This window comes from Dipodomys merriami, unplaced genomic scaffold, assembly GCF_024711535.1.
Source record: "Dipodomys merriami isolate MVZ:Mamm:240054 unplaced genomic scaffold, mDipMer1.0.p SCAF_6, whole genome shotgun sequence".
Lineage (NCBI taxonomy): Eukaryota > Metazoa > Chordata > Mammalia > Rodentia > Heteromyidae > Dipodomys > Dipodomys merriami.
Window position 1 is genome coordinate 14,680,798 of NW_027206179.1, and position 132,866 is coordinate 14,813,663.

Consider the following 132,866-nt stretch of genomic DNA (forward strand, 5'->3'; position numbering starts at 1 on the left):
AGGATGCAGAATACTGGTTTGTACATACTAAGCACTCAATGAAAATGTTAGCTATGGGCTGGGAAGGTGGCTCAGCAGTATTGCTTGTCTTGCATGCATGAGGCCCTCCCTGGGTTCAATTCCTCAGCACCACATAATCAGAAAAAGCCGGAAGTGGGACCATGGCTTAAGTGGCAGAGGGCTAGCTTTGAGCTGAAGAGCTGAGGGACAGCACTCAGGCCTAGAGTTCAGGCCCCATGACCAACCAAAAAGAAAAAGAAAAAAGAAAATGTCAGCTATTAGAAAAGTTTCAGAGACTGGTGTGGTACCAGTGGGAAGGTTGTGAAAAAGAAACAGCAAGACCACATTTGAAAGCATCAGGAATTACTTTATTAGGATGACTCCTAAATTGCTTGGGGCTTGCTTATTTATGAGGCAAAGGAATGGGGACAGATCTTATGTCAACATCTAAATTTTTCTACATCTCTACACATTTAACTACTTTAAGGGAAATGTACTCTAATGCATGCTGCTAACTTTCAGTTCACAGCGGTCATTTGCAAGGGATCCTGAGCCTACTTTTAACCCCAACATTTCAACAACGGTTTTGCATCAATGCCAAATGCACAGTCATTTTAGATTTGGAATGGGAGATCTGCACATACATTTGGCCCTCCCTGATCATGCTGTCGACTATCTGAGCTTGATTTTTATGTAGTGGAACACAAGTTACTTGGACTTTTGTAGTGAGGTCTCAGTAACAAACACATTGACCTTCTTTCTTCTGCACCCAGCTCCCCAGATACAAGTCCTATCTTTATGTCTAATTCCATGCTTGTCAGGATTTAGCAGAAAGGAAACCAAGTTTTTGGAGAGTAAAATGAGAGAAACTCTTTAGGAAGCAGTGTTTCACCTTTGGACTCAGGTTTGGGATCTTTCAGAAGCACAGTAGGAATTCTACCTCCCATGTCACATGTTGGGGATGGCTCAAGGATTCAGGGCACTTCCAGTCCTAACTGTGCTGAAGAAATACTCAAGCACGCAAGTGCCTCGTTAGAGAATACAGGTTATGGACCTGTAAAGGCCAAGGAAATATCACACCATTTTAATTATCTGATACCATTAACTAAAACAGATAGAAGAAAAAGCCTAAAAGTTTCTTGGAAAAGCACTTTATGAACCTTAAAGGCTAGAACAAGACTAGAATGGTTAGTGTATCCATTCCCAGAGCCAGTCAATGAAAGGGAGGCTTAGGGTCCAGCCTCTCAGCAGCAGTTCATAGAGAACAGTTCTAATGCCAGCTACATTAAATGCATACAGGAGGGTAACACTCTTGAGGGAGACAGAAACATAATTTCTATTTTTATCCACACCATTAGAATTAAAGTCATTTCATTTCAGTGCAAACTCAGGAAATTTATTTATCCATTTGGAGGAAACTTCAATATCCTATGATAGAATTTACATTAGCAGAAAATTCTTAAGACTAAATACAAACTATCTTAAGACATGAATCGAACTTTCAGTGATTTATTGCATTTGTCAGTACATAAAAATAGGAAGTATATTTTAAAAGAAATTTATTGTAAAAAAATGTAAATGTTTCCTTGCCATGGTTTGCACACAATGTACTCTGACATTCCATAGTTATAAAATTTTATTACTATTTCCAATAAAATATGGCAGATAACAAAATGATTCACTTTACTTATTGTGAATATACTTGAATATGTTGAAAATAACTACTATTCAGTATATGCTGTACTGACAGAAACTGTTATAAATTATGTGAAACACACACCCGTCACATCTGTATTTATGGCACTCTTTGTAAAAAAAAGTGTCAGTCATACATAATCCTATTTTTAATCTCTATTTTTAAGGTACAAAATATAAATGGAGGTATATCTCCTCTATTTGGCAAAAATGAGTCAGAATTAGAATGACAGTATTTACGTTGCCATACAAACGGATTATTTCTGACTGGCTAAGATGACATGCATGTTATGGTAATAAACATTCGCTACCCCAGGAATTTAAAAAATAGACACCTGTTCTGTCATTCCCAACTTTACCTGAGTGATATGAAAATGCATGTAACTTCAAGTGGATAATTAAAGGGCTATTTATTACTCATCTTTCCTTTCATAGTTCTTTTCCATCATTATCAAGTATAGGAGGAAAAAGGGATAGTGAAGATTGAGGACTTCAATACCTCAGTTGTGTCCTAAATCAAATTAGTGACATCCTTCTAGAAGTTCAAATTTACTCTTAACTTCAAGGAAGAGAATCATGTGAACCAAACTCTGCTATTTGCCCTTGCAAGACAGTCTATATAAAATCAAATATGACCACCTCATTGATTACATCAAACCTACTCCCACCATAGCCAAATCTCACAAATGTAACAGATGGCATAAATTCTCTGTATCGTAATCATCCCAGTGATGTCATGCCAGAGTTGTAATTCTTACAATAATCAAGCTGGCTACAGCTCAACACAAACTTAAGCTGCTCAGTGACAAAATTGAGGACATTATTTTAATGAAAATATAAAAATTAAAGTCAAAATGTTAGGAGTTGCAGTATCATGTGCCCTGTCTGTCTGTCTGCCTTCAAAGGCTTTACCTCTGAATGCTTTTAGTTCCCTTTCACTAACCTTATCAGTTAAATAGGAACTGTGTCACACTTCCTGCCTAGTGGTTTCTATCCAGTCAGTATTCTTCTGCCTGTCATAAATATTTCTTCTTTTAGTTTGTGCTATTCTTTTTAGAATACTTTTTGTAACCATACATACTGTCTCCCCCTACCACACCAGTAATTTTCCTTAAAATAATGGGGCTTTTAGATTATATTCCTAACCAAGTTTTCTCGTCATACTTAAGATTATGATTCCCAAATTTTCAGTACTTTTAAAGCAATTCCTGAATGTTTACAGTTGCTCTTGTACACATAAGCCAGAAATTAACATGCAAGATGGACACAAAGCCAGTCCCATTACAGATGAAGCAACAACAACAAAGGTATGACTAACGCTGAAGTCCTAGAGTTCAAGACTAACGTCTCTGGCCACAAAATTAGAAAAGGTTTCCAAACTCTTGCCAGAGGCTTCATGGCCGCTGACAATACATGTTTGTTTTCTACTCCGACTGTCTGAAAAACAGTCTCAAACACATTAGTTGGTAAATAAAGATATACAACCCTAAACATAACCTCTGCCCTTAGCCGCAGAAATAAAAGTCTTCAACGGAAGAATGAAAATAGAGATTGCACAAGTGTTCTAAAGTATCAAAATAAAAAAAAAGAAAGGAAAGACGGAGGGATGAATGAAGGGAAAGATAAAGGAAGGCATAAGAAACATGGATGCAGTTTTTATAGTTCAGCAGCATAATGCTTACAATTAAAGCTGCTGGAATTCCTCCAGTGTGCAGTCTGCATGACGTCATGCAAACATGAGGTGTACAGAGCACTCTGTAAACTTGAAACCATGAGACATTATAAGGTGTACCATGAAAGCTCATTCCTAAATATACTATTTTGTTGCATTATTTTTTTCCATTTTAATTCATCACGATTTAGGACAGTCATTCTACAGAGCAAGGAATGACAAGATAAAAAGTAGCCTTTAATTGTGGTGAATTTATACATACAAAATACACCTCCCATAATAGGAGTTATCAACTCCTAAAAAACAGGACTTTATAATAATTTATAGAAAACCATTCTTTAGAAATCACACTTTATATAATTTATCTCTTCCTAAACACTGGCATAAAGTGATTATGTTAAGAATTCTACTTGGCAAAGTATCTCTAGTCCTATCTCCAGGGAGAGGCTGTAAATTAGTGACTCCTAATTTTTCTGCTCTAGCTGCTTGAAGAAAGCCAATAAATACAGCTAAAATATTCTATGCTCAACTTGATATAATAATGTGCAGAACTCAATCATACCTAATGCTTGAAGACTGTTTGCAACAACCTGGCATAACATTTGTTCATAGCTTATTTTTGGTAAAGGAAGTCTTGCAAGTTTCAAGCAGCTTCCTTTCTGCATGAAGGCTTTTCCTTACTTTTCTATATGTCTAAATACTACTTCTCACCTACAGCCATTAAATTGTTAATGTGGTAATAGGTTCTATGTCAGAAGGCTTGGGAATTCCTTCATTCTCACATGTAATTAAAAAACTAGGAATAAATAACGTTTCCTAAAATAGCCTCTTGATGTAATTCTATTTCACATCAACTAGAATATTAAGCAAACATTATTTTTTAACCTTTTAACTTTTATTTTCAAAAGGCCCAATAAGGAGGTGTGTGACTGAAGTAGTAGAGCCCTAGTCTGTGAAAAAATCCTAAGAAATAGTATCTTGCTTCTGATGGGTTAGGTGCACACACCTATATACTGAGACTTCAGTGTGGAAATTTGATAAAATAGTATGTACAATCATGTAACAAGGCTTCCTAGGTTAATTGTTAGTTAAGTTCTAATCTTTATTATGACTACTATTAGTAGTTCAGCTGTAGACTTACAAAATTGACAGAAGCTAAAATTTTTTGCCACCAAAATTACAAATGTTAAAAAGTTTATGCACAAAGAGCCGCAATAAAGTTCTCTATTTCTATCAGCCATGATCCAGACTGTACCTAACAAAAACACGGTACATGTATACTGGAAAACACAGTCCCATTTATTCATAAGAAACAGCTGGATCTCAGCCTTTACCAGGGAAAAATTCAAGGGCAACCTGCACAGAGGCCTCACTTCCACTTTTTGCAAAAACAAAATAGAGTTTACATAAAAATAGATATAACCCAGGTAACCATATACATTGGTATATGTCCAGTGCTATTTACATTAAAAATGCTGCGTTGCATAAGTTGAGGAATACCATCATGCATTTCATTTTAACTTTTAAGGTGAAAAATGCAGTTACAGAACTAAGTTTGCTTACCATGATTGTCCCAATAATTACTAGAAGAGGAATAACGCCCTAAGGCCTCTTGTTCTCGTACCTCTGTCACACCTTAAGTGGAACAGACATCAAATCACTTATGCAACAAGAAACTTTTGAATAATCTCTATTATACTGACATAGTAAACAAAAGTTATGGATACAAAGCACACTGAAAGTTTTGTATGAAATAACCATAACCCAAAAAGTACAGTTCTTCAAAAGTAAAAATAAAACCATTTGGATGATCATAAAGTAGCACTGAGGTCCTTTCAGAATTTAATGTTACTCTTCAGACAAGTACAGACATGACACGCTTCTAGAAAGGAACATTCTTTATCATCCTGCACAAATTAAAATACAAATGCATTCATCAGAAAAATGGGGACACTATATAATGGTCACGTTGGATGCAGTTTTTGTCATCTCTTCTGGAGAATGGCTCTTCACCACCTCTTTGATGAACTGCTCCAGTGCAGGGAAATAGCCTTGGCACTGCCACGTGTCGTTATGCGTTCCCTCTGGGAAAATGGCCAGCCTCTTAGTCCGAGACGGGGAGAGCTCATAGAGCTGCTTCATCATCACTGGTGGAATTAGCTGGTCAGAGAGTCCGGAAATGAAGAGCGAAGGCATTCTGCACTGGGATATTTTTCGGTAGGACAAAAACTTATTTTTGTAGCACCATAAAGGAAGGTAACGCATTGGGAAGAATGAAAACAAAGTGCTGGCCATGTGTGGTATGCTTAGAAAGGTGTTCTCCACCATGATGGCTGAAATCCTGTGTGAATTCTCGGAAGCCAGATGAATAGCCACTGCCCCCCCCAAGGAACGGCCAAAGAGGAAAACTTTGGTCTTGTCAAGGTCGGGCCTTGTCATCACGTAGTCCAGCACGGCTTCCGAGTCTAAATACAGTCCTTCCTCGCTGGCTGCACCTTCGCTTTTCCCATAGCCTCGATAGTCGACGAGCAAAAGATTCACTTTGAGGTTAACCAACATGAGCAGCGCATTTGGTAACCTGTGACCTATGTTGCCTGCATTCCCGTGAAAGTAGATGACAGTCGGGGAGTAGGGTGAATTGTCCCCGGTGTATCGTATCAAAATCAGATTCAGACGCACTCCATCTTTGGTTCTGATGAAAATGTTTTCATGAGGAATACCGGTGGGCATGGGAACATAAAGGCGTGAAGAGGATGGCTGTTCTGGGAAGTAAAGCAATACATCCTGGAACTTATACAGTATACCCGCTATTGATATGAATATTAACAAAAGCAAGATAATGCCTCCATGCAGATGGAATGTCACTATTAAAGGTAAGAGAGAAATGCGGCACAGAGCCCAAGACCAGGAAGCCAAGGCTATCAGCCATCTTTCAATGGAGTTCCAAAACATCCAGGACTTTTCCATTGTAGCTCTCTGTAAGTATCCTAAAGAGGGAAAGAGAGAGAATATCAATGATTCATACACACTGCTTATTGTAAAAGTCTGACCTACAATGTGGCCTCGGAGCTGACATCACCCGTGCCCATTAATCTTCCCTGTCCCTTCGTGTCTCAGTAGTTTCCAGTCTGCCTAATCTTTCCAAACCATACATATGACGGGCAAACATTCCAATGCTTCTGGTTTATGTTAAACAAGCTTTGTGTGAATAAAATTCCATACATGAGAGCATATGTTCAGTGAAACAATACATTTGCTTATATAAAGTGCTTATGTGTTCTCTGTTCTCACTGACCTGATGGAAGAACAAGTTGATGGTATTCCCAGTTTTACATCTGAGGAGATGAAGCTGGGGCCATCCCCCAATGCTCCAGGCATAAGAGGCAGGAGGCAAACAGCACGATTCCAACATACCTGTGAATCCACTGTCGCCGGTAAACTACTATGTGGCTAGATAACTTTAACCAGGGACACTCTGATATAATTTAATGCCATTTCTTTTTCACAATACAGAAAAATATATTATAATTGAATAATGAATCTTTTTCAACTTGAACCAAAAGCCTGTCACCTTTTCTACATTTTCACAAACCAACACTGCCACCTAGTGGTAGCAAGTGGAATGCTAAGGACAAGCACTTGGAAGGGGCAAACAAAACCTGTTTACCTGATTCTTGGCCAGGCAGATGGCTCACACCTGTAATCCTAGCTACTCCGGAGTCTGAGATCTGAGGATCACAGTTAAATAAAAAGCCAGACCAGGCAGGAAAATCCATAAGACTTTTATCTCCAATTAACCACCAGAAAACCGGATGTGGCACTGTGGCTCAAGTGGTAGAACACTAGCCTGGAGGTGAAGAGCTCAGGGACAGTCCTCAGGCCCAGAGTTCAAGCCCCACAACCAACAAAAACAAAAACAAAAAACAAAACGAAAACACCAAAAGATGCAAAAAATACCTGATTCTCTAAATATTAAATATGGCTAATAAAGGATCATTTTACCATCTACCAGTTATTTGCCAACAATTTACAATAGTTATTTATATTCCTTTAAATAAGCCTCAGTTAACATATATGGTCACATAACTTAACTTAGTTGGTTTTTATGTACAAGTAACATCTGCATGGTTTTGGTTTGTTCCCAGAATTTTTTATTAGGAAATCTGACAGTAAACTGGCATTAACATCTCACGTCAAAGTACAGTAAGTCTGGCTGGGGATATAGGTCAAAGTACAGTAAGTCTGGCTGGGGATATAGGTCAAACTACAGTAAGTCTGGCTGGGGATACAGGTCAAAGTACAGTAAATCTGGCTGGGGATACAGGTCAGCAGTGGAGCACTTGTACAATCCAAACAGGATTTTCTTTTTTTTTTTTTGCCCTGCACTGTAAAACAACCAAAGCAGAAACAGAGGCTTTAATTTTTGGCATTGTGTAGGATTTAAATGTTTTTTGATAATTCACATATTCTGTTTACATACAGGACATATGTAAATATATAGACCATATCTCCATATATAAACTATTACATAGTCTATTTACACATTCATTGAGAAAGACACACAGGTGCTATAACCCTACAGTATTTAGCACATAGGTTACTATTTCTTTAAAAATATAATGTAACAATGTCTGGTGCTGGTGGCTCATGCCTGTAATCCTAGCTACACAGGAGGCTGAGATCTGAGGATCCCGGTTCAAAGCCAGCCCGGGCAGGTACATGTGAACTTCCTATAGGCAGCAGTTAAAAAAAATTATTTACTAAATTTGCTCAGTCTTGGTTAAAAAAAAATACCACAAGCCAACCACTAAGATATATCATCATCCTTTTATAGACTCTGATGGTCTGATAGTCAATGAAACTGAAATACTGCATATAATAGTCAACTGCACAGAGGCTAAGCCAGTATTCAGTAAACATTCCATTTCTACTTTTCTAAATTAAGAAGTTATTTTGTAAATGAAGGAGAAATTGTCTAATATATTGATCAAAGCCATAGTTACTGGAGAGCATTTAATTTGGAGGGATGATACATGTTTTGACTCCTTAGAGCTGGGTAGATTGCAGCTTTGTAATAATCTACATATATATCATGAATGATTTCAGAAATCTGGTTTACTGACTTTCAATCACTTCTTTTACAAATACTGTGCTTTTTATGTCCAGATGTCTTTATGTGTTTAGATACATCTTTTCATATAAAGATATATACATATAGATGTATATATAGATATTTGGTCATGGGGCTTGAATTCTGGGCCTGGATGCTGTCCTTGAGCTCTTTTGCTCAAGATTAGTGCTCACCACTTTGAGCCACAGTGCCACTTCTGGTATTGGAAATTGGAAATAAGAGTCACACAGGACTTTCCTGAGTGGGCTGGCTTTGAATTGTGATCCTCAGATCTCAGCCTCTGGAGTAGCTAGGATTATAGGCATGAGCCACTAGTACCCAGACCCAGGTTTCTTTTCTTTTCTTCTTCTTTTTTTTTTTTTTTTGCCAGCCCTGAGCCTTGAATTCTGGGCTTAGGCACTGTCCCTAAGCTCCTTCTATTCAAAGCTAGCACTCTACCATTTGAGCTACAGAACCACTTCCAGCGTTTTTTTGTGATTATCTGGAGATAAGAGTATCATGGACCTTCCTGCCCAGGCTGGCTTTGAACCACAATCCTCAGATCTCAGCTTCTTGCATGGCGAGGATTACAGGTATGCATGAGCTACCAGCACCTGGCTATCTTTTCTTATTTTTAAATTCTATGGTCTTATCAATAAGATCCTCAAGGTAAATACTTACCCTTTATAATGTTCTTCTTTTGATGAAAAAAATAAAGCTAGGATAATATTTCTTAGACCTGCTCGAGAGCAGGCATATTAAAAGATTCATGTAGATGAAAGAATTATATTGCTACGAGAAAATTAAGGTAGTATTGATTATTGACACAATTGATGTGTCTGTTCAGAGGTGATGTTATACAAATTTTGGGAAATCAAGACTACATTTTAACAACAAACATATTTCTAAAATGATGCATTTAACTGTTATTCTTTTATATCACATTATTTTGAAGAATACCAATTTTTCTCCAAGTTTAATTATGTGCATATGTTTTTGTGATTTTGATGTGCAGACCATCTAAATGACACTCTCTAAGTATTGATCCCTTCTTTCTTCATGTTTTTTATTTCCATGTAAATGTACTGTTATACGTTAAAAAAAAAAAAAAAGGAGGGTTAACAAAGCCTTTCTCTTTTTCCGTAAAAAAGCAGCCTGCAGTTAACCTTCCAGACTGTTTCCCTGGAAACCTGATAACCTGAAATATTAATGTTGTTTCTAAGCAACGCTATTTCTCATTAAAAAAAAGAGCTACCTCTGGCCCAGAGGCCAGAGGAAGGGCCAAGGGACAGTGGCTAGGGGCCTCTCTGCATGAGCTCCGAGATGGAATCAGTCTGTCCTTGAGGATCCTGGGTGACATGTCCAAGTACTGTGACAAAGACACTATGTCTTGGGAAGCAAGCAGCTAAACCAAGTGCCTGCTCCCTTTCAAGTGTCATCTTTCTCTGGTCCTCAGCTGACTTGTGCTGACAGGGGTTCCCAACCTGCATCCTTCAACAAAGCAGAAATAGCTGGCTCTCAGAATGCAACTTGGGTCCTAGAGTATGAACAATTCAGCTGATCCCAAGTCTTGGCCATCTCGGTGAGTGAAATAATTCACTGTTCCTGAAAGTATGTACTCTGTGACAAGAACTTTATGAGAAGTGCCATGGGAAGACAAGGATCTTCTGTCAGGGTTTTCTGCCTGTTGAGATGCACTAGCCTGTTGAGATGCCTTAGTCACTACCAAACGGGTTACTCTGCGGGAGAGAAACTAGATGTGTTCCGTGAAGGACACAGAGACAGCCAACAATCGTTCCTCTGCCGCCTCTCCTGGGTTACTCTTGGGTTCCTGTTTCCCACGTGAAGGCTGGCCTTCGCCCTGGTCTCAGTTGTCTGTCATGTCTTCAGAGCTGATCTCACAGGCCACACAAGCATCTCTACAACTCATCAGTTTGTGGCGTTAGTCACTCCCTGTTAACTCTGGTGAGTGAGCTCTTGTGAACCATGTCCTAGAGGGTAGCCCTCAGCACGGTAGCACGGGTCTCCCCTCCCCTCTCCCCCCACTGCACCGCTGCACCCTGAGGTGGTGGTCACTCTCCCCCCTTCCACACTACACCCTGTGGTGGTGGTCACCCTCCACGGTCCCCCTCCCCACTGCACAGCTGCACTCTGAGGTGGTGATCACCCTCCCCCCTTCCACACTGCACCCTGTGGTGGTGGTCACCCTCACAGTCCCCCTCCCCACTGCACAGCTGCACTCTGAGGTGGTGATCACCCTCCCCCCTTCCACACTGCACCCTGTGGTGGTGGTCACCCTCACAGTCCCCCTCCCCACTGCACAGCTGCACTCTGAGGTGGTGATCACCCTCCCCCCTTCCACACTGCACCCTGTGGTGGTGGTCACCCTCACAGTCCCCCTCCCCACTGCACAGCTGCACTCTGAGGTGGTGATCACCCTCCCCCCTTCCACACTGCACCCTGTGGTGGTGGTCACCCTCACAGTCCCCCTCCCCACTGCACAGCTGCACTCTGAGGTGGTGATCACCCTCCCCCCTTCCACACTGCACCGCAGTGGTGGTCACCCTCCACTGCTCCCCCGCAGCCAGCACACTTCAATTCCTGTTTTTCTGTAGCCCTTCTTCCTGGAGGCAATTCCCAAGGTTTTATCCATGTCCATCCCCTTATTACTTCTTATTTAGATTGGGACAGTCCCCCCTAAATCTCAAAAACTGAACCCATCCTCCTTTGCACCAATGTTTCACACACAGTACGTTCATTATGACCAAAAAGGCATGGCATGTAGGCAAACACATGCTTTAAAAGCATTAGCTTGATTCCAAGGCTCTGTATCTATGTAAGCTAAAATTTAATTATGTTTTATGGTATCAAAGAGTCACTAATTATAGTCAGGCACCTATAATCCTAGCTACTCCGGAGATTGAGATCCTAGCACAGAGGCTGTGTCCACAAAACACCACTGCAGGACCTGGGACTTCCACCAGAGTCCCATAGTTCATACCGAGCCTACTCCTTAAACAAGGTCATCAGGTTCTAATATATCCTACTATACTATTCAAATATGAAAGGTATCACCACAAATGATATGTGCAGACACCTGCTATATGAATAACAATGGTTAGCCATTTTAATACTTGTGTAAGCTATTTAAGAATGGTAAATATGGTACAGTCTTTGCTCTCAGACAGAAACAGGTGCAGAAATATATGACTAGACTTGTATAGTTCAAGTTCATTTACAGAGGACACAAAAATGGAAAACAACTGCTTTGAATACAGCAAGGGAAAAATCAGAACTTTACATAATTCTAGTCATCTACTTGGGTTTCATCACACTTGACTACTTATAGAATCCAAATGAAAACTTAAACTTTTTAAAAACAGGACAAAGCATAGTTCCAGAGTTAAATATTTCTACTAATTTCTATTGAGCAGCTGTCTGTCACGTATTTCTAATCACTTAGCACAATTATCCTGGAATTATTTAAGAATTGGAAGTAATTAAAAGCAACATCTAAATAGATACTTGGCAAAGACAGTGTACACATAAGCAGAGCATTGAGCTTTAAAGGCTCTAAGTCAGAGATGGATTGATGCCAGTGGTTCTCAAAAAAGGCTGAAAAGGAGCCTCTTAAGTGGCCCACAAATCAGGTCAATGGCCCACACTCACTGTAATACTACTTACCTTTTCACTAATTGACATCTGCACTACTAGTATCTAAGCAATGTTGGAGAAGGAGCTGGAGCCTTACCAAGAATCAAGTCAGTAGACTGGGTATGACTAGGATTCACATTCCCACAAGCTCAGGAAGATCTGGAGCTTACCCAACCATCAACACAAAGGTGGGGGGTGGGGGGGAGGCACAACTGCCACCCACATCAATGTGAACTCATGGAAAGGAGAGGGAAAGTCAATTTCACTTACCAATGGCATTAAGATGCAGTGAAAATTAACTGTACTTCAACCAGGAAATATACATCTTTTTAATTCACTGTGTGAGATATGTGTTCTGTAGGGAAATAATTTCACCTGGAAGCTGCTCTGGCCAGTGTTTTTATTGCTTTTTTTTTTTAATCTATCTTTTAAGTGGCAACATTTTAATTTAAAAAGACAGCTGACAAACTGGTTCTTAGAATGAAGTTTCTAATTGCTCCGTACCATTTAAGAGAATATTCTGATGCTTTTGCAGCTATGGCCATACTAACATATATACGTTTGGATAACATATTAAATGTGACACAATTTACAAGAAACAGTCTAACTCAATAAACCACTATATTCTAAAATGACCAAAGAATAGTGTCACAAATTCACTCCAGCCTGAGTGAAGTGTTCATCACTGGATAAACCAATGAATTTTAACATGCCAAGACAAAACTTCATTGACATGGATTTTGGACATGATATCTAACACTTCAGGAACTGTAAGAGAACCCAGAATTCTCTGCTATGACAAGGCCATTACTTCTCTGCTTAGTTCATTTTCTCATGTCTTACTTTTCTAAAAGAGCCCAAATGCAGAACACGATACTATGCCTGTATGCTATATAAGCAGATACTATTTTTTTAATGTTAAAGAATGCCACTGTCATTTTTTGTAGTTATTACATATAAAGTATGTATAAGTACGCAATGGACTTAATGCTATCATTTATAAATGCCCACTACTAAATTCCAACACTAATAACACCTTTATAACCCATATACAGAAAAAAATATTTGGGGTAGTAAAGTGGTCAATGGATTAAAAACTTGAAGAATGTTGTTCTTATCGAATTTAACTAACTTTATTGCTTTTCCTCTCAGATCCTCCATTCTTTCAAATTAAGACTACTACATATCATAATTACATCCTTTGTTCATTATAAATATATTTAATGCTCTTTACTTGCTAATATGATCTAAAATTAAATGCAAACAAATACATCACGAACCAAATCTCAAACTATAAGAATGGATGCATTTTAATTAACAATGCCCTAATACTAGCAGAGCAAACTGATCAGTCTCTTTTTCTACCACAGTTAAAGAACATTTTACTGAAGGTCAAAAGTGCCCACAAATAAAATTATTTAATAGCTATTCTATATTCTAATATGTACTAATGAATTCTACATTATTCTAATTATTTTTAACTAAAACACTGCACATTGTATTGCACAGTACATATCTGCAATACTGGTTCCACAGAAAATCTTAAAGATTTTCTGTAAGTGAATTACCTATATGTGAATTCTCAAATGATAAAATTTACATAATGACTAAACAGTTACAAATGTAATATATGTCTTAAATTGAAGTTTGTATTATCTGCAGAATTATAGAAGCATTATAGCTTTATAGCATCATAGGGTAAGTGTGTCTACAGGTTAAAAATGCATGCCTCCAGTAACAGAACCATGTGCAGGTTCAACTGAATGCTGTGAAGAGTGGCAAGGTGGTGCTCACCATGCAGAGGCTAGCACGGCTTGTTCACAGATGGGACTCGCAGCTGCCCATTGCCTTTCAAGCACAGAACACTCAGACTCAGCACCCCTACATCAGTACACCTGCTAAGCGCTGGGAAGGGAGGAAACCATGCCAGCTGCACAGCTGAAATGGAAACACAAATAGCTGCTCTCTGTGTGCTGGAGACACCACAGAATGAGCTGTCCGTTTCCCTCATTGCTACCCACATGCCATCAGTAACGAACAAGCATATGAATAGTCCTGGGGACAAGTGCACAGCCAGTGCTCAGGGAGATGCTGGAGGCAATGCAGGTTCCAAGAGCATCTGAAACCTGTAGAAGCGTATCCATCAGAAATTATGCTGGGTAGGAACTTAGTAATATTTTTGTTTGGCTCTTTCCTGAAATACTGAAGACTTGGCACAGTAATTTTTGACAAAAACTAAAAAGGACAGATTATCACCATGGAAGCCAATTACAATTTGTTCTGACATTATAAGCCCCTTCAAGTATGAAAATGGTAAACAACAGTAAGAAATCCACAAGCTTAAAAATGCAGCCAATGGCTGTTATTAGAATTTGGACTCATAATAAAATTAAGAAAGTTTGCAACTTATGTAACCTATGAACTAGATAAATGGAACTTATTTTCTTATGAAACCACTTCAAGATCCGGGTTAGTTAGGGAAGGTGCTCAGGCCATGGCCTGGAAATGCTATCATAAATGATTGCAGAAGAATCACCATTCATGATCACTACTGGTTAAGATTAAGCAGGATAAGGCATAGTAATGTGCTAGAAAGCAGGTGGGGTGATTTGAAAAGAAAAGCTTGACTAAAATGAAAGCTTTTTAGCATCTACTCTAAAAGTAGTATTTAAGAACTTCTGAAAAAAGAAAAAAGCCGGAAGTGGCGCTGTGGCTCAAGTGGTAGAGCTCTAGCCTTGAGCTGAAGAGCTGAGGGACAGCGCCCAGGCCCAGAGTTCAGGTCCCACGACCAGACCCCCCCCCCAAAAAAAAAATAAAATAAAAGTAGTATTTAAGAACTTCTGATTTTCCCAAGACAATTAAACATGACTCTTTGAGAAAGTAAAGCTTTCAGATTTTAGGATCTTTGAGGAATTAAATGAGTTCTAAATTAGTGAAAAAAAATAGAAACACATTCCCCTGAAATAAAGTGGCAAGAGACAGACAATAACTTCTGGTATTTATACTAAAGTACATTGTTGGTGGAGGACAACTTGGTCAGTAAACCCTCTTACTCACATTGCAAAGGATCTTGGCTGTGTCTGAGACTTGGGGCAGTGAGCCAGGAGCTACCTGCAGGCACAGGTGTGGAAGCTGCCTTGCTTTCATCATTTCTGAATTTACTGCCAATGGAAGTCAGTATGGTGCAGGCCAAAGGAGACTGTGTAGGGGAACGGCCTATTAGTAGGTATCTTCTGCCAACTTACTTGGCCTGTCTAAATGTATATTTCCTCATAAGTGAAAGAACTGAATCATTTAACCAAAATATTGCTGAGACCAAACACAATACTGTGCTAATAATCTACATCTATGAAACAAAATGTAGAGTATTTTTCTTACCTCCTGTAGCAGGGTAAGTGAAAGCAAGTACACCTGGAGCCCTACCGGACTAGGGTTAAATAGTGGAAAGGGGTTACTCATATGCACACAGGACATAACCAAGCATTGCCTCTGTTTTCTGTCCACACCAAGCTTTCCTTGGATTGACTCCCACTGCAGCCATCCCTTATTGCCGTTTGTGTGCAAACTTGCAGGGAACAACTTACTCTGGCAGTGTGATAACCAGTCTCGGAGGCTGTCAGTTCTGTGCTGAGAGTGACTTCATGTAATTCCACTCTACATTTTCAGTCTTCAGAGATCTTTCTAGTGCATTGCAAGCTTCACTGAGTGAAGACTGCACATCAGTCACTAAGCCAGTCACCACCAGTGTATTGTTACTTCATCATGGGAGATGATAGGTAGGAGACTGTGTCTTAGGCTCACACCGAAGAATAAAGAAAAAAAGGAAAAGATCCTACTTGGAAATAAGGTTAAAAAAAAAAAGGTATAGTGGTGTGGCTCAAGTGGTAGATGCCCCTACCAAGAAAAGATGGAGACCTTGGGTTTCAAATCCCATACTATTAGATTAAAAAAAATAATATTTTAGGTAAAGATATCTGATCCACACAGCATGCACGCAATACTGATAGCGCACACCAGGAAGACCTGCTAAAGACTAGCCTCTAAACGTCCAGCCGGCACACGCTCGCATCTTCACGCTCAGAGACCCTCGCACAGCCAAACAGGTGCAGAAGCGCTGCTCAATGGCAGGCTGGTTTTGGGTTCTGATACCCGGGCCAGCCACGTCGATGCTGCACTTGGCTTAAAACCAATGAGGACAAGGATCAACCCCCCCCACCCCACCCCACCGCCACCCCCGGCGGACTCCCTTTTCCGCGGGCCGTCCCGGTCCTCCGGAAACACCCACCGAACTTGCAGGTATTCGGGGGTCGGAAGCGACGCGGCCAGCTCATGGCGCCGGGCGGGGCGGCTGGGGTGGCTCCGGGGTGAACGTTGACTTCCCCCCGGGGCGCGCCGGGCGGGGCGGGAGGGGGCGCGGGCAGAGGGGCCGGGGAGGAGGCTGGCCCCGGCCGGACACGGGGCGGACAGGGGGGCCGGGAGGGCAGCGACGCCGGCGGCCCGGGTGTCGTGCGCACCTCGATCTCCCGCACAGGTGCGTGTGCGGTGGCAGACGGTCGAGTCGGGGTGCCGGCCCCCCTCCCCGTCGGTGCGCACGGCCCGGCCCGCCCTCCCCCTCCCGCCCCCCAGCTCGGTCCTCCCGCCCCCTCCCTCCCCCGACCTCCCTCGGGAAGGCCCGGCCCGCGCAGCCCCGCGTCCCCGGCCTCACTTACTCAGACCTGCCGGCAGGCCGCGCAGTCGGCCGCGGGCTCGAAACCGGGCGCCGCGCAGCAGCGTCGCCCCGCGCCGCGCCGCTCGCTCCTCCTCATCGTCCTCCCGCAGTCCAGGGGCCGCCGCCGTCGCCGTCTAGCCAGGAGCTCCGGCGACGCTCTTCTCTGCGGCCCCACTTCCGGCCCGCGCCCGGGTGTCGCCCGCAAACGTCCCCGCCGGCTCCCACATCACCTGAGCGCCGTCCTCCACCCGGGGTGGAGGAGGCGGAGAAAGAGAGAGCGAGTCCGGTCTCCGGGCATGCGCAGAAGCCACGTGACGAAGGGGCGCGCGACGGCGGCCGGGACGGACAAGATACCCCGGCGCGGAGAGCGGGGCACTTCTGCGGCTATATCGAGTCCCTTTTTCCTTCCTCGGAGCACCAGGAGACGTTTTAAACCCATGCCCCAGGCTTCTGGGTTGAGAGGGGGCTGGGATGGAGCGGGGCTGGGAGGACTGGAGCCGGTAACTGAGCACACAAGTGCTTACTTTCTGCAGAACCGATTGTGTCTGTCTTGCGAGGTTGTCAGGGGTGTTTAAAGTTCCAGAATTCAAAGCGTTGCCCTATTTTCCTTTTTTAACCTCTGTCAGAGTGAACCTTCAAGGACAGAGGCAGGCCTGAATCCTGCGCAACTTTTTGATGAAAAAAGAACTCAAAATTGTTTTTTCCTTTTATTTTTCCTTCCTTCCTTCCTTCCTTCCTTCCTTCCTTCCTTCCTTCCTTCCTTCCTTCCTTCCTTCTCTCCCTCCCTCCTTCCCTCCCTCCCTCCCTCCCTTCCTTCCTTCCTTCCTTCGTCCAAACTTTACAAAAGCACGAGAACATGGGAACAAGTTAGACTGCAGCCTGGGAACCTCGCACTTCGTTGGCTTTTCTGTCAAACTCGCTTTGCACTGACAGTTGACTACAGATGATTGCGTTCCCTTCTCCATGTTTATTCTATGTGTCCAAGTTTATATATACAGAAGACCGTTCATAGGTTTTTGTTGTTTGTTGGTTAGTGTATTCACAATGTATCCTGGTCTCCCATTTTCACCACCTGGTAATTGCCAAGCACTAAAGCATACCGTTTACAAAAAAAAAAATTAAACGAATAATCACAACAAATAGAAAGGTCATTAGAGAAAAACCTTGGTTCTCTTTGACCCAAATAGATAAAATAAATTGGATATTAGGCTTGGAGTTTGTCTAGCTTCATAATCTATGGCTGTTTGCCTCAGTGATACAGGTCTCAGCATTGTAGGAGCTCAGTGGAGGTCGAGAAAGACACAAATGCACAATAATAAGTAAACAGAGGAAGAATTGGGGCAGTGGAGAGAGGTGCGCATGATCAAGTAGTCCCGGTCTGGCTTGGCTGGTCACCTTCAGTTCAGGTTCGGAGGGGTAGCAAGGTGAGGGGTAGCAGGGAAGTGGTTATCGCTGTCATCACTGGAGGGGAACAGCTGGATCTCACGATCTTATCTTCCTTTAGGGGGCAGGAGGGTGTGAGGGGAAATTGTTCCTTCCTTTGGAGACAGTTTCCCCGGTGGTGATAGTTTCAGTCAGTCCCTTGTCTAAAAGATCATCAGTGTTGCCCTTCCTGGAACCTTTCAGTTGGCAAGAAAGATTCCAAATAAAGTACAGGTGTAACATGGAGACTGAGGCGCCAAGCTTCCTCCGCTTTCACTTCATTCGTAGGCCCAATTACAAATTAACAGGCTTAATTAAGTTCCCGCGTCCTTCCTGGGTCCTCCCTGACCACGCCCCTGGTCAAGCCACGCCCCTATCCTCAAAGGCCCGCTCACCTCGACGGTGACGTCACGACTCGGGGCCTCAGGGCGCACGCGCTGACAGCAGCTGGCGGAACCGGCTTCTTGCAGCGGCAGCTTCCGGTCTGGTAGCGGCCGCGGCGGTACCTGCGTGAGGTTGGTGCGGCGGGCGCTGGTGGGGCTGGGGGGCCTCGGCGGGGCTCTGCGCGGGAGTGGCCCGGACTCTTTGCGCTCACCTAGCGGGGCGGCGTGCGTGTCCCGTTTCCTCAGTCAGCAGGACCCGGCCTCAGACCCGCAGCGTCCTGGATCTTGACCGGGCACCTTCCACCCGGCCGCTGCCCGCCTGGGGAGAGCGGGGCCGGGGGCTGTGGGGGGATCGGGGCCGGGGGCTGGGGGTGCCGGGGGCTGGGGGGGGTCAAGGGCCCGGAGGCTGTGCAGACAACGGATGGGCTTTGCGGGTGACACCGCCGCCCCAGGCTAGGCCCCGCGTCCAGCTAGCATCCAACTGGCGTCCAGGCCGCGCTGAGGCTCCTGCGGGTCCTGGGAACCGACGGGCTGGTCTGGGTCCTGCGGACACCTGGACCCCAGGTCACAAAGGGGGCCCCCGTGGGGCTGGGAGTCGTCCCTGGATGGGGAGGAGGGTTTGGGATGACCTTGCAGGGGCCCCGGTGCCGCCGGAATGGAAAGGAGGACAGGTTTGGGGGGAATTGCCTTCTTGCTCCTCTTGCACTTGGTGTTTCATTAACTTTCTGCCCCCACGTTCCCCCAGCTGCTGCTTCCTTTCCATGGACTCCCGGTAGGACTGTAGGGACTGTGGACGCCCAGGGCCCCCTCCAAGCCCCACCCTCTCTCTCAGAGACAGTCTGTCCGGATTGCTAGAGAGAAATTTTATTTGTACCGCCACTTTCTTTTACTCTGATATAATAGCGCTCAATCACCTTCAGCCTTCACTAAGTAAAACCTGTTGCTTTGTTTGTTGTGGCCATTGGTAGCAGCCACATGGACGAGTCATTATTGTGTGCTGTCTTTTTTTCTTGAATGCTCTGTCATATCAGTGCTAAAAAGTGGCGCATTTTTTTTTCTCTATCCCCCACTCCTTAATGCTGAGTGTGTTGTCAATATTAGATGTTAAATGTTGCTTGGATCAGCAGGTGATAACGAAACAAAAGTATCACAGATCCAGTAGTGCCTCCGGTAGCAGCTTTTACAGAGTTTACATTTGAACTTAGGTTTTTTAGACTGTAGCCTGAACCCTTACAAACTTCTTTTGTCCTAATAAAAATGGAAAGCATCACCTAAATACCCTCGCATGTAAAATACAATGGCTGTTCTGATACTTGTTCATTCAGTTTAAATAAGCAGAAATTTTTATGTCTGTTCATTTTACAGTAATTTTGTAATCCTGTTATCACATGTAGTCATTTTAGTTTCTGTGGGTATCTAAGCCATTACATAAGTTTCACCATAATTATTAAGGAATTTGTTTTAATGGGATTTGTGAAGGGGACATTTTGGTACCTATAGAATCTGCACATGAATCTGTAAAAAGTATAGACTTGTACTTGAACATCCAGAAAAGTATTTCTTAATATCATATTACCTCCTTTATGCATGAGCTATAAATGTAGATTATATCATGATGAACCCACTTAAGGGAACCAGGTGGTGGTGTCCGTTACACAAACCAAATTCAGCAAGGGGAAGCAGTTACTGTAATTGTAGATAAAAGTCTTAAGAGTCCCAGGTGGCTTTATGTCTTGATCTAACCCAGTCAGTAGAAACTTGTGTTTCCTTTATCAGAAATTAGATTGAGAAGGTTTTGTTTTTTTTTTTTTCTCTAGCCACTAAATGGCTGTTGTGAGCCACTGCCAATGCAGTCAGAACCTAACTTCCCCCAACAGCCATGTTGGTGTGTGTTTAACCTGCCCATGACCTTTTATGATGTGCTTTTTCCAGAACTCAGTTTCAGCTATTAGCAATTCATTCAGCAAAGAAACCTACTATGTATGCTATGTATGCATTACTGGTCATAAAAATTATAGCATGATATCTGGCCACTAGAGATTGTATTTGTGTGTCTGATTTTTTTGCTGGAGTAAAGAATTGGCATACATGGACTCTCATGTTCTTTCCACCACAGTAGATTCCTGTACTCCTTAAGAAGCTATTTGGAACAGATGGAGCAGTGGTCCTCACTAGACACTATGGTAAAAATGAACTATACAACATGTGTATAACCTTTATAATAACAAAAAGTTAAAACTAAACAAAGGAGCTACTTAGTCTAGAGAACAGTGACTCAAACCTCTAATAGCTACTAAGGTAGTTGAGATAGGAGAGGATTGGACTGAAGTTCAAGGCCAGGCCAGGCAAAAAAGTTCAACAGATTTCCTTCTCAACCAAAAGCCAAAACTGGGTGTGATAGTACTTAAAGAGAGTATATTTGAAGAATTGTAGTCCAGGCATTTCCCAGGGTAAATGTGTGACCATTTGAAAAGTAACTAAAACCAAATGTGTTGGGAATGGCTCTCAGTTGACAGATTGTCTGCATAGCAAGGTCAAGACCTTTGATTCCATAAGCCATTCTCTCTAGCTGAGGAAGAATAAGTCTCATTGCTGGATAAAAAGTCTGTAATGTCTTTGGTTCTTATGGAGGGCATCAGACACCCCAGTGTGAGGATGGCATATGCTGGGGTACCAGCAGGTGTCTGAAGCCATAATATAAACCATCATTTTAATTTATTCCTCCATTTAACTTGATGTCATGTTTGGTAAAGTTTATTTTAATGCTTTATAGTTGAAACCACATTGAAACAACTTGAGTATTATACATTTCAGTAGACCTTTCAAGGATAGTTTAAACTTTAAAGAAATTTCACATTTATTGCAACCACTTTAAGAAATACTCTAGGTAATACCTCAATAGTATATACATGATTTATTCTGTGATTTGAGAAGACTTAAATAAAAATGCTCTGTTTTAAGACATTTTTGTTAAAGCACTCAGCATTTTATTATAGTTCTCATTGTATCCCTTTTTCTTTGCAGAATATATGCTTTTTAGAAGCAGAAGCATCCCCTTTGCTGTAGTACCATCCTGGCCAATAATCACTGAATACATGGAAATAAATGGCATGAAAATATGAACAGAAAAAGTACATAAATGAATTCATATTTGCAAAACTGTAAGTAACTGTGATAAAAATGCATAGGTAAATGTGAGGAAGGCATTTGAAGTTGGGTTTTGAACACCAGTGTTTTGGCAACATTTGGAGTGAAGATGTGAATGTAGACATAGAATAAGCTTGTGTGGCTAGAAGAGGATTCCTGTTTACTCTTGATGAAGATTTCAGAATTTCTAAGCAGGAGCCTAGAAATGAAAGGACTCATCTGATTTTGTTTTCTTTGCTTATTATTAGCAATAGTCTGTCGTGTTATATGCTGAATAGAATAGCAATGTGATAGCTTAACTCTGAATGTTGGCCTTTAGGGAGTAAGATCATTAAGATTAGCTGTCATTACTATAAATATAAGGATGTGGGGTGACACTTTTGGTAATAAATGCTGGTTAAGACTTAAAGAAAAACTGTCATTAAATGTAGAGGTTGATCTTTTGTAGCACTGATCTTTTTTCATTTCATAAACATTAATAAATCTTATGATTCAGATGATATAAGATCACCATTGTTATTCAATTGCATTTTTACCTTTCACTTAAGGTCACTCTCTCTCTGCTTTACTAGTTAAACCCAAGGATTTACTCACTCCTAACTGCCTCCATGGCTGCATCACACACTTTACAGACAGTTGCAGCTCATGTTCCCTTTGCGGATTTATGCTCAACTTTAGAACGAATACAGAAAAGTAAAGGTCGTGAAGAAAAAATCAGACACTTCAGGGAATTTTTGGATTCATGGAGAAAATTTCATGATGCCCTCCATAAGAACAAAAAAGACGTTACAGACTCATTTTACCCAGCAATGAGACTTATTCTTCCTCAGCTAGAGAGAGAAAGAATGGCGTATGGAATCAAAGAAACAATGCTTGCTAAGCTTTATATTGAATTGCTTAATTTACCAAAAGATGGGAAAGATGCCCTCAAACTCCTGAATTACAGAACACCCACTGGAGCTCGGAGCGATGCTGGAGACTTTGCAATGATTGCGTACTTTGTACTAAAGCCAAGATGCTTACAGAAAGGAAGTTTGACTATACAACAGGTAAACAAACTTTTGGACTCCATTGCCAGTAGTAATTCTGACAAAAGGAAAGACTTAATAAAAAAGAGTCTGCTTCAGCTGATAACCCAGAGCTCAGCGCTTGAGCAAAAGTGGCTCATCCGAATGATTGTCAAGGACTTAAAGCTTGGTATTAGTCAGCAAACTATATTTTCGATTTTCCATAATGATGCTGTTGAGTTGCACAATGTGACCACAGATCTGGAAAAAGTCTGTAGGCAACTGCATGATCCCTCAGTGGGGCTCAGTGATATTTCTATCACTTTGTTTTCTGCCTTTAAACCAATGCTAGCCGCCATTGCAGACATTGAACGCATTGAGAAGGACATGAAAAACCAGGGCTTCTACATTGAGACAAAGCTGGATGGAGAGCGTATGCAGATGCACAAAGATGGAGATGTGTACCAGTACTTCTCCCGAAATGGGTTTGACTACACTCAGCAGTTTGGTGCTTCTCCGAGGGAAGGTTCTCTTACCCCTTTCATTCATGGTGCATTCAGACCCGACATACAAGTCTGTATCCTTGATGGTGAAATGATGGCCTACAACCCCAACACACAGACGTTTATGCAGAAGGGAATTAAGTTTGATATTAAAAGAATGGTAGAAGATTCTGACCTGCAAACTTGTTACTGTGTTTTTGATGTATTGATGGTTAATAATAAAAAGCTAGGACGTGAGACCCTAAGAAAGAGGTATGAGATTCTTAGCAGTACTTTTACACCAGTACAAGGAAGAATAGAAATAGTGCAGAAAAGACAGGCTCATACTAAGAATGAAGTAGTTGATGCATTGAATGAAGCAATAGATAAAAGAGAAGAGGGGATCATGATCAAACACCCTCTGTCTATTTATAAGCCAGACAAAAGAGGTGAAGGATGGTTGAAAATTAAACCGGAATATATCACAGGCCTAATGGATGAGTTGGACATCTTAATTGTGGGAGGCTACTGGGGAAAAGGTGCTCGGGGTGGAATGATGTCTCACTTTTTGTGCGCTGTAGCAGAGAAGCCCCCTCCTGGGGAGAAACCCTCAGTGTTTCACAGCCTCTGTCGTATTGGCTCAGGGTACACCATGAAAGAACTGTATGATCTGGGTCTGAAATTGGCCAAACATTGGAAACCTTTCTCAAAGAAAACCCCACCAAGTAGCATTTTATGTGGCACAGAGAAGCCAGAAGTATACATTGAACCATGTAATTCTGTCATCGTTCAGGTTAAGGCAGCAGAGATCGTCCCCAGTGAAATGTATAAAACTGATTGCACACTGCGTTTTCCCCGAATTGAGAAGATAAGAGAGGACAAAGAGTGGCACGAATGCATGACGCTGGGTGACTTAGAACAACTTAGAGGGAAAGCATCCGGAAAGCTCGCATCGAAACACCTCTATGTAAGTGAAAATGATGAGCCTCGAGAAAAAAAGCGGAAAGCTGCCCCAAAGATGAAGAAGGTTATTGGCATTATCGAACACTTAAAAGCACCCAACCTATCTAATGTAAGCAAAGTTTCTAATGTATTTGAAGATGTTGAGTTTTGTGTTATGAGTGGAACAGACCAACATCCAAAGCCAGAGCTAGAGAGCAGAATTGCAGAACTGGGCGGTTACATAGTACAGAATCCAGGACCAGACACTTACTGCGTAATTGCAGGGTCTGAGAACATCAGGGTGAAGAACATTATTTCTTCAGATAAACATGATGTTGTCAAGCCTGCGTGGCTATTGGAGTGTTTTAAGACCAAAAGCTGTGTCCCCTGGCAACCTCGCTTTATGATTCACATGTGTCCCTCAACAAAACAGCATTTTGCTCGTGAATACGATTGCTATGGTGATAGTTATTTTGTTGATACAGATTTGAATCACCTGCAGGAAGTGTTTTCAGGAATAAAGAATTCTAGTGAACAGACTCCAGAAGAAATGACATCTGTGATTGCTGATTTGGAATACCGTTACTCATGGGATGGCTCTCCTATGGCCATGTTTCGGCACCACACTGTTTATATGGACTTGTATGGGGTCATTAATGACTTGAATACCAAAATCAGGGGAACAAAATTAGCTATTACCGCCCTAGAACTTCAATTTTATGGGGCAAAAGTTGTTTCCTGTTTAGCTGAAGGGGTGTCTCTTGTGATTGTTGGACAGGACCAAAGTCGTGTTGGAAAATTTAAAGCTTTCAGAAGAACTTTTAAGAAAAAGTTTAAAATCTTAAAAGAAAGTTGGGTAACTGATTCATTAGACCAGGGTGAATTGCAAGAGGAAAATCTGTATTTGATTTAGAGCTGGCTTCTGAGGAAAGCTTTGGATCTGAGACTTTCCACAAGGGTGAATGCAAAGCATTAAGCAGTATTTCATTTTTGCCTTTGAAAATCAGGACTTAAAAAGTGCTTTTACATATAAAGAAACATTAATTTCACCTTTTAAAACAGAAAAGGAACTGAATGACCCAAAGCCTAGAAATTCTCTTAGCAGTATCAGTACTTAGGATTTTTATCCAAAAAAATCGCATAATTTAAAGAATCTAAATTTTTGACTCAGATATTTAAAAAATACATTTAGAGGGTTTTAGTGTCATTGAAAGTATTGAGTTAAGCAAACTTTTCTACTCAATTAAAATTTTTGATAGATTTTTGGCTAATGAGAGTATTATACAAAAATGGGCATAAGACTTACAATTGGGCCTGCAACAATGTCTTTTTACTTGAAGATAAATACCTCCTGTGAATGGGAAATGTTGAAAACATTTATAAAATCAAAGACAAACACTAATAAATAATTCTTGGTCATATTTTTGTCTTAACTTGAATGAGACATAATAGTTTAAATACTTAAAACCCAACTGATTTTTAAAAATTAGATCACATTTAATTCTTTTCCTACAATAGGATATCTTGGAGTGTTTTATGTGAATTTATACTGCATTATGAATAGTACTCAGAGTGATTTTCCTTGATACAATCCATTGAGTGGGTGTCATAGTGACATAATCTTATTGGCTTTTATGAATAGGCTACTTAATGTCGATGTGTACAATGTATAGTGTATCTTGATTTGTGGATTTGTGAATCAAACTTGAGATGCAGCATATGTTGAAAATGTGCTTTCATGCTAGCCCTCAAAGAGGGGAATTTGGTATCCGAGGTGCTTATTGTACATAGATTGTTTGCAAGTAATTTGCAGTTTTATTGGAATAATAGAAAGATGTTTGCTATATTTAAATAAAATATTTAATATATTATTAAAATAACCTATGCTTATGTTTGCCTTATTTTATAACATTGACTTCATTCGATCATGGTGTTAATGCACATTTGAACTCAAATATTTGCTTGTTAGTCTGGTGTTCTACCAACTGAACATGTTTGGCTCTGATTATTTTTGAGAAAGGATCTCATCTTTATTCTAGAGCTGGCCTTAACCACAATCTTTATATTTATGCTGAATTATATATTTAGCTGAATTAACAGAGGGAACCACCATACCCAACTTTTTACTGGTTGAGAAGAGTTTTCACATACTGCCCAGGCTAGCCTTTAACTGCCATCCTCCTAGGTCTAGGATTACAGGTCTGTACCCCCATGTCCAGCTTGTAGGTTTGCTTTTTAATTGGCCTAAATCAAATACCTTTTGAGGTCCTTGCATTTCACATTACTAAATGAGCTTTAGTAAGACTTTCACTTTGTATATTTTTGTCCTTATTGGGAAAACTACAATATACAAATGAGTATAATGGGTGAAAAATCCATAATTTTACCACAAAGTTAGTAGTACTGTCATTTTAAGTTGCCCTTAGTAAGTGCAAAACCACCATTCAGGGTAACAGATGGTCATAAAGTTAGCCAGTATTACTTATTTTAATTATTTTTCAATAAGTGGCCAGAATATTTACAGGTCACTAAGTGCATCATCACCCAATATGCTCTTGAATTACTATAACATGCCTTGTTAACCCATTACTGTTCAACTTGTAGGTTACATCGCCAGACTATACCCACTTTTCCTATGAACCAGTGTGACAAATCTTTTCTGTAGTCTATGTACACAAGTCCTCTTATTTCTTAGAAGAAATAACTACTTGTTCAAAGTTATCCTTTTTTTTCAGTTACCTTGATATACACTGAAAAACCTTTTAAAAATGGCTTTCTTGATTTCTCTTGTCTCCCTCATGTTTGCAGTTAAGTTGCTTATTGACGGGTCCACTTGTAAAATTTATTAAAGAAAATACATATAAAAGGAGAGACGAAACTGTATGTTCCATCCAGTTTGAACAGTTATCGGTGATCCATCTTTCCTGATTTTTTTCTCTATATTATTTTAAAGTGGTCCTGTGTTGTCATCTGCACACTTTAGATAACAGAATTGAATCATATGCTCTTCTACTCTTCTTACTATGTAATGTAAGCTTTTCAAGCAAACAATCCTAATTGTCCTTACCTTATCCTGTATTCTCACCTCTACCACATAGTCATTTACGTTAGAGCTTCATTCAGTATGTGGCCTTTTGCCACCTGTGACAACTCTCATGTGCCACTTACTCCATTGTTGAAGACTGACTTAAATGGTCTTCCTTGTGTTCTTACTGTACTGTGTTTCCTTCTCTAGAAGAACAGAACTTTACTTTCAAGGATGCCAGTGAAGTTGTGTTGCTCTCCTGGAGTTAGGAAATTCTTCCCTAACTGAGATGGCTGAGACAGATGGCTTGGGTGTTGACTAAAAGCTATCAAATCCTGCCCCACCAATAGTAATAGAACAAATTGTGAAATACAGCAGGAACTTAATGACCTGCAATCTTCATAGCCCATGGGAAATGACAGCCCTGGTGGGACCAACAAAGCACAAACCCCCAGCCCCACATTTCAGAAGGGAAGAGTTGATGACTTTAGAGGTTACTGACATAACAATTTTCTTTTTTCTTCTTTTCTTTCTTTCTTTTTCTTGGTTAGTCATGGGGCTTGAACTCATGCCCTGGGCTCTGTCCCTGAGCTTTAGTGCTCAAGGCTAGTGCTCTACCATTTTGAGCCATGGCTCCACTTGCAGTTTTTTGGTGGTTAATTGGAGAAGAGAGTCATGGACTTTCCTGCCCAGGCTGGCTTCAAACTAGGATCCTCAGATCTCAGCCTCCTGAGACTCTAGGATGACAGGTGTGAGCCACCAGCACTTACCTATAACCCGGTTTTCTTAGGAACAACTGTGTCTGCAGACTCAATGAAGTGTGAGGGTTTGGGGACCCCCAGGGTAGTTCTTTTTTTGAGTCTGCCCACACTTTTGCTTTGTATTAATAAACCAGCTCTTGCCTAAGTCTATACTTGAATTGTTTCTTACGTGAGACCTAGAACTTTCTGGCTTTTGGATGCAGTGGCCTGAATCCAGGGACAGAACAACAGCTACATTGCCTTAGTAACTTCTGCAGCCTGAGACGTGACTGTACATTGCCCAGTACTCTGACTTGCTATGTTACTAATGGTTCTTTTCTCTGGTTGTCCTTTGACTTAGTCAGGCCACAGACAGATGCCAGGCAAGGTGGGGATGGAGGTCATAGTTATGTAAAACGTTCTTGTCTATAGATTCACCACAACAGTAACATCAGGCCTCAACGTAACAAGTGGCACATTGTTAGCTGGCCATTCTGGCATCAACTCACACTCAGCAGCACCAGCTTCATTCTGTCCAAGGTTCACGTTCTAACCCCAAGCAGCAGCTCACTGTCCAACAGTGATCCCATTGCTTTCTATCCCTCACTGGTACCTGCTAGACAAAGTGGTATTTGGCCAAGGATGGCCAGGCAAGGCCCAGTCTCAAGGCTACACGCTACTTAAGGTAGCGCATGCGTACATGACTAGGTTGCATGGATGTGCTGAGCCAGCTGTGTCCCAGTCATTGGGATGTGCAGGCCTAAAGCTTTCCAAGAGAAGCTTGGCTGGCTCCATTTACCCTACACTGTCCTTCCTGTTATCTCTCCAGCCCTGCTCAAGCACCACACCTACACCACCAGCACTTACTATCCTTTTACTCTGCCTTGTTTTTTTTCCCTGAAGCACTATTTCCTCCATGAGAATGGAAGCTCAAAGCAAGCAGACACCTTGTCTGTGCTGTCACGATCAGTCATGACTATGCAGGAATAATATGCCATAGCAACCTGCTCTTATTTGCCCAGGCCATGGGTTTTTGCTAGAAAATGGGGCAACAGCTTTATGAAGAGCTCTACCCTGTCCTGTATCCCTGACGACTTTAAACTGTAATGAGAAACCCCATTGATTTCTTCAGACTGAGAATAGTTTCTTGGAAAGTCAGACAGTTGGAGTAGCTGCTTCACACTTAGGCTTTGTCTTGGGTCTAGGTGAAGAGGGCTCCTATGAAACTTTAGGTTCCTTACTTTGGGGAGAGTAGTTTAACTTAACAGTGTAATATACAGTTAGGAATATATCATTAGCAATCAATGGGCAGACTGGGCAGATTTTGTTTTGTTTTTTTGAACAGGGTGTTATTGTATATACATCTGGCCAACCACAATCTCATCATTCTCCTACCACTGACTCCTGAGTGCTGAGATTACATACAGATTGTGTTATCGATCCTGGCTTATAGTAAATATTTTTTAACTTGGATCCTATGCTCTCTGGCTCCCCATGTTTCCTGTAGAAATCCCTTAATTTGGAAATAGGCAGATCTGAGGTTTCCTTCCTTTTGATCAACTATGAGAGAGGTGATAGAATGTTGCTCATGATTACATTATAAATCCCTCATGACCAGACATACCCAGTCTCTCTTTTTCTCTCTCTTTTCTTGTCTCCTCTTCCTGCCACTCTCCCCACCTCCTCTCTTCACCTCATTCTCCTCTCACCCTGTTGTTACCATTTGGATCTTGACTGAAGAACTGTGCACTAAGGACTTGATTGATAGTGGTACTACTAGGAGGTGTGGACCTTTAAAATAGGACCTATTGAGACATCTCTAGGTCTGTGGAATATGTTTTTAAAGACGATTATTGGCTCCCTCTCTCCTTAGCTCATGATATAGGACAGTGTTCTCTACCACTCCTACTCCAATGTGCTGAGTTAACCACAATCCATAGCCATTGAGCTAACCAATCATGGCCTAGAGCCTCCAAAATGTGATCCAAAATAAACTTTTTCCTCTTTGCAAGTTTTTTATCTCAGGCATTTGTTATAGTCATGGAAATCTGGCAGACACACTGATTTGGGGAGCTGTCACGGGTCCCATAGCTGTAAGCCAAAAGCTTAAGAACAGGGAGATGCAAGCTGTCTCAGTTGAGCTACCAGATGCAGACAGACACATCATGTGCACCTCAACACGTGCTCTGATCTTGAAACCTTTAATGGCTGAATAAGGTTATGTTTGCCAAGGTAGACAGCAGTCTGTAACACATAAGAGACATTAAATAAGGCCTCCTTTTTTTCCTTCTGTATTTGCTAAGGCCTAAGGGAATAAAATCCAAAACAGATAATCAAAGAAGTAACTTAAAACTGGTCTTGCTGGGCCCATGAATCAACTGAAAGGGTAAAGGGCAGACATCTTAGATCTCCTTGCTTTGTAACTGTGTCTATGACGAGCCATTCCATCCTGCAGTCACTTTGCAATCAATCCCCTTGGACTGCAGGGAGGATAGGATCTACCACCCATAGGCATCTGTGACAAAATGACAAGAAATGCCATCTTTTTATAATCTTGTGGCAAAAGGCAAAATTACCCCAGTGAGAACAACTAACACTACATACTACCTGCCAGCCAACAATGACTGACTAGTTCTAGCTCTCCTAAAGTGTAGGCATGCCAACTTACTCTAGAGCCTATCCAGAGATACAGATTGAGAGACTGTAATGGTCCACCTGGCTACACTTGTGATGTGAGACTTTTAACCTCCTCAGCTCACCCCAATTCCCTGGTAGTTCTTCCTTTATGACCTAAGGTGAATGTGCACATTCCTGGAGGCAACCAAAGTTGTACCTAAGTGCTCTTAAAATTGGCACATAACAAGTCCCTTTCTCTGTCCTTTACCATGTCTCTTTATTTTGTATATGGGGATGAGTGGACAGAACTTCTGGGATTGAAAACATGGTTTTAATAGTAATTCATTTGAAAATGATCTTGAACTAATTTTTCCTTCTAACTTCTTGGTGCTTAGCAAGTCTACCCAACTGATTTCCTCCATACACCTCACCTTTTCAAATTCCCTTAGTTTCCTGTTCTTTATACCTAGACTACCTTTCATTAGTGTCTGTTTCATTAGTTTCTTATATTTCTAAATCAAATTAATCTCTAAGTCACAGGTTTTACATAATCTTTATCCTCATAGTTATTCTAACACCCTAGTCATGAAACCTTTTCAATCTACCTTCTGGGAAACTTTGAATTTTTGTGTTCCTTGTAATTTTCAGCATTGTTAATGTTTATCTAAATTAACTTTTTGGTTTATCTCTTGGACAATATAAATAATTCTATATGGGCATTTCCTGTTTCAATGGATCTTATGTCTATTGAATGTATTATGAATAACGGGTATACAATTCTACAGATTACTTTTATTTTTATTTAAATATAATTTTATTATTATTACTATAATGTAATTTTATTGTTATTACTAAGGTGTTGTACAGAGGGGTTACCATTTCATAATTCAGGTAATGAGTACCAGAAGATGCAAACTGAACTGCGTCCATTGGTGAAAACTCTATTTAAATGAGTTTGAGTTTAGAATTGGGAGTCTGCTCAGGCAACCCATGTAACTTTTCTCTATGCATTAGCATAATTAGAGTGTCTATTTTATTGAGTTGCTTATAGGATGAAGTGTATATGTGTGTGTGTTAGAACGATAGTACTGTACCAGTAATTTTTTGCAGAAGGTATAAGGAAACAATCAGCAGATATCCTAGTAATTAAAGTAGCAAAAGAAGATGAATTGGAGAGAAATTTATTCATAAAAGGAAACCTCGTGATGGCATTCCCAATCCTTTTGTCTTTCTTGTCGCCTGTGAAGAGGATTTTTTCTCCCCGGGATGACAACATCTGGGAACTTTCTGCTGGTAAAGCCCAAGGTGCTGTTATTGGAATCTGGCTAAAAATGTGAGTTCTGCTACGTACCTCTTGAAGCACAGAAGTCACATATAATAAGTAATTACCTACTAAAATGTTAATGGTATAGAAGCCTCTATATATAATGTTCTAGAAGCCTCTAGAATGTAATGGGAAAGACAGCTCATAGCTGTGGATAAGCCCTGGGCCATGCGTGTTCACAGCTGTATTACAACTCAGCTTTCCATCCATAAAACATGCTAATCCCTGCTTGCTTGTCTTTAAAAGGGTCAGTATGTGGGTTAATTAGTGTTTGCAGTGTCCTTTGAAGATGTGAAGTCCTATGTCAGTGCTACTGAGTATTAATTAGTTTTCTGGAGACCTAAGCTGAGATCCTTCCTGTTCTCCTACACAGCCAAGCCTCAAAGTCCTGAACAATACCGAATTATTTTTGGTAAGTTGGAACATTTATAATGAGAAAAATAAGGACCAGGGACCTAAGCCAATGTTAGATACCAGGACTAGGACTGTACACAAATGCAAAAGGCTCACTATGATCAGGAAAACTATCAATTTGCTATATTAGAACAAATTTCTTCTAACTTTCAATACTGTTGTATGTACAAGAAGTAGGTAACAAGTTTCAGTGATTATGGAGAAATAAAGTAATTCAGAGAAATAAATTTCAGCTATTTATATTTTTGAACTGCCCTTCTCTAGCCCATGAACCACAGTGATACCATAATTGTTTGGGTAACAGGAATATAATAACATAATTTACAAAACTAAAGAATCCCCTGAAGACCCTGATTCCCCCCCCCCTTTATATATGAAGTGTAAATCCTATCTTGTGAATTTCATTTCATACTTGGATAGTATGAATGTTTTTAAGTTTCAAGATAGCTCTTGGTTTGTTATACCTGGTCTGTAAGAACAAACACAAAAACTAAGGTGGATTTGCCTATGTATTATCTATTGTGTTCTGGCAAAATGCCAGTAGTGCTCTCTTTAATGAACTGAGTATAATATGGATAAAATGTTGGCTGGCAACTACTGGGATCCACGTGAACTTGGTGTCCCTGTTGAAACATCAGTCACAGCAGTGCCAGATTCCCACAAAACATTGCAAGTTGAGATCAGCTCAGTGTTCACATTGCTGACATTCATTCCCAGTAAAAGCTTGATGTTTGGCCAGGGAAACTCAACTTGTGTTCCCTATTCTCTCCAAACCCAGGAGAACAAATGTGAGAAGATGATTCCTTCAGGAAGAGCAAAAACTGAGGACTGAACTCTGAGAACTACAAGATAAGAGCTGGAAAAAACAGAAAAGTGACAGGGAAAACTAGGAGAGTTCCATCTCCAGCCCTGGTGGCACTAGCAAGGAGGAGAAGCTGAAGCCCCCACTACAAGGTAAGCCAGGTGACCTCTGAGAGATCAACAGCCAGTGTCTCCAGATGATTGGCAGTGAAAAAGCCTGGTGAAACACTGCCAGATCACACAGTATAAGTGCCATGACCGGCAGTTGGTACACTGAAGGTGTGAGTGTGTCCATCATCCATGTCTCCATCCTCTTCAACTAGGAGTAAATCTCAGTACTTTAACAGAATCTTTGGGGCTTCGGGCCTGGGTTGTGGAATGCTCAGTGTCCAGGGCCTGTTCCCTGGTTCTGTGCTGGTACTGATAGAGACAGTGCACTCTCACTCTCTTTAAAAGTCATTGGGATATATTAATGGTTTGATGTTAACCTCTGTATCTTTCCCTCTCTATTTTTGAAATAGAATGATTTTTTTTTTGTTTAAAGCCACTAAGTGTTTGGAACAAACAACTTTTGTTGTTCTACAACAAAAGATAACTAGAAATCCCTATTTTGGACCAGTTCTATTTTAGACCAGTTCTGGAAAAGGTATAACAATATCATTAATAACTTCTTTTACAAAAATGAATCTACATTGTAACTGGGTCAACATACTGTTTCAAAGTATAATTAAGCAATGCACATATATCTAAGATGCAACCTGGGGTCATCAGATCGCATAATTCACAGGCACAGATGTTCTCATTTGTGATAGCCTGGGAATGTGGCTTTAACTGCTGGCCTCTTGATGTGGTCCGGTATCAGCAGCCTCACTGGGGAGATGGTTAGAAAGGAGTCTCCTTGGTTCCCCACAACCCCCCACATCAGAAGCAGTATTCTAACAGAGTCCCAGAGATTCATCAGCACAGTGAGCCCTGAGAAGCACAAGTATAGTGGCTTCTTTAGAAGCAAAGTGAGTTTATGCAATGGCAAGGAACATTCTTTACTTCATTGTGGGAAGTCTCTTCTAAACTATTTGGCCTGTGGTTAAATCTAAAGGGAACATATTCCCCATACCTGTATTCTTCCTTTTCCAATAATAATAGTTTCTATTATTGTCTATTATTTATACACTTCGATCACTGTCAAGTTGTTGTTATAAGCAGAACTTTTTAGCACCAAGAAGAAAAGAATAGGAAAAAAAAATATGCTTTCATGTTGACATGCATATGTAACACACATAGTAAAATGTAGAATTCCGTTTTGTTAGTTCTTTGGAGTGCTTGCTGGTTTGTCTACTTGAGCCTGGAATATCTCCCACTTTCAGATAGACTCAGACCAAGATCCTTCTTCCCCCTTTCCCAGAGCAGCTGGAATTACAGGCCGTGCCACCACCACATGAAGCTGAAAGTACATTTTATATAATTTAAGTGAGTAGGAAACAGGTTCAAAGGAAGTATTGCCACTTACAGAGTAATCAAACCTGTTCTTGTTTTTCATGCTGGAAAAGGGCAACCAGAGAAGAGAAAATGAGCTCTTAAACACAAGATCTGTCTGACAAACTTGGCTCCAAGTGCCATCCCGCAGGCCCAGGCTGACCACACCCCATCACTGGCTATTCTTTCAGCAGCTTTCCACTGCTGCCACCTTGTGGTCAATGGTGAATATTTCTTTCAGTAACACTTGGTATTCATTTTCTGTTATTCTTTGTTACCTACCTACCTACCTATCTATCTATCTATCTATCTATCTATCTATCTATCTATCTGTCTGTCTGTCTGTCTGTCTGTCTGTCTGTCTGTCTGTCTGTCTGTCTATCTATCTATCTATCTATCTATCTATCTATCTAATCTATCTAGCGTTGGTACTAGAGCTTGAATTCAGGGCCTCATCTACTAAGAATCTCTGGAGGTAAGATCTAGAAGTCTATATAAGAATTGTCAAATGCACAGTCATATTTTAAAACCTGACATACAGAAAGGACGCACCCATTATACTCTACTCAAAATATTTGCAGTGAAAATCCATTATTTTTAAAATTTTATTTTATTGTAAAGATGCTGTACAGAGTGGTTACCGTTACATGAGTAAGGTAATGAGTACATTTCTTGTCGAGCATTGTTACCCCCTCCTTTGTTGCTCTCTTACTATCCCTTCCCTCCCTCACTTCCCTCACTCCCCACCCCTGAAATTGTACAGTTCATTTCCAATATAGTGTCTTGTGGGTATCATTGTTGCAATGGATCATCCTGTGTCTTTGTTTTAGTGTTTTGTTATTCCCCTTTCCCAAATTAGACAAATGTATATACAAGATGCAGGGTACCAAAATGAAGTGACAACAAGGGATAGACCATGGGGAGAAGAACATACAAAGGAAACAAAAAAATCACATAGTACATTAAAAACAACAGAAAAGAAAGACCTGTTATGTCCATATCTTGGGATTCATTTCACTTGCATCATCTTATATGGTCATATGTACATAGCTTTTGAGCTTTTCTGCTCATCTGATAAAATCTTAGATGTATACTAATTATTGCAAATGAGAGAAACCATATATACATATTTACATACCATTTATATACAAATATTCCATGAAGTGTCAAAAGCACTATGTTAAGGATTAAAAAATTATTTTAGTTGAACTTTTTTTTGTTTGGTTGGTCACGGGGCTTGGAACTCTGGGCCTGCGCGTTGTCCCTCAGCTCTTCAGCTCAAGGCAAGCACTCTACCACTTGAGCCACAGACCACTTCCAGTTTTCTAGTGGTTTATTAGAGATAAGAGTCTTACGGACTTTCCTGCCCGACTAGCTTTGAACCGCAATCCTCAAATCTCAGCTTCCTGAGTAGCTAGGATTATAGGCGTGAGCTACCGGTGCCCAGCGGGACAGGGTTTTTTTTAATTGTTATTATAAAGTTGATATACACAGATTTTTAAAATTTTTAAACATAATTTTATTGTTATTATGAAGGTGTTGTACAGAGTAAGGATATTTAAGAATATCCTAACATTTCTCCCAGAAAATGCATACAGTTTTTTGTTGTGTAATATTGTTTATTATTTACTCAATCTATATAGTCAGTAGATACTTGTATAAATATTAGGGAGAGCTCTGAACCCTATTGAAATTCACAGTGTGTATGACTTAACTATTAAGCAAGGAATTCCATAATGCCCAGATATTAAAAGCAAATTGGGTTTTAGGAAGTTTCTTTCCCATCATATCAACAAAGGAAAGTCAGAAATGAAGAAAAGCAAAGGAAACAGGTTCCTGTTTATTAACCTGAAAGTATTTCCACATAAGGCTAGAATTCTGTTTTGTGTAATGTAGACTAGATGTTTAGATTCCTTTGACATGCTTTGTATCACCTAAGGACTGTCTCTGCTTGCCCCCAGAACCCACAGCTATTCACATTGCACTTATATAACACAGAGCAACATGTCTAGTAAAATTAGGCCATACTGTAGAAAGGGGCTCTTGTTTTTGTTATCTGAAGAATGTTTAGGTAGTATTTCAAGCTTCAGTATTATAATGAGAGAAAACCAGTTGCTCATTCTCTACTTATGTTAGATTTTTATTAGCAGCTCACTCTTGTGCCCAATGACAATGTGAATATCTATTTGGAACACTTCATGCTTAGGATCTCATGCTTAGCTTTGATGATTTCATGCATAACTAGAAGACAGATGCTTGTTTTGAATATGTTCAGAAAGTTTTCTCATTCTCATTGAACTCTCTCTATCTGCTTACTTGGGGTCTAAGTTCTAATTTTAGGGAAAAATAAGGTGACCCGTGGGCAGGTCAAACTGTGAGACTTGAGAGTCTTTTATAGCTTCCTGGGAATGAAAGTAGATTCCTCAATGGCAAGTGTAGACATTGTGGTGGAAACTCCGGTTCCCTGTTTCCTATTTAGCAGGCAGGCAGCTGTGCACCTATGATCCACACTTGCCAGGGTGACATGTAGGTATGCCGGTGCAGTCACAACTGCCACTCGCTTTCCAATGCATGTGAGAAAAGGTGGCAAAGCTCTTCCACACCAAAACTATTACAAAAAACTGTGCCCCTCCACTTCCTTCTCCCTCCTGATCTGCTCAAGAGGCAGAGATAGGAGCAACTCAGATCCTAAATTAAGCGATTGGGAAGGATGACTGTGGCATTGCTAGTGATTGATGATGATGATGGTGGTGGTGGTGCTGGTGCTGGTGCTGGTGCTGGTGGTGATAATGATCCTCCAGTGGCTGATGATGATAGTGATGATGATGGTGATGGTGATGAAGATTTTGACTGAGAAATAAGTGGTTATGAGGCACCATTTTACACTTTTTTTTTGTTTTTTTTGTCGGTCATGGGGCTTGAACTCTGGGCCTGGGTGCTGTCCCTCAGCTTTTCAGCTCAAGGCTAGTACTCTACCACTTGAGTCACAGCGCCACTTCTGGTTTTCTGAGTGGTTTATTGGAGATAAGAATCTCACAGACTTTCCTTCCTGGGCTGGCTTTGAACGGTGGTCCTTAGATCTCAGCCTCCTGAGTAGGTAGGATTACAGGTGTGGGCCACCAGTTCCCAGCACCCATTTTCCTTTTTGAGACTTCATCACAGATTCACCAGTCTTTATTAAGATGGGGAAATGATATGGAAAGAGTGGAAACAGCACTTTAAGGGCAGGGTGGAGGGAAACCAGGGAGATAGACATCCCAATTCATATTTCCCCATGACTTTTCCCCACGTTCAGCAAGTGCTGTGGTGTTTAGTTGATGTAACGTCATTTCTTTTGTTGACAAATTGTTAAATAGATTTTTCTTACTGATATTTTTGTATTAAAAAAAATACTGAGGTTAACTGTACTAGCTCAATATGTGTGGGTGGGGGTGGGGCAGGAGACCAGGCCATCAAGAAGAGGCCAGTTTATGCTGTACAGACCTGATGAAAGGTTTGGGCCATTGCAGCAGAAGAAGGGAAGAGAGCTGGGATAAGATGGAGTTTGACAAGAACTGTGGAATCCTGGGAAAGGAGACTCTGTCCGAAGGAAGTGGCATGATCTGCCTGCCTCCGAATCTCAAACAAGAAATCGAAGTTTTTTGATAAGGATATTTTCACTAAGCTACAAACTAAAAAACAATTTCAAAAAGTAGATAAAATGAGAATACCTGGCAGTCTTTTATAAATTAAAAATAATAGAGTAGATGGAACAGAAGTAGGCAGCAGTGGGCTGTACAAAGATCCAGAGTCTTGAAATAAGACACTGAGGGGGATCATTCCACCATCCACAGAGTGGCAGGCGGCAGGTGAAAGCAGGAATGAGCATCTTCATCTTCGGTGTGTTGGATTTCCTTAGCATGTTGCTATGTGTCTTGTCTTGTCTTCGTGACTGTGCTGTCCCAGCATCTGCTGTCATGTTTCACACCGGTTGCTGGGGCTCCAGAAAGAAGAAGGCATTATGTATGTGTCCAAGTCAGAGGCCCAACTCACACAACTAGCTGATGCTTACTGATATTGTCATTATTAGCTAAATCTAATGAAAATTCTAAGTATTCGATAGAGTAATGGATTTAAAAAAGAGCAAACTATACCAAATGGAGTTCTGTGGAGCTATTATGAGATAAATAGTTGGATAGCTAACCGCCAAATAATACATGTCCAATTTTCATAAAATGGTGATTCCAGTTAAATAGTCAAAGTTTTATTAAAATATTTTTAATTCAATGTCCCCTATTTTCCTTTTGGCTTGTCTACATGTACGTGAACTTGTAGGACAATAATTAATGGCTATTGAAAAAGGAAGAAATAGAAGAAAAACATAAAGGAATATAAAGTAATTATGTTTGTTCAGATTAAAAACCTTATGTAGTTTTAATTATGAATTTGGAAGGGATTTTATTAGAAAGCCAAAGCAAGACTAATATTGTATGAGTAAACCTGACCTAGATAGGATGAATCAGATCACAAAGACCTAAAATTTCAAACTAAGGACATTTTCAAGTTAGAGCTCAATTGAAGAGCACCCTTGATTTAGCAACTCAGCTCTAAGAAACTCAGATGCGGAAGCTAAAGGGGAGGTAGGGAGACACTATAGAAATGCTATGACTACAATAGGCAGACATTCCAGGGTGGTGTACTATCAAAGGGAACAAACCCCTTGGAGGGTTTTTTTTTTTTTTTTTTTTTGTCGGTCGTGGGGCTTGAACTCTGGGCCTGGGCGCTGTCCCTCAGCTCTTCAGCTCAAGGCGAGCGCTCTACCACTTGAGCTACAGCGCCACTTCCAGTTTTCTGGTGGTTTATTGGAGATAGGAGTCTCACAGTCTCTCCTGCCTGGGCTGGCTTTGAACGGCGATCCTCAGATCTCAGCCTCCTGAGTAGCTAGGATTATAGGCTTGAGCCACCAGCGCCCGGCCCTTGGAGGGTATTTTGCAGATATTTTGGAGGGAAAGGAATAATTTTCTCTAGGTCCCCATGCTCTCTTGCATCCCCCACAGGAGATGGATGACATCTTCTTTAATTTTCAGGAGTGTCTGCAAACATACCACTCCCTCTAGCAGAAACCTCATTCCCTGGCCCTCAAGGAAACACATCGCTCCCTCCAGCTCACTCTGTCCCTTGAACTTTGTCCTTTCTGTAGTACATACTGCTAGGGCAGTCAGTGAGTTCCAGAGGCTCATGAGCAATGGTGGATGCCTCCCTCCCACCCCTGAAAGGACTGTGACTCTCAACAGGTAGGGTTGAGAGTGATGGACAGTGATGACAAGGGTAACATTAATCACGATACCTTGTACTCACAAACCGACATGTTGAATCAAAAGCCCTTTAGGTACAACTACCCAAAGACAATAATAATAAAATTTAATCTGGTGTCCTCCCATATTTATTTGTTCGCTGGAAAATAATGTCAACAGTACATAAACATCCAGGTCCCTACAGAGAACACACCTGTGAATCCTGTTACTAACCTGGACTACTGAAGAGGCACCCAGAGCACTAGAGCAGCAGTGTTTTGATTGAAGAAGTACCCTGACTATGAATAACCTAGACCTGTGAAGAAGGAGGGTTTGGGCTACTAAGGTAGCAGGTGAGCTTCTGTCCTAGGTAAGGAGCTCCTCTTGCTGCTTTGTTGTCTCTTCTCCAGTCACTATCCACAAGGACGTTTGTTATATGGAAGTGGATTGTTTCCCTGCTCCTATGACTTTGGCATCACATGTAGTGTAGAATAGAGAACAGAGAAATGCCAGCCTATGCTAGGATCTCTGACATCTTCCCGTTGTGGTTCTGGCATAGTCCCAGGGCTCCTGCCACTCCTGTGGCTACCTGGGAGCCTTCCAGAGTCTGTGCAGATGTAAGGATTGAGAGGAGCCATGAGGCAAAGGCACTTTAAGACAACTGCCTACAGCCACTGAGCCTGTGATGTCAGGTAGTTTCTTTTGAAAGTGTTAGGTAGACATATAAGTGCAACAAGAATTAGGAAGGAAATGCGATGGAATTCACATAGTCATCATCCATCAATAGTCGTCAGCTCATTGAGATTTCATTTTACCTGAGTTTGATTCCATTTCCTCTGTCCCCCCCCCTCCCCTACAACTATCATCCTAACACAAAAATCCTACCTAAAGCAACCAGAGCACTGTAAGGAACAAAATAATTTCCCAACATCCAGGGTGGGCTTTCTTGCAGATGTTGGGAATTAGTCGGTAACAAAACTATGAGCCTTGCTGAACCTCAGCAGAGAGGAAGACCACTGCCTGCCATTGTGAGAGCCTGAAAATCCACGCTGTGAGACCCTGAAAGGACTGGGAGTTTGGAGTGCCTTCTCCCAACACACTCTCAGACCCCTGGGAGCTTTCCTGGAAAGGTCAGTCAGCCCTGGCTTAAGGGAACTCCACTCTAAAACATGTGGGAGCCTGAGGGTAGACTTAGGTTTATGCAAATTGAAGGCTATTTACTGTTTAGCTCTCCTTCCAGAATAAGAAGGTCACCTACCTACCGCTTGCATACAAAAATATTGTCACCTATTGAAGTCTGTACCTTACTTCCTGGCACAAGACCAGTAAAATCCTTGGTTAATGTAACCTTGGGCTCTGTTGCTGGCAGAAGGCTACATACAGGTCTGTTGGGCTCCAAACCTCAGTTCTACCGGGAGGTCCAGTTTCCTTTATTGTGTTGCTCCCCGTGGCAGTAGATTAAGGAGCACAAGGCGGGTTGTAATTTGCTACTTGCCATGTCCCCCACATTAGGATATTTTAAAGACAAATGAATAAACCTAATGTTCCATTCAGATTTGTAGCAATGATGGCAAAACCAATATGACCCTTGTCAGGTCTTGACTTCCACGGGACAGAGGGTCACGGGAGCTGAGACACTATCTGTCAGATCCTGTAATACCCAAATGTATGTGATTAAGCAATTTTAGACCCGCAAGGCAGTTACAATGTGTGTTTGCTGAGAACATTGATTATGGGCATTAACGAGCTAGAAAGAGAAGTCATTTGGTGTTTTGGTTGATGTTTTCCCAAAATATGTACTAAAAATGGAAAGCAAGTCCAAGGACACAGTGTCTGAAAGAAAAACAAATCAATCAAGTTTATTGTAAGAAGTCATTCTACTTGATATTTATATAACATCTCCCTTCTGATGAATTCAGATTTGTTGGCTTATAATATTAGGCTCTGTTGTTCAGTGAAGTTGAAATATTAATGGGCCATAGAGGCAAAGAGCTTGTCTCTGTCTCCAGCGATTTCAGCTATTCAGCCATAGGATGGTGGTGATGTTGGGGACTGTTGGTTCCTTTCATACCTACATCACTGCCATACTTCAGCCATTTGCGAGTCATCCAACTGACTAGGGAGTTAAATTCTCTGGGCTCCAGTGATCTTACCTGTGAGATCTGCGTCATAGGGTTGTTCTCCAACTTCACCATAGTATGTATGTACATATACATCTGACATTTGTATCTGACCTGCTGAAGATAATCTAATTATTAATCCATTTAATTTGGCTACACTCTGTACTCCTACCTGAGCCAAGTGCCTGACAGCTATGATGGTGTGTTCTGTGAGCAACATCTCTGCCCATTGTTCTTCCCTCACTCTCTGTCCAAGACCAGGACTTGAGAAGGTCCATGACTCTGTACTGCAATGTGTCCAGGTTCAGTGAAGCCAAAGGTTTTGTTATGTTAGTACTTGGGACTTGGATCTCACTCTTCTAGCACCGAGACAAACCAAGAGAAGACTGTTGCTCTTCAAATGTATTGTGTGACAAAATACTACAGCAGACAACTAAGAGGAAGTTAAGAGTGAATCAAGATTGTTGCTTTCAGGAAAAGAAGAGCACAATTATTGGACGACTTAGACAAAATCAGAGCTGACCTGGACAGACCTACTTTGACCAACTCGAGATCTCAGTAGTTCAGCCATCAGCTTCTGGCTCTGGCTGGGGGAGAAGTTCTGAGGCTTCTTTGTGGGTAAGGAAACGCCTTTCACTGTGAGTGTCCATCACTGTAAGCCGACATCTATGGAAAGAAAGGACGAAAATTCTGCCTGTCTGCATTTTTTCTATTTTAACCCTCGAAAATTAGATTCTATTTCCTTTCCATTGTAGGAAAGAAGAGCTGAAGTTGCTCTGAATGTCATATGGAATTGGGAAAATATCTCATGAGAGGAAAATAGTATATGTGTCACCAGCTCCTAACTTCCAGTAGAATATCCAATTTTTGGCCTCTTAAGAATTTTAATCGAGGTGATGTGAATGGACTCAGAGTTCAGCTGTTTTGGGTTACTTTGGTCTGTGTACACTGATCTTATTCTGCATTTCCTTATCTCACTCTCTTGTCTCCTTTGCAACAGGAAAAGTCATGGATTGGATTTTGGAAGGTGCATATTGTGGCACTGGGGACATTAGTGGGGTTTTCCAGGCCAGGTCCACATTCAAAGCAAAATCATGTTTCTTTTGGAATTGCATAATTTCTAGAATCTTCCATCTACTTGGAAGTTCTATGACTGTACTTCCTTGGTTTCCATTTTTTCTTTCTCTTCTGTCCTCACCTGGAGATGCCTTCAAGAAACAGGTAACTTGAATGTCCGGTTGTGGTTCACGTGAAGTCACATGCTTGAGCCCAATTCTTTACACACAACTATACTGACTCTTTACAGCAAGCAGGGGATTCTGTATCCATTTGTATCCATGACGACACACAGCCTTACACTTACTAGGTAAGGAGCTCAAGCAGAGTTAAGGTTCCAGTCTAACACCATGTACATGCCTGAGGCAGAAGAAGAATGTTACGTGTACCATGTCAAGATTCCTTTCTATTTAGGCTGGTGCTGTACTGCTGAGCCACACCTCCAGCCTCCCTTCTATTTAGCCAGCAACTTTATTTTTTTTTTGTCGGTTGTGGGGCTTGAACTCTGGGCCTGGGCACTATCCCTCAGCTCTTCAGCTCAAGGCGAGCGCTCTACCACTTGAGCTACAGGGCCACTTCCTTAGCCAGCAACTTTTTAAGCCTGTGACAGTGGAGCGTAGGACGAGGCTCCACAGAAACCCAGACATCATGGCAGACAATGCCTGGTATCCTGAGAGACAGGGATCTGGGTACTGAGTCAAAGTGAGTATCTTTACTTTCTAAATGATGGCACAAATCAAATTACCTGAAGTTTATCCTCCAGACAGTTTTTTATCACTATGTTCCATATTCCAGGCACTGACAATGACCTCTTTGCTGCTGTTGTTGTGTTTAATTGGTTTTTCTGAGGCAAGGTCTCACTTTGTAACTCAGCTCACCTCATACTTACTGTAAAGATCAGGCTGGCATGAACTCAGGATCCTCTTGCCTCAGCCTCCCGGTGTTGGGATTACAGGTGTGAACCATCGCTCCTAGGCTTTGTTTTGAATTGCTAATATTGAGGACGTTTACTTCTTATCTCAACTGGAGATGTCTAGGTGGAACCCTGGTGTTCACCCTCACCATGGGGAGCAGAGCCAGTTATCTTGGTCATCCTTCCAGCCTCTCAGTGTGCATGGACTTTAGGGTCCCCTCACATTCTCCAAACCCTTTTTCAAAGCAAATATGGCTTTCCTTGTCCCTCTTGCATTTTACTCCCTCTGCCTCTATGGCCACCATCCTTTCAAAGACTCAGCCCCTCATGAGGCAACTTCTAAAAGCCATCTGTGAGCTTCCACTAGTTGTGCTTCTGCTGCCAAGAAACAACAAAAGCTTGTTGTCTTCTGGACATTTCTGTAGGAAGCTGCCATTCATCCCCAATACTCAGAAATCAACTCCAAAACTTTCCATTTGCATTTCAAGACCTGACAAGTGAAAAGATCAATGGGTTATTTTCTGTTTATCTTCCCAAACCAATGGGCTCTCGTGTGTGTAAATCTGACTGCAATGTAAAAACCATGTTAAAGTAATGTTCTGTAATGATTACAACACACCCACAAAAACACAAATGGATTCTCTTTTCCACGAGTAAGACTAGATTGGAATAAGATGTCCAACAATATGGAAGGCAAAAGTCTTAAAACTGGTGTTGAAGATTTTATTCACTCACCCAAAGAACAGATTCTTCTGCTTCACCATCTGGAGATGCTGAGACTTTGGCATACTATGTGAAGACTCTATTGATACACAATTGGCATATATGTCTAATAACATAGGTCCTTCTGACACAATTGGAATCATGGCCTTTTGAATTTCTTCATGAATTGTTTTTAGCCCAAGACTAAATTTACTTTTCCTAGTTTAGTGTTAGGAAGTTTCTTAGATATGATAAAATTCAAAGATGATTTACCCTGAGGGGCCTAGAAGATTCAAGTGCCTGGCCTGTGTGAAATGGATCATCAAAACCTGGGGTGGGATTTCATAGTTATTAATTGCTCTCTGTTGGTTCCTTGGCTGGCAGCAGACACAGTGATGTAGATGAAAAGGACGGTCTTGAGAGGGGCAGAGTTGAGCTCCCACAGCAGAGCTAGGAAATGAGATGCCATATTTTCCAACTTGATGACTTTGGCCTTCACCCATGCTCCTTTTAGACAGAGAACCCTGTCTTCATTGATCCAGGGGCTCTGAAAAGATGCATGCTAATCGCTTCCATAAATAACTCTGGGGGAAGCATCTTCACACCTGCTGCTGAGGACTTGTCGCCTTGGGGGACGGAGCTTCAGTGCCTTCAGTCCTCATACCTCCAAGGATCCCATATGTTCTGAGAGTCTATTTGGGGATAAGTACTTTTAAATCACGAGGAGTTATATTTCCTAAGCCTTACTTATGAAATCCTGCCACAGCATTTCCTGGGCTTTTATATGAATTTATCTCTGGTATTGATTCCAAGCTTAGAAATAGTATATAGAAGATGCAGCTCCAATGATAGAACCCAACACTCTCAAACAAAGAACTGATATTTCGGGGGATAGGAGACAAAAGATTTTAAAGGCATTTTGCATTTTTCCTTAGTATACAGTCAGGTTATATTTAATCTTAGTATCACCTATTATTTAGTCCTTTAAAGATTTTATGCTAAAATATTTCTAAATATGAGAAGGTGTTTTTATTGTATATACATTTATCTGAATTAGGGAAGGGAAAGGGAACAACAAAACAGTGATACAAAGGGGGAACCAATGATACAGTGATACTCACAATGTAATACCTTATATTTGTAACTGTAACCCCTTTTGCGCATCACCTTGACAATAAAATTAAACTTAAAAAGTTATAGTTTATCTATCTTAATGAGTCGATAGATATCACCTCAAAAAAAGAGGTGTTTTATCATATCAATATCAACAATTTAAGTTCATTTTATTTGAAAGAAAACCAGTTGTTAAATATCATGCTTATCTTGCAGTCTACATTTCATTACAGTACTCCTGAAGTAGGGATTTTGACCAGAGTATTTCCCTTCTTCTATGGGCTGAGACTGGAAAGTCACATATTTTTTGTATCCGGTCTTACACATAACATACTTATGTTAAAATTTATCAATTAGATACAGTGGGAAAAATGGCAGAATCTCATAACAAAAGGGAGCAGTTGTGATAATAGGCTGTAACAAAATTGCAGGTGTTGCTGCTTTCCTGGCCAGGTACCATTGTAAGGCAGAGTGGGGAGGGGGGGAATTCAGTGCTGGGTGTTGTGACGTGAGAGCAGATCCTGTGAACACCATGGTCAGAGGACTCTCGTGACAGCAGCGCTACTGACCATCAGGAGGGCAGGATGTTTGTTGTGGAAGCCCCAGACCAGTGACTGACTGTATCCCAAGGCCGCAGGTCAGAATCCTGAAAGGATTCATCATCTAGCTCAGATTGGCCTTCAGTTTAAAAATTACAAAGTGCCTATTTCTAGAAAGTTCCAGGAAATATTTTCAGACTGTAGTTTGCTGTGGGTGACTGAAGCTGCGGAGTGATCAGAGATGGAGAGGGGATAAAGGTGACCTTTACAATCATTATAAATGCCAGGGAGCTTACACCACCATCACTTTGGAGTTTGTATAGCCGACTGCTGCAGTCTTTCCCAAGGGGTGAAGGATTACATTCACTTATGAATTGAGCCTCCCAGTGGCATCAATGCTATTAATTGAAGACTTAGAGCAATATGTTTTGCTTTCTTTTCTTTTTTTTTTTAAGTTCTCAAACAACATGATAATGCTAATTTCCTAGGATGAGAGTGATTCCTCATCCTTCCTGCAGGTGGCAGCATACAATATCACAAAGGGTCAGAAAATGTGTGCCAGCACAGTTAACTGGTGTGTCTGAATTTTCTCTTTCTGCAATATGAAAGCAACGTGTACGTACATGAAAATGATTACAGAGACAATGTATTGTACTGATTTACTAGGTATTGAGGAACCATTCTGTAATAAAGATATTAGTGAATCAAACAAGTCAGTGAAGTCGGAAAGTGGGATTCATGAGACCTGGAGTTAGAGTATGATACCTGGCTAGGATATGTGGATTAAGAGGAGACAGAGATTTTGAGTACAGAGTATCTTGGAGGAGTGCTGGGGGTGGAAATGGAGGCTGAGTTCTGGATCACAGTGAGGAGATTGTCTTCCTCGTGTCTCTTGACTTTATTGGCTCCATCTCATTCCAGGATGATTTCCTGATGTCAGTTTTCTTTATTACACAGCGTTACTACCTGAGAATATGACTGAGTTTCAAGATATTTGCATCCAAACCTTATTTATATGAATCTTAGGGGGAATGAGGAAACTTAAGGGTGACAGTTTATTTCATGAGTTCTTTTAACTAGACTGTTTCCGAAATTTATTTTTAGAAATTTTTACTAAATACATTTTAACTACATATAAATGCATAAAGCTGTAATTTTATGAGGCACTGTGTAGTCCTATGAGACATGTATGTGGTGCATTATATTGCAATTGTGTTATAAATATATCCACCTCCTGAAACTTTCTTTCAGCTTTTTGAAATGTAATTCAATGTTGCCACATATATATATATATATATATATATATATATATATGAAGGCATAGAATTCCATTCTCTCTCTCTCTCTCTCTCTATATATATATATATATATTCTCTCTCTATAGAGAGAGAGAATGGAATTCTATGCCTTCATATAGAAGGCATAGAATTCCATTCTCTCTCTCTCTCTCTCTCTCTCTCTCTCTATATATATATATTCTCTCTCTATATATAGAGAGAATGGAATTCTATGCCTTCATTAGAAAGAATGACATCACCCCATTTGTTAGGAATGGAAAGACTTGGAAAAAATTATATTAAGTGCAGTAGCTAGGCCCAAAGAAACATAGGTCCCATGGTTTCCCTTATTTGTAATAACTAGTATATGTCTAGGACAAGCAGAAAAGGTCAAAAGCTATGTACATATGACCATATAAGATGATGTTAAGCGAAATGAACCCCAAGATAGAGACACAAGTGGTTTTTTTCTTTCTTGCTATTGTTTTTAAAGTACTTAGAATGTACTATGTGATTTTCTTTTGTTTCCTTGGTATGTTCTTTCCCCACGGTATAATCCCCAGTTTCACTGTATTTGATTCCAGTGCCCTACATCTTGTATATACATTTTTCTAATTTGAGGAGGGGAAGGGAAAAAACAAAATGCTTAAATGAGATGCACAAGACACTAGGGTGAAAATGAACTTTACAACTGGTTGGGGGGAGAAAGGGAGGAGTTGAAGAGGTGGGGAGGGAAGAGATGGTAGGGGAAAAACAAAGAAAGAGTTAGCATGTTACTCATGTAACTGTAACCCCTCTGTACAGTATTTTTACAATAAAAATGTATTTTAACAAAACATTGCTCCCTGTGGTCACCCCACTATGCTTTGCCCATCAGAGCTGACTCCGTTCTGCTTCTTGTACCCATTGATTAACCTCTTTTCATCTCTCCAACACCCCTACTATTCTCACCTTCTGATGCCATAAATTTTATTGATATGTGTGTCAGTAAATAAATTTGATATACATGTAAGATATTTCTTATTGATAAGTACATACTTAAGTATGAGTGTATGCTGACATGCATGTAGCCTCATGCTCTCTTTCCCCTGAAACCTTGTTCTCTCCTAGATGCCTTGCTTTTGTGTGTGTGCCTGTGGTATATGTGTGTATGCTGGTCCTAGGGCTTGAACTTAGGTCCAGGGCTCTGTCTCTGAGCATTTATGCTCAAGGCTAGCGTTCTACCACTTGAGCTACTGTTCCACCTTGGGCTTTTGGTGATTAACTGGAGATAAGAGTCTAATAGACTTTCTGCCCAAGCTAGCCTTGAACTGTGATCCTCAGGTCTCAGCCTCCCGAGTACAAAGGAGTAAGCCACTGGTACCTGGCTATGACTTGCTGTTATCTGAACACAGTCCTTATTATGTACTTGTTTGTATTTGTTTACCTGATTTTCCAAACCTAAAAGCATAGGATCTTATCTCTCCTGCTCAATAGAGCTTATTTAACGAATGTCAATATTGGCCAAAGGAAAGGGAGCACGCAGGAGAAAGTACGAGGGGGAGAATGAACCACAGGTTCATAACCTGTGGACTTGCACTGTTAATTCTCTGATATGTCTTTCCTTGGTACATTACACAGGTTTTGAGGGGTGGGGTCCATGCTTTATCTAACTCTCTGTGCCTCCCAGCCTTCTCTTCAAATATTTGGTCCAAAGCTTGCTCCCAGCAGGAGCCCATGGCTCTGGTGAGTGGATTGGTTCAAGGCAGAGCTGGAATGTTCTTGGTTCATCTTCACTGAGCCCAGGCACCAATCACAGTGGGCTTCCAGCAATCACGGACCAATGGGAGGCTGATGAGCTATGTCAAGTAGTGATTCTTATTCTTATTTGGGGGGAGAATGAACAGGCACCAAATGTGGCCACCAAGAGAATCTAGTTATTCACTGAGCTTCTGGGCAAAGATAGGGAAGATAAAAAGAGGGAGTCAAGGCCTAAATGCTTCCACTCTGAAGAGGTAGGAGGCTCTTAACATTGGGGACCAATGTTCTGTGCTATTAATGTTCATGCTCATTCACTCATGAATGAATAAATGCAAAGGAAATAAACCACTCATGTATGTAAACTTTCAAGTTGACGTGAGGGCATTTATTTATTCATTCTTTCTTTCATTTATTTAGATGTTGGTGGTAGGGGTTGAAGCCAGGGTTACCATAGACTAGGAAAATGCTTTATCACCGAGCTCCACCCTTATACCCTTATCTGTATTTTACTGAAGGGAGAGGAAGAGTTAATATTTGAGATTATCTCTACATCAACATAGAAGGGTTCAGGATCAGCAATACCTGGAGAGACAGGACGTGCTCCAAGTCTGTGGCATCTACCATCAAAAGGGAAAAACGGCAATGTCTGGCACTTCACAGTCTTTTCCTCATCATGAACTTCTTGCCACTGCTCAACTTTTCTATTATTCTTAGAACTACAACAGGGGGCAGCCACGAAAGAGCCAAGAACCCCAAACACGAAAAAAGGAAGCTAGATGAAATGGATACCATCTTTAACCAGCATTTGTCATGAACTTGGCATTTGGTCCCTCATGTAGAACAGAAATAAATAAAAAGTTTACCCATGAGGAGTTAAACCAAAAAGAACAAGAAAAAAATGTTTGTGGCATCGAGCACATTGTAGGACACTAAGGATGCATGGTGCCTGTCCATCAAGTGTCAATAGCGGCCTGTAGTGTGAGAAGCAGCCTTGCAGATTTGCCAAGTGCCCTCTTAGGAGAAGACCACCGCTTTTAGAGTCATTGCCTGAATTTATTATGTTGTGGTTAATGTTCTTGACTCCCTTCCTACCCCAGCTTTTTATGTGGAATCTAATTCTTATCTTTTTCTTAGTGGACATTCTTTGAGGATACATGCCATTTTGCTAACAGCAACTGACTATCAAGGCATCTATTTATATGCCCTTTAAAACAGTGAAAAAACCTGACATATGAAGCAATAACTACGCTGTACATCATCTTTACAACAATAAAAGAAACTGTGAATAAAAGCTAAGCAAAATGTACTGAGAGAAAGAAGAAAGTGGAAGTTTTTAATAATGCCTCGTAAGGAGGGACACAGTTATTACATGTGTGTGACAAAATGAACTGACTGGGTAGTAAACATCTTTGATAATCTCTATATTTCACCTTAGGTAGGGGAAAAACTAAGGAGGAGGCAACAATGCTTGATAAGAAATGTACTCATTACCTTGCTCATGTAACAGAAACCCCTCTATACAGTATTTTCACAATAAAAAACTTATTAAAAATATTTCATGCTGACAGTGCATGAACTAGCAAGCCAATAAGAAAAATGCTGAAATAGGATAGTAAAAACATAGTAAAAGTATTAGTTGAATACTCTGAAGTTTTCTTCTCAAAGACCTGAGTATAGTCAGGTCTGTATCTGAATATGACCAATCATTAATATCTGCATATAATCAAACATATAAATCTGAATGTGATCAAACATCTTTATCTGTAAGCCACATGGACGCAAGGAAAAGTTAAGTGTCAACAAGAGGATTTAATTAGGAAAAGTGAAAGACAGAAGATTTACATGACAACCAACCATAAAAACATAAACGGAGGAGAAAATATAATAGATTAAAAAAATGAACAAAGCACCATGTTGGACCCCTATTGACTCAAAATTCAAACAAATGGCTCTTAAAGACTTTATCCACAATTGGAAGGTTTGACACAGACCTGGTACCAATTTATATTATTATTCTCCTTATTGTAACAGCATCGTGTTAAGAAAACATACTTGATAGAAATATGTATTAAAAGTTTTACAAGATCAGTTTTACAAACTGATCTTGTGAGATTTGCTTTAAAATACTCTAGTGGGTATTTCTGTTTCTAGCTATGGTAGAGTAAATTCCAGTGTAGAAACATCCTTTATCTTATACATTGAACATATGGATAAAGAATTCTGTAAGCTGCATTTAAGCAGCCTTCCTCTACAAAGCCAAATGAAAGGGAAGTAACTCTATTCAGAGGCATAAGCAACCAAGGCAGCCAGCACTTGAAAGGTCAAAGATTGCCCAGAGCAAATAAAACTGTTGAGCTGAGCCTGACCTTCCACATTGAATTTCCCCCTGAAGCATTTGGTGATTTTTAAATTAAGCTGAACAAGAGTTGAGAAGCCACAGAGAAATCTGAGCAGAAAGTGAGTGGCTGAGCTGGGTTTTTGGCTAATTTCAGAGCTCCAGGAACTTAAAATCTGAATTCAGGCTGTCAAATGAGCAAGGAATTGGCAGAGATATTCCTCTGAGAGAAAGAGGTCTGGCCAGGATGAACTCGGCAAGTCACTTTTCTACCTGAGGGCTTCAGTGCTCAGTGCGGAGAAGGAAGCAGGGGACTTGAAGAACTGTGGTGTTCAGGTCACAGAGAAGAGGCACCACAAAATCCTACCGGGTCTCAAAAACCTACTGGACCACATTTTAAGAAGTGGTTAAGCCAGAACTAACACACTTTAAAAAGCCAAACCCAAATCAGTCTCAAAAACCAGGAGGTGTACACTGGTACCACCAGGCTAGAAAGAAACCCAAGTCATACCCAGGCTGGAGACTGTGCTGCCCAACTTAATTCCTGCTTTGAATAACCAAAAGCTCATTTTTCACACAGATTTTCTACAATTATTCTAGTTCCTTTCCAACATTTAGTCTAACAATTCCCAACTATGAGAAATATCAGAGCAAATAAAGTAAAAAAAAAAATAGAAGCATAACTGCAGGTGATCCAGATATTAGATTGGTTTGTTAGTGTCATAAAAATAACAATATTAGGTTCAAGAAAAATCAGTGACAACATGGAAAATTTCACTGTAGAATTGCAGTAGGCTGGCATGTTAAAAGAAACCCATTAATTAAAATTACAATAATATTGGAGATTATATTCAATACCAATTACTGGCAAGAGTGACCCTCATTCACCGCTGGTGCAAAATGGTGTAAAGACAGCTTGACTTTTTTGTGCGTATCAGTTCTGGGACTTAAACTTGAGGCCTGGGAGCTGTCCCTGAGCTCTTTTGCTCTAGGTTAACACTCTACTACTTTGAGCTATGGCAACCACTTCAGGTTTTCTGGTGGTTAATAGGAGGTAAGAGTCTCCTAGATTTTTCTGCCTGGGCTGGTGATCCTCAGATCTCAGTCTCTGGAGTAGTGAGGATTACAGGTCTGAACCACCAGCACTGGGCTTGACAATTTTTATAACGAAATATGGTCTTACTACTACATAATTTTACTACTAAATATGGTCTTGCTACTATATAATCTACCAAGTGCCCTTCTATTTGAAAACCATACATCCTTTCCCAAAGCCTCCATGCAAACATTTATAATAGCTTTAGTCATGATTGCCAAATACTGGAAACAATCAAGATGTTCTTCAACAGATAAATGGATGGACAAATTATATCACATTCATACATTAAAATATAATGGATGATGAAAGAAATGAGCTATCAACCTACTGATAGATATCAAGAGATTTTAAATATGTATTGTTAAGTGAAAGAAGCCATCTGGAAAGACCATATAAATGGTGTCATACTATTCCGATTATATATTATTCTTAAAAAGGCAAAGATACTGGACAGTAAACATTTTCCAGCTCCCTGGAAAAATGGCTGGCTGTAGGAGTGGGACAGGAAGCACTCAGGGTGAGCCTGGTCAGTTTGTAGAGAAAGAAGGTAATGAAGCGTCTTGTAGACAAGCACTGAAATCACACAGTAAGGGGTGCATGTCCAAGGAACCCATGGGTACCTCGATCAGCTGCTAAAGGCCTAATTGAGGCTAACACCACGGAACATATAATGTCATATTGTAACATGAGAGCTATACTAATTATCCACGAAAATTGGATAAATGGATAAGTGGTTGAAGATATAAGTAAGTAAGTGAAAAGAGACAAGTGTTTTCTCATAGAGTGAAATTCCAAATGATATACATATATATTCTGCACTTTAGGACGAGGCTACTTCTCCCTGATCTGGAAGTGGTAGCTGCATCTTGTGACTTCCTTCAGGTACCGCAGTGTGAAAGGGGAGGAAAGAAGTGATATTACTTCCTAGGGAGAAATCTGACAATATACTTGAGTCAGACAATCAGGTCAACATCAGTAGTGGTAAATCTTGTTGGTAATAAGAACCTTGGTGTGATACGATGAAAATAGCATTTGCATATAACAGCGTCTTTCATGGAGACAATTATTCCAATTAATAATGAGATAAACAGCTGACAAACCCCAACGCAAGGGCATCCTGAAAGGCAACTGGCCAGTCCTCCTTAAAACCATCATTATTATGGTTTGAATTGCAGGTGTGAGAATCATCTTGGGTTAAGTCCATAGCTAAGATATGGAACCAACCCAGATGCCCCTCAGTAGATGAATGGATCAAGAAAATGTGGTATATATACACAATGGAATTCTATGCCTCCATCAGAAAGAATGACATTTCCCCATTTGTTAGGAAATGGAAAGGTTTGGAAAAAATTATATTAAGTGAAGTAAGCCAGGCCCAAAGAAGCATAGGTCCCATGGTTTCCCTTATTTGCAATATCTAGTATAAGTATGAGTCAAGCGGAAAAGGTCAGATAATGTGATGTTAGGAAAATGAACCCTTAAATATGTATTTTAATGTTTTCGTTTCTTTCATGCATGTGTTTCTAACACATTTATAAGATTATTTCTTTGTTGCTTTGTATGTCCCTCCCCCACAGTGTAACCCCCGCTTTCACTATATTTGATGTCAGTATAACATGTGGAGGAGATGGAGACAAACAAGTCGTTTAAGGATTCAGGTGGACCTGTTGCAACAATGAGAAGTACAAAATGTCATGTCAAAACCAGCTTTACAATGTCGGTGTGGGGGGGGAGGGGGGTATTATTGGGTGGGGGGAGGGGGGTATAATTGGGTGGGGGGAGGGGGGAGGCAGGGAAGGGAGGTGAAGGGTAAACAAAGGAGGAGGCTGCAATGCTTGGTAAGAAATGTATGCATTATCCTGCCCATGTAATTGTAGCACCTCTGTACAGTATGTTCTCAAATAAAATAAAATAAAATTAAAAAAAAAAAAGCTCAAGGTAAATAAAAGTTCATAAATAAACTATTTTCTAACCAAAAAAAAAAAGTCTATTTGTTTTATTTTTTTAATTTGTTATAGAATTTATTTAATTATGGTACTGTTAATAATATTTTTATTTTTTGAGACTTGTGATATTTTCAGTGAGTTGTTATTCATATACAGACCACTTATTTTTATATGTTGATTTTGTCTTAGGCTGTTTCATGGAAAGCATTCATCAGATCTAAGCATTTTTTTTCTTTTTGGTAGAGGCTTTTTGATCTTTTAGACAGAGGATCAGTCATATGAAAACAGGACAAGATGGCTTCATTCTTTCATGCTTATATGCCTTTTATGCATTTCTCTTGCCTATTGCTCTGGCACATATTTCAAGACAACCTTGCCTCATTTCTGATTGGATATAAAATTTTGCCTGTTTTTCCCCATTCAGCTTAGTGTTAGCCACTGGCCCATAGCAAATAATGTTTATGATGGTATTTGATCCTTTTGTTTATAGTTTATCAATTTTATTGTGAAAAGATGTTTAATTTCACCAAAATATTTTCCTGCATCTAACAAGATACTTAGGTGATTCTTATAATCTGCTTCTGTTCATATGTTATTTATGTTTATTGGTCTCCATACATTGAATTATCCTTACATTCCCAGAATGAATCCAACTGACTGATGTTTTATGACTACGTATGATCTCTTAAATGTTCTGTTGAATTCAATAGAAATATTTTACTGAAATTTTTGCATCAATATTTGTCAAAGAAATTTCCCTATGCTTTTCACTTTTGTGTGGTCTCTTAATTTTTGTACCAGGGTAAAACTGACCATAGAATGAGTTTGGAAGTGTTCCCTACCTTTCTGTGTTATGAAATAGCTTATGGAAAATCATTCTTTTTGAAACATCTGGTTGAATTCAGCAGTGAGTCAGTTTTTTCAGTGTGCTGGTACTGGGGATTGAACTCAAGAACTTGTGCTATCCCTTAGCTTTTGTGCAGTTGAATTTTAAGTTATCTGTCATAGAAATAACCATATATGGGCTGAAGCATTTCCCATATGTAATTTTACTTTGCTTTTGCTTTATCTTTTAAAGAGAGATAGCTCAGAAAAACTGAACACACCCTTCAGTTTCACACAGCAATGCTTGATACACACTCATTAGGGATATTTATTTCAAATTGTATTCTCACAGCTACTATTACAACCATTGAGTAGTAAAACATTATGCATTTTTGAGAAAAAGAAGGGAATTTCCATGTGAATCTTATACCATGTGAGTATCATCCAACAACATATCATTGGGTACTCATTTTTAAGATATTTGCTTTATTGAACTTCTAGAGTGAAATTAAATTAGCTATAGTGCATGAAATGTTGTTCTTTAATACCACTCCCAGTATCCTAGGTACTGCAAAAAAGAATTTTATTTTTATTATTTATCATTGAATGTTATGAGTTGAAAATTTATATTAATATTTTAGTTAGCTTATTCACTTGTATGTCTGGTTCATATACTTTCAACTTTGGTTTGGCTAATTTCAATATTCAATGATGATTCCTTTGAACCAGATGGAGATGTAATTTGTGGCTGTGGTAAAAGTTATATAGGAACACAAATAGCTTCTAGCCACACATAATGATGCCTTTAGAGATAATCACAATAGCTAATAACAAATTAGCAACATATAGCCCACATGCTGGGAATCAGTCTTTTCTCTTGGCAATATTTCAAACCAACCCATTGTATCCACCTTGAAAATGTACTATAGATATCTGAAAATGCTTGCTTCTTCAAAGCTAACATTATCAACACTGAGTATATAATGAGTTTATGGATGACCATTTTCTAAAAATCCGTTTTATTTAAAATTCCACTTAATGTATAGAGTAGCAGATAAAATCATTTTTGAGGACCAGGATAAAAAACAAACTCTACTAATTTTTTGTCTCTTCAGTGAAATAAATTCTATAGTAGATATTAAATCAATTTGAGGAAGGATTTTCATAACATTAAATTCTTAAGATGACTTTTCCTCAAGACAAAAATATATTTTCCTTGTTGATAATGATACCCAATTTTAAAGTGCACATTTGTGCATGGAGGCTTTTGACTGTTAGTTTGGGAGAGAATGTATCCTTGAAGATCAAGGTGAATGGAAATTATAGCATGAGAGATGCTCATGGTGGCAGTAAAAAGGAACCCTGTGCTACTGAATGATCTAATAGTCATTCTAATCTTGATAAAATTACACTTCATAGAGAATTCCCTGAAAACATGTTTGAGTTCTGTAAAATGTATTTTATTCATTTATACAAGCAGCATATCCTATTATATGAGAGTGCCAGATAACACAAGAATAATGTGCTGATGTATAGGTCCTTTGCTTCAGTGACTTCCTGGAACCTATTTCCAGCATCTATTAGTTTTATGATCACATTTGCCACTTCACCCATAATTATCATTATCTTGGAATATTTATTTTGAAGATACACTCTTTTCCCAACTATTAGATTATTCCTCAGTTCAAGTTTTGTCCCTCGTATCGAAACATATTTTACTTGTTTTATAGATGCTCAATTGGTATATCCTTATTCTTTCTTCACAGGACTGTACAGTTTAAGTGAGGCTGATATGATTCCCACTTTTGTGTACCCCAGACTCCACATTTGTTGTAATAATCATCTAACAAATTAATGTCATATTAGAAGAAAACTCAATTTTGTAAGTGAACATATTAAGTCCTAAGATGACATCACATTGAAAACAGGAGACAAGATAGATAAATGTTAATGGTCAGACTTTTTCTTCAGTATTAATAAGTCTTTAATCTTGTCCTTATCAAGGGCTTTGTGCCCTTTCTAAGGTGAATTAAGCCTGTTCTCCATCGCAGGATTTGAGTAAAACGTTAATTATTGATATAATACAACCCTATTATAACATAGCTCATTATTCATGTCAAGTATATTAATATATATTAAAACCCATTTTCCACTGGAACTTGGCAAGGTGCTCTGGGGACACAAATTAAAAATAAAAGAAAAAAAGGCGTACTCTTTTTTTTTTTAATATACCCAGATACATAATGGCCAAAAGATCACCCCAAGTTGTTATAGTCAAATATAACAAAAATCTGAAATGCTATGGAAATCTTAAAGTTTGGTGGAGGCCACAGATTTAAGAGGACATGTTTATTTCTTCTGTTGGTAACCTGCTCGAGTGACACAGGACAGCAGATATACAGTGTTCAGCCCTTCACGGGGTTCGGCAATCTCATCTTTGGCCCACAGTACCATGGCCTGGTCTCAAGAAGGGGTATGCATAAATAGTTCATACAATGCAAGTGGAATGTGTTGCATCTCACTAGGATTGCCGATAGGCTGTTTCAGAGATTTGCAATGGGTTGTCAGTCCATTTCACTTGAATGTCAAAGGACACCTGCAGTACTATTAGCAAAATTCCAGGCAAGATTGAAGGTCTCAGCAAATGTCAATTCCCCTCATCCCTTCCTCAGCCATAGTTAGCAAAATAATCACCATTAGCTGGCAAAGTAAAATGGCCTCGAGGAACAAACAGCACACTGTGCATTTGACAAGGTAAGTTTTACAGAAGGGTCCAATAAAGCATTGGATAGCAGATTTTTTTTTTTTATTGTGAAAATACTGTGCGGAGGAGTTACAATTACACGGACAAGGTAATGAGTACATTTCTTATCAAGCATTGTTGCCTCCTCCTTTGTTTCCCCTTCCCATTTCTTCCTATCTTCTCCCTTCCCCCCCTTCCCCAACCCCTTCCCCTCCCCTGTCCCCCGAAAGTTATAAAGTTTGTTTTCGACAAGAAGATTTTAATGATAGAGTTCCCTTTGTCAAGAAGTGTAGCTATTTGTATTCTTAAAACTCAGCAAGTAATAAATCATATCCATGCTGCTGATGGTAACTGGTAGCATATTTAGTATTTACCATCTATATTTTGATGCTTAGTTTCTAATGATCTTGATTAGAAGATCTTCCTAAAGTCCGGGAGGCTATTATATTCATGTCTCTCCCTTAGAGATGCAAATTACATTCCACATATTTTTGTGGGGGATGACAAAGATAGGCCAAAAGAGGCTTGTTCAACTTACTTATTATTTCAGATGCTATGATTATATTCCAGCTCATGTTGGACATAGTTTTGGATTATTTTAAACAAAAACTTGTCTTTGATATTTAGAAGGTCTGGGGATCTGTTTGCATTTAGCTTCCATTCTGAGCTACAAGAAAGTGAGTCAGAGTTCAACTGTATTTTAATAGCATTATATGTTAAAAGGATGGTTAGGAGTCAACATAAGAAAGTTTTTAGCCTGATTGTGAATGTCCCTGAGTCACAACCCTGCCTTCCACAGCATGTTAATACTCAGTAGATGAAACAGAAAACTCAGACTTCTACCTCATTAGAGAATGAGGGCAAGGGGGAAATGATGTAAATGGTAAACTGTGGGATGTTAATGAGAGAGCTGAGGAAGATGGATCTGGGGAATAGAGGAAAAGAGAGGTCTCTCAGTGTGTTGGTCCCACAGCCTGGAGAAAAGGTCTTACTCCAGCGGCTTCCAAAATACATGTATTAATTTGTAATTCTCTTGGTTCTGTGAAATAAAAGTAATATAAATTAAACAACTAAGGGATGATGAAATTGCTCATTATTTTTAATTAAGAGATTCATAGTAGTATTAAATATATTATTGTTTTTTCTAAGAGTATGGGATGAATTATTAACTATCTCATATCTTTAGCTCAGGCCTATAATGAGCATGTAAGTTTTAATGTTTTGGGAAGATCAAAATGTCAAAATGGAGCCATCACTTTTTCTACCTAAAAAGTAGAATAAATGTTCACTTCCCTCCTCTGGTGCAGATTCTTTCTCCTGTGTCCCATGCCTTTCTTCAAGTCTCAAATCAGAAGTCACATTGTGTCTGGATTGCCTTTTAAACACCCAGAAAACCTGTGTGGTTTGCACTTCCTGATCGATGTGGTTCTCCTCACCACTGGAGTTAATAATATGCTGTTTCCCTGTGAGCCTCAGTGTGGCAGGTATCATGTTTGTCTTGGTTTTGACTAGCAAGTGACTAGCATGGTGCATAAGTAAGCTAAGTGCTTAAGAAATATGTCCAAAATATCAGTGTGTGAAAGTTAAGCTCTTGAAACTCAAAGATGCCTCAAAGTCAGACTCCTGGTGAATGGCCTCTCTTCTGACATAGTTGTTTGGACGGTACGTCCTGAGCTGGTGACTGGACTTCTTGAGCCTCCCTGCTTCTAGTTTCCTGAGTGAAAGAAGAGAAGTCTGTTTGCACTCAGAGACTCTAGTGTTGTGATGAGAATGGTGGAGAGAGAGATTTGGGGTCATTATTATGCCTTAGTCTGTTTTTGTTTTTTTCTAACAAAATAGCGGAGATAAACTAATTCACAAATAAGAGAGGCGCATTCGGGTCATCACAGGTCTGAACGCTGGAAATGCCAAGAACGTGGAGCCGACATCTGACTGATATGTAGTAGGGGACTGCATGCAGTTTCCCAGCCTTGGACAGGGCACTGCATGATGAGACAGAGTCACATCTGTCTGCTCCTTTTATAAAGCCTCTCCTTTGTTGTGGGGCCCGCTCCCATGATTTCATCTAACCTCAGTTACATTCCCAAGCACCCAACCTTGCAAATGCCACTCAGTGGTGCTTTGGGGGATTAAGTCCCTAATCTGTAATTTTAGAGAACATATTCGAACCTTAGTTACACAGGGAGAAAATCTACACTTCCTTGAAACCGGTTCTCCTTTCTGATTGCATTCTCATGCAATGATCCCTGCTTTTGTTGCCTCTAAAGAGAGGATCATACTTGGTTATGATCATAGCCCAAGGAAGAATGTCATAAAATAGATTATTAAAATTTGAGTGAAGAAAAAAGAGCTACAAACATATCACAGAATAGTAAAGAAAACTAAATATTCTGTGAAATAAAGATGTTTTGAGGCAGAGATCCAACAGATTTTAAACTAATATCATTTCCAGGTAATAAGAAAATTGGAATTATCTTGTAAATATTGATATAACTTTCATACAATTTTCTACTAAGAACAGAATGCCTTATGTATCACTTGACTGTATCAACCACATTCTACGTTCTTTGCATTAAAATATGCTATATATGTTTTCGTGATTGCTTATGGCTTAGATGAAGTTTTGCCAAAATCAATAGTGTATTCTAGTTTCAGTTAGCTTTTCCAGATCTCAGGACCTGCTAGGGCTATAGGAATATCACTTTTCCATGGTAGGTTAGATTTCACATAGAACACTGGAAGTAGACATAAAATAAGACACGAGCTTTGGATGTTTGTTTCTTAGTGGTAGTAAGGTTACTAGCACTGCTGCAATAAGACCCCAGAAACTTACATTTATTTGGGAGCTTAGTTTATCAAGTATTAACATATTATTGATTTTTCCAAACACAAAATATTTATATGCCATTCTAGAGAAGTTAAAATTTGTGACAGAAAGTAGAACAGTTGTTGTTGGGTGGAGCGTGGGGGTGGACTCCACAGGAGTGTGAAGGGATGAGGGTTGATGAGGGTGTTAATGTCATAGCTGTGCTGCTACTTAAATAACAGTCCACCTTTGGAAAGTCTGTCAAGATGTGTGTTTACAACGAGTGATTTTCACTAACCACAGAGAGCTAGCTCTCTTCTTCCTGGCTTCCACTGTGAGCTGCTCTGCTTCACCTAGTCTTCCCACCACAATGGACTGAAGTCTGACACTCTAACCTAAAATAAATTTTCCTTTCCTTAAGACGTTTGCTTCATTATTTGAATCACCACATTTATTGCTAGACAAATGACAGAAAAACAACCAAACCAAAGCAAAACACTGAACATCAACAACCACCCCCATCCCCTATAAAAAATGAACAACAGACACAGTACAAATAGAATTCAAATTTTTTTCTTAATTCTCCATATTTGTGAGAGGTTCAAATGATCTTGCTACTTGGGAGGGTGATAATGAAAAGCACAAACTCCTGTGTGTGTTGGCCTTTGAAGTTTCCTTTGTTTATTGTCTCTGGGCAGTTATCACACAGATGTAGTTACACCAGTGCATGGATATTGATTTATCTGTCTTACTGTCACAGCTGGGGACTCATTTTAATAATTTATGTTATGATGCCAGGTGATGATATTCATGAAATTATACCTCTATCACTCTTGTCCTTTCCAAATAAGTAATTAGCATTATAAGAGAATTATGAGAGAACGTGCCAGTTCTGAACTCAGTAACAAAATGGGAATGTCTTTATTTCTAAGAAAGTAATATTTTGTTGTGTGGAATAAAAGAAAATATAAGAATAAGTGCATATGTGAACCATATTGTTGTTTTACTATCTGACTCCAATGCTACAGTGTATTTTGATTCTTTCCTTTCTTCTATTCTGGCCCATGTATTAAAGAACTTACTTCATTCACTGTACATAATCTGTACCCTGATTTTCAACCTAGAATTCCCTTTGTTGGGAGGACTGCACTTATGTAAAGATAAATGTTTAGTCTACATAGGGAGCCCGACTCTCAGGGAACTCTGTGGTTGTCATCTTCACGTGAGAATAACGTTAATGAATCCATGTGACTGGATACTCTCAGGTACTTATTTGTTTACTTGTATTGTATGCTTACTTGTAAATATTACCTTTTGTTCCATACTTAATGTTTATCACAACTCAGTTTATGCTACATACTTTACCTGAATTAATCATCTAATTGTTTGTGTGACTTCTTAAGGAAGACAGCATTGCTACCCATATTTTTATAAATAAGAAATTGAAATGAGTAGGTGTTATTCATGGTGTAGGTGTTTGTCAATGTCCTACACTCAGGTCAATGAGGGGTAGAAGGCTCAAATATCAAACTTGTAATCTTACTGTATTTATATCTTTAAATATCTTACTGTTACATCTTTAAATATCAGCCAGTAGGTAGACTTCAGTCCTTCAGCTGACTCCAATAATACCTCTGTCTCATTCCCTGGGCACTCAGGACATGATTGTACACATAGTAAACTCTTGGTAAAGATTTGAATGGAAATGCATACTTGTAAATTTGTTACTTTTATCCACTAGAAAATATGTATGTATAGAAAATCAGTAATAGGTGATTAAATTAATAAGAAAAGGAAATGATGTTTTCAAAGGATGTACAATGTCACATGATGAGTGAAAAATCACCGATTTACAGTTTTTACTTGAAAATGGGTATCAGGTACTTCAGGAGAATATCCCATTACAAATGTCTGCATTTATTCTCTTCTTGAAAAGCAGTGTTATTTACTGATTAAGTGCACAGATTTTTTTTTTAAAAGACTGACTGGCTTTCATTCCAAGTTCTTCAACATGTGTGAATATGAGTAAAGCACATAAAGATTGTGCACCACGGGGTTCTCAGATGGGAGATGGGGGTATTGATAACTCTTTCTTCATAGGCTAGCTATAAATCTCAGACTGATACTCAGAGAGCTTTCAGGCTATTGACTGCAGCAGAGTATGTTCTATAAATACTTGTTAGAAACAAGCAGTTCTTGTGTTTTCAGGAAAGACATGATGAATCACATGCTATTTTGCCGGAAAGAAAAATGAAATTATGTCATTTTCAGGAATAGGAAGGGAACTGGGGATTGTTATGCGAAGGAAAATAAACTAGACTCAGAAAGACAAATAGAGATGTTTTCTCTCATGTTCTTACACTAGACCTAAAGAAAATGACCTAATTGTAAAAGGGGAACTGGTAGGGGAGTGAAGTAGAGATGAAGAAAAGAGAGGATGAATAGCCCCATGGCACATTGTATGCATGTATGGAAACAAAATAACGAAAAACATCCAAATTAAAATAAGAAAAGAGATGATAAGAAAGAGTAATAAGGGAGTAGACGTAATCAAACAGACTATACGTGGAAATGTCACAGCGAAACTTCTTTGTACCCTTCATGTATGCTAATATCATTTTAAGGAGACGGAGACATGTGTGAGGATGTCCCTGCAGAGTGCTGTGTTAAGAATGTTAAAGGGCACACGTGGTGCTCTAGGCACCCGTGTCAGACAAAAGCCTCTTTAAGAAAGATCAGGCAGGTCACGGCATCCTCTACAGAAGCATGGTACTCTCAGGAATCCCAGAGGTCCCCACTGGTTCAGAGGAGCCCAGAGGCTACCTCTCCACAGAATCTGAGAGAAACATTGCAGCATTTCCTGAGTTGGTTTTTTTTTTTTTCCTTTCCCCCAGCTAGTGTGCTTGCCAAGTTCTTAAATGAGTCAATTTCTTTCTCTCAGAGACCCCCACACTGAGCAAAAATAAAACTGGAAAGGAAAGCATTCCTTGGCTGGTTCTAGTTCTGTAATAGGTACCTCCCCTCTTTGCCCCCCAGTTCCCCATTTCTCCTTCCTTTTCTCTAGCCACTCAGAAGTCCAGCTGCTTTTCTGCCTTCACAATTCTCTGCAAGATCCACAAGGAAGTGGTCTGACATCACCATGGCTGCTTGTATTACCTGGTGTCTGGTTGTTGTTATATGCACTGGCTCAGTGACACCTGGCAGAGTGCGACCTGGGGAAGGAGACCTTTGAGTAATGGTGCTGTCCTGGGGGGGTGTAGTGTATGCGCTGAGAGCTCAAGAAGGTGTGATCTGAGACAGACACTGTGACAGAATATGGTGGCAGTGGGAAGGTGGGGAAGAGGAAGTGGAAGGAACATGAGTGGGGTGAGGAGGGAGAGAGAGGACACGCACAAGATACATACATTCTAAGCACACCCCCAATGATGCACTTTTTCCACCTGAGTCCTACTTATTGCCCCATCCAGCTATGCACTCCCCAATTGGCTAATCCCATGATGAAGTCAATACCTTCAAGTCAATACCTACCTGTCAGTAGCACCACAGGGTGGAGGCCAAGCCTCCAGCACGTGAGCATTCTGTGGGACGGATTTTATGTAAACCATCACAAAGACTTCACCTGCCCAAGTTTGTAAGATTTGAACACAGGAGTAATTTGTTCACCATTATATCACAAGGATCTTTTGCATAGCCTGGAAACTGGCAGACATTTGACAATAGTTACTAAATGAATGAAAGAATAGAATGAATAAGCAAATAAGAAAAATATTGAACCACATTGTGTCTCTGGCTATAGTTAGTAAGAGATTGCATATAGAACTGTAAAAGTGAAATAAGATTCTGAAAGGTTGTGTTTGGCTAGTGGTGGTAGAACCCTAAACCATCCCTAAATCAGATCTTGAGTTGTAAGGCCATCCTTCTTGATGTCCAAGTCGAGGCGGGAGGGACAAGCATCTACATTGAATTTATAAGCATTTTTTTTTTTAGTCAGTTGTGGGGCTTGAACCCTGGGCCTGGATGCTGTCCCTGAATTCTTCAGCTCAAGGTTAGTGCTCTACCACATGAGCCACAGCACCACTTCCAGTTTTCTGGTGGTTAATTGGAGATAAGAGTCTCACGGACTTATTACTAATTGCATTTTTAATTTCTGCTCCATCTTATCATTATTACTAGTGTAAATATATGTTTCTCTGGGTGGTTCTAATTCCTAGAACACACAAGCAGGTTCAATAGCTGAGGCTATAAAATGAGAGAATAATAATCGGTAATGACTCTTAGTACAAAACACAGAGGTATGGAGTACAAACCCATACCTAAAGGAAATCTCCTTGTTTTCTGAGTCCTTCCCATGTTTGAAAGTTGGTGGTCAGGCCATTCTCATTTTGTTCACATACTATGAATTTAGTAATTATTAATTGCCACCAAGATGCATAGTTTTGAAGGAACTACATATTCTTCCTATGTTTATATTTTACCGCTTCAAATTTGGATCCCTCACAGGATCTACTCCCTTAACCATTTTTTTCATAGTATTTTTTTTGTTATTAACTGGACTTACACAGGGCAGAAGAAAATGTCCAGATGATGGCAAAGCCATGCTTTCAGTCATATAGGAAAGTCAACTCAAGGGTGGCTTATTTCCTTCCTTGGGTGACTTGGAAGAGGGGCACCTATTAGTCATGAACTAGCTAGGACATTTATATCAGTGGACAGACATTCACAGACTATGTGGAATTATCGTATTTAGTCATTGTAATTTGTAGAAACACATCCCAGATCATCTGGGTAGCAGAGATGAAGCCGGAACTTCACTATCTTAGTTGCTTAGCAGAGTGTTCTGGAAGAGTTGGTGATGGTTGGCATTCGGTGGCAAGTTCCATCTGTAAGTAGGAATTACTCAAAATTTCAGCCATCAAGTTTTATTTTTTGTTTGTTTTTGTGTTGGCATTTTTCATTTGAGTGCTTTATGTTTCTATCTGGCCTAGTATTCATGAAAAACTCATTTGGTGGATGTTATTATCCATAGTTTGTGTAAAAGAACAATGAGAAATTCATACTTTTACCCTGACCCTATCACAGTTAATCCTAGAAAGAACACTTGAACCTAAATTTGCTGAATAAAAAAAAACTTCCATGTTCTTAACAAATCAGCTATACTTAGGTCAGGCTCAACTTTGAAATAAAAAGACAGTTTTAGTCCTTATGTGAGATTCTTTCCAACATTAATGGTCCATGATTGGATTCATTAATAGTCCATGATTGGATTCTAAGTGTGTGTCTTAAAAAAGGAATCATTGATTTAGGAAGGGGAAAGGGAGGGAAAGCGGGGGAAGAGTGGTAGAGGATGTGGGATTGATTGGGATACTTTCTAACATGTGCAGAAATAGCAATGAAAATCCTCCATATAACAAAAATAATTAAAAATTCTTTAAAGAAGCCAGGCACCCGTGGCTCATGCCTGTAATCCTAGCTACTCAGGAGGCTGAGTTCTGAGGATCACCATTCAAAGCCAGCCCAGGCAGCAAAGTCTGTAAGACTCTTATCTCCAATAAATCACTAGAAAACCAGAAGTGGCACTGTGGCTCAAGTGGTGGAGAGCTTGCTTGAGCTGAAGAGCTGAGGGACAGCACCCAAACCCAGAGTTCAAGCCCCACGACCCACAAAAAAAAAAAGAAAGAAAGAAAGCACTATTTTCTTTCTTTCTTTCTTTTTTCTTTCTTTCTTTCTTCTTTCTTTCTTTCTTTTTCTTTCTTTCTTTCTTCTTTCTTTCTTTCTTTTTCTTTCTTTCTTTCTTTCTTTCTTTCTTTCTTTCTTTCTTTCTTTCTTTCTTTCTTTCTTTCTTTCTTTCTTTCTTTCTTCCTTCCTTCCTCCCTTCTCTCTCTCTCTCTTTCTGTCTGTCTGTCTTTCTTTCTGTCTTTTGTGTCCTGGTGCTTGAACTCAGGGCCTAGGCACTGTCCCTGAGCTTCTCCTTTTTTCTTTTTTTTCCTGGTCTGAACTCTGGGCCTGGACGCTGTCCCTTAGCTCTTCAGCTCAAGGCTAGCGCTCTACCACTTGAGCCACAGTGCCACTTCTGGCTTTTTCTGCTTATGTGATGCTGAAGAATGAGACCCAGGGTCTCATGCATGCAAGGCAAGCACTCTACTGCTAAGCCACAATCCCAGCCCCAAAGCAATATTTTCTGTGTACCTTGCCTCAAGTTTGTAAACTTAGCTGCTTGAGAGGCAGAGATTTGGGGATCCCTGTTGGAAGCCAGTACAGGCAAAGGAAGCCTCCATCTTGGTCAATGGATACAAACCTGGTACTATGTGCCTGTCATCCTAGAAATATGGGCATGCACAAACAAAAAGATCACAGTCCAGGCATGTGCCTGGGCTAGTAAGACTCTATCTCAAAACCCAAAACAATACAAAAAAGCAAAACCACCCCCCCACAAAAGTGTGAGGGCTTGAGTTCAAATTTACTCCTGCCAAAAAAAGTCATCCATAACTAACCCCAGATTTAAAGTACCAATAATCTACTTTCCTTAAAACTTACTTCCTTGTTCTTCCCACAAGCCACAGCTCCTGGGCTCTCAGCTTTGCATATAATTGTCAAAACCCTCTGGTGTCCTGTGGAGCTTTTCAGTTGCTGGAGAGAGGGCAGAGGCCTGCTATTGTGGGTGGGTATGGCCTGCCATGTGAACTCTGAACATTTGTCCATTAACATTTTTACTTATTTTTAATTGAAAGGATACTGCTCCTACAACTTTCTTTTTCATACTATACAAGTATCATGCTGGCAAGCATTGATCTTTGCTACAATACCAGAAATGCATGACTTTAAAAAATACTCTTATTATTTTAGAGGAACAGCTAGATCTCTTTGCAAGGGAATAGGTTACCGGGTCCATTCCCTCCCCACCTGGATGTCTGGGCCTCATTCTTCTTCTTTTCTGCAACACATTGTGCTCATTAGCATCACTGGGTGGACTGGGGTGGGGAGGGGTGTGCTCCCTTTTGCATGTTTCAGAGCAACCCCGTGGGCAAAAAAGCAAGCAAAAGAGGAATCTTAGGAAGCACCCAGTGTTTCTGTGTGTTTATGCTATTCTTCATCTGTATTCATTTTGCAAAGCGCTAGCTTAATATGCAGCTTTGTCTTGCACTGGTTATAGTGTGCTAGAAAATCAAAAGATAGCCCTAGATAACAGAATTATTTAGAACCTCAAAATATGTAAGCTTCTTCTGCTGTGTTGCTTTTTCTTTTTCCTTTTGTTTAAATTTCTCAGTGACAGAAATGCATTCTAAGTGTTCATTTATAGAAACTCAGCATTTCTCAGCCTGTAGTCTAAAATCCATCCAGTCCACTGCACATTTGATAGGCATTTGGGTTTTACATTTCTTTTTCATTCAGTGTTTTGACTTATTTTTAATGAAATATTTGATATAAATATTTTTTGAATTGTCTACCTTACAGCCTAAGACTAAATCCTGGTTGTATTTCTGCTGCCAGTAATTTCCTTTGTAATTAATTTTATTCCAAGTCAAATCAAGGGTGACTATTTATAGTGCACTGTATAAATGAAGCTTTTACAATAATCTGAGAAAAATAGTAGAGGAATGAAACCATAATGCAACCTGTCACAGTAAGGCTATGAGTACCACCATAGTCACAGCACATACGACTATGTTCATATTTATATCTTACTATTTTATTACCTTTTGTTTTGTCAGTCATGTGGCTTGAACTCTGGGGCTAAGCACTGTCCCTCAGCAATTCAGTTCAAGGCTAGTGCTCTTCTGGTTTTCTGGTGGTTTATTGGAGATAAGAGTCTCACGGACTTTTCTGCCCAGGCTGGCCTTGAACCATGATCCTCAGATCTCAGCCTCCTCAGTAGCTAGGATTACAGGCATGAGCCATCAGTGCTGGCTATTTTATTATCTTTAAGTTGTTGTATAAAGGACTTAAATTCAATGTGTATTTATGTATTTAATTCAATTTATGTATTCAATGCATCATGATCATTCTTCCTCACCTCTTCCCAACCCCATTCATCTTCTCAGTTACTATGACTGCATGTCCCTGCCCTTCCTCTCTTTATTTGTTTTTATTGAGAGGAGGTTTGCACTCTCATTCCTTTCCATGAAGGCATCAATTTGCAGAAGATCATTGTCAATGAGGACTTTTTATCCCACCATATGTGATTGTGATTATAACATCCATTTAGAAAATGCCAACTTCGGTTGTGCCAACTTTATTTCAAGAAGACCAGACTATATAATACATCACTAGCAAGCAATCCGTAGTTAAAATGAATATCAGAGAACCTTATAGCAGAGTTTTACCACAGATAAGTCAGACTGACTCAAGTAGTCAAGTGTTGAAGTTGATACTTTATAAAGTATCAATGCATATAATGGCTTTCCTGTTAGTACTATTAAGTCCACCTGCGAGAAAGTCTTAAGGTAGGAATAAGTGTTGGGCTAGATGTTTATTATAAAATATATATTTCTTTATTCTGATAGCCACCATTTTAAGATCAATGAAAAAATCCATGTGATTATCATTAAATTAAAATCAACTTGTTTATAATTTTGTTTTCATTTATTTTATATTCTTTCTGACTTTACAGGTGTATTGAAATACAAGGATTAAGGAATCTGTGCTAGATGGAAGTGCCATTTCCTACCAAAGAAGGATGGCACACCAAGGATGTCTGAAAACCACTGCTCTATGCTTCATAAAAGATAACACCTGGTAATCACTTTCTGATATTTGGGAACACAGAAATGAAAGCAATGTTAAATATCATCTGCTTGTTTAAGCAAAATGTTGACTCTTGTAGTGATACTCATTGGCCAAGGCCACAAATCAGATTCATTCATTCATGATTTCCTATGTAGATCTTCCTACTTACTGAGAATACAATGCATGAAGATATCGAGCAGTAGGCTCAACGTAGTACCTATGCCCTTTGCAGCCAGGTCCAGTCTGCTTTACATTTACTGTGCTGTCTTTCTAAGCCTATACAACAGCCAGAATGGAGCCCAATGACTTATCCAGAAATCAGGCAAATCACAGTGGCCTCTTCCATTCTGCATTCTATTCAATTCTCAAACAACCTACAGAAATTGATTCTGACCTGACTAGTCCATCAAAAAAACAATTGTAGCCATAACTTATCCATAGACCCTCTTTTCCTGCCTTCACAGGAGGTCACAGATTCATTGTCATCTGTCTCTACAACTACGATAAGTAACAAAAATTGGGGGTGAACAGTAACAATAAAAATATATAAATAAGAAATTTAAAAATCAACATTAAAAAAGGTGCAAGGAATGACCTTGATTATGTTGTATTATACATAAACATTAACATGTTGAAGCCCCTTGTTGTACTACAGTTAATTTTAAAAACTAAAACAAAGTAACAGTAACGAGTGGGGAAATATTGGAAAATACTGAAAATATGTATGTTACGTGTATGTCCATTCTCTGGGACATTCCTTATGAGGTTTATACTTGATGTTTATTGCATATGTGAAGCTGCAATTACGGTCCTTTCTTGATAAGCTGACACCCAGCAGGGCCTTCAGGAAGACAAGCATCATGACACTCACACGTCCTACTAGTTCATTAGTGAAGGACAGTGAATGAGACTGGCTCTGCTGCAAATATTAGTGAAACTTTAGTTCCATCATTGCAAAAAAAAAAAGCATGAAATGTCAAATGAAATTCCCATGGGTGGAATTAATGGATGGGTGAGAATGTGTACAATTCTGAATCTGACAACGAGTATTTAGAAAGTGCAAAGACATCCTGGAAACTAATAACAAATGAAAAGCAATTCTAATAAAAAAAAAAAGTGAGGAAAGAACGTAAGGGAATGATCTCTGTGAGGAACAAGCAGCAGCAACCAAAACTAATAAACATAAAGAACAATCGAAGTTATATAACAAACAAAATGCTCTCCGACATTTTGGGACAAACAAAATCAAGAGGTGAATCCTGCCAAGGATGAGAGAGAACGTGGATGTGTAGAAAGTTCCATGCCTGCCTTTTTGGGAGTGTGCACCAATAATGCCATTTGGAAGAGCCATCTGTTATTTAGCCAAATTATCTCATAGCACTTTATTTCATGCTTAGCTACATAGCCCAAAGACATTGTCACACAGTTATGTAAGGGAACATATTCAAGAGTATTCATTACAGCTGTATTTGTATTGCAAAGGCTTGGTTTGGACTCCACTGGCCATCCACATGAGAAAGGACAGTTGGCTTCAGTGACAGAACACCAAGAAATAACATATGACAGAAGCAGAGTCCAGGGGCCATGGACTGAATGTATATAGAACAATTGGTGGATCTTAAAATGGTTTGCTTAGTGAAGGAAGAAATATAATGAAATACTTAGGATGCACAGAGAACAAAGAAGTGGGTATAAGGAATATATTAAAACCATTTCCTAGGGGAAAGAAAACCAAAGTAAAATATTAAAATAAAAAATATAAAACAAAAATTTATTGATGTGCTGGACTCCAGAACAATTGTATCAGCTCACTTGACATTTTTTTCTTTTTAATCTCTTCCTTCTATTCCCCTTTTCCTAAACTCCTCTCTTCTCTCCCTTCCTTCCTCCTCCTCTTTCTCATGTTCAGTATCCATCTGTTTCTCTTTTTCTTTTTGATTACAAACTACAATAGTAACAATTATGAACAGAATGTAAGACATCTCCAAAGTCATGCCCTAACATTTCAACTCCCCATCAGAGAATCCAGTCATCTTAGTAGAACTGTTATTTCCACTCTTGGATTTTTGAGATCAGAGCCTCATTGACTGTGTGTGGAGAGAGCATATCTGATTCTCAAAGGACTGGGTGCTGAGAAGTCCAAACCCCAGAGGCAATGCAGTACCCAACACTAATTGCAGATTATTTTTGAAAGTTTCTGAATCAACAGATAGTTGAGACAAGATCTTTGATTTCATGATGATCAAGAATAGCTATTATACTTATGATTAATCAGGATTAACTGATGTACTGACAATAAAATCAGGATTCACTTTGAGACTATTACGTGTTTAACTTTCACCATGCTGAGTACAAAGGATTAAAAAATGTATTTGGGATCTTGGGTCTAGAATGTCTTGTCTGATAGATTTTTTTTTCCCTCCGACTTCAGTGCTACATATTTTTCGGTGGGCTTGTCATTTCTGGGGAAAATATTAAGAAATGATTCATATGAGGATACAGATTGTCCTCTTCTGACCATGATATTGACTTTCCAGTGTTGATGAAACGCAGGTTCTTCTGACACCTTCTTGTGCCCCAAATTTCTGGTCAAGATTTTGTACTGCATTCCCCTTAGTTACTATGTATTGTTCTAGAAGCAAGTGTGTCTTCACACTATAAGTGATTTTTTTTCTTTTTTACCTTCCACATTTTTGGTTTCATAAAAAAGCAGAACTAATTAAGTCACTAGAGGTAGAAACAGCTCTATGCCTTTGTTTCATGTCAAGCTGGGCTTTAATTCTCCATAGATTCACATTCCATATCAATGATGGCTTTATAGTAATGATTTTCAGTGGCTAAAAATTTGCAATCCACACAACACACAGTAAAATCTTTGAATTCATTTTTTTTGCAACATGGTTCTTGTTTAAAAGTTGATGTATGGGCTGGTAAGGTAGATCAATGGTAGAGCGCTTGCCTTGCACTCATGAGGCCCTGGGTTCGATTCCTCAGCACCACATAAGCAAAAAGCAAAAAGCCGGAAGTGGCGCTGTAGCTCAAGTGGTAGAGTGTTAGCCTTGAGCTGAAGATGCTGAGGGACAGCGCTCAGGCCCAGAGTTCAGGCCCCACGACCAGACCCACCCCCCCAAAAAATAAAAGTTGATGTATCATGTGACCTACTATTTTCAATCATTTATAATATAGTGTTGCTGAACCATTAGAATTGTTTGAGTTTCATATAATTGATTTCACATGTGCTTATTTGTGTATGCATTATAGATGGATGTATATTTGTATATACAGGTATAATTACATGTATACGTCCTTGTGTATATTTATAAGCACACATGTGATGTTGAAAGATGTGCAGAAGGCATAGAGAACCCAGCAGGAAAGTGACATAACCAGGCTCTCAAGCAGGCATAGTTCAGAGGAGAGTGACTAAGAAAAACAAGAAAACAAGAGTTACCAAATAAAATTCCATGGGACTTAGCTCTTGAGTTGTGTGTATGTGTGTGTATATGAGAGAAAAAGGGAGAGAAAGAGACAGACAGACAAAGATGGACAGAGTCAGAGAGGCAGAGAAAGATGGACAGAGACAGAGAAGCAGAGAGACAGAGATAATCACTAAAGACAAGATGTGAAGTGAGAATTATAAGGGAGGATTCTTAGGAACGAAGAAGAGTGCATTTGTTTGAGTTTATTTATATGAGTTTTTAAATATTAATTCCTATCATTGGAGATTATCATGCTCTCATTGTACTTACTACAATGCTTTCTTTTAACTCTCTAATGTTTCTCATTGTTTTCTAGAGCACTGTTTACCAACTGCCGCAACTCATTTGTATCTTGTCAGCTTCTGTCTTTTTAGTTTTAATATGAAAATATTTCCTAATCTTTTCTAAGTGAGTGAGTACTCTGTGTTTAAGTACAGGAAGTTTTGGTAAAATATAGATTTCTGATTATAATCTTCTTCAGTAGAGATTATACTCCACTCATGGAAAACCAATTGCCTAAATGGTTTTTCAACCCAGATTGTCCTCAACTCAGTGCTCCCTCCTTCCTGGAACTCACACACCCACATCCCCAGCCAGCTGTTTCAGAAAAATCCTTTTTACTTCTAAATCCTTAGTGGATCCATTTCTATCCAAGGCTTATGAACTTCCCCACCAGCCTGTGGTACAGAAAGAAGTACATTAATTTTATTGAAAACCAAATTGCCCTTATTTTATTTCCATTGTATTCTATTAGCCACACAGAATTTAGAACTTAAAAAGATTTCAATCCTTGTCTCTCTGACGCCTTTTTAAAAAAAAATCATCTTTAAGTAGTTGTACAAAGGAGTTGTCATTCAACAAAGCAATTTGATCAATTATACACACGAAATCATCAGACTCTTCAGTCCTTCCTGAAATGTAGAATGACAAGAAATAAATTTATAGTGTTGATCTAAGGAGAGAGGGTTTGTTAGACAAGGGAGATATATTGGATGTATCACTAAGATTATTTTGGCTGTGATTACCTGTACATGAGGGTATTTTATTTTGTTACAGTTTTGTAGCTGAGGATGAAACTTACCACATTTCTATTGTATCTTCTGGGAAATATTGTTGAAGTTCTAAATATGTAGATGTGTTTGGGGATACTATAAATAATCTGTTATTCATAACAAATTTTTAGAAATCATTTGACCCTTCTCTCAGCAGTCAGATTCTTCTAGACTAAAGCAGCTTATTCTGGAGTAAACTGATTAACCACCATTCTTATAAGCATGCAACGCTTTAAAAATCCCTACTCAGTATACAAGCACCACTCTGTGCTTGTGCCTCCATCTGTATTTACTTAATAAGTTAGGTCTGCATTGTGACTTTCATCCCACAGCCAGGGAAGCCATGTCTCTTACCAAGGCAGTGCTGCCCGGTCCCATGAATCTGAAACACTATTTCTTCTCGACAGATCTGGCAGCAAGCATATTCCATCCTACCTCTTGTTCCTCTTCTTGTTCTCTTTGAGCAGCAGAAGTAAGAAACAACAATTTCTACTAGAACTGGGAGGATAAATGGACACCACAGTATTACATGGAGGAGTTGAAATGGTAGAAGAAGTGATAAGACCAGCCAAGAATGCAGAGAGGGAAGATGGGGAGAGCTGTTGTCCTTCCTTCTTGCTGCTCTCGTCAAAGACTCTGTGTTTATTGCACTAATATATGTATCCTATTATAGCTTGGCACAGAATTCTTCTGCCTAGTGCTGATATCTCCAAAATTTGCATGATTGTTCCCCTACCTTTCAACAACTGGCTTTTCCCAAAACATTGTATTTCATTTTTATTCTATCATCTTATTTTTTCCCTTCATAATGTGCACACTGTCTTTTCTTTTGTCTGGGATTCAGCAATTATGATAGGTAGCTCCTATAAATTATCTTGGGACTCAAACATGCCTTTCAAATTGTACATTGAAGATGAGTTTTAACCCTTGGCTAATTTTTATGTTATTGGGTATTTTCTTCCTATCTTGATGTTTTTTCATCATGCTTGATTTATTACCTCCAGTATTTTTCTTACACTCTAATCAATTCCTTCACAATTTCAATACTAAGTTTTTGCCTTCCAGATTGTTCTACCTGTATTTCACAACCATGTTTTGTTTAATAAGGGAGGTTATGGTTTATTTATATATTTAAACACAATGCTCAGCTCATGGAAGATACTTAGTAAATATTTCCTGGAGTATATATATAAATTAATTATAATTACTTTCATCTTGCAGGTTTTAAGATATATGTGTACAAATGTAGACATACAAGCTATAAATGTAACTTGATATTCAAGTGTATAAATAGTGCTATAAAATAAGTGTATGATTTAAAGGGTTACTAAGTTATAGAGAAATTATTGTGATTGTTCTGTTTAAAAGAAACAAAAGAATAATGTATAAGACATGTAAGTTTTTCAATATAGTTTACCCCTAATTTCTCTCCTTTATATTTGAAACAATATATATCAAGTTTATTGAATATCATACTTCCATAAGTACATGTGCTTAATGCCTAAATTAATTGGGAGACAAAAACTTTTTGAGTTTTATTCCTTATGAAGCAATATTTACTCAATTGAGAACAAGTTTAATAATGCTTTTCTAAAGAACACTTTAAATTAATATTGCCTTTAAGTGGTTTCACAAAGGAGTTGCCATTTAACAAAAGCAGTTTATGAATACAGTATATCTTGATCAATGTCACCATTTCAAATTCTTACCAAACTTTCCCCTATCTACCTTTTCCCTCACTTGTCTTAATTTTGTAGGCTATCTATTAGAACACTTTTTTAAAAATTAAATTCAAGTGACTAGAATATTAAATCAAATCTACATAATATCTATCATGTTATTACTAGATATTTTTTATAAAGCTCCTTCTGTCTTTCCTTCCTTCCTTCCTTCCTTTCCTTCTTCCTTTCTTCCTTCCTTCCTTCCTTCCTTCCTTCCTTCCTTCCTTCCTTCCTTCCTTCCTTCCTTCCTTCTTTCCTTCCTTCCTTCTTGAACTAAGGTTTGATCTCAGAGTTAGAATGGCATTCTACCTTTGAGCTAAACATGTAGCTCTACTTTTTTATTTTTGAGATGGAGTCTAGTGACGTTTTCTGCCTATGTTGGCCTCTTTTTGATCTCAATCTTCTGAGTAACTAAGGTTACAGGAATGAGCCACCAGTGCCCAGCTATGAGTGATTTTTCTTAAGAGAAAAAAGAATCAGACTCTGGTTTATGAAGAGTGAAATTGAAGCAATAATTTTATGACAGGTATTTTATACTAAACATTCAAAATGTTCCCTGCACTGTGACAAGAAATAAAAATGCATTGGTAATTATTATGTCTATAAAAATATTGAGTATTAGTGACATTCCAAGATTCCCCCCTCCACTTTTCACTTCATCTTTATGGGAAGAAAATTGGATTTCCCCAATTTTTTCTTATAAAAATTATATTGTCTACACAATAAATTGTATACACAGTAAAAGTATAATTAAAATACATTTTATTGATACAACTACAATATTATATAGACTTAAAAATCTGTTAGTATCTAAAAATAGCTTACACAATACAAACTCCTCTCCAATATGATCATACTTTATTCAGTATAAATATAGTTTCCTATGTTTAATTTCAAAATATGAATTTCCCATATATATATTTTTTCTTTTTTTGTCTTTTTTTTTTGTTGGTTGTGGGGCCTGAACTCTGGGCCTGGGGGCTGTCCCCTAAGCTCTTTAGCTCAAGGTTAGTACTCTACCACTTGAACCACAGTGCCACTTCTGGCTTTTTCTGCTTATGTGGTGCTGAGGAATAGAACCCAGGGCCTCCTGCATGCAAGGCAAGTGCTCTACCATTGAGCTACCTTCCCAGCCTCTCCCTTATATTTTCTACATTAGCTCTAATATAAGTTGTAATATTTACGATAGCTACATAAGCACTGAAACATTTGTTTTATGGTAGGCCTTGTTTTGAGCAAACGTCATCCATATCTTAATTGCTCTGTATTAATAAGGCCTGTGTGTGAGCTTCTCATTCACTCATGTAAATGCCTGATGCAAACTATGTGTAGGATTTTCCTGTGTCAAGCCACACACACTGTGGTGAGGAGTGTGTGTGGTGGAGCAAAAGCTCCTGATCTCAGGACATCAGAGAAACAGAGTGGTAGAGAGGAAAATGCCAAAGGCGGACAGGGTGGGGTGGGGGGTGGGGTACAGGGGGCAGTCCCACATTCCTAACTTCCTACCCCAGGCCCAACTCCTAAAGGTTCCATTACCTCAGTCGTTCAAGAGCACCATAGGATGGGGACAAAGCTTTTAACACACAAGATATTGGAGGCTACTCGCCCAGTCCATAATACCTGAGAAATTATTTCTCTCTTTGTTCTTCTTTTCTTTTTCTCTGTGTGTATACATGTGTGTGTTGAGTCCAAATTTGTGAAAATTAAGAAAGAAATTTGAAAATCACACTAGGTGAGTCAGTGTGGCAGAAAAGCACACAATGCTGTGTCTAAATGTCAGGAATGGTAAACATCTAAATGTGAACTTTTTCCCTGGAAACATTCAACCTTGATGTGGTTTCTTGTAGGTGCTGCTCAGGTCCACAGCAGAAAGGAAAACTCACTGGCCCAGCACATGCCACTGACCCACAGTCTAGACCGAGTCCATCACTACTCCCTTGCCCCAGACCCACATGGATGCCAAATTCTGAAGTCAGTGATTCTCCTGCCTGGGACTGGAAGATGGCCACTATTAGAATCATTGTCTCGTTGCCATTTTTGCTTTATTTCTGAATGTCCAAAGATTTTATTCACTAAGATATTTTCTTACAATGTATAGTAATTTGTCTTGGATATACTGGTTCATATAACCTATTGAAGAATACAGAGAAGTATTTCTAAGATGGATTAACAATTTAGATCTTTCTCATAAGATTTTGCATATATACATATATCCTTGCAATATTTTTTCTGCTTTTATTCAGTAGTTGTTCTTTTTTGTTAGATTTTTTTCATAAAGTCTACCTTACATTATAATTAAATTTTGCTTACATCAAGTCATGTGACACATTACTTTTCCAAATAACTTATTTTCATATCTAAATGCTGATTGGATTCTCACATATTATACCTTAAAATGTTCATGTTCCTTCTAGACATGTTCATTATGCTGAGACCATATAACCATTCTAGTAATGTGCTATCAGTTTTATTCTTGTTTTAAGTCTACAAAGTATAACCAGTCCAAGAACTTGCTTTGCAAGACCTTTCTAACACTTACTATTGAGTCTTTAAACAGTTTGTAAGGCTTATTTTTTGAGTCACATTTTCAGGCAATTCTGTCTTCAGTCAACATTCATTAAATCAATTAGCAAGCGCAACGAGTGGGTAATGTATCAGCTTGATAGGTTAAAACATAAAAAGCAGTTCATAGGAAAATAATTTAAAATTTTCTCTGAGAAATAAACAATGGTAACATGAGAAGCAGGCAGGCATTTGAAAAAGGTAACAACAATGGAAAAATAACAGTTAGAGAAAGACATAAAATAACCCAATTCATATTTAACCTTTAGCAAGCAGGTTTAATCTTTCTAAATTTTCTTCTGATGACTAAATTGTTAAAGGTTAAGGATGTCATTAAGTGTTGCAGAACTCTGGAAAACAAACAAACATAATGATGAGAGTTAATGAGAAGTTGACTATAGTCCTAATTTTCAAGTTAACCCTTCATTGTAAGGAAGTAAATCAGAATGAGTAATTACTGCTGTCTGTGAGGCTAAAACATATGGTCTGAAAGGAGCCACTAAAAGCAAGACTTGTCACTGTGCCTTTCACCAAGGATGTAGTAAAACATTATATATAATCTCTGAATTTATGAAAAGTCCCTCTGTACAATTGTAATTTTAAAAATAGCTGACTTGCACTCATTTTTCCTAGTATCATAACTCACTCTCTGTGAACTTTTGTGAACAAAGAAGATATTAATTTGTATCAGTGATCCTTGTAGCTTTTTAATCTAACACAAAATAATTATCTATTAAACTTCTTACATTAGTTGAAGATCTTTGGCTCTTGAAAATCCAGTTCTGTTATAAGCTAGAATATTTTAATTAAACAAGAAAAACTGAGAATTGAATATGAAATGTTTGTACTTTATACACTGTTCTGTATGTGGTTTTGCCGTGGCACAATAAGAGGAGGGAGGGTGAATGAGAGCCCTAGACACCCATCCTTCTCTCTGTTTCCTGTGTTTTTTTCAAGCAAGTTTCAAAGTCAATGTCCTCCAGAGAAACTGCATGCCATCTCTTCTTCATACTGGATTCTTTGCTTATAATGTGCTTTCTCACATACTGTGGTATTGTTTTGTATATACATTCATTAAGCCTAGGATTTTTTTTTCAGACAGGGGTCTTGATATACTTTGTCAGGAGACCAGACAGACCTTCAGCTAGATATCTTCCTGGATCAGCCTCACAGGTACTAGGATTACAATTATATGCCACTAGATGTGGCATACATAAGCATTTTTGAGAACAAGTTTTCATCATCAGATATCTGAAATGATGTACTGTGAACCTGGCACTTCTAATTAATGCATGAAATGCGATTATACTGAATTCCGAAATCTGTCTGAAAAAGTCAGAGATTGCCTTTTATCCTGAAAGCAATAACAAGGCAAAAAGGAAAGGTAGCATATAACTGTATACCCTGAACTCAGGAGGCTAAGGTAGGAGGATCAAGGGTTCAAAGCCAGGCCTGGCTACATGATGAGACCATGTCCCAAAAGAAGAAGAGAAATAAAAAGGAGGAGAGGGAGAGAAGAGAAGGAAGAAGAGAAGGACAAGAAGAGGAAGAAAAAGGGAGAAAAGAAAGAAAGATGAAAGGAAGGAGGGAAGGAAAGAAAGAAGCAAGCAGCAAGCAAGCTGCCATCATTTATATCTAAGAACACAGATTTGGAGAGATGTTAAGATCTGTTAAGAGCACATATGAAAGACAGTGAAGTGGATTAAAAGAAGAGCATGGAAGAATAAGAATCCAGTGGAGTCTTACATTGAAACTTTGAATAAATACGTATTTTTAGTCTGGGCACTGGTGGCTCCCACCTATAATCTTAGCTACTCAGGAGACTGAGATCTGAGGATCATGGTTCAAAGCCAGCCCAGAAAGAAAAGAAGTCTCTGTGAGACTCAACTCCAATTTACTACTCAAAACCACCAGAAGTAGTACTGTGGTTCAAAGTAGTAAAGCACTAGCCTTGAGCAAAAAAGCTCAGAGACAGCAACAAGGTCCTAAGTTCAAGCCCCATGACCACCACCACCACCACCACCATACACAAAAGAATATTTCCTGAAGATGAAGGACTCACTTCAGATTGAAATGTCAATCTTCTTTCCAAACATGAGAATCAAACTGATGTAAGCAAAGGTAGGAAAAAAGATCCTAAAGCTAGTCAATCTTGGGATGCTGTGAAGATGGTCAGAAACTGCAGGTGTCAGAGCTGTTTTAGCCAAGAATTTCATCAATTTGACATTCTTCTACAGTGGTCTGTAGGAAAATCCCAGAGTCAAATGATGGAGTTATCCAATAGGGAAATGCACTGATTCAACAAAGCAGATTGGCTTCTATCTACTCAGTTGATCATCTTTTTTAGAAGGGGACTATTGAAACAGACCAAGGAAACTATAAATCTGGTTTGGGAAGGAAGAAGTGGGAATAGGAAGAATGATGGAGAAAGTCAAGAAATACTTATGAAAAGAATAAAAAAGACCAAGAAGAAAAGAAAATAGATGCTCAAAAGAAATAGATTCATAAGGTCAGTCAATTCAAGTGTACCATCAAAAACTTTCATATCTGCTTGCAGGCTCATTTGAAAGATGTTTCATCTGCCACTTTAATAAGTCCCAAATCTGGTCACAGCCTGAGGGAATTTATCATTAGTTACATTTATTTTATAAACTTTTATGGGACCAATATACGTGTGGAAAATGTAAACTTGCAGTAGTTTTCATCTATTACAGTTATCCAAATGTAGATTTGTTTTTATATCATACTCTATTGCTATTTTATGCACATTTCCTTTTATGCTTCATTTCCTAATTTGAATACTTGAGAATCTGTTGTTTATTTTGCTTCTACATTTCATTTTTTATAGGGAGTGCATATTCTTCCTGCTGTTTTTTAAGTGGCTACTAAGTATTTCAACTTGCTTGTCTAGTAAAAAATCAACGTCATCATGAGGAAAATAGTGCATTAATGATGTCTACCTCTTATGTGTCTTCATGAACCAATTGTTGAGTCCATGGCTTCAGGGAAAGACTAGCTTAGGTAAGGATTCCAGAAAAAATTATAGGCAGAGACTTACAGAAATCAAAGTGACAGAATCTTAAATCTCAAAAATAAAGAAAGAAGGAATGAACTTTACCTAGTCAGCTAGCATCCTAGTGGAAAAACCCCATCGTAATAGGATGGTTGCTTCCACTGGGATCTTTTTTATGTTGTTGCTTTGTTTTTGTTTTTGTTTTTCCTCTTCCTCCTTTACCACGTCCAACTTGAAGATGCACACACACAGAACAACCTGCAGAGCAGTAAAACTACACACAGAATTGAAAACCCAGCCTGGGGAAGAGGGAGAACCAGGCACAGACCTGTGTCTGTGTCCCTTTGTCTAGAGCAAGACAGGCATGGCAAGGAGTACATGTGGGCATCATGGCTGCCTTTCCTAAAAGGGAGATCTGAATGCAGGGCTCCATGACAGGAACCCGGCCAAGAAGGTAGAGAGAAGAACCACACAGGTCCTTGGGTGAGTACAAGGAAGCCACAGAAATAAATTTCCTCCCCCATCAGGGCAGAGGGAAAGCACTGCTGAGCTTTTCTATAATCTTCTTCATCTCCAGTGTCTGACCCACACATCTCAGAGAATGTAGGCTCAGGAAAGAATCTTAAGTAGCTAAGTAAATTACCCTTGAGAGGCTGTAGCTAATCACTAGACTCCTACATACCCAAAGCAAAAGCTTGAGGCTGGAAACAAATAGTTCTTGTTGGAGCTTCTTTAGTGTACTTTATCTCTAGGAGAGCAACCCAGCATGACTGGGTGTGGGAATAGATTGCCTCATGGGTAATCCAGTGGCTAAGTAAACTTACATGTAGGTGACTGACAGGAACAGCATGGTGGTAGTTGTGTACTCATCCACCCACAGCCAGCACAAAACACTTGTGTATCGGAGAGAAACAGTGACTAGTGAGAGAAACAGAAAGCAAATCAGTGGCATTCCTGCAGTTTATCTTATCCCTGTGGCACTTTCAGGGCCATACAGCACAGCCTGAGAAGTGAACAATGTGGCTCTTAAGCAAAATGCTCCCACTAGTTTGGCTCTATATCTATTCAAGCTGGGTCATAAAGTGGGACTTAGGACTTGAAGAAAGGCTCCATTTGCTGATAGAAACAGCTGGTAGTCATTCTTGCCCTCTTTTCTTTCACCGGTATCTCTTCTACCTCAGTCTTACTCTGTTATGGTAATCTTTCTATCCCTTTAAATACCTGCTGCTACCATCCTTCTTCACAGCAACAGCACTGTAGACCTACACAAGGGTGTATTAGGTGCCTGCAGTCATCAGTCCCACTCTCTTGTTCATTATCTCCCTTACTCAGCATCTCTTTCCACTCGTCATTCTAACACTTACCGAAGCTCCTTTTACCTTGGTAGTCCCCCATGGTGCTATTAAAATATGGGAGCCTCCTGAATATAGAACATGACTAGTTGTGTTAATGATGCTCCTATTGTAAATAACTGGCTGGATTTTGATTTGAGGAATTTATTAGAGATACATCCCCATTCTGGAGTTAAGAAACAGTATATCAGCTAACATAGGATAGTGTGTGAATATAAGTAAAAACCCAATGGTTAGTTTTCAATGACTAAAAGCCCAAACCACAAAGTGTCATCAAAGAAAGGAAATATTTCCAGAAAGCAGCAAATACACAATCAAGGGTCAAAATAACAACAAAGTAAAGGAAACTTTATGTGCGGAGCTCAAATGAATGATGATAATGTTTCATGAAATAACAAAGGACATGTCCAAGCAACTAGATGAATTCAAAGAGAACACAATCACAAATAATTAATGAAATTCAGAATACAGAAAAAAAGCTAAATGAATATCAAATAAAGATAGAATATAAGCCAAGTGGGAATAAAAAAATATAGCTAAAAGAAATAAAAGGAAAATCATATAAAACCCAGAAATGAATCTACAGACCTATAGCCATCTAATCTTCGATAAGGGAGCTAAAAAAATAGAATGGAAGAAAGACAGCCTCTTCAGTAAATGGTGCTGGCAAAACTGGTTAACTACTTGTAGAAAACTAAAGCTAGATCCTTATATATCACCCTGCACCAGAATCAACTCCAAATGGATCAAAGACCTCAGAGTCAAAGCAGACACTCTGAAAACATTACAGGATGGAATAGGAGAAACCCTAGGTCTCCTTGGCGCAGGCCACAATTTTCTTAATAGAGACCCGGAAACACAACAAATCAAAGAAAGGTTGGACAAATCGGATTGCATGAAGTTGCAGAGCTTCTGCATGGCAAAGGACATAGCTAGCGAGATCAATAGAAAGCCCACAGATTGGGAGAAGATCTTTGCTAGCCATACCACGGACAAGGGTCTCATATCTAAAATATACTTGGAACTCAAAAAATTAAATCCCCCAACAACAAATCCTCAAAGAAACAACTGCCCAATAAATAAGTGGGCTAAATACTTAAAGAGAAACTTCTCTGAAGAAGAAAGAAGGATGGCCAATAGACACATGAAGAAATGCTCAACCTCCCTAGCCATAAAATAAATGCAAATCAAAACAACATTGAGATACCACCTCACCCCAGTTAGAATGGCAAAAATCAAGAACTCTAATAACAACAGATGCTGGAGGGGATGTGGACAGAAGGGAACCTTACTACATTGTTGGTGGGAGTGTAAACTTGTTCAACCACTTTGGAAAGCAGTATGGAGGTTCCTCAAAAGACTTCACATAGAGCTCCCCTATGACCCAGCAATCACACTTTTGGGCATTTACCCAAATGTTTACAAACAAGACCACACTAAAGCTACCAGCACAACAATGTTTATTGCAGCATTATTTACAACATAGCTAAGATATGGAACCAACCCAGATGCCCCTCAGTAGATGAATGGATCAAGAAAATGTGGTATATATACACAATGGAATTCTATGCCTCCATCAGAAAGAATGACATTGCTCCATTTGTTAGGAAATGGAAAGACTTGGAAAAAATTATATTAAGTGAAGTAATCCAAGCCCAAAGAAACATAGGTCCCATGGTTTTCCTTATTTGCAATATCTAGTATATGTATGAGTCAAGCAGAAAAGGTCAGATAATGTGATGTTAGGAAAATGAACCCTTAGATATGTATTTAAAGGTTTTTTTTCTTTCATGCATTAGTTTTTAACGTATTGTAAGATTATTTCTTTGTTGCTTTGTATGTCCCTCCCCCACAGTATAATCCCTGCTTTCACTATATTTGATGTCGGTATAATTTGTGGAGGAGATGGGGAAAAACAAGTCGTTTAAGGATACAGGTGGACCCGTTGCAACATTGAGAAGTACAAGTTGTCATGTCGAAAACGAACTTTACAACTTTGGTGCGGGGGGCGGGGGGGAGGGGGCAGGGGGGGTGAGGATTAGGGGGTGTGAGGATTGGGTGGGAGGGTGGGTAAACAAAGAGGAGGCTGCAATGCTTGATAAGAAATGTACTCATTATCTTGCCCATGTAATTTTAACCCCTCTGTACAGTATGTCACAAAAAATAAAAAAATAAAAAAATAAATTAAAAAAAAAGCAAAAAGGAAAATCATATAAACTTTTGGGAAAAAAAAAATCAATCAGTAGACCTGGAGATAAAAAAAAGTGAAAAGAAGCTGGGCACCGGTGGCTCATATCTGAAATCCTAGCTACTCAGGAGGCTGAGATCTGAGGATCATGGTTCAAAGCCAGCCCAGGCAGGAAAGTCCATGAGACTTATCTCCAATAATCAACCAGAAAACTGGAAGTGGCACTGTGGCTCAGGCGGTGGAGCGCTTGCCTGCCTTGAGCTAAAGAGCACAGGGACAGTGCCCAAGCCCATAGCTCAAGCCCCACAACTGACAAAAAAAGTGAAAAGCCACTCAATGAATAAACAAAAAGACAGAACTTTAGGGCTGCATGATAGAGAAGATACAACGAGGTCAAAGAAATATAAAGTTATTTGCAAGACTTTACTAAAAGACTGAACTTAAAAATAATGGGCACAAGTGAAGGCAAAGAGGAAATAGAAAAGCATGGGAGATAGTGTCAACAGAGAAGTAGTGCAAAACCACACAAGTTTTGACAAAAGATGTACATTTGGGTGTAGGAGGACTTTAAAACACCCAACAGATCAAACCAGGAAAAGATACCCTCCACACCATTTTGTATCTAAAACACTAATACAGAGAACAAGGGAACAATACTGAAAGTTGCAACAGGGGAAATTCAGCAGATTCTCAATTGAAACCTTAAAATCAAGGAAGAGTTGGAATAATGTATTTCTAGCATTTGATAGCTAACAAATATCAACTCCAAGTACTCTACTCAGAGAAGCCATCACTCATAACAGAAAGACAAGTTAAAAATGTTCCATGAGCAAAAATAAAATAATTTAAGATTACTAACTCAACACTATAGAAGATTCTCAAAAACATCCCCCACACAGAACAATTTAAATATGAAAAATATTGTGAAAACAAATTCAATCAAGTGAGAAGATAATCATAGAATGAACGGGAAAGAATCTAGCACTAAAAGTGAAATAAAAAATCATCAAGGACTATTGTATTATTTTCAAATGTAACACTCATCATCAATGAAGTCAATTCTCCAATAAGAGACATGGAATGAACAGATGGGATCAAGAGGCAAGACTTAATTATTTGTTGACTATTAAGAGACATATCTGACTTAGGGTGAAAGTTTTGAAAAAGATTTTCTAAGTAGATAGATCTTGAAAGGAGGGAGGAGTATCTATTCTCATATTTCATAAAGAAAAAATTAAAAACATTTCAGAAGAGACAAATTATGACAATTTATACCAATAATGAGAACTTTCCATCAAGAGAATGTAACAACTATTGACATTTATATCCTAAATATTGGCACATCCAATATTATTGGATAAACACTAGTGGACTTAAAACTGTACATAGCCTGCCCCCAAAAATGGCAGTAGAAAACTTCAATACTACACTCATATTAATGAGTACATTGTCAAGGCAGAAAATCAACAATGAAATCTCAGAGTTAAGTGACAATATAGACCAATGATATCTGACAGATATTGAAAGAATATTTCTTCTGTTAACTGTAAAATACATAAATACATAGCAGTTCATGGAACATTCTCCGAAACCAACCATATTGTAGTTTCAGAAAAGTTTCAGAAAATATAAGAAAATTGAAATAAATCCCACTATACCTATCAGTTCATAATATCCTTTGGTTTTTAGGCAAATCTGAATATCACAGTGTTCAAGTTTTCCTTTTTCCATCTCTTTGCTTTTCTTTTTGGTGAATTGTGGGGCTTGAACTCATCGTGTAGACACTGTCCTTAAGCATATTTTTTTGCTCTACTATGTTGAGCCACAGACCCATTTCCAGTTTTCTACTGTAGATAAGTCTCATGGGCTTTCCTGCCTGGGCTGGTTTTGAACTGTGATCATCAGATCTCAGCCCCTGAGTAGGTAGGATTACAGGTGTGATCCACTGGTGCCCAGCCTTGAGTTTTCTTAATGAAAGCAAATGAACTAAAACTCTATGGTGCTGCAGGAGAGATCAGCATGGTTACTCCTGCTCTTATTCACATCTTTATGCTAATGCCTCTGCATAGTTTTATTACCATGAGTTGTAAGACTCTCATGTAGAGTAGGTCCTTTGTTTTTGAGTCCTCAGTACCTAGAACTGCTTAGATATTTCCCTTTTAAGTTAGTTCAGATTAAATGAAATGCTAAATACAGGAAAAATGTATAAAAATTTTGTCATGGTTTTCCAATAGATCCCTATGATATAATGAGAAAATTCAACCTCAAATGAGTAAGTACACTCACACATACTTAACGCATGTCACATATTTTGTGCACAATACTACACACATATACACAAACAGTATGAATGTAAATACATGTGCACATGCTACATATCATGTGCACACACTGTACACTTTCACATAATACAACACACAGACACAACACGGTTAAACACCAAATCTCATCACTCAACTTCTCTTCAGAACTTTCAGGATCAGGACAAAGTCTTTACTACCTGAGAAATACTCCTGCCCCTCCCAGCCTGACTCTTGATGTTCCTTCCTTGTCCTGTCATTGCACTTTTCACATTGTCCTATAAACCTTGATTTCCTTGTCTCTTTCCCCACTAAACACAATTATCCCTGAAAGCAGAGGCTGTGTTTTATGTGACTCGGTGTCATCAGCACTTATTTTAGTTCCTAGCAGCAATATTTGTAGAATTAATGAATTATTTATGAGTGATAAAAGCAAGTAGGAAGTAAATTTGACTTAGAAATGCCTTGCATCTGTGTCTGGGTGGATAATAAGATGAACACAGGAGAAGTGGGTATATATACAAGCTCCACCAAAAAAATCCTCTGAAACTGGTTCAGATTATCTTGAACATGAGTGACCAATGGGACATTTAAATACATAATGAATAACATTTTACAAATGTATGTTTAAAACCTGCCAATCAGGAAGCATTAAAATGAGAGTCACCCTGACAAAGTTATGTTCATGGAAGATAGAAAGGTGCTCAAAGTGGAAAACTAATCCAGGAAGGACCCACAAAAGCCACTCCTTTGCCTATAGAACAGAAAATATTTTTTTTCCTCTTAATTAGATCCATTAAGTACATGTCAGGGACGGTTGCCTAGGATAGGACATTGGCAGACTTAGGGGATAATCCTGTTGGTGCCATCAAATATACAGAAGTGTAGCTGGTCAGTGTGTTTGGACACAGCAAGCCACTGGAATCCTAACTGCCAACACTTACAATGCTCACTGAGGATAACATGAGTGGAAAGAACAGAGCTGTCAGAAGTACATTCACAATCAGTGAGTGGTAAACTGTGGTGTTTTGCTCCCTCTCAAGAACACTGTGGTGAGAAAATTCTGCTCATTCCTTTTCCTTTTTACTAGCATATATTAATTGTGCAATGGGGTTTCGTTGTGATATTTCCGTGCATGCATGCATGCATTGATTATAGTAAATGGGGATATCAAAGGCATTGCATTTTTACTTTTGTACTGCACACATTGTGTTTAATTATAGATGAAATTACAGTGTGGAGAAAATTCAGAGAAATGGCAAATAGATGAGGTGTAGCTAGTCTTCTAGTTATTCTAATCCACATCTTCAATCATTGAAAATGTGGATTACACCTATGGGAAATAAGCATTATTCTATGCCTGTGTCTCCAAATACCAAATATTGAAATTTGATTGACTACTTACCAGACAGTAATCATTAGTTTCCAACAATTCTTGGAAGCACAGAATAGTTATCTCTCCCAGGGCTGGATTCTGCCTGTCTACTCCAGAGTCCCAACTCCCAACCAACATGGCTACATCCCAGTGCTCAAAATAGTCATAACTGTGACTCCATGGCAGAGTCAAGTAAGCTGTCTTCCAGTTATACTGTATTAGGATGGGAAATGTTAAATACTTCAATAGAGGATAAGGGAGTAGGAAAAAGTAGAAAGAGGCCCAAAGAACTTCTTCAGCAACAGAAAACAGGTGGACAGCTATTTGTTAGCTACAATTCTACTAAAATTGTTATTTAATTGAACTTGTCCTGAACACATAAAATTGCCTTCATAAATTCAAGCCAGAGAACCATCTGTTTTCTTCCTTTTTAATGACATTGCCAGCATGTGATTTTCCAACATTTGTGCAGAATTCCCCAGAGACTTGCAGAGACATGCTAGGCAACCCCACGGTTTGCGTTTGGAACACCAGATAATATTTCATGTGCTGATTACTGTGAAGAAGCAAAGATGTTTTTTTAATTGTGTCAGAGAAAGCAAAGATGAATGTAAAATAAAGCTGAAGCTTTTGGAGTCTCTGTAAAAATTAAGTGTATTCAATATCACAGGCTCTAAAAATGTGCAAACACCAAGTCTCGTGGTCATTTGTTTGGCCTATTAAGAAATGTCAGGCAAGATGTGATTTTCTATCAAGTTTTCTGGTAGAAAGCATCCTTCCAGGTGAAGTGGCTTCTGCATGCTGGTCCACTGTTGATCTTAAACATACTCTCCTAATTCCCAGAAATATACACAAAAATCTGTAGGGCTTTCTGAGGGCAACAATGTGAGGGCAAAGTTACTTGCTATTCAGATAAAATCCTATTGTAAATGCCCATGGAACTTCACACACAGTTATATGCAAAATAAAATAGCTACAGTCATTTTCACTTAATCATTTTCATGAATCTGTTTCTGCATAGCACTGGAATCAAAGAAAGCCAAGGGACATCTGTCCCTAAATAAGAAAATATGGAATGAGGGAAGCTGGAAGACACTCTGGGATTCCATCTGTGATCAGTGACCTCACGATTGTGCTCAGACCACGAGGTAGAGGTTACCTGAGCAAGCTATACTTTGTCACTGTGTATGTCTGAATATGAAAGTTGTCGTGTGAGCAAACACTACCCTTAAGAGTTAGGAATGAATATCTACTCACTCATATGGCACACTCAATGGCATCCTCCATTTATATGCCTGGGAGCTAAGAAATTGTTCTGACACAGTAGGGTAGCCTGCTAAGTAACCCGATCACCAGTGTGTCATTTAGCATCTTAGCATGAAAACATGGTGCTGTAGCAGTACGGTGATGGACTGAAGTGCAGGAGGTATATCTCAGCACCACGGCATGCACACAGGATGTGTAAGGCTCTGGGTTTGACCCCTAGAACTCAACCAAATAAAATGACCATGAAGGGATGATGAATAGAAACAAACCAGTCAGAATGGAGTAAAATAAAAAGGAATATTAAATTATTAGTCATGAGGATTCCTTTCCTAAACTGATAAAACTTGCCATGAAAGAAGGAGATGGTTATAGCATTTAATTACACTATTTTCCCGGGCAGTGGAAGACATGATTTAAGTGTGTCAATTCCCGTACTATATTACCGAATGTCAATCTAGGCTCTGCTTCTTTTTGCCCTATGGCTCTGCGCTTCAGTTGCTTTATTGTGCAGGTCTATAGCCATTTGGCTTGTTCCTCATTAAATAAGGGTTTTAACATTTTACTCATAATTACTCTCTCTTATATTAGCCTCAGTGATTTCAATATCTGCATAGAACCTCCTGGACTTCCTCAGACACTAATTTCCATGACTTCCTTCTTATTTCAAACACTTATGTCAGACACTTATCACTATCTCAGAAACTAATTTCCTTGACTTCCTTCTTACCATGGTTATCCTAACTTATGTAGTTACCAATCATATGCACTGCTTTTTAATTTCACAGTTAAGCATCTCAGTGTTACTTCCATCATCTAATGTCAACACCTCAACCACAGATACTTTCTGTCAGTGAGGTCTGGGGCTTACTTTTAGCAGCTATGTGTTCCAGACCCTTTCCCACTCTACACATGTACTTCCTAGCTAATTCAGCTGATCTTGGGTGGGTTGTGCTTTGCCGTGAATGTCTGCTTTCACTCATTCACTTTGCCTGGGAAAATTTGAAGCCTGCTTTAATTTTACATCTTCATCATGTACAAATGAGATCCTCATACCTGAAGGTGGGTAGCCAAACTCATATATAAATTACAATTTCTTAACTTTATGTCCATTAATTTTAAATGTCCAGAAGTCCAGCCGTGGCACTGTGCTACATTTTCAAGTGACATATTTTGTGAGTAATCATTTTATCTAAGGGCAAATCAACCTATCTCTTCATACCTCCCCTTCTTGAAATGTGAATTTTATATCTTTTGAAGACAGAACTGTGGTATAGGTGTCATCTTCCACTGAACCTGGGTAGCTTCTGACCCGTGAACTCTGTGATATCGAAGCCACACCACAGAGGTGGTAAGAGTTCTTCCAGTTGGGCTCTTCCTGGTGGCTTGCACTCAGCTCCAACCAGGGGGACATGAAATGAGGCACTTTCTGATCCGCATGCCTGGTGGGGCACCTTACTCAGTCACAGAAGGGTGAGTCATCTGACCACAGATCCTCCCATCTTTACTCAGGCACTCCTAGCTTGTGCCAGGTCAGCAAAAGAAGAAAGAAATGGGGTTGCTTTCAAAGCTATTTCATTTTCAGACTGGTGGGTTAAACATCAAGAGTTAGTTGGCAAATGTTCCATAGCATACTCATTTTCAATTTTATTCAAGACTCCTGTATATCTTTCCGCTCTTTATCCTCAGCTGATGCAGAAAATAGAAAATGTAAGAAGAAAACTTCCACTTACTCGCACCACCATCTACCAATATCTTTGTACTTTTGAGGATTGACTGCCAGCTCTTCTCTAGGGGCAGTCTTTTATTTTTACTCCTTAGTAAATAAATAAAACTACCTCCATTGCCCCTCTCCAGCGTGCACCTGTGTTCAGGTTCCTGTGAACAGTGGCAGCTGTGAACAGAGTTTTCCGTACTTCCCATCTCCATCTCCCATCCTGTGGGATTGCCACTTCCATAGTGCCACTCGGAGTTGTGACAGTGGTTACCAATCATCTCATGGATACCAGGGCCAGTTGGAGCTCTTGTTCTTTTATTCTTAGCTACATACAGAAGCAGTCTCTTCTTGCAAGCCTTTCTTCATTCGACTTTTGGGTAGTCTTCCCTTTGTGTTTCTCATCATGTAGGATCCTAAACTTGAAGTCTCCTTTTCCTTCCCACACTCACATCCTTGGCCAATTCCCCTGGCCTTGGAATTTCCCATTCTACCAGCAGATGCGGATCAGGTGGCCAGAGGTGGTATCTATGCTCCAGACACCGCATTCAGCGTGAAGAATAAATGGGAAGCGGGAACTTGAAGTGTTTAAAAGTTACAATTCTGATTTTCTTCCTCTAACACCTCTTTCCCACAGTTTTTATCTCAAATAACAACATCTGCATTATTCTGAAACTAGCTGAAGTTTTTTTTAAATATGTATCAATCGTACATATTATCACATCTATTTATAAGGGTGTACTGCTCAGATCCAGGTACTTTATTTTCTTCCTTTGCTTGCCTCACACACTTACTAAGCCCTAGTAATCACTATTCTGTTTTGTGGTCAAGTTTTATTATCTATCTATTTATTTATTTTTTGGACTGGAGCTTAAACTCAGAGATTCATGTTTATTATGGTAGTTCTGTACTTCGGAGCTATACCAACAGCCCTTTTAATTTTCTTTATGTTTTGAACAATATACTGCATCATAGAAGTATATGGAAAGATTCACTCGGAAAGATTCTTTTAAACATGTAAATGGTACCATGATGATATAATTGAGTAAACTGGACAGTTTTATGATTTCACAACCACAAGAAAGGAGATAGTTGAGGTGCATTTATAGACCTTTTTTTTTCCTTTTGTAGAGGAAAATTAAGGGGGAGGTGGTATGACACACAGGCAGACATATGTGATACTGAGTTGGGAATTTCTCTTGAGCATTGCTCTTGCTCATTGTTTCTCTTGCTGCATGGGCTCAGCAAAGGAATCATGGGAAAAAACAAATCAAAATATTTGTTTATGGCTTTGGCTCTGCTGTTGTCTCCACAGAAAGCTGCCATTGCCCGGAAAGATCCTCCAGGGAGAAAGGAGAAGAGTTAGCCATCAAAATAGATGTCTTTTTGTATTGTTGAGTAAACAGAGAAAACTCCAACTGGGATGTATGGAAAAACATTGCCACAGAAAGCAATGAGAGCATATGCCAAGAACAGATGAGAATTGCATATTTTTGAAGTTATGTTTTTTTCAAACAATACAGTTTCTTCATATTCTCAAAAAGCAAAATCTCTACTACAGAAGTAGAGATCATGATAACAGCAAATACACAATAGGGAATAGCTATGTGGCAAATGTGAGCAAGGCTAAAAGCAAACAAACAGACACAGAAAAACAAGATATTTTAAGTAGTCTTAGATATCAGGAAGTAGTTATTTGAAAAAAATATATGAGGAGGATAGAAAGAAAGGTAAGTAGATAAAGGTTGCAAGATAGGATTTTTCTATGGCACATAAGAAAAAATAAAATTGAAGAAAAGGCAATGAAATATATGTACCAAAATACTCTGAGAAAAAAATGTAGTCTGTGTTTTTGGGACAGAGAGACTTTGTACAATTTGAAACTGAGTAAGAAAGACTTCCACCTCTGGATGATCATGAGATACCAAAACTCTCATTCCTGTGTTAGGCAGGTTGTTTACGATGTACAGCAAATTGGAATGGCCACAGGTCCTATCATTGTTTAACTCTTCAGAAGAAGAGTTACTAGAAAACATTAAGCAGTAAGTCCGCACCCACGACAGACACTAGTGACTCATACAATCTCTCTCCCATGTGTCGTTGTTGGACAAAGTACTTGAAGTCGGTGCCAGGGTGAAACAAAAAATATAAAGAAATACACACATCATGACTGTGGAAATCTTAAAAAAAAAAAGACTTTTATTGTCAGCAAGACAACAAAATTATGTTATGGGAAATAAGATGGGCCCAAAGAGACAGAGGGTACCTTTACATGTTGAAGGTACAACTAATTTATAAATGTACAAGTAAATACATATGGAGTTGTATTCAAGTGTACATAAATGTATTAATTAAAATGTGGTATTTCTAGAGAAGAATTTGAATAGTATAATTCTTTATAAACATGAGTTCCTTGTCCCAACAATTTTAACATCAGGAAACTGTTACTTGAAAGGTGTGTGTGGGAGGTCAGGGGAGGCTGGTAGAGGGATGAAGAGATAAAGGGGGCAGAATTCAATGCATGCATTATGAAATTACGAAAATTGAGAAGAGAGTTTGGGTTGGGAGGGACAGGGAAGAATGGTGTGACAGATGACAGTGATCAAAATGCACTGTACTCATACATTGATTTGTTGAGTGGTAACTCCTTTGTACTGTATGTAAAGATAATAAAAATATAATAAAGCAAAATGGAATTACACAGAAGAAACACTGTTCCAAATTATTTGCAATATGATTACAGTGGTATTATCTGTAATTTTGAATGAAACCAGTAACTCCATTTTGATGGGAGCTGAAGACATGGAATGGAACATGACAGACCCTCTATTCAAGTTGATCGCACATAAATTTCGATTCAAGAATTATTTGGGAAGGGATGGGAAGGGGAAACAAACAAAGGAGGGGGCAACAATGCTTGATAAGAAATGTTCTCATTACCTTGCCCATGTAATTGTAACCCCTCTGTATGGTATTTTCACAATGAAAAAAGAATTATTTGGGAACTTCTAAATATGTAACATTAACAGGAATATGACAGTGCAGGAGATCTTCAATTTGCCACAAAATGTAACCTATAAAGAAAATCAGTTAGACAGGGAGCAACAAAATATTATACCAAAGGTTTACTTAAGATAATATATACAAGCTATCTTGGTGTTTGTAGTCTACCAGTATCTAGTTATGTTTACTATCTGCTCTGTAAAATTCATTGGGCTTTTTGCATCTGTGGGGTTATCTCTGTCAAATCTTTAAGATATGCTCAGTTTTTCTCACTTCAAATATTCTCATTGACCGATTTGTGTTTTTCACCTCCTTTGGAATTCTCATTTGATATTCTTAATCTTTCCTCCAGGTATCCAATATTCTCTACTCTTTTCCATCTGTTCTTTGTTTTTCATGGTTTATCCAGATTCCTTCTCCAGCATATGAACTCTGCCTCTTCAGCATGTTTTGCTTTTAATTCCTGTGAATTATTGAATAACATTTTGTTTCATGCATGGAATTATCTTTCCATCTTAAACACATTTAAATGTACTGCTTCTGAAACTGTTGCATGAATCTTCCCCTTAAAATTTTAGAATACTTGGTAGATCTTCCAGCATCATCCAGAGAAACAGAACCATTTGGGGAAGATCTATGAAAAGGTGTATTATATGGGTGGTCTGCCATAGTTGTAGAGACTAAATGTCATAAGGCATACAGGCTGGAGGAAAGCTGCCAGTATGATGTAGTCCAATGCAAAGTCTTGAGAGCAAAGGGAGCCATTGTCCCAAGGCAGGAGAGAAAGACTTCCCAGCTGAGAGTGTGTGCAAGAGAAAGAAGTGGGAGGGAGGGGAGAAGACAGAGAAAGGGAGAGGGAGAAGAAGAAGAAAAAGAAGAGGAGGAGGTAATGGGAGGAGGAGGGAGTAGTAGCAGGAAGAAGAGGTGGGAAGAGGAGGAGGAGGAGGAGAGAGAGGACAATAGGGGAATGTAGAGGAGATAGGAAAAAAGAAAAAGAAGGAGAGCAGGTGTAGAGAAGGGAAGAGAAAATAGTGAAGAGAGAAGAGAAGCAATCAAAATTCTCCCTTCTTCTTCTTTCTTATCCTACCTTGGCTTTCAATGGGTGGGTGGTGTCCATCTCATACAGAGGATAGAGTTCTTGTTTTATATTTTTAAAGCAGTCTGTTGATATAAATGTACATATTTCCCACACACATGTTCACAGAGACATCCGGAAACTAGGGAAATTACTGGGCCTCCACTGGTCTAGTCGTGATTTTGCTGTATTGTAGTGTTTGGTTTTATAGTCAAGGATGACTTCCATCCTTAACAACCAAAGGCCATTTCAACCATTGTGTCATCTGAAATGAGTTAAAAAATACTAACCTAATGATCACACATAGTATTTCGATTTAAATATTGCTAACAGCCCAAGCATTGTCTCTCTGCAGCCATGAGGCTAGCTGCTCTGCTCTGTCCTCACTTCCCACCTTGATGGAGCATCACGAAAATACTCTGCATGAAAAAGCAGACACTGTGTTATACCTTCTTGTAGCTGGGATCACAGGCCCGTGCCACTACACCCTGCTTTTTCTCTTGAGGTGGAATCTTGCAGACTTTTCTCTCCAATGAAGCAACCATCCTCCAAGCCTCAACCTTTCACGTAGCTAGGGTGCACCACCTCTCCCGACTCCTTCAGTTGAGATGGAGTCTCATGGACTTTAAGCCCAGGCTAGCCTGGAGCTCACCGTGTCTCACCCTCTCTTGAACCCAGGCCCAATGCCTGATTAAGAAAGCCTCCGGTGAATGTTTTCTGCCCAGATTAGCCTTGAGCCACAGTCTCTCAAACCCAGTCTTCCAAACTCAGTCTCCTAAGTAGCTAGGATTACAGATCTCAGCACTGGCCTCCCCGCACCCCTCGCCCCCCAGCTCCAGATTCTCTTTAATTCTGTATGGTCTCTTCATCTACATAGTCCTCAGTTATCAGTTATCTTTAATTCTGTATGGCCTCTTCATGTACATTGCCCTCAGTTATCAGCCACGCTAAAAAGCTGTTTTATAGGCTCCTGATAAATACAACATCATGCTGTTTTTCTGCAGATTTCTATTAAATCCACATTGCTTTGACATCCTTTTCTTTTGTGTCTAGGCTGAATATTTCCTTTGCCATTTTGTGCCTGGAATAGGGGTTAGTATGAGAATGCCTCTTCATGGAGAACTTCCATTTTCATTGGACCACGGGCCAGCATTCAGTTCTGAATTCAAAGGGCGAAGCCCAGGAATGCATGAAACTTCTAAATCCTTATGCACCACACCTCCTCTCTGTGATGGCAAAGAGTGACCTTCCCAGTGTTTGCAGTGAGTGAGATGAATGCTCATTTCTCTTTATACTTCCAGTGACAAAGTGTGACCCAGCACTACATAGGTCCCAGTGTTAACCTCATCTAAGAACACAGTGAACCCATAAATCTTATCACACATTTTCATAATTTGGCACATGTCCTCCAGGCAAATCTGGGTTCTGAGCTCAGTTTACCCAGGTAAGTTTCTGTGTTCATCTTAGTTTTGTTTTTTGTTTTTTGTTTTTTAACTGAAAAGTGTCACTTTTCTATCCCAGATGGTGTTGAGTCCAGTACATAGTCCACCATGTTATTTTTATTTGTTTTTTAATTTTTTCGTCAGTCATGGGGCTTGAACTCTGGGCCAGAGCACTGTCCCTCAGCTCTTCAGCTCAAGGCTAGTTTTTTACCACTTTGAGCCATGGCATCACTTCCAGTTTTCTGGTGGTTTATTGGAGATAAGAGTCTCATGGACTTTCCTGCCTGGGCTGGCTTTTAATTGCAATCCTCAGATCTCAGCCTCCTGAGTAGCTAGGATTACAGGCCTGAGCCACTGGCACCTGGTTTACATAATGTTATTTTTTGACAGCAGAAAAACCTTCCCTCTGATTCTGAGCTGCTGAGAGTTCCTTCATAGTCCCTCTGTCCTGTTCTCTCCTTCCTGGAAGAAAGGGCAGAATGATTGGTCCAGTGTTACAAGAGGATGAATGTCCTTAGAGAAGAGCATAAGGACACAACTCAGGTTTGTTGTTTTTTTTTCTTTCTTTCAATGTTGGTAGATAAGAATATTGCTCTGGGAGAGCCTCACAGCAGGTCAGCAATATTAGGGGAACCAAGGAAGCATGAGGTGTTAATTCCTTTATTTCACTTACAACCCACGAAAACTCATTCCTCCTGACAGCCGCTTCCTGCCTCTCGGTCCTCCAGACCCCTTCCTTCTCTTCCTTCTTAATGGAATGTCTGCTTTGCAATCTCCTTGCTTTCTCTTCTGATTTTGTAAGGTTATGTTTGTTCTGTTCAAGCGCAGAGGAAAGAAAGAAACAACCTTTCTGCCCATCCCTGCCTTGTTAGGAACGCTCCAGCCAATGTGATGCTCTGGGTTAGAACTCAGCGTTTTTGAAAGGGGCGCAACTGGCATTTAGGCTGTACGATGCTTTGCATCTTTGGAGATGCCAGGAGCCACCTGTGGTCCCCACCCTGTCTTATAATGGCACCAGCTACAAACAACAGAGAGTTTACACTGACAGATTTCCAATGCCTTTTGAGGGCAGTTCTACTCCTCGCTCTGAAAATTTCTATGAAGAAAGATCAAAAACCAAATCCTAAACTGACCAAATGTCTGCCTCTATTAGGGAGTGGTTGTAAGGCCTGCACATCTACCTTCCTGTCTGCAGGCTGGGGGTGGGTGAGATATTTGGGGGGCAGGAAGGGCCACAGGATATGCATATGGGTCTGTGCGACACATGGTCAAAGCTACTACTGATTCCGATTATACAAAATCATTCTCATGTCTCATCTGAATGTTATGTCCCCTGCAGGTCAATGTTGTCTGGGATCTGCAGCTTTAGGTTGACAAGGTGGGGGTGGGGGGGGTGCACAGATGGGGTCTGCCCACAGTCAGAGGAGGTAGGGAGGCCAGGCTGATCTTGAGATGAGTGTCCTGAGCTTGGATGAATGAAGGAGAAGCTGGTGAGGCTACTGCTCTGGGAAAAGACGCAGCTGGCAAATTGAGGAGATGGGTTGGTTTGGGAGGGATGGGAGAGAAGGATGGATGCCGGGGGTGGGGGTGGGTGATGTGGATTGAGATGCGGTGTGGCTGGGGATTTAGCTCAGTGGAAAAGCACTTGCCTGGCAATGCAAGGCCCTGAATTTGGTCCTCAGCTCTGGGGGAAAGGATGCAGTGTATTCATAAACTGGTTTGTTGAACGACAACAGTTTTAATTAAACAATTTTAATTAAAAAAAGAAGAGATGGAAGGATGCTATATGCAAAGATATACTCCTTCCTACCCAGGAACCTTAACACAGATGCTGAGAGCCTGAGCTGCCTGGACCCCAGGGTGGCACGTTTCTTGATGTGTGTGGAGATGAGGGAGAGCTGCATGTCTCTCAACAAATGGTTGCTACTGAGAACACCAATGCAATGCTGTGATGATCAGGATTCCTTCTGTTTTCGAGGACTCTTCTTTGAACTCAAGAAACTCTCATAGTAGGGGGTTTCTATAGGTCAGTTTCATTTTCTGTTGATTTAAATGATCACACATCTGGGTAAAGTTCAGTTGAGCCACCTTGTATTCAGAAACTATAAGGTGTCTCTTAGGCAAAATAACTATTAGTATTTGAAACCTCTGAAAATTCCTTTGAAGTTGGCTTGATCATTTCAGAAGAATGAATGCTTTAGATCTCCTGAAGTGAAAGGACTTTTACTATAGCCATTGTTTGTATGAGATGTATCATACAGGGATATTTCACTTACTGGATTTAAAAAATAAAACAATGATTTATTCTCAATATAAATGATGAGTCTTAGGTACATGGTATTTTTAGTAAGGTATAAGCAGGCGCTATGTTAACATGAGATATTCAGAATTTTCTTGGCAATGCCTTAGTATGCTTATAAATATTAACATTTTCATTTTGTAATTTAAGGTGCTGGGTTTTTGTCTTCCTGGGCACACTCACCTGATTGATTTAATAATATGCATGGAAATAGCGCTAATGCTTCCTGGGGCTTATTACAAAGTGCTCACAGAATGGTGATCGAACTAGGTTGAATGTATGTGGTGTTTGGAATGGAGAATGTTCTAGCTCAGATGATTTTGACAATTAACCCGTTCCCTTACAAGCTGGTAGATCAAGGCCCAGCCACTCTCCTTGTTGAAAAGTAGTTCAAAGTGCATGGTTCTGAAACCAAACTCAACCTCCATCCGTAGGAGCCCACCCTGCCTCTCTGGGAACAGCACAGTTTCCTCAAGGCCGATGCCTGTATTGGCCAGCGAAGCAGCTTTTGAGCTTGCTTAGACATGAGGTATTGAAGTGATTTTGTGGGATTCTAAGGCAGAAGCGGTCTGTCTTTCATTTGTGTTCACTGCTGAGCTCTCTCTGGGAGAAAATGAGGAGCTTTTGAGACAGCAAAAACTTGGTTTGTTAGGCTTGGCCAAGTCAGTGCCATCTGGGGCGTCGGGGCAGATGCAGCCTTCTACATCGTGCATGGCAGCAGGGGGTCTGCAGTTCCACCACATTGAAATTCTATCTTTTATTTTCCCTCCCCAAATCCGTGACAGTTCCTGGCGGGGGTGATGCAGAATGGAGGGGTATTTGCCTACTGCTAATACAAAGGGCGTATGAAAGAAAGGGAAAACAACTTCAAGCAGTGTAGACAGCAGGGAGCAGAGAGACCATGGGCTGGGCTGCCCTCACCTCGGTCCTCACTGATGGACGTTCCCAGGAGATGTGAAATAAACTTCCACTTTGCTGTTTATACCCACCCACATAAGCAATAGACTAAGTCAGGATACACTTGTGTTTCCACACATCAACAAAAACAATTGTGATGAGATTGCCTCCGGATGGAGCAGAGAAAATTAAGCACTGCACAAGTCTGCGAACTGCTACAGACAGGTCTGGTGGAAATTTTTGTTTCAACTGACTTACAGATTTTCCCCAAGGAAAATTAAATGGTTCTTTAAGTTTCTATTGTATGGATATAATCCATCCTTTATAGTACAAATACATGACATATACCAAGACATTAATTAAAGGCTCTAGGTACATTTTGAGAATTGAAATCAGTGAGGTATGATCTGGCATCAAATTTGCACACTAAATTGGCCAGGTAAAGGATTTTTTAAACCCTAAATGGTTTACACAGTAAACATAGAAAAATATTTTCCTAAAGTTTATCTCCAAAATATTAAATCTAAAGTCTTAAAAGGAGTGGCTAAAAGCAGATTACTCTTGGACCAGGTTTGTCTCTGACAAGGTCATTAAATCCTTTAGTTTGAAAAGCAATGTCTTTCACAGGGGTGAAGATGGAGCTTTTCTAACAGATGATCAGAAAGAAGAAGATGGAGAGGAAGAAGCAGAAGCACATGCTTGTCAGCGAATGCAATAATTAAAGCCTTAACAAAAGGCAAGAGAAAAAGCGCAATGAATCACTTGGCAGTGGGTTCTGATAATCTCTCATCCATCCATCTACAAAGACAGACGATATATAGCATAACCCAGTGTGAGAGGCAGGTAGTCTATCGCGGTGGATTCATTTTCCATCCAATTCCGATTCTTGCCAACTATTCCTGTTCATGTGGCTCTGTCTTCCTCAGGGGAGGCTACCTTCAGCACTCCATCAAAGCATTATAAACATTGCTGTGGCTTAAGTGGTCCTGGGTCAGCCACAGCAATGCTGGATGGCATAGTAACCAACAGAGGAGCTTCAAGGGTGGATGCGATAACCGCTTTCACTCTGACCTCACACACGGGGTGCGGGTGTGGATGAATTGTACTTTGGACCACTCTCATGAGGGCATGTCCCAAGAGGAAAAGGTGTGAGGAATGCTTGGAGAGGGTTCATTCACTTGTTGCTTTTATTTCCCACATGTTTTGTGGGAATGTGACACTCACTACTGAAAGCTGCCATCCACACAACCTATTCTCCACTCTCCCTTAATCAACACACCTACAGGGTGACAGCTAATGTTAGGATGACAGAACACCGAGGGGAGAACTGGTCTGACCTTGAGGGGTAATTAACATCACTCCAACCGTGGACATACTGAATGCTAGCAGTCAAATTGACTTGCAATCTGGAAGAGATGAAACGGGAACGGGACTATCAGTTGCAACAACGATGATGTTTATTGTGGGAAACAATTTCTGTGATACTGTTGAGTGATTTTTTTTTTTTTTGGGGAGTGGCAGCTTTGCATTTTCACTGAGAAGCACTCCTGGGAATTGCAGGGTGTGAACCAAGCAATTTTCAGTCACAAGAGAGCAGGAAGGAAGGCAGCCCTTGAGGAGGGCTGGCCTGGCCCTGGCCCTGACTTCCTGTGTGAGGTCCACTCCAGCCCTGCGTGGGGTGGGGGCCAAAGCAGGAAATGGAGTCCATGGGAGAGGACCGGGGAGTTTGGATGGCTGTGGCCGATAAGACGCAGAGACAGTGTCGGGTGTGGGCGCAGCAGGAGCACACACAGCTGAAGCAAGGTTTCCTTCCGGTCTTTGAATGAAAGTCTCACCTGGGTGGTGTTTCGCATGAACTTGGCAAACCACCGCTCTTGTTTAGCTCTGTTGGAGCAATCCTCAGAGTTTGAGGAAAGAAATGGCCTCCCTGCCCTTAGTGAATGCCCTTGAGATCCAACCTTGGGAACCCACCGCAGAGATAGCCTCCATCTTTAGGCAGACCAGAGGGCGCTGGGATGCTAGGTCTCTCACCACTGAGTGACACTCCTGGCGTTGGTGCTTTGTATATACTAACTACCCTGCCTACATATGAGCTACCTGGTTTGGGAGGATTTTTCTTAAATAGTTCTGGGGATTAAACTCAGGATCCAGTATTTGCTAGGCAGGTGCTATACCATTCCAGCCAGGCTTCCAACTGCTGTAGGTAATGTATTCTCAAGTTACATGATATTGAATGAAAAGCAATATGATATTGAACGATATTGAATGAATACTACATCCTTTGAGGTATCACCAGCCACGCCCAGCATCTCTGGTTCCTAGTATCAATCCAGAGACAGGGAATGAAGAAAAGAATGGCAGGAAATTGAATGTCTACACTTTTGTCAAGGCTGTTTATAGAACACCTTGGTTACGTACATTTTCCTGAATTTCTCAAATTTTATTAATATGAATTTTTATAATATTATTTAGGGAAAAGTCTAGTACTAAATGCATTTTAAATGAATTGGTTAAATTGACACAGAACAATAGCAGATTTACCAGTAACGGATTGATATATTTCCAAAATAAATTCAAGAATTAAAATACTTGGTCTTACATTTATGTTTTCGTTTGCAAAACAAAAAAAAAATAGAAAGAAAGGCTTCTTGTAAAAAACTCACAGGTACTTGTTGTATGAATGGCTTCTCTTTTGTGCTTGGGTTCATTATTGCCTTATGTAAACTTAATCGTTTAGCTTCACAGTTCACAAATTCTCACTGTATATAACGTTCAGTTTTGATTTGCTCAGCTGACAGAAGCAATTCCGCACTCGGCAGCTATAAAAGGAGAATATTGAAACAAACAGAAAAATTTACTTAAGTAGTTATTTTGGAACTAACATTTGCCCCCAGAAGTCAGTTAGGCAAAAAGAACTAAAAAATTATAAAATCATAAATATGGACAAGTCTTATTTGGGAGACTGTATTCACTAAAGTACAAGGAGTCAGTAACAGCTTATTCCAGCTTTCAAGCTGAGCTCTAGGTCATTGATTCATTTTTCACATTCAATACATTAAAGTGATCTCATTCTTCCAATATTTTCAACTATGAATATCAAGAGAGCTCATTCTCTTCTAGCTTACTTATTTAAATCTGAAGTTCACAGATTAGATATTTACTTTGCAGGATAATGTCTAAGCTCTTATACTCATTTATACCTTCTGATTGCTGTCACCTTTCCAGACTTTCACTGTACAATGTGTCAAACACTCTCACATGTGACAGTTTAGGTTTAAGCCAATTGAAATGCCATAAAATTAATAAAAAATCTTAGTCTGCTGCACTTTTCTTGTTTCTAGCACTCAGTGGTCACAAGAGTGTCTGGTTTCTTGGATAGTAGAACTTGAGAACATTTCCACCATCTCAGTCCGTTCTGTGGGACAAAACAAAACCACATGGCTAAAGCCAGAGGATAAACTAATTTATCACACATATGCTATAGAATTTCTTTTAAGCCTACAGAATTTCTCTGTATTTTCTAAACAGTGGCTTTCAAAGAACAGAAGTTACTACTTCGAAGTGTATTAATTTATTGGCTACTTCTTTAAATGACTGTTCTCTTTGGCTTCATATTTAAGAAAAAATTTTGATTATAGGTCCCAATTATTTTCTCCAAATGTTTTCCTCTATAAATATTATAGCTCTAGTTCGTTCACTTAGCTCTCTAGTCACTTGAGTTAATTTTGTGCCTGATATGAAGAATTGATTGAAGTTACTTTCATATAGACATTTTGTGACTCTAATAATTTGCTAAAAACATTAAATAGATGGCCACAAGTGCTTAGCAATGGAAAAATATTGATAAGAATGTGGAAAATTTGGAATCATCATGGATTGTTAGGGGGTATATGAAATGATCAATCATTGTAAAATAGTATGGTGACTCTTCAAAAGGAAATAATAGAATTATCATACCATCCAGCAATTCCAGTGCTTAGCATACATCAGAAAAATGATTGACTCCAAAAGTCTCTTGTGCACCTATGTTCATAGCAGCCAAATCCCTGATAGGGAAATAGTAGAACCCACCAGTTTCAACAAGGTGAGTGGATAAATGGGATGTGGTGCTCACACACTGGAATATAATTCCACTGTAATTGCTTAAGTGATGCAGAGTTTTAATTTTGGATTATGAAAACTTGTGGGAATGGAAAGAAGAGATACCATAGAACAGGTGGAACGTAATGGCACTCAACTTCTCTCTGCTGCTGAGACAAGACCTTTCTGTACACTTGGCCCAAAGTCCTATTAATTATGAGAATTTTCAGCAAGACTGGTATGAACTGGCAATCTTCACGATCCTGGATGCTGTGACCTTTCTGGAGGTTTCCCTTGGGTGGATGGCCTTTCCCCTGAATCAATTGGTCAGAGGGATATTAACGGTAGACCATCTGTATATCTCTGGGATACTCTCCTTGTCTCTCTGTCTCGTTTTCCCTCTCTTCTTTAGCTTTTCCTTTTCTGTAAAACCAACACCCTCAGGAGGCTGAGATCTGAGGATCATAGCTAGAAGCAAGCCTGGAAAAGAAAGTCTGCGAGACTCTTAACTACAATAAACTACTTGGAAAAAGCTGGCGCTGTGGCTCAAGTGGTAAAGTGCTAGCCTTGAACACAAAGAGGCTCAGGGAAAGCACCCAGGCCCTGAGTTCAAGCTTAAGGACCGTCAAAAACAAAACAAAACAAAAACCTACACCCCTTTCCCCAAGTCACTGTGTCTGTTGGCTTCCTCTTCCTGCACTACAGCTTGGAAATTCACTTACCACAGAATTCATGGAGAATAACAGGACTCTTTCTGAGTTAAGGTTGGCTTTTGTCTTCTGCTGCCCGATGCATCGACAGCTGTCATTCTTTCTTGACCTGAAGCAGATGTCCTGGCAGCTTCTTCTTAATCTCTTGAACATTCTGCAGAAGAACCACCAGATCTTTACACAAGCTTTTGAGTTTGTTTATTCATCCTCCCTCATTTCGTTCTTTACTTTTCTTCCTTTAGTTAACATTGGCTGGTGTGGGACCATACAAAGACAAGACTTTTAAATAACTACAGAGTCTTTCATCACAAAATAGTCCCTGAAAATCATCGGCTGGGAAATAAAAGTGTTGAAAAGCTTAGTGACAGAAACTTGTAGTTGGATTTAAACACTTATGGTTAGTCCTCTAGAATAATAGCAAAATAGACTTTATTACTTATTTTGTTAATCAGAAAAATTGCTAATCATATAACTTTCCAAATGGAAAACAGCCAACCACACAAAAGAATCTCACCAGTACCAGCATCTAGAATTGGGCTTATTTCACCTTTCTAAAAACAGAGGAGTGGGCAGTAGTTTTATTTTCAACTGTCCCTTAGTTAAGGGAATAATCCTCGTCATCTACATGTAAATTAGGCTCTAATGGGGATGGCATTTTACCAGGTTCATAATTCATTTCTCTCCCCAGGACTTGATTCTATTAAAGTCTGTTACATGAAATGTGGCAGAATTCCTCTGTATAGTTTTTATCTTCTCAGAACTGCAAGATTGGTTATATTTAATTCACAGATGTAAGGCTCTAGTTATTTTGACTGACAGGAAAAGAAGTAAATGCATCTGAGAAGGTCTTACAGAAGAACTACAAAAGATTTCACAGAAAATCCCGAGAGCACAGGGCAGGAAGCAAGCATCTCACACTTGACTCATAATTTACAAGGCTCAGTTTTTGCAGGAGGGCATTTCTTTCAAGGGGCATTCATATTTAAAATACTCTATATTTTAATATTTGCAAAAGCAAAAGGGTTGTGTAAATTAATGCTAACAAAATAAGATGAGTAAAAATTCAAAATAAGTTTGAATTTTATTCTTGAATCTTGGAGGAATTAAGTGCAAACTGAATGAAAAGAACCCCTGACCATGTCAACAATGCACAAGTATGACCTGTAATCCCCAAACACAGCTGCATGAAGGTGCCACTTTGATCTGGTGGCGAGCTCATTCCTGCCCCTGATTCATGTATGGAAAAGGTAGTTTGGGTGCTGTCTGACATACGTTCATACTCTGAATTTGAAATAAATGATTCTCAGGAAAGTGAGATTTCCCTTTTGCCTTGAAAATAAAATCTTAAAAAATGCTAACAGATACTTTAACTTTTAGAGTTTTTTTTTTGAATTTGCTGAAAAGTTACAAGATTAACACCATGCGTTCCCTCTATGTCACACAACAAATCTTAACCTTCATTAACATAATTTTCATATAGCACATTGCCCTATTAATAGACAAAGTCTGTTAATTGTTATAACTAGTGATTGCTAAGTGATTACTATTATAACTTTAATCTGGCATTGAAGTCATGATTCTGAAATGTATCTTACTTAGAACAGTGGGCATTTTATGTAACACATGAGAATACAGTATCTTACCTCCATATTTAGCAGTCAAAATCCTGTAGCATCTATCAGATATCTTTTTGAGTCAGTCTGAAGTTTAGAATATCAATAGGCAACATGCTGAGATTATTGCCTTATGCCAAAGCTGTCTGGTATGATAGTTATCTCTGTTTATTTTTTCCATTTATTAGTCTTCAGTATTCTATAAGCTAAAATACCAAATGCTTTTCATGAGGACAAAAAGAGGAACATTTAAAGGAAAAGATGGCTAGTCAGAGTATTGAGGTAAAACCCACAAATTCTCTTCATGGTTTCTCTCTCAAACCTACTTAATGACTTTTGGAGAGCTAAATGAAGCAAGTCAGGGCTCAGTGTGATGTGTGTGTAGAGAAAGTAAGTTGCTAGCTGAAGAAGAGGAGAAGCAGGAAGAAAGAAGAAGGGAGGGAGGGGAGAAAAGGGAAAGGAAGATAAGGGAAAAGAGAAAGTGGGAAGGAAGAAGGAGAGGAGACAGAAAGGAAAGGAGCAAGGAAAGGAAGAAGGAAGAAAAGAAGATTAAAAGGAAAAGTTGAAAAAAACCTTCAAGCAACACAATCATTTTTCATTAAGTGAGAAATATAAACATATCAAAAATATTTTGTATCACACGCATAGTTTGGGATACTCTGAAGCCATTGATAATAGTAACTTCAAATGTTATAACTTGAAATGTGGTAAAAAACAAAGAAAAACACACATTTATGCACACAGGCCCAACAATGTATGGGTATATTTATGAAGTATATGTATGCATAATCATCTATATGATCATGTAAGCATGAAAAATGTGGAGACTACATTTAGATTGTTCATTTTCCTTGAATGCTATTAAGTTGAAATGGAGAAAACTAATGAAGATTAAAGTTGATCATAAAAGCACTAATAAAAAGATATTTGATTATGTATATAATCATGTACAACCAACCATATATGCCTGAGTATAAGTGCAAATATATTGAAATAATTTAATAACCACATGAATATAGGAAAAATTAATTTATCCAGTTTAATTTTCTCCAGTCAAAAGTTTAATGCAAATTTCTGTTTCAGATCACTCATATACTACTTTCTTACTTTGTATTGCTTTATTTACATATTGGGTGTTTTGTTTAAATAAAAAAATTACCCATCACAACTCAATAATCAATTATAATAGCGATACATTTCAAGCTTCTTAGTACAAGTAGAAATTAATTAAAAAATGTCTGAAAGCCATGGCTGGGAATGTGGCTTAGTGCTTGCCTAGCATGCATGAAGAACCTGGGTTTGATTCCTTAGTACCCCATACACAGAAAAAGCCAGAAGTGGCCCTGTGGCTCAAGTGGTAGAATGCTAGCCTTGAGCAAAAGAAGCTCAGGAATAGTGCCCAAGCCCTGAGTTCAGGACCTAGGACTGGCAAAAAAAAAAAAAGATTCTAAAGCCATATTAAAAATAGTAAAAAGAATAAGTCAAAGTATTTAACTGCCTGGGTGCTAATGGTTCCTACCTTTAATCCTAGCCACTCAGGAAGTTGAGATCTGAGGATTGTGGTTCAAAGCCAGCCTGAGCAGAAAAGTCCATGAGATCCTTATCTCTAATAAACTAGTCAGAAAAAGCTGGAAGTGGCACTGTGGCTCAAGTGGTAGAGTGCTAGCCTTGAGCACGGAGACTCAGGTGCAGTGCACAGGCCCAGGCCCTGAGCTCAGGCTCAAGATCCGCAGCAGCAGCAGCAACAACAACAACAATTATTTAACTCCCCAGATAAAAACATTAGCCTTGAAAATATTATTTTGCTATTAAGATAATAATATTATGGTTCTTATGTTACACTTTTGAAAATCAAGATGCATGTTTCCAATCTTCATCACCTCCTTATCAGGACTGGCTCCCTGTGCAATGCTCAGAAACTGTTATGTGGGACAGAATAATGCTCCACCATTAACAAAAAGGTGGAGTGCAAAAATGTTGCAGTTGTAAGTAATGTAGAATAATATAGAGCCAGCTACCTTCCTTTGTTTCTGCCCATTTACACACTGCACATAGGTGATACATCACAGCTCCAAGGAGAAAAATCTCAGGTTCTCACAAACGGTGATCTTTGTAAGAGTAGACCAGGGCTTTCCCTTAACACATGCTGAACCCCATCTTCTCTGACAGGTGACATGTTTGTAAGGTGTGAGCTGTGGAGGGAGGAAGTGCATATGCTTGTATGTACTGTGAATTAATTTCAGACTCTGAATTTTCTTCTTCAAGTAATATGCTACAAATCCCCATGGAACCTTCCTTCATCAAAAGACAACCCTGGGGCACCTGAAACCCATGGGGTCTGCATTGAATTTTATAAACAGCTCTCCCTACCTATCCTCAGGAAACCCTCTGGACTGGTTTTGATGAATGCTGTTCTAAATCCCTGCTCTCTCTGTGGCCTGCAGGCATCTTTCTACACTGAACGAACTCCTCTCATGGGTTTTTTAGAGTCTATATTTTCTTGGGAGTTTCTTTTTAGTCTGCTGTGAGTTTCTCTTCACCTTGAAAGTAAGTGTTCCTAATGCAACATTGACCCACAACAGCTTTTCAATACAAGTTGCTCAGTGAAGAAAAATAATAGGGAAAAGTATTAACACCTGTTTGTGAAATTTCTTCCCTAATTCCTCCTTGAAGCCCACTGCCTCAGGCAGTTCACTTGCCCGCAGAGATCAGTTAAGCTGCAGACAACACAGAGTATTTATGCTGCACAATATAGAATGCTCCAGGAGACCACTTTCTGTGCACATTTCCATGTGTTGTATGGCGGACCACTGCCCTCTTCCTTTGCCCACCCGTTGGCTTGGGGGACTAGTAACCAAGCCAATTGATGCACACTCTTAGACCCTCCTCCTCCATGGGGCAGGTATCAGCTCTTTAGCCTGGACAGCCTGGGCAACAGATGGGAGACCAGGAACGCCCTAGAGCCTCAGAAAGGAGTGAGAGAAGGAGGAAAGAGATGCTGCCACGTATATGGTACTGACAGGCAACTGACGCCTGAGAGCTCCTTGTCAGTACTTCCATGAGCAGCATCCTCCGATGTGGGACCTTACTGTGGGACCCAGGAGGCGGAAAGGGCGATGAAGAACATCCTCCATCCTGCATGTGGCTTGTCTTTGTGTGTTTGGATAACTTGAGCGAGGTCTCTAGGTCAGGATGGAACTTGGAACTTGAGCCACTTGGACAGGGACAAATCAAAGTCAGAGCAACGGGTCAGAAGGGCGCATGCCTTGGTGTGAGGTCAGCTGTGGGGTGAGGGCAGCCCACCCCGGGGATCGTGCCTGGGGACACAGGGGAAGGACCAGGAGTTATACCAACTATAGACAAAGGCGCCATGGCTTTGGAGCAAATTCTCCCTTACAATGGCAGACAAAGCCATTGGTATCCATCATTGCTCCAAACGAACATTTCCCATCCCTCCAAAAAATCCCCAACTATAAGCCAAGATTGCTTTGATGTGAATTTGTGTTCCAAAACAACAAAATAAAGTCTGTGTGGATCTCCCCTAGAAAAATCCAAATTATAATTCAGGGTATTCCTGGGGTTCTTTGTACTCATAAATATTGAAAATAACCCAATACAATTCCTGTGTAGCACAGCTGAATTCAAGCCCAGATCTCAAAACATTGCCACAGACAAGCTTCAAGCATGAGAAGCTTTCAACAAAAAGTAGCAATATTCAGGAGAAAATTACAAGAGTAAAATTAAAAGGGATAAGTAGAAGTTCTCTGGACTTCCAGTCCAAAGCAGCAGAGGCTCACAGCTTGGTACAAAAATCTGTTCACAAGGATGAGTTGTAGCTTTTTTTTATATTTGTCAAAAACTGGAATGAACCCAGATGCTAATCAATAAAGTGAACTGTTAAACACATAGTGGTTCATGCATTACATACAATATTACTCATAAGAAAATATAAAACATTCCTTGATGCACAAAAGAATTGGATCTATCTACAGGTAACTATGTGAAGTGAACAGAAAGATCATGTGCTCCGTGTTTCCATTTATAAAATATTTTTGAGACAGAATGACAAGCAATGAGACAAACGTCATGGCCACCAAGACTTACAAAATGGCAGCATCAAGGCAACGCATACACTGGTGGCAGCACTGTGTGGCTTGACAGGTTAATAACCCTCAGAACTCCTTGCATGCCTGCGGCTACATTGAGGGGAGCCAGTTGTAATTCTGGACTGTTACTTTCTGCTTGTGCCTGTCCATCCACAATGTGTACACATCTAAGTTGAGAAAAAAAGTGGAAAATAAAAGAAACCCAGTCTATACTAAAAAAAAAACTACAACTGTATAAGACTTAAAAAGCTGCAATATAAGAAAATACAATTATTAAATAAAAAATGAATAAAATATAAATGAGGATCCTCCAAAATACCAAACAAGTAAAACAAATTTATAAGAGGAAAGTCTCAAAATTAATTCCAATCATGTAAAACATGCAAAACAATGTATTTCCCAACTAATAGAGTGATGTACTGTAAGAATGTAAATGATTATTTGCAAGGATAGGAAATAATTCTTGAAATTTTAAATTCTAAGTTATTTGACATTAATATGAGATAAAGTTGCATACATTCTATGGCCTAAAATTTCCAATCAAACAACTATTTACCTCAAACTACCATAATTGTGTACAACATATATAAGAATATTCTCAAAAGTGTGGCATATAGTACAAAAAAGGCCGAGAAATTAAACAATGTTTAAGGAGGCATAATTAAATAATGGGGCATGATGTGGTGATATTTATAACATAGTTAAGATAAGTGAATCTTACAGATCATCATTACTTATGTTGGTAGATATCTGACTTTAAATTTCATTCTTTACGACCTGGATGTGTGATCCTGGAAGCTCATTAACAATTGTAGGCTTTATTTTTCCAGATTGGAAAGACATGTAATTTAAAAGGTAAGAGAAATTAATGAAAAAAAGTCTGTTATCCTTAGGTAATACTTCTCTATTCTCACTCATGCTTGCCAATAGTTCCTTAGAGAAAATTCAATGAGAAAGAAATAATGAATTAGCATTTTTCTTTTCTAATATTCATAGTTCCCTAACTATTTTGGCATGGAAACTGCCACCAGCCCTGAAGGGGTTACCTCCTCATGAGGCCTGCCTGGGAACTCTGCTGGCAGCCAAGGGAGAAACTGAAGCTCCTGGCACACATTGGCTGTGACTCCACTTCTAAGACAATGCCACTCAGGACTTCGCCATTCAACTATAGTTCTTCTACAGTACTTGGAGCCTTGTTGTTTTGTTATTGTGATAGAAATTTAACTTAAAATTCACTCTTTTGAGTAATTTGCTTTGTACTAAATTAAGATAATAAGTTAAACACTTAGGAGAAGTCTTTTCAGGCCCCAGTTACAATGCTTAATATTTCTACCACTTTTTTTTAAATTGTGAAAATACCATACAGAGGGGTTACAATTACATAGGCAAGGTAATGCGTACATTTCTTATCAAGCATTGTTGCTTCCTCCTTTGTTTCCCCTTCCCATCCCTTCTTATTCCCCCCTCCCACATGCCCCCCCCATGTGTAAGGTTCATTTTTCTACATAATGACTTGTACATCTCATTTTTGCAATGGGTCCACCTGTTTCCCTATTTAAATGATTTGTTTTTTCCCTTCCCCTCCACAAATTATACCTACATCAAATACAATGAAAGCAGAGGTTATACTGTGGGGGAGGGAAATACAAAGCAACAAAGAAATCATCTTATAAATATGTTAGAAACAATTGCAAAAAAGAAAAAAAAACATTTGAATACTTATTTTGGGATTCATTTCACCTAACATCAACTTTCCTGACCTTTTGTGCTAGTCTCAGACATATACTAGTTATTGCAAATAAGGGAAACCATGGGACCTATGATTCTTTGGGCCTGGCTTACTTTACTTAATATAATTTTTTCCAAGTCTTTCCATTTCTACCACTTTTCTATAGCTCTCTATTGTTTAAATGTTAGAAAAAGATTAGGTACACAGCCTTTGCTAAGGTGCATCTTTAAAAATTAGATTTTGGGGGCTGGGGGTTTAGCCCTGCGGAAGGGCGCCCACCTGGCGCTCGAAAGGCCCTGGGTTCGGTCCTCAGCCCTGGAAAAAAAATTAGATTCTGTTCACTTGTGGAAATTTAAGAATAATATTTTCTTAATAGACTAGTGTAGGTATGTTTATATTTTCTTATTTAAATTTTATTGTAAAGGTGATATACAGAGGTGTTACAGTTACATAAGTCAGGTAATGAGTACATTTTTTTTTTGAGCAGTGTTACCCCCTCCTGCATTTCCTCCTGGATTTTCCTCTCTTCCTCCAAGTTGTATAGTTAATTTTCCAACATAGCGTTTAGTGAGTATCATTGGAAAGACTTGAAAAAAATTACATTAATGGAAGCCGGACCTAAAGGAATATAGACTCACAGTTTCCTTCATAGTAACAACTAGAGTACATCTAGAAATTGACACGTTAATCCAACAGATAGTAGAAGACAAATAATTACACGTGGACACGATTAATTAAACAACAGTCCAAACATTCACCCAATCAGAGCAAAGGTAGATATTCTTAGGAGAGGATCTCAAGGGTCCAATAGTTATGTGCATATGACAATATACAATTACAATGACGCTTATCGAAATGAACTCCGTGGAATGGAAGAGGTTTTTTATTGTTCTGTTTGTAGGGTCTTTTTCTTTCTTTTTTCCTTTTGGAAAAAAGGTATTTTATGATGAAAGATTTGGTTTTTTAGAGCATGAAGTGAACTTCATCAGGCAGGTGAGATATTATTTTGTTTTTCTGTATAAATAGATGGTCTACATTAGTGTTTGAATATGTTACTGCTCATTGTGGGAAAAAGTAAAGCAATTCACAAATTTCAGTGAACTTAATAAATTGCATGTTTCTTATTTGCCTTCAATACTTTGTTTTTCCATAATGTTTTCACATATATGCAGATGATTTATATATTCATATGAGTGTTTAGGAACAGAAACTTGTAGCAACAGTCCTGCTCTTTCTCCATGATACATGAGTATCCATTAGCTCCTAAAAAATTCTACTTTTCAGTGACTACTTTATGACAGCCAGCAATTGAAAACACTGTAAGATCTGCAATAGATGACTTGCAAATTTGTCATGTAGAAAGCAGGAAGATGTTGTTCAATAAAACACGCCCAATTAGTGGTAAAAGTAGACGTTATTGTTGTACATGATCAAAGAGCTATTCATGAGGAAAGTAATATCAAGTCCTCTGTGAAAAATTAATACTGATTTCATCCAGTGACTAGGTGCAGAAGGAAAATCAGAGAATTTGTGCTAGGGACAAGTGTATCTTGAAAATTTTGAGTAAAATCCTCAACTTGTGCTTCTGGGAGTGATTGGATAAGGAAGGTAATGATGTCATCAAAGGGTGACAAGAAAGAAGATGATGACTTCATTTAGGGGTAACAAGGACCTCAAACATGCCTGGAAAAAGAAGGTCATTGGGACTGCATCGAATGGCATACTTGCCCTAGTTCCTTCTTGTGTCTGCATCTCTGTTTCCTGGCTGACATGAAGGATGCAGAATTGCTCTACCATGGCCTTCCAACATGATATTCTACATTTTCAAGGAAATAACAGAATTTACTGCCTGTAGGCTTAAACTTTGCACCAAAATACATGCTTCCATTTTTAGTTTCTTTCCCCCAAACCAGGTATTGGTTTCAGAGAAGGTGGTTGCTCAGTGTAGCAGGTGAAACTAGATGCTCATTTTGACATCATTAACAGTGGAGACTATTCACAATGTACAACATTCAGTGATAAGCCGACCTTCTGAGCCCTGTGTCATGAAAACCTTTTGGGTAAACTATGTAAGTTAACATTCTTCTTATAGATCTCAAAGAGAATCTTAGCATTTGACCTTAAGTTTTCAGCAAAATGCTGTACATAGAATTGGCTTCCAAGTTTGGAAGATCTAATTCAAAATGAAAATTTGTCATAGAGGGATTGCTTGAAAAGTCATTAGACCTTTTTTTTTTTTTTTTTTTTTTCTTGCCAGTCCTGGAGTTTGAACTCAGGGCCTGGGGTCATTAGACTTTTTGGCAGTGGTATCCTGGTGCTTTTCCAAGTGGGCAGCCTGTGTGCAGCCACTGAGGTTGCATGCCCATCAAGCCAGGCCCCTGCACTAGACATCGGATTCCCCAAACCATAGAACCCCAAGAGACCCCCATAAACTTGGAATAAAGACATTCATTCACCTAGGTCCTACTTCAAAAGTCTTGCTTAGTCACATTAAGCAGGGATGGCAGATAGAGCTGGGATGGGAAGGAAGCTGACTACAGTGTACTGCAGCTTATCTAATGTGTCTTTTGCAAAGTGAATCTTTATTCCTAGTTTGTAACTCTTGGCTGATTGACTAGCTTGTGCCATTGGAGAGAGTTGTTTGACAGTCACTCTGTTGATGCTGAGATCAACTAAGAAATGTTTGCTTTCTCTCTTCATTTGAGTTTTCATGCATTCTTCATAATTCATTTTTCATGCCATATGGATCTCAATTTTGTCTCTAGCTATGTTTTTCAAAATTACTATAGCTGCTCTTAAGAAGGAAGTAGTTATGGTAAATAATGCTGCAATAAACATAGTTGTGCTGGTAGCTTTAGTGTGGTCTTGTTTGTAAACATTTGGGTAAATGCCCAAAAGTGGGATTGCTGGGTCATAGGGGAGTTCTATGTGAAGTCTTTTGAGGAACCTCCATACTGCTTTCCAAAGTGGTTGAACAAGTTTACATTCCCACCAACAATGAAGTAAGGTTCCTTTCTGTCTACATCCCCTCCAGCATCTGTTGTTGTTAGAGTTCTTGATTTTTGCTGTTCTAACTGGAGTGAGGTGATATCTCAATGTTGTTTTGATTTGCATTTCTTTTATGGCTAGGGATGTTGAACATTTCTTCATGTGTCTATTGGCCATCCTTCTTTCTTCTTCAGAGAAGCTTCTCTTTAAGTCTTTCGCCCACTTATTTATTGGGCAGTTGTTTCTTTGAGGATTTGTTGTTGGGTGGTTTAATTTTTTGAGTTCCAAGTATATTTTAGATATGAGACCCTTGTCCGTTGTATGGCTAGTAAAGATCTTCTCCAAATCGGTGGGCTTTCTATTGATCTTGCTAGCTAAGATATGGAACCAACCCAGATGCCCCTCAGTAGATGAATGGATCAAGAAAATGTGGTATATATACACAATGGAATTCTATGCCTCCATCAGAAAGAATGACATTTCCCCATTTGTTAGGAAATGGAAAGGTTTGGAAAAAATTATATTAAGTGAAGTAAGCCAGGCCCAAAGAAACATAGGTCCCATGGTTTCCCTTATTTGCAATATCTAGTATAGGTATGAGTCAAGCGGAAAAGGTCAGATAATGTGATGTTAGGAAAATGAACCCTTAAATATGTATTTTAATGTTTTTGTTTCTTTCATGCATGTGTTTCTAACGCATTTATAAGATTATTTCTTTGTTGCTTTGTATTTCCCTCCCCGACAGTGTAACCCCCGCTTTCTCACTATATTTGATGTCAGTATAACATGTGGAGGAGATGGGGACAAACAAGTCGTTTAAGGATTCAGGTGGACCTGTTGCAACAATGAGAAGTACAAAATGTCATGTCAAAACCAGCTTTACAATGTCGGTGTGTGGGGGGGGAGGGGGGTATGATTGGGTGTGGGGGAGGGGGTGGCTGGGAAGGGAGGTGAAGGGTAAACAAAGGAGGAGGCTGCAATGCTTGGTAAGAAATGTATGCATTATCCTGCCCATGTAATTGTAACCCCTCTGTACAGTATGTTCTCAAGTAAAATAAAATAAAAATTTAAATTTAAAAAAAATAAAAATTAAAAAAAAAGAAGGAAGTAGGCAAGGCATGTGGCTCAGTGGTAGAATGTTTGCTTTTCATGAACAAGAACTTGGGTGCAAAAAATATATCTATCATACAATAACTCGATTGTGTTCTCTTTGAATTATATCCAAGCACATAATAGTTAACCCCAGTAAATGTAAAGACAACAGGTATGGATGTATATGGGCAAAGTGAGCTTAATAATAACACTTAACTCCTCAGCTACCGGGTGGAAGTGACCATTAAAAAGACACAATTATATTGCTTATTTTAGCTAAAGGTGGACCTGATTGGCATTTTATAGGGAACTTAAAAAATAATAGGCACTTTTTTGCTTATTATGTGGGGCAATTGAACAAATATCCACTAGGTATTATCTAAAGATTGTGAATCAAGATTGGTGTAAATGAACACCTTCCTTTAATAATTCCAAACCCTCTGAACAAACTCAGCTCTGTTTTTACTTTGAGTGAGGCCAGAACACTTTGTCCTGATGCGTAACTGTCATTTGGCTTCTGAGATCATTTTTAACTCACCAAACATAGGAAACAGCCTCTGAGGGAAAACTAGCAATTATTCTTCTACTGAAAAAGATGGACAAATTATGGCACAATTCTCTTCTAAAATCTCTATCCAAATTCAAAATCAAGGACCAGTTCCCTAAAGCATCACGTATATGGTAGACTCAGGGGAGACTCAAACCTAGTGTAATTCTTTAGAAAGGTAAACACACAGTGAGCAAAATAAACACCAGGAAAAGGGTGCTCAAAAAGAAGGGGGATTCAAGGGGAGGGGAGTAGATGAATGAAGAGAGAAAGATGGGTAAATGTAGTTGTAAAATTCAATGCATATTCCATAAAAGTAAGATAATTGAAGGAAGGAATGGTTGGACCGGATGGGGGAGGATGATGGAGGTGATGTTCATCAAGATGCGTTGCATTTTTAAGCTGCTTTGTTAAATGGCAAGGCCTTTGTATAACTACTTAAAGATAATAAAATATATTTAAGAAAATAATAATAACTTGACATAGAAATTATGCATAACTAATTAGCCTGACATAGGAATGATGCGTAATATTTTAAATTTTACAATCACATTGTCTAAATATTTTCATATGTGAGGATGACAAAGTGTCATCCATACAGTACTGCATCATTCAACTTGAACTAAGAAGAACTGCAGATATATTCTTTTCCAAAAAGGGGACTCCATGTTGAATGGATATTATGTAAACATACATATTTCATGTAACTGGAGATACATGCTGAAGAAGAAACTGTTGGGTTCTTAATGTCTCATTACAACACACCACTCTTTTTATAAACAGATAAAGGGAAATCCCCCAAAAGCAGTAACCTTTTCAAGAAAATGTAATTAGACTCTTGTAAAGCATGATCTTTCTGACCTGAAGTTAGTGCTACCTATGGCATGATATGCAAGGAAAGAAAGCAAAGGGAAGAGAAGGAATGACTATTTCATTTTATAAGTGAGGAAATGAAAAATTTCAGAATAACCCATTAAAGTTCTCAATATAATGTGCAGGGTACCAGGATTGGATCTTGTTCTTCAGCTTGATGTAATTCCTTAACTAATAGGAATCTGGAAGTTAAACTCATAGTTGTGGCTGACCTCAATTGATGTAGAGATGAGACTAGAAAGCCACCATCCACACAGTCATAATTCTGGTGGCCTTAGTGTTAGCACTATGCTTTTGACAGCTGGTATTCATTGCTCAAAAATAACAGAAGAGAGATATTTGCTAAATTTTAGTATCAAAAACATACCTTTATGGTACCCTTAGATAATATTTTAATTTTCTTGTGCATTTATCTCAGGTGAACAACAAAAGTATCATATGGTTACAAGCAATGAAAACCCCAAAATGAAAGCATTATTAAAATTCTACTTTAAATAATATCAGAAAAAGCACTAATAAACAAGTTTGACAAAAAAAGAAGTGAAGACTTTTTTTTAAAATTTAATTTTATTTTATTTGTGAACATACTGTACAGAGGAGTTACAATTACGTGGGCAGGATAATGCGTAATTTCTTACCAAGCATTGCAGCCTCCTCCTTTGTTTACCCTTCGCATCCCTTCCCAGCCTCCCCCCTCCCCCCAATCCTTCTCCTTCCCCCCCCCCCGCACCGACGTTGTAAAGGTAGTTTTGGACATGACAACTTGTACTTCTCATTGTTGCAACAGGTCCACCTGTATCCTTAAACAACTGGTTTTTCCCCATCTCCTCCACAAGTTATACTGACATCAAATATAGTGAAAGCAGGGGTTATACTGTGGGGGAGGGATATACAAAGCAACAAAGAGATAATCTTATAAATGCATTAGAAACTCATGCATGAAAGAAAAAAACATTAAAATACACATCCAAGGGTTCATTTTCCTTACATCACATTATCTGACCTTTTCCGCTTGACTCACATATACTAGATATTGCAAATAAGGGAAACCATGGGACCTATGTTTCTTTGGGCCTGACTTACTGAAATGAAGACTTTTACATTCAACAAAGTTTCAAAACTTCCCTAAGAAAAGTTACAGAAGACAAAAATCACATAGACAGGCCCGCATTTCATATTTGTGAACTGCAAGTTTCAGTACTGATAAGAGAGAATCAACCATCTTCCAGAATCAACCATCATTTAAGTTCAAGACATCTCAGTGATTGATTCAGCAGACGTTTTCCTCCAGAAACTAAAACACAAATCTAGACATTTTTATGGAGATTCAAAATATTCAGAATGAAGGCAATTTGAATAGAAGACAAGGCTGGAGGATTTTCCCTCACCCATTTTGACACTTCACATAAATCTACACCCATCCACACAGTCTACACAGACATATGGACAAATAGAACAGAAGTGAGGGTCCAGAAATAAATATTTATATTTATAGTCCTTTTATTTCAGAGAAAGTTACCAAAAATATTCTCTGGGAGAAGGAGAGTCTGTTCAGCAGATGGTGCTGGGCCAACTGGGTAGCCATATGCAAAGATAAGCTTAAAACACACACCTCACACTACCCACCAGCTAACTGAAAGTGGATCACAGATGCGAGGAAGTAACTGAAACAATGAAACTTGCAAGAGAAAATACAGAAGGAAAAGCCCGAGATATGGCTTTGAAACACTTTCTTAGAGGTGACACTAAAATATAATCCATAAATGAAAATAGAATAAACTTCAAAAGCATCTATTAAAATTAACCATAAGGAAAATGAAAAGATTAAAAAAATTAAAAAAGTACTTTTAAAACATTTATCCAATACAAGGTTTACAAAGATTTACAGCTCGATAATAGAATAAATGAATGAGAAAGGGACAAAAAGATAAGGGTAGAAATAGGAAAAAGAAGGTCAATAAGTTCCTCATTAATTATTAGGCCAATTGAAACCATAATGATACACTACTCTGAACCTTCAAGAATGGTTATAATAAATGATTGCCTAAAAGAAGTGTGAGCAAGTAAGTGACTCAAACCTGTAATCCTAGCTACTCAGGAGGCGGAGATCTGAGGATAGAAGTTCAAAGCCAACCCAGGCAGGAAAGTCTGTGAGACTCTTATCTCCAAGTTAACCACTAGAAAATTTCAAGTGTCATTGTGTGGCTCAAAGAGGTAGAGAGCTAGCCTTGGGTGAAAAGGCTCAGGGACAGCACCCAGGCCCTCAAATAAAGCCTCACGACCGCCACCACCACCAACAAATAAAGTGTGGTCAAGAATGTGGAGTCATGACTACACACTCTTCTGAAATTATAAAATGGCGTAGCTTCCCTAGAAAACAGTGTGGCAATTTCTAAAAAAAAAAAAGAGTATAAAACTTCCACATAATTTGGTGCTACCGGACCACTCCACAGAGATGACAATATGGGTCTCCATTAAGATTGGAACATGAGTATTGATAACACATTATGTATAATACTCCCAAAGTAGAAATAATATCCACCAACTCAGAAAGAATAGTCGAAATGTACTGTATCTGTATAGCTGAACACTGTTTAGCAATAAAAGGAAGAACCCACTGAGAGAACCCATATTATAAATGCACCTTCAAAACATTGTACTAACTGAACAATGCCAGACATATAAGAACATCGAGTGTTTGCCTCCATTTGCTTGTGCTAGTGATTTTTTGGGGTAAGTAAGAATGGGGAGTTGGTATAAGTGAGCATGACGGGAAGTATTAGTTGACAGAAGCAGACAAAAACTGACTGGCAGCATACTTTCCCCACATGATAGAGTAAAATTCACTCTATTGTGCATTTGTTGTGTAATATATAGAGCAAGCCTTAGGAAAGTTATTAAGGAAACTAATATTTGCATGGAATATTAATTCAGATATTAATTTCTTCCTTTCTCTCAATAAGAAAGTCAGTGTGTTCTATATACCACTAAATGTGAGTATGGTTGTAGCTACAGGAGCTTCATTCTATGTATTGAGTGGCCCAAAGCTGATGTCTTGGAATAAGTTTGGTCCTTAAAATTTCACTTCCTGGGTTCTTAATGTTTTAACTATTTTAGTATTCAAATAATTACAGATATTATTTCTCTATTCAATAATCTTCAATTCAGAATAGTACATTTGAAAAAAACGAAACATTGGGACTTGTTATGGGTCATTTCTGAATTACTATGTTGTAATATGTCATTAATGATAAAAACTTATCTAGGAAAAATGGTTATTATATTCCAGGTGATTTATGATTTATTTTGTAACTCACATAATGATCAATTTAAGTCAGTAAAAATGTATGACTTCAAGAAGTTCATAATCTCCCCCAGAGTAAAGAAAAGGAACACTGTAGCACATTTACTCTGTTCTACTTGTGATTAGAAAGAAGAAGATCTCATCCATTTACAAAGAAATGAGGCCTGGTGTCAAAAGAAAACCAGCAGAGAGGCCAACCGAACTGTCCGACAGGCTTTCTTCGGGCCGAGAACCTGGGAAGGGCGACCAAGTGTAGCCATGCTGGAGAGAAGTGGCACCGGCCCCTGGCAGCCAGGGTCTCTTCCTGTGTTAAGCAGAGCAAGTGAAGTCAGACAGGAATGGACCGGTGGAGGTGGGAGGGCAGGGGGCAGAGCCATTTGACCTCCAGCTCCGGGTGTCAACAGCATCTGTGTCCAGCAGGGGCCTCAGCGCCAGACGTGGCCTTGATCTCAGGCTCTCCTCCAACCCACCCAGCTTCGTTTAGGGGTTGGGAAGGTGGGAGGGCAGCTCCCGGGCAGCCGGGACAAGGGCAGGTGTGTGGGGGGTGTTGAACGAATGGGATCATGCACATAGAATTATACACAGGTGGAGAGACAGCCCGGGTGCAGAAGGCCCTGGGACTGGTTTAACCCTCTGTGTGTGGCTATCTGGCTATATATTTTTGTTTAAATCTAATTTCTTGGTAGGAGGCCTCCATTTTCATTTTTGGGCTGGGCCCTCTGTATTCAGTGCCTGGTTATCTCCGGGGAGGCACTTCTCCGTGAATTCTACCTTCCTTCTTCTCCTGCTTGGAAATGCTTCCTTGTTGTGTGCTCAGACGAACAAAATTCATGTCGCCTTTGCACTCAGGATCATCATTTTGCTCAATATACTAAATTCTTTGACAATATTAAATTATACCTACCAGTTCCTTACTAAGACTGAGCATGGGTTAGTCCACACACTGGCCTGGCACTGTGCCTGCCCCGTAGGAGAACACACACACGTGTGTGCATACACATGCACACACACACACACACACACACACACACACACACACACACACACACACACACACACACACACACACACACACACAGAGGCAGAGAAGCACAGCTGCCCATAGGTCTCTTTGCTGGAGGCTACTCCACTCACAGTTGACACTTCAAGACAGAAAAGGAGGAGGAAGAGGTGTCAGACAGGATAAGTGGTACTTATTTTGAAACTGAAATCCATAAATTATGCTATATTAAACTCACTTGTGAAAGCAAGCTGGTATCCCCTGCTAATGATGGCTTGGCTTCAGCAGAAGATTTACATGAAGGCTTGCAAAGGATCTCTGTAGATGAATAAAGTATATACCAGAAAATGTACATTTCCTAAGAAGAAAAACATGTATCTTCTTTTCTGTCTTATTTTTAAATGATCTCCCTCTTCTTTAATGTCTTTGAGTCTTTACCTCATCCATCACTTTAACCCCTTCTGAAGAAATCTACCATTGGAAGACTTCAGTCTTCCTTATTCACTAATAACACACATTCACACGCACCACCGATACAAACATAGATACACAATACACATATCTGTATACAGATATACGCAAGCACCTGCCCCTCTACACTCCCCTGCTTGACAGGTATTGACTGCATTGGTACTGAGAGGAGGAGCCTTCCTGCTCCCTTGGCATGTGGATCTGGGTCATGATGGGTTAGCAATGTACTGGGAATGGGGAAGAAGGCTGGGCAGAGTGTGTTATGCGTGTGGCAGTCTTGGAGGAAGGTCAGTGCTGCTATTTCCAACAGGAAGAACATGTACTCTAATGTTTGCCATTTCTTTTCATGTTTTCTTCCAGATTTTGTAAGAAATACTGATTTGACTTGTAGGCAGCTAGTTTATGGCTATGAATAAACGTTTCTGATTTTACAAAGGGTGAGAGGTAGTCAGGGGTGTGCATCCTGTCTGTTGTTCAACTGAACACTCACTTCATTCCTTCTTAGAATCCGGCTTGGGGGCCGTCTTCTGTGGTGAGTGAGGTCTGCCTTCCCCCACGACATCAGCTGCTCCCACCACTGCTAATTTCCCACCCTGCAGGTGCTCTTAGGCGCTTTCTTCCCTCTAATAATTATGTGTTTCTTTTCAGCCTTGACTTCATTCTCAGTGGTGAGGCTGAGAGACCAGGGGCTATAAGAATGTTCGGGAAAGTGTCCTTATGAAAAAAGCTATCAGAGAAGAGCCTATGATTTAGCTTCTCTGCACCAACTATAAACCTTCTTTAGTCATCAGTCTGACTTTATTTTACATTAATAAGTGGGCATAAATCAGTATTTATATGTGCATGAGACAGAGAGATGTTCACATTTCTCTGGGTTTATCAGCTTCAGAATACAGAGGCTTGAATAACTTTCTACTTGTTTTCTAGGTTTACTGTGACAATGTTCCACACATTGTCTGGCTTTGGACAACAGAACTACATCTTCTTTCCCCTCTGGAGATGGGAAGTCTGAGTTCAGGATCTTGGAGAGATCCTAGCTGGAGACCCTTCCTGGTTCTGGTCCTGGTGATTTCTAGTGTCTGGTTGATCATTGGCTGGCTACCTCTGGTGCCCCTTGGCTTGAAGATACCTCACTCTAGTTTTCTGCCTTCACAAGATAAGGTTCTTATATCACACGCCTGTGATCTTACTACCTACTGAGGCTCATTGAATGAATGCTCACTCCAGTCTAACACTACCGTCTTGGCCATAGATAGTATAGCAAATTGTCCTAAGCCCTTTGCCGATTTTCATCTCGATATCCAAGCTTCATGATTGTCGATCTGGCGCTTCATCACAGGATTATTTGGGCTAAAATAAAAAGCTATTTGGCTGATTTTCAGTGCTTTGAAATTTAGCATCTCTTATGCTCAAGGCTTATAAAAGTGGTAAAACTAATACTTTCTAGTAGCATTCTATGATAAGAAAAACGCACCACTGAGACTAACTGCAAAATATAAAAATAGAAACACAGATTGTCATTTAGATAATAATGACAATCTATACAGTACTCACAGGATGGCAATCATACTGGTAAATATATCTTAAATTATTCAATACATTCAGTCTCATTAATATCCCATTAATGCCATAGTTTTCTTATTACATAGCGATGGAATGTTGCCTAAATGTTGGACATTTCTGTCAGTAACATGGGCAGATATGGATTTATTTTTAAAGTTTTTATTCCAGAAGAAATAAAAAATACCATGTCATCTTTGACAGTGTAAGCTAAACTATTGCAACTTCAATGTACACGTTACACGTGTTAAATATTACTGAAGTTCAGCTATGTGCTATAAGAATCAGAAAAAAAACAAAAATGCTTTCCTCTAATTAACTCAGGCTCACTAAAAGATTTTCATTCAAATTTTAAAATATTCCACTTAGAATGTAAGGTATAGTCAGTGCTGAAAGTAAGAAGGACGTTAGAAAGATTATATGAGGGTGAGTGGAAATGAAAGAAATCATTGGAGAAGATGTTGTGGGTTAAATTGTGTACCTCCCCCCTGCAAAAAGTCCTATCTCCTTGAAATCCTATCTCCTTGTATATCAGTCCCATGTGATCTTAGTTTAATATGCATTTGATTTTTGATTCCATCTCATTTCCCAGTAATGACAAGTAGATGACATACTGAGGTCATCCCTTGGTTATCCTTTGATAATCAAGTCCTCTTGGGGTGGGATCTGCATCTAGGTCTGGGCCACCAGGCAGAAGGGAGTATCTGTCCCCAGGCAGTCTGATTCGAGAATCAGTGTTGGTTAGGAGCCTAACCACAGGAGCAGGAAAGTTAATAGGCAGCAGTAATAGCACTGCAAGTGTCATAGGTTTTGCAAATGTGTCCAGATTTGGGAGGGAGAATTAAATACAGGGCAACTCTTGGTAAGGGAATTGAAGGATTTTTGGGGGGAGGGGGATTCTATAAATATATAGTCTGTCTATAACTAAACATCTTGATATTTGGTTCTCTTCTTCCCTTAATTTAAATATGAACTAGGCTCTATAACTGAGCCTTTTGAAAAGTGTTTTCTGATATACTATACTCAGTTCTGAAAAGTGTACACCTCAGAGCTGTTAATTAAAAGGCCTGCTGATATAAATAAACACATATGCCGCTGCTTAGCCACCTTTAGGGGGTCAGCCTGAGGAGGTCCTGCCGGGATTCTGTTAATTGTTGTCCAAAATTTTAACAGGAACTGTCTAATGATCTCGTCTGGCCTCAGCCATCTGGCCCTCTGGCCCTTTGAATTCATTTGCCTGTAAAAGTTAACCTGAGAGAAAGAGGGGAATATTTCCTATAAGGGGAAAATATCTTTAGGATACCATCCACACATAAATACATGAAAATTGACTTACCTTACTAGACTAGGCAAGCTGCATGCTCTTCATTCTTTAGATTAATTCTGATGTTAATGGCTTCCATATTAGTTGCAACCTGTGATTTTGCTCCTCTTCTGTAAATACTATGTGAAAGTTGGAACTCTTCGTAGTGCATCTTACATATTGACCCCCAATCAATGCAAAGTGCTTCTTATAATTAACATACCCATTGGTCCAGTCTGACGTTGTTAGGTAGCAAGCTCTGTTACTGTTATTATTTGTATTTCTCCATAGGTCATGCTAATGTCCATTTTCATTTTTATTTAGTAATTTGTGTCTACCCTCTTTTTTGATATCTACCCAATGACGGCCAATTTTGTTACTCATTTCCAACAACCGACATTTTATAATTTTTGGGTCTCTCTATGGATTGTTTTTTAAAATAGAACCAAGTTTTCATTGTCTTTGGTTGTATTAAAGGTTTTCAATTGAATGTGTCAGCGTATGAGTACAATACATCTTGGTCAATGATACCACTTTCATCATTCTCCTCCTCTTGTTCTATTGATTTTTAGTATTCTATTTTACCATCTCCATACTTCTCTTTATCTTCCTATAACATTCTTGCTTTGGGATTAGTTTTCTCTTCTTATCTTTTTAAAGCTACAAGAGTAGAAACTTTTTCCTTTTTAACTGGGATGTTTCTATTTGTGTGGCTCTTAATTCTCAGAGCACTACTTTTGTAACATCCCATATACTAAGTTTTGTTATATTTCTATTTTTAACAGTATTTTCTAATTCCACTTGTGATTTCTTTTTTGACTCAACTTGTTGCTTGAAATGGATTGTTTTACTTTCATAAACATTCTTTTAAGGATCCTTTGTGTTATTGATGTCAAATTTGATTTCACTGTGTTTGGTGAAAACACTGCTAGGACTTTTGTGTACGAAGACACAGTTGGTCTGGGAAAACATCCCAGAAATTCTGTAGAAAAGGTATATTCTGTTGATGCTGGGTAACATGTTTATTTTTATTTTATTTTAGTTTTTATGAACATCAAAAGGATGGATGTATAAGGTGGTTGCAACTTAACATGTCCTCAATGTGTCCAGAGTGTCTTGTTCAGAGTCAGTTCCTCTATGTTCCCCTCATTACATCAGTCTGTCCTTCCAGACTCAGGTCACTTGTCCCACTTCTGTTACCACACACTTACTTTGAGTATTCTGGCTGTATTAGTTTTCTGTTCATTTTATTCACAGTGTATTGGAGTACTTTTTTCCCTTGCTGAATTTCTCTCTAGTTTTATATTCTTTTATTTTTATTTTATTGTTATTGTTAAGGTGATGTACAGAGAAGTTACAGTTACACAGGCCAGGGGATGAGTTCATTTCATTTTGAGTAGTGTCACCTGTTCCCTCATTTTCTCCCACTGTTTCCCCTCTGACCTCCCAGTCCCCGTCCCAGGCACAAGTTGATTAGTTAATGTTCAACATAGAGTCTAGTGAATATCACTGCTGTACTTGTTCACTCTTTGTCCCACCATTTTTGTGCTCCTCTTTGCTTTACCCAAACACATAAACTTACCTACAAGACAAAGGGTACAAATATCAAAAACAGTGACAAAGGAGAAAAACAAAACCAAGAAGCAAAACAACACAAACCCTCTTGTTTCCATTTCTTGGGGTTAATTTTGATATAAATATAACTTTATATGTTCATATGCCCATATATGTTGGACCTTTGTGATCCTTTCGCAAGATTATCCTCCTTTGGTCTCACTGTGTGAATGTCAAGAGTTCTGTATAATTTATCATAGTAATAAAAACAGCTTGGTATTGTCACAAGAATAGGGCTGAGGACCAATGGAGCAGAATAGAAGACCCTAGAAATAAACCCACACATATATTAGCCACCTAATAAATGATAAGAGAGTAAAATACACAGGGTGTAAGAAAGACAGCCTCTTCAACAAATGGTGCTGGCAGATTGGCTAGCCACATGCAGAAAACTGAAGCTAGATCCTTGTACATCACCTTGTACCAGAACCAATTCTAAATGGATCAAAGATGTCAGTGTTAGGAAAGATACCATGAAAATCTTACAGCAAGGGATAAAATAAACACTAGAGCTCCTGGGCATGGATTGAAACTTCCTAAATAAAGATCCAAAATCACAACAAATCAAAGAAAAATGATGAATGGGATTATATCAAACTGAAGAATTTCTGCATGGCAAAGAACATAGCTAGGAAGATAAATACAAAGCCCACAAAACAGGAGTAGATTTTTACTAGCTATACATCAGACAAAGGCCTTATATCTAAAATATATTTACCTCTCCTCCCAATAAGTCCTCAAAGAATCAACCACCTAATTTATAATGGGCTAAAGACTTAAAGAGAGACTTCTTAGAAGAAGAAGTCAGAATGGTCAATAGACACATGAGAAACATTCAACATCTCTGGCCATAAAAGAAATGCAACTCAAAACAACATTGAGATTTTTATCTCACCACAGGTGGAATGGCCATTATCAAGAAAACTAACAATAACAGATGCTGGCAGGAATGTGACCAAAGGGAGCTCTACTACACTGTTGGTGGGAATGTAAACTTGTTCAACCACTATGGAAAGCAGTATGAAGGTTCCTTAAAAGACTCAATGTAGAGCTCCCCTATGACCCAACAATTCTATTCCTTGGAATTTATTCAATGGACCACAAACCAGGCAACCCTAAAGCCACCAGCCCAACCATGTTCATTGCAGTATTGTTTAACATAGCCAAAACATGGAATAAACCTAGATATGCCTCACTGGACGTATGGATTGAGAAAATGTGGTATATATGCAATGGAATTCTACTCATCCATCAGAAAGAATGATGTATCATTTGTAAGGAAATGGAAAGACTTGGAAAAAATTATATTAAGCAAAGTAAACTGGAGCCAAAGAAACATGGGCTGCACGGTTTCCCTCATTTGTGGTAACTAGAATGTACTTTTAAATCCACAAGTAGACCCTCTGCATGGAAGAAAACAAAAAAAATACACTTGGATTAGTTTTATATTCTATTGAAAGTAGTATATGAAACAATTCAATGATTCCTCTTGATCTTACTGTTTATTGTTATTCTATTGTTTCCTCAAAGATTTTCATACTTTTTTTTCTGCCACATACTTTTACAATTGTTATAACTTCCTGATAAGTTAATAGCTTTAGTAGTGTACAGTGTATTTATTTGTCTCATAATAATTTTTACTTATGATCTTTTGTGTAATATTATTTTAGATCTCCGGTCTCTTTTGCCTACAATTTATATTGAGTATCTTTTAGCATTCTTTGAATTTCAAGCTACATGTGGAGTCTTGTATACATAGGTCTTATTGCATGGATCATTTCCCACATTTCTTATATCCATATTGGCCTTTTAATTGGAAAGGTAATTCTATTTATAGTAATTTTCATTTTGACATTTGTTTCTATATTTCTTCTGGATTTTCTGTTTGTTTTTGTGGTTTCTTGCTTTCATTACTTCCTTCTTGTCTGTTTGACTGATTCTAGTGCGCCATTTTCATGCTTCTTATTTCTTTTCCTCTTATTTATTTTAGTAATTTTTTTACTCTTTATCTTGGGGTTGCAATTAGCATACTGAGATCTTAAACTTACAACCAATGGGTGTGAATGTATACTGTGTCAACTTCAATAACAGAAAAATTCTGTGCTTACTGTTATAAATCACATCTTCACACTTTCTAAGTCTGTGAATAGTCTTAGACTTTTTATTATATGAACTAAAAGGAGAAATCACTGTTAGTGGGTCAGTTATCTCTCCCACAAAGATAAGATAGAGTCCTAATTCTCAATAGCTGTGATTGTACTTTGTGGAAATAGATGTTCTATTTCCAAATGTAAATGTAATCAATTTAGTATGACATCATGAGGATTGACCTTTATTTGGTTTGACTGATTTCCTTACAAAGGGAGAGCGAGCCAAGCAAAGACATCAATGTGCAAGGAAAGTGTCTGAGGCTGATGGGCAGAGACCACAGTGCAGACAGCAAAGTCTCCATGCTGGAAAACCACTAGAAGCTAGGAAGGAGCAAGAAAGAATCCATTCTTGTAGAGTTCAGGGAAGAAGTCCCAGCTTACATCTTAATTCACTAAGTCAAGACAGTAAATTCCTTTATTTATTCTTTGTCATCAACTGTCATACTTTGCTTTACAAGCACAGCCTTTGCTTCAATTTATGACAAAATTACAGAGGAATAAAAAGGACCCTTTTACTTAGGAACTCAAAGCAAAGTTTTTTGTGAAGGGGAACTAAATTTATGGTGAGACTAAAGAAATCTTGACAGTAGAAATAGTCTTTCTGTTGGGAATAAAATGGTGATAAATGTCTAATTAGACTGAGAAGCTATTAGAGAGTTCTAGATGAGAGCTTTATGTACCAAGCCATGAAAGTATGAAACAACATAAATTGTTTAGAAAATACAAGAATGTCAATATTATACAATATCATGCTTTGTGATACAGAATGACTAATTGACTAATTGCCTGGATCAGTTAAGAGGAATGAAGTATGCCTCAACTAATCTTGAGAAGAAATAGATGAAACTTGGTCTCATTACTGGAATGAATATGGTTTATGACATAGAAATATCCTGGGACTCAAGTAAAGAAATCTTCATCCACTCTTTTTACCTTCCCCTACCTCTTCTTCTTGTTTGTTGGTTTCATTCCAGTGTGTTTACTTGAATAAGAGAGTACGCACCATTGGTTGGAAATGTCCACTAAGACCAATGCAGAAATTTAGTTCCCATTTGGGACATGAAGAGGGTCACTACTTACTCTGACTGTTGTATTTGAAAGCATGTGGTAATTAAAGTTACATGAAATCATAAGTATGCAACCTTAGACCAGTGAGACTGAGGCTCTTCTTTTCAAATATTTGTATTTTCTCTATAGGTTTTCTTCTTTTCTATGCCTTATTTTGTCCTTGGGAGCTTGGCTTTAAAAGAAAAGGAAGAGATTTGAACTACAATGTCTCTGTAGAGTGTCTACCAGTAAGAAGAACCTTCTTGGATACTCCAGCCAGTCTTGAAATTTTTAGCCTTCATGACTATGAGCCAAAAAACTTTTCCAGCAACCTAAAACAGACTGCGACAGTAGCAAAGTCAGCCAGTGTCATCCCCTAGTTAACTCTCAGATGAGACGAGCATTTCTGTGGCGATGACTCATATCACTGCTGCTTGTCAAACACAATAGTAAGAGTTCTGAGTATATGGGAAGTTGGCTCATTTTGTGTCATTTTTCTCTTCTGGGGTGTTGTGACTTGGTGGGGTCAACTTGCAAGCACATGAAATGAACAGAATTAGTGCACTATCATTTACGTGTCTAACCACAAACATGGGTTGTGCGTGGAATAAAAGAAGACAGACACATAATAATAAAACTAAAAAGCCTAGTTAAACAATTTGTTTTTGCCCTTCCCCTCCACAAATTATACCAACATCAAATACAGTGAAAGCAGGGGTTATACCGTGGGGGAGGGACATACAAAGCAACAAAGGAATCATCTTATAAATATGTGTAATTGTAACCCCTCTGTACAGTATTTTCACAATAAAAAATATTAAAAAAAAAAAGAACTCAAAAACCGAGGAAATGGAGATCAGATATGGAGGAAACAGGAAATGAGTGTCATGACAAGGCAGGATGAGAATGTGATTTTCAAAGCGCGGAGTCTGCTTGTGTTTATAGACAAGGCACCAGCTGTGTGTGGAAAAGGTGTGACACTGCCACCTCTAATGACAGAAGAGGGACCTGATGACTATGTGCAAGGCATGTTGGGGACAGACAAAGCTAAGTCTCCTCACGTGCAAAACTGCTTCCATCTCTCATTGCATTTTTCCTTAGCATTTCCAGTCTCCACAGGTCAACTACATTGGGCTGTGTGTTAGCCAGTTTTACAAGTATAATTCAGTTATGAATTACAAATTACATATAATATTTACTGGTTTGGGCTCTTGAGATGGTGAATTTTAGAAAAATACTGAAACCCCTTTTCTGTTTTAGAACATTTTTACTTCCTGCCAACTTTTCTATCTTGGTGTGGCTGCTTTCTGTGCAAATAGTGTAATTTTTAAAGAAGATACTTTGAATAAAGCAATGGACTTCCAATATAATTTGCTTTAGTAAATAGTGAAAGTCAACCAGAAAACTGAATATTTATTACAGTTCAATATATGCAAATATTATGTGCCACTAATAGAACTTAATTTCTTGATTATTTCTCCTCCTGTTAAGATTTATTGAGCATCAGTGTGCAAGGCTGGCTATGGCTCTTTACATAATAAAGGTTACTGATATTCATTCAGACTTCCACAAATATTTATATGTAGCTTGGCTCAGTAATCTCATGTGAGTTTTATGTTAACAACACAGAGAAAAAGAAGAAAAAAATCATCAGAGCTCAGATATCTTGCAGCAAAGAATAAACATAAAAAAATAGAAATTCTGGAATTCCTCTGTAAATAGAAGATTCTTATCCTTCAACCACAAAGTATGTCTGGGCATTATGATAGCTTATTCACTCTTCTATGACTTATTTCATTGGGCCACGACTAACCCAGGATTTGCACAGAATTGGCCATGCAGAATAAAAGCATGTTTGGTTGCAGTTTTCATGTCGTTATCTTGGACAGAGAGGAAAGTAGGCAGTGAGACCTCATATTCCCTCAGTGCTAGGCTTACAGTGAAAAAGTCTCTCTAGTGAGTCATTCCTGAGGTGGGCTGCTCACCTCCGAATGTTATTGAGACAGGCTCCATGTATCCGTTAAGATGGTAGGCTCATGGTTACATCTGCACCACCAGTGTGATTTTAAAACTTGCTGGTATGAGATTTAGTCACGCATCTCTGTCAGGCACCTCAGC

The 132,866-nt window shown here is 39.1% G+C and overlaps 2 protein-coding genes across 6 annotated transcripts; one reads left to right on the forward strand and one right to left on the reverse strand.

Moving 5' to 3' along the window:
- Window positions 1-5,196: 5,196 nt before the first annotated feature.
- Window positions 5,197-17,093, reverse strand: Abhd13 (abhydrolase domain containing 13). 3 transcript variants are annotated; one of them, XM_070002632.1, is made up of 2 exons: window positions 16,841-17,093; window positions 5,197-6,354 (listed from the first exon to the last, which is right to left on the reverse strand). In XM_070002632.1, the coding sequence occupies exon 2, from the start codon at window positions 6,332-6,334 to the stop codon at window positions 5,321-5,323; it is 1,014 nt and encodes a 337-aa protein (XP_069858733.1). In that variant the 5' UTR covers window positions 6,335-6,354; window positions 16,841-17,093; the 3' UTR covers window positions 5,197-5,320. The 3 variants fall into 3 exon arrangements, with proteins under 3 accessions (XP_069858733.1, XP_069858732.1, XP_069858734.1); XM_070002631.1 differs by lacking the exon at window positions 16,841-17,093 and adding an exon at window positions 16,417-16,506; XM_070002633.1 differs by lacking the exon at window positions 16,841-17,093 and adding an exon at window positions 6,663-6,675.
- A 1,614-nt stretch (window positions 17,094-18,707) lies between these two features.
- Lig4 (DNA ligase 4) lies at window positions 18,708-54,497 on the forward strand. Of its 3 annotated transcripts, XR_011367883.1 has the most exons (5): window positions 18,708-18,776; window positions 20,761-20,827; window positions 21,669-21,805; window positions 33,120-33,295; window positions 54,360-54,497. XR_011367883.1 is itself a non-coding variant. In XM_070002629.1 (4 exons), exon 4 carries the CDS (start codon window positions 22,400-22,402, stop codon window positions 25,133-25,135), a length of 2,736 nt encoding a protein of 911 aa, XP_069858730.1. In that variant the 5' UTR covers window positions 18,708-18,776; window positions 20,761-20,827; window positions 21,669-21,805; window positions 22,364-22,399; the 3' UTR covers window positions 25,136-26,061. The 3 variants fall into 3 exon arrangements, 2 of the variants coding, with proteins under 2 accessions (XP_069858730.1, XP_069858731.1); XM_070002629.1 differs by lacking the exons at window positions 33,120-33,295; window positions 54,360-54,497 and adding an exon at window positions 22,364-26,061; XM_070002630.1 differs by lacking the exons at window positions 20,761-20,827; window positions 33,120-33,295; window positions 54,360-54,497 and adding an exon at window positions 22,364-26,061 and having other exon boundaries at window positions 18,748-18,776.
- The last annotated feature ends 78,369 nt before the right edge of the window (window positions 54,498-132,866 follow it).

What these genes read in the sequence shown, in the direction of transcription:
- Abhd13 (XM_070002631.1), bottom strand. Translation starts at nt 16,462, where the DNA reads ATGAGCTGGCCGCGTCGCTTCCGACCCCCGAATACCTGCAAGTTCG. An exon ending in CCCGAATACCTGCAAGTTCG is followed by an intron (nt 6,355 to 16,416) that starts GTGGGTGTTTCC and finishes TTCCCTCTTTAG; the next exon opens with GATACTTACAGAGAGCTACA.
- Lig4 (XM_070002629.1), top strand. Translation starts at nt 22,400, where the DNA reads ATGGCTGCATCACACACTTTACAGACAGTTGCAGCTCATGTTCCCTTT.